Source organism: Grampus griseus (assembly GCF_964374135.1).
Source record: "Grampus griseus genome assembly, chromosome: 2".
NCBI lineage: Eukaryota > Metazoa > Chordata > Mammalia > Artiodactyla > Delphinidae > Grampus > Grampus griseus.
In genome coordinates this window covers 116,844,728-116,982,183 of record NC_139018.1, presented here as the reverse complement: position 1 = coordinate 116,982,183, position 137,456 = coordinate 116,844,728, and the positions used below count along the sequence as shown (strand labels likewise).

Sequence of the window (137,456 nt, the reverse complement as noted above, 5' to 3'; positions counted from 1 at the left end):
TGAGTCCTTGTGGGATTTTTTTTTTATTAACCCCATAGAACTTTAAAAATGTGGGTTATTTACCAATATTTACTGTATTATAACTTAAAACATTAAAAAAATTTATGTATTTGTCCATTCAAAATAATAATAATAAATTACATGTTAACATAATTTTATTTAAAATAATTATATTTTCCAAACAAACACATAAAAAAGTAGTGAGAAGAGTGGCATTGTGTTTTTGTTTGTTTGTTTTGTTTTGTTTTGGCTTAAACGAGAGATTTATTTCTCACAGTTTTGGAGACTGGGAAGTCTGAGGTCAGGGTGCCAGCACGGTCAAGTTCTGGTGAGGTCCCACTAGCAGAGCGCATTGTTTTGCAATTCTGAAGACATCTTTAGTGTCTGGCTTAATGGAAGACAGCTGGAGTCCCATATCTGCTTCTGCATTTAATTTGTTGCAATATCACATGTCATGCAACCTTTGGAAAATTCCACTGTACATTCATGAGAGAATAAGAATGAAAAAGGCAAATAATATCTTAGTGTTCCCAAAAATGTTTGCTCCCACAGATCCTCCCTCCCTCCATTTCCCCACCAAAATCCAGGGACCTCCAAAGATCCCTGGACCACACTTTAAGAACCACTGTTTTAGACCATGTCCTGGGAGTGAGTGGCTGATTTTTCACACCCAGTGAGGTCCATCATTCATTCACTCAACAAATATTGACCACCTTCTGAGTATCAGACACTGTTTTGGGTGCTGGAGATGCAGGTTAGAACCGAACAAAGTCCCTGCCCTCATGGAGCCTACATTCTAGTGGGAGGAGACAGGTAATAAACCATTTTTAAACTATAATTATGTTAGGCAATAAATGTCACCAAGAAAAATAAAGCCAAAGAAGGGAACAGAGACTGAAGTAGGGGGATTTGTGTTTGTTTGTTTGTGTGTTTGTTATATTAGGGTGGTCAGAGAAGTCTCTCAGAGGTGACATTTGGGCAGGGACTGTAGAATATGAGGGAGAGAGCCAGGGGGATATCAGAGGGACAGCATTCCAGGCAGAAGGAGCAGCAAGTACAAAGGCCCTGACATGGAAGTGTGTTCATTGTGTTTGAGGGAAAGCAAGGGAGCTGGTGAAGCTTCAATGGAATGAGTAAAGGGGAGAGTGGTGGGAGATGACGTCAGAGGAGGGAGGAGTGCAGATTTTGGATGTAATGGTGGTTTCACTGAATTAATGCCTCTTTAAGGCCATGGCAGATTATATTCTCTAAAAATGGCCACAGCAATATCTCTAGTCCTACATGCTCTTCCAGAACTTTGCCATTCCCCATCTAGAAATGGAGTCTACTTCCTTTGCCCACAAGCCTGGGCAAAGGCTTAGTGACTTCCTTGGTAAACAGAACGTGGCAGAAGTGACATTGTGTGACACTAAAGGCTAGGTCATAAAAAGCAATATGGTTTATGCCTGGCTCTCTCTGTCATTGGATGCTCACCCTGGAATCCAGCCGCCATGCTGTGAGGATGCTCAAACTACTCTAAGCAGAAAGGCCACATGAAGAGGCATACATGGAGATCTGAGGCTTTCACCTGACAGCCAGCAAGAACCAACAGACATGCAAGTAAGAAAACTTTCAGATTATTCTGGCCCCCAGCCTTCATATGAGTCTTCTAGCTGAAACCACAGACACGGGCAAGAAAGAGACAAACCACCCTCGCTGCCCTGCCTAAATTCCTGTCCCACTGAATCTGTGAACATAATAAATTATTGCTTTACACAACTCAATTTTGGATAATTTGTCAGGCAGCAGTTGGTAACTGGAACAGAGGCATCTTAGCATCCTAAGTGAGCATTTCAAAGTACTAACCTAATCAAAACAGGCCGGATTAAAATCCTGCAATGATTTCTTAGGCAAAAGCAGATGTACCTGCCAGGGTATTTAAAGAAATCCTAACAATCATTTAGCCTTCTTCCCTCCAGGTTATAACTGGGGAGCTTTGGGATTCAGGCTCATGGATGGAAGTAGTCCCAAAGTAGGTTAATAAGAAGGAAGTAATAATAGTCAGACATGGGCAGTGCCTAGCTTCTGACTTCATCTCCTCCAATGAAAAAAGGCTTCATGAACACCAGAGAAAGCCCAGAGTATCCTTCTCCTGCTAATCCCCACCCTACCTCCTGTCATAAAAAGCCCCTGGTCATGAAGGATTTCCGGTGAATTTCTTAAAAGTTTCAAGTAGAAGTTACATCTGTGGACCACACTGACCTGCAGATATGTGTGTTTTAATGACAGGAGTTAGTTGATATGGTAGACTGTCCAGAGAGATGGCTCCCGTGCCTGTATATACATGTCAAACCTTCCACCAAGAGGTGGAATTTATTTTCCTGCACCTTGAATCTGGGCTAGATGTTCATCTTAGTTTGACCAATAGAATGCAAAGGAGGTAATAATGTGTGACTTCTGGGCATAGACCTTAAGAGTCTTTGAAGCCCCCATTTTCATCTTTTTGGGATCAAGCCACTTAAGAAATAAGCCTGGGCTAGAGATCATGTGGAGACAGGTCCAGCCAGCACCCCCAGCCGTTCCAGCCACCCCGTCTGAGGCACCAGACATGTGAATGAAACCATCTTGAGTGTTCCAGCCCTGGTCAAGCTCCCCACTGAAGGTCTATGAGTGAGTGACCCAACTGACCCATATGGAGCAGAACGGCCAGCCTGAGCCCAGCCAAACCACAGAAACATTAAAAACAAGAAATCATTGTTATTTTTAACCACCAAGTTTTAAGGTGATTTGGGGCTTCCCTGGTGGTGCAGTGGTTAAGAATCTGCCTGCCAATGCAAGGGACACAGGTTCGGGCCCTGGCCCGGAAAGATCCCACATGCCGCGGAGCAACTAAGCCCGTGTGCCACAACCACTGAGCCTGCGCTCTAGAGCCCACGAGCCACAACTACTGAGCCCATGTGCCACAACTACTGAAGCCTGCGCACCTAGATCCTGTGCTTCTCAACAAGAGAAGCCACAACAATGAGAAGCCCATGCACTGCAACCAAGAGTAGCCCCCGCTCACCGCAAACTAGAGAAAGCCCACACAAAGCAATGAAGACCCAACGCAGCCATAAATAAATAAATAAATTTATTAAAAAAAGAAAGTTTAAAGGTGATTTGTTAGCCAGCAACAGTTAACTGAAACATTTAAAAACCTAAACTGTTACACAAAAATATGAAATTTGGGCTTCTTTTTTGTTTGTGTTTTAATATTTATTTATTTGGCTGTGTTGGGTCTTTGCTGTGGCAAGCGGGATCTTCGTTGCAGCATGCAGGGTCTTTTTGTTGTGGCACACTGGCTTCTCTCTAGTTGTGGTGCTCAGGCTCTCTAGTTGCGGCACACAGGCTCTCTAGTTGTGGGGTGCGGGCTCTAGAGCACACAGGCTCAGTAGCTGTGGCACAAGGGCTTAGTTGCCCCACAGTATGTGAGATCTTCCCCGACCAGGGATCAAACCCACATCCCCTGCATTGAAAGGCAGATTCTTAACCACTGGACCATCAGGGAAGTCCCTGGGCTTCTTTTTTGAAAACACTGGACCTGTGTTGCTCACTTGAACTTCAGGGAAGAATCTGAAAGGTGTGCCAATACCCAGAGTGAAGATCTGTGGATACAACAAGACAACTGCTTTAGAAAGGGGAGTTCTGCCTGTTCCCATGGCTTCCCTGGAGGCAGAAATGATGGGAGCTGGTGACACCCAATCACAACTATTATCTTTCCCAAAGAAGGTTCACTGAGCAGGTCATTCATCAGCAAGTATGCATGATTTCTGGGCAGAGAGAGGGTTCTCCCAGGAATTCTGCAAACAAAATATGCTCTTTTCCCTTGTTGAAATATGTAAAATTTATCTTCTGGGACAGTATGCACAAGGCACCTTGTGATTCAATTCAGAACAATAGAGGGCAGGCACACTTGGTTAACTTCATCTTTTACTCAAGAGAAGGGAAGACAATGAATTACCTGGTGGTGACAGGGGACCCTCATGGCCATAAAGTTGGATTTGACCAACTAGCTCGTTGAACTGGGATGAACCCCAGTTGGGATGAACCCTGGGATGGTGGTGACAGGAGTATTATGTGAAGAGAGCTGCTTCCATTCTCACCACCATGAGGAGGTGGGGAAGGGACAATTGCCAGGAAAAGAGGCGGTGCAGGGAAGAGGACACTATTTCCTGGCTTCTTCCCAGTGCTCCAAATCCTAGGAGCCTCTACAGCAACAAAATTACAGTTTATTATAAGCCTGACTCTGACAGGATGTGATGGGAGAAGGGATCTACGCATGTAACATTCCGAAAAGCTGATACAACCACTCCCCATTGAAATGAAGCAGAAAATGTCAAATCACACAGAAGCAAAACAAAACCACTGGGTCTGCATTCCTACCTGTCAACAAACAGCTGGGGCCCAGCAGCTCTGGCTGCCCCATGAGGGCTGACATTCTGCTCTGCCTCTCTCTCTCTTTTTTAATCTTTTTAACCCCACCCACCAGGTTTGCCTACAAGCTTTGCTGCTCAGTAGCTGAGTCTTTGGACAAGGGATTTAGCCTATATCTGCGAAGTGGGAGTGATGATCCCATGGAGGTACTGGGACATAACCTGAGACAATTCCAAGAAGTAAGTCCTATTATCATCCTCATAGGTTCCATTTTACAATAGAGGAAACTGAGGTCCAGAGAAGTCCCATAGCTTGACCAAGAGCACAGCTAGCAAACTGCAGAGCTGGGATTCAAACCCAGGCAGTCAGGCTCCAGAGTCCATGCTCTTAACCACCTCACCAGCTGCTCATGTGTGTTAGATAGGCAAGCATTTTGTAAGTTGTAGAAAAACTCAGTGCATCCCTGAAGGATAATTGTAATTCTGGGAAGGCATAAACCAAGCACCCTAGCTGTGGCCCAGGTCAGAGTGGGAGGAGGAAGAGCAGCCCTGGTTCCCCCCACCCCCCCATCCCAGGCAAGCACCTGGCAGAGCAGAATTCTACCCTGGAGTTCCAGGACCTTCGTTGTGGGTAGCTGCGGAGGCCTAGAGCTGGTGGTTTTCTGCCCTGCTTCCCCTTTCTCCTGCAGATGGTCTAATGCCATGATTAAGAGCAGGCTCAAGCCATACTGACTCTGGATCTGGCTCTACCTCACTTATGAAACGGGTAGTGGCTTCACTGTTGTATGAAATGAGTTAATATGTGTGAGTGTCCGGCACAAAGTAAGTGCTAAGTAAGTGTCCGCTAGAGTTGGTAACTATTCCCACACCTTATCAGCTCTATACTTGCCTCCCACCCCAAGGTTCTCAAACATGCTGATTCTTTTGTTTTTGATCAATTCCCACCTTGGAATTAGGAGTATAACCTTATCTTCAGAGGGCAAAACTGACCTAAAGGTGGAAGAAATAACGGGGGATTTCAGGCATCCCAGCAGGCTCTTGGGAAGTCTTTTGGGGACAAGCACTCTCCTGGGAACTCTAACTTTGCCCAGGTGAGTGGCTTTTTACTATACTTGCCTCTGGAATCTGGAAGGAAGGTGGACGACTAGCGGTAGCACCCACTCCTGAAGAGATGGAGAAGGAGCTCCGGTGGCTTCTTTTGCCTCTCTTCTCCCCATCCTACAGACCCCTCTCCTCACTCACTCTAGGTCTCACATACCCCCTCTGACCCCAGGACTCAGGTGACTTGGCCTGTTGGCTAGAAAAGCAAGCGAATTTCATGCTAGGTTAATGGCTCTTGTCCGCAAAGGGAAGCACTCACTGGGTCTGCTATGCAAACCCCTGTTCTCCATCTGTGGGGCCACAGCCAGCACAGCAGGAGGAGTGGCCTGAAGGTAGAGGCTTTGGTGGTGTTGGGACTCCTGGGTCCTATCCTGGCTGGTCCAAGGGGAAAAGCATTGATGGAAGTGAAACATGGTGAGGAGGCTGGACTATGGCGGAGACAAGGATGGGGAGCTAGAATCAGAGCACTGGCCCAGGGCCCCAGACTCAGTCTAATGGAGGAGGTACCTGTCTGTTATAGCAGAACTCTCTCCCAGGTCACGCTCACCTCCAGGCATCATTGCCCAGCAGTGTTAAATTTACAAAGAGCTCTGATAGCCATAATCCTACTCAACCTCCAGGAGAGCCCTGTAGAGCGGTGACTGCTCTTACGCCCATGACCAAAAACAATCTCGGAAAAGTTGTCACTCTTACATCCATTTAACAATAAACAAATAAATCCAGCTCTCCTGATTCAAAGTCTTTCCACATATTTGCTTCGATATGTTGAGTCCTGATTCCCTCTCCTCCTGAATTTGCCTCCCAAATACTCCCCTTCTGTTGTGGTTTTGAAATGTCTACAAATTCTTTGATACTGCTCCCTTCAAGAATTGGAACCAGATTCCCCTTCAGAGGAGGTGGGGCCATAAAAGGCATTGTGGCTTCGTGCTTGTTCTCTCTCTCTCCCTCCCTCCCTTTCTCTTTCCCCCTCTCTCTCAGCTCCAGGGGAAGCCAGCTGCTTGTCATGAGATCTATGGAGAGATCCATGTGATAAGGAACAGAAGCCTCTGACCAACATGTGAGTAAGCTTGAGAGCAGATGCTCCAGACCCAGCTGACATCTTGGCTGCAACCTCATGAGAGGCCCTGAGCTAGAACCACCACTATAAGCGGCTCTTGGATTTCTAGTCCTCAAAAACTGGGTAAGAAAATGAATGTTTTTGTTTTAAGCTACTGAGTTTTGGGGTAATTTTTATGCAGCCGTAGATAACCAATACATCTTCCCCACTGTAGGAACTGCCTCTCTCCCCAAAACCAACTCACGTTTACTGGGGAGCTCAAATCATTAAGAAGTTTCTTTTTTTCTTAAACTCAGGTGAGGTAGAACACCTGCATTCAGGTATCTGTGATTGCTGCTTTCTAGCTGTGGTATATTGGGCCAGTTACTTAATCTCTCGGGGCTTCAGTTTCCACATCTGTCAAACAATGATAGAAAGGAAGATTTCAAAGGTTAAATCAGGGAATAGATGTGAGGGTACCTGGCCCAATGCTGGGCACTTGGTTGGTGCCTGATAAATCTGACCTCCCTCTGGCCCTCTCTAACTTTCTAGTTTCTGACTCCTTTGCATCCCCCCAAGCCCCTGCCTGGACAAGCTGGGACTAGGACCAGGAGTTTTAGGGGATCCCCATCCTCTTCCTGCCACTGGAGACAGAGAAGGAAGAGACCTGCCCTGCACCAGGGATCTTCTCCCAGTATTGGGGTGACAGGCGACTTGTCCACGAGAGGCGGGATGTACTGCTGGAAAGGTCCCATTGCAGATCAGGGGCTGGTGCTGCATTGGCGAGGCTTGGACTCCAGCCTAGTCACCCCTCCACCTCCTTGGAGGGTGAAAGGAGTCTACTTTGCCACTCACTAGTCCCCAACATATTAGGAAAACTGTTATTTCCAAGGCTTTGCCCATTTCTTTTCCTTTTCACCAGGTTTCTTCCTCCCCCTCCCTTTTTAAATTTTTAAAATTTATTTTAATCACAAATAATGTATGAAAAATAACATTAGCCAACATTTCCTGAGAACTTACCAGCCAAGGTTCTAATACTGTTATGTGTCTCACAACCACTTTATGAGGCAGGTTCCTGTATTAGCCCCATTTTACAGCTAAGAAAACCAAGGCATAAGGATTAAGCAAATTGCCCAAGGTCACAAAGAGGCAAAAGAAACTAATGAAGCTCAGGCTTCAAGATCAGGACCTCACTTACACAGACTGTTCTAAAACACTGGTTTTAATTTTGTATTCATATTTAGTAGTTCTTTCCTTAGAGAGGCCCACAAAATGTGGCTTCAGAGGTAACAGATGCAGTGTGCTGTTTTTTTGCAGATATTTTAAAATTATTTGAAAAATACATTTACATCTATAAACATGCACACACGGAAACAGACTCCCTAACTTTAAAAAAACAATACTTGTGGTCCCACTGTGCGGATAGCTGCCACCCGACTTTTTTAACAGAAAGTCTTGACTGTCCACGTTTCTAACTGTCGCGGAGTGTGCGCCACAGATGCTCACATTTATTTACCCACGTTCCCAGATTTGAGCCCTCTACTCCCCTCCCAACCTCTTCCGCCCTGTCCTCCCGGTTCCTCCCTGCCTCCCCCAGCGCATCCTGCCTTCGCCCCTCTCCTCATCCCGGTTTCTCTATCACAGCGCCCCTTCCCCAGCTATCCTCACTACCTCTCCTTCGCCTCCATTCCTAACTGCCTTGTGCATTTCTCCGCTCTCCCCGCCCTGCTCCCGCACGTCACCATTGAGCACACTGGCCCCTTTCCCGCCCTCGCGTCCTCTCTGCCAACCTCGCTCCCCTCATTCACAGTTCCTCCCCCACCTCAAATCTTTCCGCTCCCCTCCTCGAGTCCCCCGCCCCCGCTCCCATCCCTCACTCGTTCCCCACCGGGCCCTGCCACTCCGCGGCCCGGCAGGAGCGCACAGCCGGCTGGCTACGACGCGCGCTGACAGTCTAATGAATGGCTTCAGCGGTAATTAGCGACCCGGCGGCTAATCACGGAGTACATTTACATTTTAAGTGCTGCAGAGGGAGCTGGGAAGGGGAGGGGAGGGACGGGAGGGGATGCGGGCCTTTTCCGCGGTCTCCCTTCACTGACTGGGGAGCGAAGTGAATCGAGACTTCCACAGCTGGCGGCAGTGGAGGGGGATGGCGGTGGGGCGCTTTCCAGGGCCAACTCAGGCGGACGCATAACGGCCTCACTCTCACCCGACGTAAACTGGGAGCTCTCAGGCCCCTTTCTCCAAACTGCAGACCCCCGCGTAATCCCCTCCAAGTGAACGTTCTGCCTAGGCTTGCATACCCGCGTGAATGGAGAGCTCGCTTCTTCCCTAACCAACCCGTTCGAACATAGACTCCAGCTGTTCGCGGACTTTTTCTCAGGCCTAGAGAAACTGATGCCCTTTAAGTCCCACAATTGCCCGAGTCTTACAAAGCTTGAGGTTCCCTGCGCCCCGCCACGCGCTGCAGACTCTTGTGTCTTCTCCGGACTGCTGTGCCTCCAACCCCTACTGCTGCTCCTTGTGGGGCCCGCGGGAACTGGCGAGACGGAAATACAGGTTCCGAGGGGAACGCGACCTCGAGGGCCCCTGATCCCAGAATGCGAGCAGAAGATCCGAGAGGCGGTTGGTCATTCGTACGCTGGGGCTCAAAGGTCCACCTGCTCCAGTCACTCCCAAGGGGCGGCAATGGGGTCAGCCCCGGGTTCCAAACAGGAAGGCTGGGAGATATAAGATGGGAGCTGGGAGATATAAAATGCTGAGGAGGACGCGAGGGGAGGGAGGGGGACCCCGGCAGCCCCGTCTCAAGACTGGGGCCCAGCTCCCCCGGGCACTGTCATGTCCCCAGCACTTCAAGGGCTTCCCGCCCGCCGCAGCTCTCTGCGTTCCTCCCCGCCAAGCCCCGTCGTAGTCACTCCCGCCGGATCAGGTCTGGCCCACTCTCGGTTCTGTGCGTGCGCGAGGGGTTGGAAGGATGAAGAGCGAGACGCTAGGGCAGTTCTAGGGAGGGTCCAGCTCCTTCTCAAACCCCCTCCCTCTCATCAGCAGTCCATCAGCAGCCCCAACTTCACCTCTCCCTTCACTGTTCATCTCTCCTGGCAGGAGATCCGGGGCCACTCCCTCAGTCCTGCGGAGTTCACGGGGAGGGGCACCCAGTAGCTTTGTAATGCCCCCGGGGCTTCAACTTCCCACCTACCTCCCTTCTCTCTCAAAACCTGCCCTCACCCAGTCTCCTTTCTGAAAAAGGACCATGCTGGGTCTCATCGAGCCAGGCTAACAACAAATTCCACTTGAGAAAAAGGGGGACCCACTTTAGCAGGGAACAATGCCTGGCTTACCCTAAAGCATGCAGCCCTAATACTCGACTTTCAGGCATGGATGGAGGGAGCTTAATTCCCTTTGAGAAGAGGTCTCCTTGCTCTCTTCCCATTCATCTCAGGGAACAGCCTGGCCCAGCGCCTCAGTCCCCACACCCTAGGGGTGTGCGGGCGTCCAGGAGCCTCCAGCCCCAGTCAGGCACGGCGAGGCTGAGACCTCAGTCTCCGGCTGCCCTGCGAGGACCCCGCCGCGACGTAGTCCTCGAAGGCAGGCGTGGAGCGGAGCCGGAGACAGCGCCTCCCGCACTCTGCTGACGGTGCACAGGGCTGTCCTTGAGTGGAGAACAGCGGCTCGGGAGCCGAAGGGACGAAGGTGGGGGTGGGGGGTTCCACTGAGGAGTGGGAGAAAGAGGTGCAGCCCCCAGTAGGCCGCTTTGAAATCTCTCCTTGGGAGGGGACAAGGGGTGGCCTTCAGCTGAAACGCGGAAGGGCTCGGGGACCCGGGTCGAAGCGCCGCTTGCCCTGCAGACGCAGTTTTTATTTAGGTTGCCCGTTTATCAGGGCTGGCTCTGGGAGGGCTGATGGCGATTACAGGGAAACTTCACCTGACAGGTCACCCCCTAGCGCTGCCACGGCGCACCACGGTGCGCGCAGCTCTCACGCCCGGGTAGCTGACGACCTGACTGGATCCGAGAGGCTGGTGAGGCTGGGGCCCCAGCTGGGCTGGCTGAGTTAGGGGCGGGGCCTGGCGGTAGGGGCGGGGCTCCTAGGCTCTCAGGCGGGGCCTCAGCCAAAGGCGCGGAGAGCGCGGAGTAGAGCAGCGCCCAGTGGAGAGAAGTGGAAGACGAGGATCGCACCGTCCTAGCCCTAGCCCGCCAGCGTCCACGCAGCTCCCTCACCCTTACCCCGGCCGGCCCTTGCCAGACGCGACCGGCCGCCATGCAGCCCCGGGGCTGAGGCAGCCCAATGGCGAAGCCTGCGTCCCCGCGGTCCCGGCAACGACGGCGCATGGAGAACTTCCGTAAGGTGCACTCAGAGGAGGCGCCGGTGGGGAGCGGGGACGAGGGAGGCGGCCCGGGCTCGGGCCCCTTCGCAGACCTGGCGCCGGGCGCCGTGCACATGCGGGTCAAGGAGGGCAGTAAGATCCGGAACCTGCTGGCCTTCGCCACCGCCAGCATGGCGCAGCCAGCCACGCGCACCATCGTCTTCAGCGGCTGCGGTCGGGCCACCACCAAGACCGTCACGTGCGCCGAGATCCTCAAGCGCCGCCTGGCAGGTCTGCATCAGGTCACGCGGCTGCGCTACCGGAGCGTGCGCGAAGTGTGGCAGAGCCTCCCTCCGGAGCCCACGCCTGGTCAGAAGCCTGGCGAGCCAGCCGCCAGTCTCAGTGTACTTAAGAACGTGCCCAGCCTCGCCATCCTACTTTCCAAGGATTCACTGGATCCGCGCCAACCCGGCTACCAGCCCCCGAACCCCCATCCTGGCCCCTCGTCCCAGCCAGCTGCATCGACGTCCAAGAGGAGTCTAGGGGAACCCGCAGCTGGAGAAGGCTCCGCGAAGCGGTCACAACCTGAGCCAGGTGCTGCTGAAGAGGACCAGACCGCCTGAGAGCTCCGGCCTGTGGGCCACCTAGGTGGGCTGGATCTTACCCCCAGAGCTTCGACCTTGAGATGTACCTCCAGCCTTTCATGCTTTGGTGCTCTGGAACCCACGACCTGGCAGCATGGACCCCAAGGCGACAAGAAGGGGACCCCAGGGAAGCTTCGTGGTGGGGTTGCTCCTTCACCTATGTGGACTGACGACACAGAACTGCACCTTCAGCTTTTCTGAACCATATGGGGACCTTCCTCAGGGGGGGAATGGTGGGCAGTGGGACTCTTGAGCCTTGCTCAGGACCCCCAAGGGTTAAAGGCACCTAGGATTCTTGAAGTGGGCCTGGAGGGTGGAAGCTGAGGAAGGCTCTTGGTATCACCCCACCACTGTCAGCAGAGGGCAAGGGGTTGGAAACCACGCCTGAGGGCAGCGGATTATGAGTTGTGGGGGTGCCCTGTTGTGCCCCTCACCTAGGACACAGTTTCCTTTCTAGTTTCCCTTCCCCTGCTTTTAAGGAGCATCCTGAGATCATGCTGGCAGGGGCATCTCCATAGGTTCTAGCTCTTTTAACATCCCCCTTTCCCAATGCTGGCCCAGAGGGAGAGACCCAGGACAGAACTTCCCATGCTTCCTCCCCTGAGCCCCACAGCTGGAGTCTTGCTTCCAATAAAACAAACACAAAAATGGCTCTGTCCCTGGGTTTTTTCCTAACCAGTTGTCTGTGCAGAGACTGCTCTGGTCTGCCCCCTTGTGTCTCAGTCCCCTCCAGCCTGGATCCTTAGCCTTTGGAGTCTTAGGGGTCAGGCACAGAAACTGGACAGCTTCAAAATGGTTCAGGGGGCACATTACCCAGTCCCCGGCTTCTCCCTCTTTCTCAGCCCTCCCTGGCTGGCTCTAGCTTAAGGGCTTGTGGCCAGAAGGGGACCATTTTCACCTTACACATTGCTACTAAGGGAAAGGGAGCAGCACATTGCTTTTCTGGATGGGGAAGGAAGGTGAGCATCGATGAACTCTCCTGTCACTGCCAAGGGTGGCAGATCCAACTGGGGTCCCTAAACCTGCAGCCTCCTGCCAATAGACAGCCTTATCCAGAAAGCTGGCACAGAGCCCCCCTATCCCCATGGATAGGGTCTACCCTTCACTGCTTTCTCTCTCTGAGAAAGGACAGCACACCCTTGGGAGAGGGGGAGGAGAGACGGAGCGCAAATCCACTGCTGGAAATTACTATTCAGCAGAGAAACTGGGACTTGGGTTGTGAATCACTGCAGGCTCCCTGATAAGCTGCTGCCTCCAGCCCTGCACAGCTGTCTGTTGAGAGATAATGGCCTTATAAGCCTTTCTGCCCAACTCCAAGTAAGGTGGGAGGGTGGAGAGAGTGCTGTGTGTACTGGAAGCACTCTAGCAGGTAGGGCGGCAGCGGCGGGGGGCACATAGCCCTGGGATCTCAGGGGACCTGCCCCCTTGCAACTTAACAGCATCCTTGCAAAGGAGGACATGGGGAAGTATGTAAGTCACTTGGTAGGCAGAAACCTGAAATAAATCCTGCTGGTAACAAGAGGTAGGTTTCTGCAGTTGACAGAAGGGGCTCTTTGGGGAGTCAACCCCACCCCCCTATCTCGGCTTCAGCTTTGGATCAGAGAGCCCTGCCATACAGATTCTGACACTGGTTGCCCTCCCCAATTTCTTGTTCTTGATAAGTCCCTAGGAGGGCCAAGGGGTTTGTGTGTGCTTGTCTGACTCTCAGTGGTGGCCCAAGAAGTGTGGAGAGAACGTAAACTATCCTGACAACTAAGGTGCCCTGGGCTGGCACTGGGCGTCTGCATCTAAAGTACATGATAAAACTTGGAAGAGGTCCTGCATGGTAGGATCTTAAGAGAGACTGGTCTTGGTTCTGGAAAATGGCCAACTTTCCAAGACCACCAGTGTCTGAAGTCCTGATTGCCGGGTCACCAGGACTATGCAAGAAGAGACTTTCTCTTTTGATGCCTTGGGTCAGGTAAGTCCCCTTCATGTTGTTTCCCAACCTTCAGAGCGTTAACCTGTTCACATGTGGGCTGTTTCTGCCCCCATGCTAGAAAGCAGATTATGAAACTGGCTTTCTTTTGTGTACCTCTACTCTACCCCAGCAGCTTCAGTTCCCAGGATTTTGATAGGTGCTCATGGGTGCCAATGGAACCCAGCACCTGTGAGCTCCCCACCCCTGCTTTACTGGACCCTCTGGCCCTGCTGACCCGGGAGCAGGCTCCAAAGGAAGGTGACAGATATCCCTATACATCCCCACGCCCAAGGCTAAGGTGGGAACCTGAGAAGTGCTGGAGTAAGGCAAGGAGTGGCAAGGGGAGCATCTCAAGAGACGCTCACTTTGAGAACTGACTAGTGGCAGAATGGGAGGGAGTGGGAAACCCCACTACCACCACCACAACCGTGAGACCTCATCTTTCCAATAGTGGCCTCTAACCAAGAGCTTCCTGGGCCCTGCCTTGGGGCACTTCCAGGCTAGGGGTGTCAGTGAAAACTCACACCCACAAAACTGTCCCGTCACACAATCAAAATCCATTTGGGAACATAAATGTGTATCATCCAAGGCCAGAGCACGTGGTCAGATGGGCCGTGGACCACCAGCTGGACCTCGGGGGACTTCATTATTATGCCAAGTCTCAGTCTAGGCCCAGGGTGGGACTGGGGTGGAAGGATCCGAATAATCCGACATTGTTTCTGCCGCAACGATGTCCCAGTCTAGGAGAGAGAAAAAAGAAAGTTACAGCACAATGCAGTGATAGTGGGAGAAGGGAGCTCTGAGAAGAGGCATTTAATTCGCTCAGAGGTGTTGATGGAGCCGGTTCCCCAATGATCAGAAGGAATTAGCCAGCTGGACAGGACTGGACAGGGAATTCCAGGCAGAAGACAGAGAGGTGATGCTTGTCTGGTGTTGAGGCAGCCACAAGTGTCTGAAGGAAGCATGGCAAGAGGCAGGTGGGACTGGAATACCAGGTGGGAGCTAGGTCACAAGGAGCCTCCCTGAATGAAGGGGAGGGGGCAGGGAGTGGAAGCCAGGGAGTGCCCTGGTCTGACTGATGTTTGAGAAGGATCCCTCTGGCACCTGTGTAGGTGGGAGGTGGATTGGAAGGGGCCTGACTGCATTCCATATACTGCAGGGAGGTAGGAGATGGGACAGTGGGAGTGGGGACAGAGATGGGGACAGATATGAGAGCTACCCAGGCTAGGTAGGATTTCACTGCCATTACAGCCAGGATAGAGAAGGGTTTCTCCTTGTGGCTTTAACCCTAGCTTGGCCAGGACTTAGCCTGCCTTCCTGGCATCAAACAATAGATGGATTTTGGTGGGGAAGGGGAGTGAGGTAGGGGGGTCCACAGCTTTAAATTGGTAAAAGCTTTAGAAGCTCTTGTCCACTGCCCATGAATGTGCCAGGGCATGTTCACTGTACAGTTGGGGGAAGACCTGGGTCAGACACTCCCACCCTGCCACACCCATCTCCCCTACCAGCTCCCTTCATGTCCCTGCCCCTACTCCATAGTTCTGCAGTTTGGATCATTGCTATACCCATACTAGCCACTAGGGACTCTCTAGTCCCCTCTATTTCACTGAGATGTTGAAATACCTACAGGTCTCCCAGAGAGAAGGGCAATTGAAGAAAAAGAAGGAGGAAATATAGTCACAGGAAGGTCTCCTTGGTGACACCAGGTTTCTTCCTGTCAGAGCACAGACCTTAGTTTATAATTGTGCCCTCATTATTGTGAACCTCTGGTTGTCAGTCACCCCAGTAAACCATAAGCCATGATTGAATGGATCCTGCCTGCCTTGCTCCCTACCCAGATCTTGGAACACAGGAAGCCCACAGAGAGCTGTTGACTGAGTGAGTAAAGACTGGCTGAACCAGATTTCTGAACTGTTCGGATGCCACATCAAAGTCCTTAACTGTCCAGCCCCATAAACAGTGACCAAATGTTCCCCTTTTCCCCACCACTGCTTATCCCCTGTCCCCACCGTCTGGGCCCTTGGGTTTTACCTTCTCTTTGAAGAAGCTAAGGGTCACCATGGTGATATCAAACTTGAGGATTCTGACATCTGCTGACTATTATAGATACTGTGAGTTGAACTGTGTCCTTCCGAAAGGTATTTTGAAGGCTTAACCCCTGATACCTGTTGATGTGACCTTATTTGGAAATAGGGTCTTTGCAGATGTAATTAATATGTAAGGTGAGGTCATTCTGAAGTAGGACGAGTCCTTAATCCAATATATCCTTATAAGAAGAGGAGAAGAGGGGGCTTCCCTGGTGGCTCAGTGGTTGGGAGTCCGCCTGCCGATGCAGGGGATGCGGGTTCGTGTCCCGGTCCAGCAGGATCCCACATGCCACGGAGTGGCTGGGCCCACGAGCCATGGCCGCTGAGCCTGCGCGTCCAGAGCCTGTGCTCCGCAACGGGAGAGGCCACAGCAGTGAGAGGCCCGCATACCGCAAAAAAAAAAAAAAAAGAGGAGAAGAAACAGAGACAGACACGTAGAGGGAAGAATGGCATGTGAAGTTGGAGGCAGAGATTGGAGTTTATGCAGCTGCAAAACAAGGAATGCCATAGGTCGCCAGCGAACAACAGAAGGTAAGAAAAAGGTACAGAATGGAGTCTTCCCTAGAGCCTTCAGAGAGAGCATGGTCCTGCAGACATCTTGATTTTGGACTTCTAGCTTCCAGAACTATGAGAGAATACATTTCTGTTGTTTTAAGTCGTCCAGCCTGTGTTACTTTGCTAAAGCAGCCCTAAGAAACTAATACGATAGGTATTCCCACCACCTTCAGTGGGAATAGGGAAAAGGAATATGGAGTGTTTGCCAAGGTCCAGTCTTGCATGGACAGAGGGTCTCTGCAGGTTTCTGCTAGCAAATATGAAGCCTGGCGTCATATTGAACAGGCTTTGCAGGAAATGAGGCTGACTCTGATCTGGAGCAAGTTAATTCTTCTCTGAGCCTCAGCTTTCTCATCTACAAAATGGGACAGATCGCTGTGGGGACAATACCAGGCTTCCCAATCATTCATCATCAGAATCACCGAGGGCACTTGTTTAAAATATAGATTGCATGTTATATGTTAATTATACCTCAATTTTTAAAAAATACAGATTGCCGGGGTTGAACTCCAAAGCAACGGGATCAGAATATCCCAGGAAGGATCTGGAAATGGGCAGGTCAATTAGATCCTCAGGTGATTTTGATGATTAATCAAGGTTGCCTAGTCCCTGAGATAATATATAGAAGGAGCGGCACTCCCACTGGTAAGAGACCCAAAGGTAAATCCCCTTCTCTTTCCCTTCCCATTCAGCCATGGAGAGAAACTCAACTGTTGAAGAAATGTTGAGAGCTGCCCCCTACAGCTGGTGCTGGAAAAGAGAGTCTCTTGGCTCAAGGAGCTGGGGGACACAGGAAGAAACCTTTAGGAGAGCAGCTAATGAACTCAGAACACAAAGTACCCCTGCCCTGGGCTCTGTTTCCTGATTGGAAACTGGGGGTGTGGGGCTCAGTTCAGACAGCTACAAAAACTCAGCTTTCTTTGTTTAAAAAAAAAATTATAAGGATGTGGAAAACATGGAACCTCCTACATTGCTGGCAGGAACGTAAAATGATGTAGGCTGCTTTGAAGCAGCTTGGCAGTTCCTCAAAAAGTTAAACATAGACTTACCTTATAACCCATATCATACTCCTAGATATATATCCAAAATAATGGAACACGTGTCCACACAAAAACATGTCCGCAAATGTTCACAGCAGCCTTATTCATAATAGCCAAAAAGTGGAAATAGCTCAAATGTCCATAAACTGATGAATGGGCAAACAAAATGTGGAATATCCATATGATGGAGTATAATTCTGCCATAAAAAGGAATGAAGTACTGATTACAACATGGAGGAACCCTGAAAACATTATGCTGAGTGAAAGAAGCCAGACGAAATAACATTCATATTTATATGAAATGTACAGCATAGGCAAATCCATAGAGACAGAAAGTAGATTAGTGGTTGCCTAGGGCTGGTGGGGTAGGGGGAATGGGGAGTGACTGCCATCGGGTATGGAGTTTCTCTTTGGAGTGATGCAAATGTCCTGGAATTAGATAATGATAATGCTTATACCACATAGTGAGTATACAAAAAAACACTGAATTATACACTTTAAAAGGATGAATTTTATGGTATGTGAGTTATATCTCAATCAAAAATGATATCCTTTAATGATGTTCTGATCATAAAAGAAATAATTGAGGAAATTACATAAGTATTAATTGATTAATTATGAAAAAGTACCATTAGAGCTCTCCTACCCATACTGTATGGTGGCCCCCCACAGGATCACCTTTGAAGGCTCCTGCCACCCTTTCTCCCTGATTCCCAGGTAATCTATATGGCGTGTTTGTCCCCCCCCACCTCCATGCCTTGTCCCTCATCTCACAACCTGCCATGCCTTGGGAAAAGAACTCTCTATAATTTACAACAGAAGAATACAACACTCACCATTTATTGAGCTCCATTTATTGAGCTATGTCCAGCCAGGACATAGTATTTTATATGCATTATCTTATATAATCTTCCCAATAACCTATTAAGTAGGTTCTATCGTTATTCTTTTTTTTAATATAAATTTATAAATTTATTGGGACTTCCCTGGTGACACAGCGGTTAAGAATCCGCCTGTCAAAGCAGGGGACACGGGTTTGAGCCCTGGTCCGGGAAGATCCCACATGCCTCAGAGCAACTAAGCCCGTGTGCCACAACTACTGAGCCTGAGCTCTAGAGCCCGTGAGCCACAACTACTGAGTCTGCATGCCACAACTACTGAAGCCCGCGCACCTAGAGCCCGTGCTCCACAACGAGAGAAGCCACCGCAATGAGAAGCCCGCTCACAGCAACGAAGAGTAGCCCCCGCTTGCCGCAACTAGAGAAAGCACAGGCTCTAGGAACACAGGCTTCAGTAGTTGTAGCTCACGGGCTCTAGGTGCACAGGCTTCAGTAGTTGCGGCACACGGACCCAGTAATCCATTTACTTTGAATTAATCAAAAGAGAGATAACGCTGGATGTGCCTGACCTGATTAGATGAGGTCTTTAAAGGAGGGTGAAGTGTCAGAGATACTCTCCTGCTGGTTTGAAGAAATAAGTGGTGGTATTGTGAGAGGGTCTATGGAGGGTCCATGTGGTAAGGCCCTGAGGGTGGACTCTAGGAGCTGAGAGTGATCCTTGGCTGACAGCAAGAAAAAAATGGGGACTCAGTCCTACCACTGTAAGGAACTGAATTCTGCCAACAACCTAAACAAGCTTGGAAGAGGACTCTGAGCTCCAGATGAGAATACAGTCCTGGCTGACATCTTGATTTCAGTCTTGTCAGAAGACCCTGAGTAGAAAACCAGTTATGCTATGAAGGCATAACTGACCTACAGAAACTGGGCAATAATAAATGGATATTGTTTTAAGCTGCTTAGTTTGTGGTAAATTGGTATGCAGCAACAAAAAAAACCCTAAAACAGGTGATGAGGGCTTAGAACTGCCCTCAAAGTAGCAGGGGATTCAGAATTTGCTGGGAAGTCAGCAAAGCCTACCTTTATGGGTGGTGGGGAAAGAAAATTTCTGGAGTCAGACAAAACTGGCCTCAAATCTAACTAAGCACTACTGTTTATCAGCTGTGTGATTCTTGGGCAGTGTCCTCTGAGTCTATTTCTTCATCCATAAAATAGGGATAAATACTTATCTCACAACAATGTTATAAGGCTTAGATGGGATAATAAATAGTTTGTAGCATGCAGTGGCACATAATAAATTATGGTCATAATTGTTTCTGAAAACAAGAACAACAAAAACACGCAACACTCCTGTAGCCAATCTAAGGTCCTGTAGGCCAAGTGGAGAGACTGACAGCAGAGACCAGTTGGGATTCAGTTGCCATATACCCCAGTGGGTTTTTTGTTTTTTTTTTTGGCTGCGCAAGGCTTCAGGGATCTTAGTTCCCCCACCAGGGACTGAACCCAGGCCATGGCAGTGAAAGCGCCGGGTCCTAACCACTGGACTGCTATGGAACTCCCAGCCCAGTGCTTTCTTTTTTTCGTTTTCAAGTTTTTATAGTTTTTTGTTTTGTTTTTTTAATTCTTATTGGAGTACAGTTGATTTACAGTGTTGTGTTAGCTTTTGCTGCACAGCAAAGTGAATCAGTTACACATATACATATATCCACTTCTTTCCAGATTCTTTTCCCAGTGCTTTCTTAATTATGGGAGTCCTGACCTCATCCTGAGCTTCCAGCTCTTGGAGATTTGATGAATATTAATTAAAATCAAAGAGGCGAAACCTTCCCCAGGTGTCCTTTCGTTAGGTTGGTGGGAGAAGTTGAGGACAGGTGCTTTGAAAAAAAGCTTTTTTATCATTTTCCCAGCCAGGTTCATACCCCCTAAAGCACTGCTAGGTAGGAAGCAGAGAAGGGCCAATACTGACACCCTGGAGACAGGGCCTAGACTCAGGAAGTGGAGAGTGAATGTCCATCTTTTCTTTCCTCAGATCCAGGGATAGAGAATGAGGGATAACAAGAGATAATGAGACTTTTCTCATTAACTGCTTGTGGCACCGAGATAATTCAGGCCTGGAGAATGTGGTCTCACTGCCCAGGAGCTCAAGGTCAGAATGCAGTTAGTGAAGCCAGATTAGACGTTAAGAGTCTTGGAATTTAATCAACCACCTCCTGTAGGGACTGGGGGAGGGCCTTTCACCAGAACTATCCAGGTGAGTCCTGGGACTGGGGATTAGGTGAAAAGAGCTTCGACTGCCAGCAAGGAATCTAATTTCTGAGCCCGTTTCTTTCTCTGTAACGTCAAGTGGTTGGACTCATTTTTTGAATGCTTGCGGGTGTGGTATAAGAATAGTTACTAATAGGATCCCTTATAGGTAAGCAGTCGTTCTGTCCCACTCGTTCTCTTATTTTAGGCTCAAACAGGGGGGTAAAGCAAAGAAGGTATTTTTATAATAATTTGTCGTTGTTATTGTTATTGTTCCCATGTTGAGGTGCTAGAGTCGCCTCCCGAGCCAGACTTGAACCACGCTACGGTCCACTGACGGTTCTTCGCCTTCTTCCTTCCATCCTAGCTCCACGATCGCCGCTGCAGTCCACGGGACCAGCGAGTCGGAGGAGAGCGGGGCCGAAATAAATTGTCCTGAGCGCGCCGCCGTAGCCCGCCCGAGGCCGCGTGGTGCCCCCTTCCGCCAAGGCGCGAACGCCGCAGTGGGCGGGCCCTCACGCTCCGCCCGCCGTGCGTCGGTGCGTGAGTCCGGACCCCACGAGCTCGCGAGCGGTCTTGAGCTCACACCCGGCTTCTCCTCAGCCTTATCCTGCGCGCCGCCATCACCGTCATGCTAGGCGCCGCTGTCCGCCGCTGCTCGGTAGCAGCAGCCGCAGTCGCCCGGACCAGCCCTCGAGGCCTCCTGCACCCCACTCCGGCCCCCGGCCCCGCCGCCGGTAAGGCCCCCGCCTGCCACTGTCCGCGCCCGCGTGTCCTTGCGGTGACCTGGGCCCCCGCTGCCACGCGAGGGCAGGCTCGCCCAGAGGCCTAGCTCCTGCCCTGCGGGCCGGCGGCCGAACCTGGTGACCGCTGGCCGTTCTCTCCGCCGCCTCGAGTTTTGGAGGACTCGAGGGCGCGCCCCCGGGGCCTCCCTCGGCGTGACTTCCTGGTGCGGGCACCGCGGACGGGTCAAGTGTGGACCTGCTGTGGGCGCCAAGGAGGGGGCACAGCGCACCTCCAGCGCCCACCGAACCCCTTCGGTCCCCGGGCCGTGACCTTGCCCCGGCGCTGACCCCGCGGCCACCTGACTGGGAGTGGCCACCGCCGGCCTGCAGCGCTTCGGCGAAGGTGACATTGAGCTCAGGGTAGGGGCGGGGGGGGGTGGTCCCTCCGGGGACCCCGGCACCGCCGCCCCCAGCGTCTTCCGAGAATGCGTTATACTTCCGTGTGGAACGCAGTATAGCCGTTTTTTCCGACATTTCTCGGTTAGCGTTTTGTGTGTCACTTTCTCAGACCATTCTGTTCTTTTTAGAGACTGCTGTGCCACGTTCTGATTCTTCCATTTTTACGATAGATCGACGTGTGTGGTTGTTTCCTGAGGTCTGGAAGAAAGCCTGACTGTTGATAGGTCTTATGATAAGAATATTACTCTTTCGAAAATTGGGTACCACAGATCCAGGAATACTGGCTTCTACAAACATGGGGAAGCGTTATTTTTGGCTTCCGGTTAGAAGCCTGATTGTTGGAGTATGAAATGGTCTGCTGATTGCTGTCTCTTATTTTGCCTTCCCCTTATATGTGTTCCGGGAAACTTTGTGTCCAGCACGGAACTTCTAATTATTGTAACTGCACTTTGATTTTGGTCCATGATGGTAGTATATGCGACATTATGAAATTTGGCTCCTAAGCATGCATATTTAAACATGTGAACTCAAACTCTTAGTAAGTTTGGACATAGTGATTTATCTTCTAGGCACTCTAGTCACCCTCTTTAGTATAATTCATAAAAAGCTTTATTTTAGGTGTTGTCCTGTAAACCTAAATATTTGCCACAAGGAGGCAGTCTTGGTTACATTTGTGTCAGCTACTTTCTAGCTGTGTGACCAAGGACTTATTAATTAAACCTTAAGACTCAGTTGTCTCATCTGTAAAATTGGGATAATATTTAGTAGTTGTGAGGTTTAACTGAGATAATGTAACTCTTAGCACCTTTCCTGGCACAAATGCTTAATACATATTTGCTTTTTTATAGTGCATTTCATTTTTGCATATTATAGGTGAGGTTTGTTATCAATATGAGATGAAGAGGTTTTATGCAATTAAAAGTCAGAAAGGACTAAGATTCTTGGATGAGGCTATCCAAGGTCAAGTGAAAGAGCTCTGGAGGGGTTACCTGAGGGGCCTCAAGTTTGCTGTAGGTAAGTAGCAACCCAAATTCCATATTTGGTCCCAGGAGAAGTCTCCAACTTGTAACAGAATTGTTTTCCAATAACTGCTGAGTTACATAATTAAATGTTTTGAATAATGGTTAGATTCTCTAGTCAACCGTTAAAAGTTACACAATCCTGGCACCTGTCCTTACCCTGATAGTTCTGAAAAGGTGGGAGGAGTTTCCGCTTTTCCTTTCTTGGTGCAGAGCTAAATTTAAGTAGCACTTTTTATTACCTTCCAACCTTTTCTGCACCACTCCCACATTTATAGATTTCCAGCCTTTGGACCCCAAGGTTCATGACTGCTCTTAAGCCTTACACCTCTGCAACCCTGCCTTTGAGCTTGTTCATGTACCCTCTACATTATTCACTTCTTTCCATTATTCCTAGAATCACCACCACCAAAATGTCCATTCTCTGAGCCTTGTCTGAGCTGATTAGTTATTGAAGGGGATTAATGAGCCCCTTAATTTTTCTAAATATATTGTTAACCCTTTTTTAAAAAAAGATTGCTTAACTGAATGCCAGAAAGCAGTGTTAGAAATAGATTTTTAGATTGTAGCCCTAGAAATGTCCCAATTTTTTACAGTTGCTTCCTTTTCCCTACTCTGGAATCTTTAGTTTATATGAAAGCACTGAGTAATTGTTTTCCAAAATAATTTACCATACAAGCCTCAAAACTAGGTGGAAATGCTGTACTTAAGTAGGGGTGGTGTGGGGGAGGGAAAAGATGCCTATATAGTTTACCTAAAAATCAAAATGTTAAGCATGTTCATAATAACTACAAGAATAGATCCTGCTCTGCCCATTACTAGAATTAAGAATATAATTTAAACCATGTGGGAGAGTATGTTTTTCCCAACCTGGAAGCTATGTGTGTTCCCAGTGCTTGCTTGGTATTCTAAATACTTGTCTCATACAGGGTTTTTGTTTTTTGTTTTTGAATACAACCAGTTTGTAATTTGGGACTCTCAGAAGGAAAGTGAACAAATTGTCGAAGGTGATCCATTGATCTCCCTGTCTAGGATTTGTAGTTGCTAGCCATCTTTTTCATAGTTAGAAAACAAAACAAAGCCGCGGTCATCCAGTGAAATCCATGCCCATGCCCAGCAGTGAGCAAAAGAAATTTGTTATCATGAAATGCTTTTCTGGGTGGTTGGAGAGAATTATATGCTTCATTTTTCTTGGGTAAATACTTAGAAGTGGAATTACTGGGTATGGTAGGTGTGTATTTAACTTGATAAGGAACTGGTAAACAGTTTATACTTCGATTATATACTTACACTTTATTCTGCTAGGAATAAGTTTAGTTTTTAAAAAAAGGAGTTTACAAATTTTGGTAACAGTGGGCTAAAGCGTTATTTTTGGTATGTTAAGCCTTTAAAAATAACTAGAAATTATACCAAGCTTGTCTAATTCGTATAACAAGAAATGCAATTTGAAGAATGTTTTATTTCTATAAATTAGAATTTCCATAAATAGAAGATCAATTAAGACATTTCTAGATAAGGATTAATTTAAAGCTACCATTCACTGAGTACCTACATACAAAGTACTAAACCCTGGGCAAAGTGTTAGCTTGCTTTCATTTTTAATCATCATACTCTGCTAAGGTAGTAGTATCCTCATTTTATACATAAGGAATATAAAACTTGAGTTAATTTTACCAGGGCCAAACAGTGGGAGAGTGAAGAGCCTAGAAGCATCTGACCACTAGGCTCGGCTGCCTCCTAAAACCCAAAGGTAAAAATGCCTTTTCCCACCTCCTGCTCCATTCAGAGGCTGTTTAGATAGAATTCAGATTTCTTAACTCCCAATTCACTGTCCATTTGATAGGCAGAAACTAAAAATGGGAAGGCTTTTCATATGGTACTAGAAAGGGTATATTGATTGAGAGCAGAATACTAAGTGTTTCCTATTTTCTTGATAGTGTTATATTAATAAATCTCACTTCTTAGAAATCTAGTAAAACTTTTTTCCATTGGGTGTAAGTCACTTTTTTAATTAGAATTTTCAAGGAAGGGGCTGTAGTTTGATAAAACAATTTTTAAATTACCATTGCTTTGTCAGGATGTATAATTTATTTTGGGATATAATTTAATGGAGAGCATAAGTTTTTTTTTTAATTTATCAAGAAAGTGTATCTTATAAATTTGCTTAAGAACTAGAATGGACATTGTTTTATTTTATTTTTGGCCACACCGAGTGGCTTGTGGGATCTTCGTTCCCCGACCAGGGATTGAACCCGGGCCCTCGACAGTGAAAGCGCAGAGTCCTAAGCACTGGACCGCCAGGGAATTCCCAAGAATGGACATTATTTTAAATTAAGAATTAATAATTGCTTATCATAAAACTAAGTGTATAAAGAAAGAAAGTTTTTCCTTTCAAAGATAACCGCTGTTAACAATTACATGCCAGCATTACACATTAGTGGGATAAAAGCATGAACGTACACACATAGTACTTTTTGTTCTACTTGCTTTAATGTGCTTAATTTTTAAGATTTTTTTCAAATCAGTACATAAGATTTGTTTCCTTTGACCTGCTGAATGATTTTCCTACCATGACATACATAGCTGAGTCAAAACTTCATGCATTGAGTGTATTTAATACCACTGAACTGTACATTTAGAAATGGTTAAGATGGTAAATTTTATGTTATGTGTATTTTAAGACACACCAAAAAAAGAAAAAAACAAAAAAACTTTATGTATTGGCAAGGTATGTCAAGTACTACTTCTATATATTGAAGTTTTTGCTCTCTCTCCCCTATAGCTATCCAGTCCATTCGCTGCTACTCCCATGGGTCACATGAGACAGATGAGGAGTTTGATGCTCGCTGGGTGACATACTTCAATAGGCCAGATATTGATGCTTGGGAATTGCGTAAAGGTAATTGGAACATAGACATATGTGTCTATTTTCGTATAGAGTTATGAACTGCTATGTAGTCTTCCACTACCTTGTTGAAAGTAACTACAGTTAACCCTTGAAAAACTTGGGGGGTTAGGGACACCAACACACACCCCCACATAGAAAATCCACATATAACTTTGCACTTGGTCCTCTTTATCCACAGTTCTGTGTCCAAGGTTCTCCATCTATGGATTCAGCCAACTTCGGATCATGTAGCACTGTAGTATTTATTGAAAAAAATCCACGTGTAAGTGGGCCTGTACAGTTCAAACCCATGTTGTTCAAGGGTCAACTGTATCATGCAAACTGGGGATTGTCATGCATCTTGCAATTAGGAAAGTTTATAGTTTCCAGAGTAAGTATTTCCTGTAAAGCAGGGTTTTAAAGGAGGCACAGTTGACATTTTGGGCCAGACAGTTCTTTGTTGCAAGGGCTGTCCTTTGCATTGTAGGATATTTAGCAGCATCCTTGGTTTCTACACACTAGATGCCAACACCCTCACACACCCCCAGTTGTGACAACTAAAAATGTCCCCTGGGGGACAAAATCATCACTGCTATAATGATAGGCCGGGGTGAGCAAGATTTAACAGTTGTGTAATTTTTAGATAATTTACGCAAGTAGTCATTTGGTTCTCTTCCTCTCTTGGTAATAGTTTGGGATTTTTGTTATTTTTATTCTCAGTTATGATTTGTCTTGCCCTGAATAAGAGTCCGATCTGAATAAGCTAGAACTTGTTTATCCTAAATTTGTAAGTACACATTTAACATAAGTAAGTAGCATTAATAATAACCAGCTAGTGACTGGTAGGTAACTAATTCTAAATGTAAGAAGTTTATCTCAGACCAAGAGTTCATTCTCTATGACTATATTCTAGCATTGCAGTCACTGGTGTCCTTTGTTTAAATATTTTTAAATAAATAAAAGCAAGAAACCTAAGTGCTTCATACTTTTCTGCAGGAATGTAATGACACCATTTTGCTGCAGCTGGGGAAATTCTTATTGGATAATCTTGAGTAGAAGTAATAAAAAGAACAGCAGTTCTGCATTCCCATTAAGAGAATCTTAAATTTTATGATGTATCATTTTGTGCTGAGCCAAAAGGAATCATGCCCAGTCATTTTCTGGTTGAATGTTTTTGATTGTGTGCTAATGGCTCTCTGTATCTCCTTAATGTCCTCATTTGGGCTTCATTACCTCTCCTTAAGCATTTCTGTGGTGGTTTTTAGATTATTTTCCAATCAGATCTATTTTAAAGCAATCAAAGTACATACATCATACTAAGAGTTAAAGATATAAGTTGAAAATGGCCCTCTTGTTTGAAAAGAAACCAGCTACTTTTGAAAACAGGGTTTGCATTTAAGAAAACTCTTGAGGTTTTTTTCCTTCCGTCTGCATGCATGCTGCTGCATAGTTCTTTTCACTAACTCACTGTGGAAGATCCACTGTGATCTCATTATCTAGAATATATTTTATTTTTGGCTGCACCATGCAGCTTACAGGATCTTAGTTCCCTGACCAGGGATCGAACCCAGGACCCTGGCAGTGGACCCGCTGAGTCCTAACCAGTCCTCCCTAGCCTGGGAATTCCCAGTTATCTCATTTTAGAGATAAGAGAATAGAGGCTCAAACAGACAAGATCACATGTCTATGGTTCAATAAAAATACAGATAACTAACTCATAGTTTAAGTGAGGATATACCAGGTTGATATGACCCCTCTTTTTAATTTGACAGGGATGAACACCCTTGTTGGCTATGATCTGGTTCCAGAACCCAAAATCATTGATGCTGCTTTGCGGGCATGCAGACGCTTAAATGATTTTGCTAGTGCAGTCCGCATCCTAGAGGTTGTTAAGGTCAGTAAAATAACAATGTTTTGGAAGTAGGTGGACTGTTGATTAGGTATTAGCATATTCTGTGTTTCTGAGTTTGTTAAAATACCTAAAATTAGTTCTTATATAGCTAGAGGGAATGTACATTGCGGTTACAGTCTTTTTGGAGGGTGGTTTGGTAGAATTTATTCAGAGACTTAAAAATTATGCTTGATACCCATTTGTTCAGCAATCCCATATGAGAATTTACCTTAAGGAAATAATTAAGAGTGTACAGTTTATCTTTGTGCTGTTTGTGATATGAAATTCAATGTTGCTAGTGGTTTCTTAAGGTGGGACTTCCCAGAAGAGGTTATTATTCATGTTGTAGAAATGTGTTTAACATTAAAGATACTCATAGTATATTAACTGAGGGAAATTATGAAATAATTTTTGCAGTGTATGACCCCATTTTATTAAAAAGTATAGAGAGAATGATCAAAATGTAAGAGGATATATACTTATTCTCCTCCCTCTTACTTGATTATAGTTTCTAATTTTTCTGTAATGAACAAGTTAATGCATGGAATTTTAAATAAGAATTTTATAATTTAGCAAACAGCTAAGGGACCTAGAGTTTGTTAAAGACAGAAGAGTAATAGCTTGGCATTGTCTTAGTTCATTTGACTTTTTTAATATTTGTCCCTGAGGAACAAATATTATGACAATATAGGTGTGATTATATGTTATGGCGAGTATTCATCAAAACTCTCTTGCCTTGGAAATAAGTATCCTCTAAGTGTGGCTCTCCGTGAAAAGACATTGTGTTCTATAAGAAAGAAATTCAAGGTCTGTAAGAGGGAAAGTATGATACTACTTTATCTAAAATGGGTAAGATAATTAAGGGTTCTGTAGGCTATCAATCCATTCAGCACCAGTAGTTAATTCAGTTAGGGTCTCAAATTGAGGCAAATCAAAAAACTTTTTTCTGTGATAATTTAATTATTACTGTTGCCTGCTAGGCATGTTTAATTGCCTTCACGAAATTCTGTCATCACCACCTTCTTTTCCAGTAACTCAAGGCTTTAAAATGTTTTTTTCCCTTGGGTTTAGACCAGTTGTCTTAGTTAGTCTCCAGGTGTCTTAAAAACCTACCTTTGTTTTGTTTTTTATTTTTGGCTGCGTCGGGTCTTCGTTGCTGCGCGCGGGCTTTCTCTAGTTGCAGCGAGTGGGGGCTACTCTTCGTCGAGGTGCGCGGGCTTCTCGTTGCAGTGGCTTCTATTGTTGCAGAGCACAGGCTCTAGGCGCGCGGGCTTCAGTAGTTGTGGCGCGTGGGCTCAGTAGTTGTGACTCGCGGGCTCTAGAGTGCAGGCTCAGTAGTTGTGGCACACGGGCTTAGTTGCTCCACAGCATGTGGGATCTTCCTGGACCAGGGCTCAAACCCATGTGTCCCCTGCATTAGCAGGCGGATTCTTAACCACTGCACCACCAGAGAAGTCCCAAGTTGCTGTCTTTTTTGAACAGATATGTTAACTTAAAAGTAGGTGACTTGTATTCTCTGCTACTAGCCTCTGCATATGTGATTAAAAGCATTTTCAAGTTCATTTTGTTAATAGAGACAGCTTTTCAGAGCTAAATGTGACTATTTTCTTTGCCATCAGGACAAAGCAGGACCTCATAAGGAAATCTACCCCTATGTCATCCAGGAACTTAGACCAACTTTAAATGAACTGGGAATCTCCACTCCAGAGGAACTGGGCCTTGACAAAGTATAAACCCCATGGGTAAGCTACATACCTGAAAAAGGCAGGAAAGAATCCAGGGAGGGGTGAGTGAGTGGCATTTCAGTATTCTCAGAGTAAGACCTTTTCGTGGCCTTTTTAGAGGCTGTGAGCTTAGAGATTGAGAGAGTACCTATGATGATTAATTTAAGGAGCTAGAATTGTTGTTTCTAGTTGTCATAATTATTCTTTTACTGGCGTAAAGGCAAGTAAAAGCCTTATTTTAAAATCTATATAAAATATTTCAAGCATAATGAATAGCATAGGGAATAAGTGTAACCACACCCAGATTTTGAGGTATTATTATTTTTGCCATGTGTGCTTTAGTTTTCCCCCTCCCCCAAGAAATGACATGTTTCACATAGAGTTGAAGCCCTCTCTGTACCTCTTCCCTAATTCCAGCCCTTTAACCTCCCCCAGCTAAAGGTAATCTACATAGGTGTTCATCATGCATGCTTTTATACATCTGTTTATTTTTAATAGGGTTTTATTGATTTGATGATTCTGTTTTTTGTGTGCCCATGTTGGAATATGATAGTTAAGTAATATTCATTGATAATAAAAGCTTATTTGATACCTTGTCCTCTATGGAAAGACAGATTAGGTAATAAAACGAGCCACAGGATTGCCTGGGTGGTGAGCAGTACGCAGAAAATCCTTTGTAAAACAGAAAATATATAAGTAAAAAGTCATATATTTATTTTATTTAACAAACACACATAGTGTATATAACTCTTACTATGTGTCAGGTACTGTTTTTTGAGCTTTATAAGTATTAACTCATTTAATCCTCAAACAGTCCTGTGAGGTACTTACTATTATTATAATTATTCCCATTTTACTATTTTACTGATGAGGAAACTGAGGCACATTGTCCAAGGTCATACAGCTAGTAGAGGAACCCACATTTAAACCCAGGCAGTCTGGCTCCAGAGTCCATTGCTTTTACTATGCCACACATCCTTTGCATTGCAGTGCTGAGGCATTTACTAAGGCCATACTCTTACTTCTCAGAGGTAAATGATGAGGCTTAAGTAGAGGATTTGCTTCCTAAGAGTAAGAAGAAGCTTATTTTTAAAAGATGGAACTAAACTATCTTATAAAAGTTTTAATAAAAGTGGACCCCAAATTATTTAAAGAGCTAGTATCAGACTCCTCACAAGATAAAGAGCCAGGTTAGGATACCATTAGTCAACATCTAATTTCACACCTAATAAACATTTAAAAATCAGGGCTTCCCTGGTGGCGCACTGATTAAGAATCCACCTGCCAATGCAGGGGACATGGGTTTGAGCCCTGGTTCGGGAAGATCCCACATGCCGTGGAGCAACTAAGCCCGTGCACCACAACTAATGAACCTGCGCTCTAGAGCCCGCGAGCCACAACTACTGAAGCCCGCTCACCTAGAGCCCATGCTCTGCAACAAGGGAAGCCACCGCAGAGAGAAGTCTGCACCATAATGAAGAGTGGCCCCTGCTCGCTGCAGCTAGAGAAAGCCCATGCACAGCAACAAAGACCCAACGCAAATGGATGAAGATGTGGCACCTGTATACAATGAAGTATTACTCAGCCATAAAAAGAAACGAAATTGAGTTATTTGTAGTGAGGTGGATGGACCGAGAGTCTGTCATACAGAGTGAAGTAAGTCAGAAAGAGAAAAACAAATACCGTGTGCTAACACATATATATGGAATCTAACAAAAAAAAACAAAGGCCCAACGCAGCCAATAAATAAATAAATTAAATTAAATTAAATTTTTAAAAAATCTTAGAACTCAAAAAGAATCCCTATATTCAATCTTCCTGCTGACAAAGTGAGCAAAAAATGCCTGAGGTTTTGTTTTTGTTTTTTTAAAGGAGCTTTTTTTTTTTAAAAATTAATTAATTAATTTTTGGCTGTGTTGGGTCTTCGTTTCTGTGCGAGGGCTTTCTCTAGCTGTAGCAAGCGGGGTCCACTCTTCATCGCGGTGCGCGGGCCTCTCACTATCGCGGCCTCTCTTGTTGCGGAGCACAGGCTCCAGACGCGCAGGCTCAGTAGTTGTGGCTCACGGGCTTAGTTGCTCCGCGGCATGTGGGATCTTCCCAGACCAGGGCTCTAACCCATGTCCCCTGCAGCGGTAGGCAGACTCAACCACAGCGCCACCAGGGAAGCCCTGCCTGAGGTTTTGTAATCCAATTTTGAGGTCTCTTTTCACAGCTTGCTTTGGAGCAAGAGTCTTAATTTTATCTTTGTCCACCCCTATGCCACTACCACCTCCTCCTCCTCCCTGAAACCAGATAGCACATCTTTGTAAAACGTGGAAAGGCTTTCATTTATCAAGTATTATTCCAAGAAGTCCAGAAGATCTTTGTTATGTAGGATATTTTGTAGCAGCAGTAACACTGTACTCTTTTACTCAAAATTTTTTTAAGAGGGCAACTCCCCAACACTCTTCTGATTGGAAAAGACTACCCCAATAATTACCAGGTGTATGACAACAGAAAACTAAGCAGTACCTGGTGTGTTGATTGCAGGCAGGATTAAGTAAGAGCAGAAGAGACTACACAGAGACAGTGATTTTCTTGGGCTGTTGCTCTAAAGGTTATTTTTAGTAAGATTTCTACCTTTTCTTTATTTCCTAGCTAATTTTTCATGTTTTCTCTTACAGATGGGCTTCCTAAGGATTTATTGATAATGCTACTTGATTGTAAACAATCACCTGGAAATACTGATGAAAACATATTACCTTATTTGAACAAGTTTTCCTTTGTTGAGTACCAAACCATGTAATGTAACTTGGACTTTAATAAAAGGGAAATGAGTTTGAACTGAAATTAGGTATTGTTTCATGTGTTTGCATTGAAAAGCAAAAAAAAAGAACTATTATAGGGTCGTTGGTTTCATTGGTTTCCGTGTTATATGCTGAGAGAACTGCTTCAATTCTCTGGAAACCACCCAACATGAAAGTCAGCTACATAAACATATTTGGGTGCACTGGCTGGTAAATTAGCTAAAAATTAAAAGTCATTTATATAGAATTTTCTTGCTGACAGGCCAGCAAGTACCCTGGACTTAGGGGATTGGATGTCCTTGGGGATAGATCAAATTGTGTACCTTCCCAAAAATGGGTGAAATAAAGTTTTAAAGTGGTCATTAAGATAGTCTTGAGGATGTGCTGATAATAGCCAGCCCCTTAGTGCCTCTTTTTTTTCCCTACATGTTCTTCCCTCGCAGTACAGTATTAGCCTTGGACATCGAAGACTTTGCTGGGGTAGATTTGGAGGCTTTCTGCTTAAAGAACTGAGTAAATGAGGTTTGTTTTTTTTTTTACGTAATTTTATTTATTTATTTATTTTTTTGGCTGCATTGGGTCTTTGTTGCTGCGTGCAGGCTTTCTGTCTAGTTGCGGCCAGCCGGGACTACTCTTCATTGCGGTGCACAGGCTTCTTATTGCTGTGGAGCGCAGGCTCTAGGCGCATGGGCTTCAGTAGTTGCAGCACGCAGGCTCAGTAGTTGTGGCTCGAGGGCTCTGGCGCACGGGCTTAGTTGCTCTGCAGCATGTGGGATCTTCCTGGACCAGGGCTCGAACCCGTGACCCCTGCGTTGGCAGGCGGATTCTTAACCACTGCGCCACCAGGGAAGTCCAAGTTTACTTGAGAGAATAAAATACACAAATCCTGTCTTACTTTAGAAGCCCCGTAATAGTAGAAACCAGCTGCTGTATAACGAGGTTTTAGGTTTGAGTGACTTATAATACAGCCAGTTCAGACTGCAGCCTCAGGCGAATTGGATTAATAGTAGGTTGAAATTTAGATGTCTTCTCTCCTAAAGCCGTGTAAGGAAATGTTAGTAAAATCAGTTATCGGGGACTTCCCTGGCGGTCCAGTGGTTTAGACTTCGTGCTTCCACTGCAGGGGGCATGGGTTCGATTCCTGGTCGGGGAAATAAGATCGTGCATGCCACGTGATGTGGCCAAAAAAAGGAAAAAAAAATCAGTTTTGGTAAGATTTAACACAAATGACCTTTTATAAAAGGCTGATTCCCTACCAAAACGTCCCCCTTTCCCCCTTTTTAAGAAGTAGAGATGTGAAACTAACAATATGGTCTACTTTTAGGTAGAGCTAGAACACAGTCATAGCTTGATGATGGGTAGGGCTTCTACCCTAACAGAATGGGGTCTCTAGCTTTTTCTTTCCCTACTCTGTTTTGAAAAATTTCAAACCGATTAATGATTTGCTACATTTGTTTCGTTCTAGTATATACACACACTTTTTCCTCAATCAGTTGAAAATGAGTTCCAGACGTGACACTTTACCCGTTAAATGCTTTTTTTTTTTTTTTTTTGCGGTACGCAGGCCTCTAACTGTTGTGGCCTCTCCCGTTGCGGAGCACAGGCTCTGGACGCGCAGGCTCAGCGGCCATGGCTCACGGGCCCAGCCGCTCCGCGGCATGTGGGATCCTCCCAGACGGGGGCACGAACCCGTGTCCCCTGCATCGGCAGGCGGACTCTCAGCCACTGCGCCACCAGGGAAGCCCCTTAAATACTTTTTTTTAAATAAATTTATTTTATTGATTTATTTTTGTCTGTGTCAGGTCTTCGTTGCTGCACTTGGGCTTTTCTGTAGTTGTGGCGAGCGGGGGCTACTCTTCGTTGGGGTGCGCAGGCTTCTCATTGTGGTGGCTTCTCTTGTTGCAGAGCACGGGCTCTAGGCATGTGGGCTTCAGTAGTTGTGGCACGTGGGCTCAGTAGTTGTGGCTCATGGGCCCTAGAGCACAGGCTCAGTAGTTGTGGCACACGAACTTAGTTGCTCCACAGCACGTGGGATCTTCCCGGACCAGGGCTCAAACGCGTGTCCCCTGCATTGGCAGGCGGATTCTTAACCATTGTGCCACCAGGGAAGCCCCTACCCCTAAATACTTAAGCAACGTTTAAGAGAGAGGCCTTTTCCTCCTAAATAACCACAGTACCATTAACATGCTTCAAGAAGTTTGGCATAAAATATATACAATTGATTTTTCTGAAGAGGCCAGGCCAGTGGTGTAGAATGTCCTACATCTGCATCTTCCTGATTGTTTCCTCATATTAAAATCCAGTTAAATGTTTCTGGCAAGGATATAGTAGTCCCTTCCCTTATCTGCAGTTTTGCTTTCTGCAATTTGTTACCCATAGTAAACTGAGGTACAAAAATATTAAATGGAAAATTCCAGAAATAAACATGTTTTAAATTGAGCACCGTTCTGAGTAGCATAATGAAATCTTTCGCTTTCCCTCTCCATCCCATACATCCCATTAGTCACTTAGTAGCTGTCTTAGTTATCAGGTTGACTATCATGATATCACAGTGCTTGTGTTCAAATAACTTTACTTAATAATATCCCCAAAGTGCAAGAGTAGTAATGCTGGCAATTTGCATATGCTAAAGAGAACCTGGAAAGTGCTTCCTTTAAGTGAAAAGGTGAAAGTTCTTGACTTAATAAGGAAAGAAAAAAAAGTCCTATGCTGAGGGTGCTAAGGTCTAAGAACAACTCCAGTCTGTTTTATCGTGAAGAAGGAAAAATATTTGTGCTAGTTTTGCTGTTGAACCTTGAACTGCAAAAGTTATAGCCACAGTGAGATAAGCGCTTAGTTAAGATGGAAAGACATTAAATTCGTACAATAAGATATTCTGAGGGAGAGAGAGAGACCACATTCACATAACTTTTATTACACTACATTTTTATTAGTTATTGTTAATCTCTTACTGTGCCTAATTTATAAATTAAACTTTATCATAGGTATGTATAGGAAAAAGCATAGTCTTTACAGGGTTCGTTCTGTACTATCCCCAGTTTCAGGCGTCCACTGGGGGTCCTGGAATGTATCCTGCATGGGTAAGGGGGTACTACAGTACTACACAGATGATGTGAAATTCCAATTATATCGCCTCAAGAGGGACATGATGTGAGTATGTCCAGCATTTTTTTTTTTTTTTTTACATCTACCCATCAACCAACAGAAGGCAACACAATGTAGAAATAGGGTGAGAAAATGGTTTGTATTTAGACCTATGTTCAAATCCCATTCTATATAGCAGTTATATGACTATGGATAAGTTAGCCAACCTTCCTGTGCTTCTGTTTTATGATCTGAAAATGGGAGCTACTTTGCAGGCTTATAATAAGAATGAAAGATTAATAAGATTAGGTCTTATTCATTATAATCATTTTTATAATCATGGTGCTTAGGAAAATGGTTTAAGCCTAGCCATTCTTTCCTAAGCTTTGCTAGCTGCCAATGCAGTTTCTCCTGTTTGTACAGATGCCAGGGCGCTTGTCCTTAGCAGCACGTGGAGTCCATCTTCCATGTTTTGCAAAGGCAAGTTCATTTGGCCCAATTTTGCATAATTTTCCTACGTTGGGGAGGTTTGTTCAAAACAAAGAAAAGTGGGAGGGAGGAGGGTAAGCTGGGACGAAATGAGAGAGTGGCATGGACTTATCTATACCAACAAATGTAAAATAGAGAGCTAGTGGGAAGCAGCCACATAGCACAGGGAGATCAGCTTGGTGCTTTGTGACCACCTAGAGGGGTGGGGTGGGTAGGGAGGGTGGGAGGGAGACGCAAGAGGGAGGAGATAATGAGGATGTATGTATGTGTATAGCTGATTCACTTTGTTACACAGCAGAAACTAACACACCATTGTAAAGCAATTATACTCCAATAAAGATGTTAAAAAAAGTGACGTGATTCTGTGGTAGCCTTGGCTCACCACAGCTGTGGTCATGCTTTTATTTATGATTAGCTGTCTGCCCAGCATTTTAATTCTAAAAGTATCATGTTAGAGCAAGTATTAAGCTCTGGAAGTAAATTCTGAAAATTTGGAGAATGTCATTTGTATTAGTGTACTAGGGCTGCCATAACAATACCACAGGCTTAAAGAACAGAAATGTAGGAGTTCCCTGATGGTCTAGTGGTTAGGATTTGGCACTTTCACTGCCGTGGCCCAGGTTCCATCCCTGGTTGGGAAACTGAGATCCCGCAAGCTGTGCGGCCAAAAAAAAAAAAAAACACACAAAAAACAAATTTATTTCTCACAATTCTGGAGGCTGGAAGTCCAAGATCAAGGTGCCAGCAGGGTTGGTTTCTGATAAGACTGTCTGCCTTGCTTGCAGAGAGCTGCCTTCTCTGTGTCCTCACAAGGCCTTTTTCTCTGTGTGCACACATCTTTGGTGTCTCTTTTTTTTTTTTTTTTTTTTTTGGCCACACTGCATGGCATGCAGGATCGTAGTTCCCCGACCAGGGATTGAACCGTGTCCCCTTCAGTGGAAGTGCAGAGTCCTAACCACTGGACTGCCAGGGAATTCCCTGGTGTCTCTTTTCTTAAAAGGACACCAATCCTATTGGATTACAGCTCCACCCTTACGACCTCATTTAACCTTAATCACCCCCTTAAAGGCTTTAGCTCTGAATAAAGGCACATTGGGGATTAGGGCTTCAACATATGAATTTGGGTGGGTGGGGGCACAATTCAGTCCATAACATTAAAGACATACACCTGACTGGTATAAAAAGAGGTCAGGGGCTTCCCTGGTGGCGCAGTGGTTGAGAGTCCGCCTGCCAATGCAGGGGACGCGGGTTCGTGTCCCGGTTTGGGAGGATCCCACATGCCGCGGAGCGGCTGGGCCCGTGAGCCATGGCCTCTGAGCCTGCGCGTCCGGAGCCTGTGCTCCGCAGCGGGAGAGGCCACAACAGTGAGAGGCCTGCGTACCGCAAAAAAAAAAAAACAAAAAAACAAAAAGAGGTCAGGCCTTTGAGGCAGATAAGGATTCAACTCTTACCTATACAACTTTGTGGCCTTCGGCAAATCAATCCCTGTGACTGTCACTTTCCTTATATATATGTGAAGTAGGTATGACAGTACCATATGAGGATCGGGAAATATCTCTTCCCTAGAGGGAGATGACATGAATTAATGTGGGGATTAAGGTGGGGCTGGTGACCTGGAAACCCAGAAAGACCCGCAGATTCATAGGCTCCATTTGTCAGTTATCTGTGCTCTACCAGTAATAGGAAAAGTCAAAAGGTAAAATCTGAAACCTGGTGAGATGGGAAAAGAGAACCTCAGAAAGAAGTAGCAGGATAAAAAATTCACCCCTGATGAACACAGATGCAAAGACCCTCAACAAAATAGTAGGAAGCAGAATTCAACAATATATTTAAAGTATCATACAACATTATCAAGTGGAATTTATTCCAGAAATGCAAGGATGGTTCAATAGCCACAAATTAAATCAACATGATACAGTAAGTCCCCTACATATGAACCTTCAAGTTGTGAACTTTCAAAGGTGCGAACGTGTGTTCGTATGTCCAATCACTTGAGTTAGTTCACGTGTCCGGCATACTTTTCAAGGTACTTACTTGTAAGATTTAAAATGTTTTCTTTATATTTGTGTTTGTTTTTTATGTATTATTTGCGTGAAAAATACTATAAACCTATTACAGTACAGTACTATATAGCCAATTGTGTTAGTTGGCTACCTAGGCTAACTTTGTTGGACTTATGAACAAATTGGACTTACAAACGCGTTCTCAGAACAGAACTTGGTTGTATGTAGGGGACTTAATGAACATCACATTAACAAAATAAAAGGATGAAAACTGTATGATCATCTCAATAGATGCAGTTGTGATGAATTGGGAGATTGGGATTGACATATACACTAATATGTATAAAATGGATAACTAATAAGAACCTGCTGTATAAAAAAATTAATAAAATATATAAAAACATAATAAATAACAAATTCCAGGTTTACCACTTAACTGGTGAATTTGACCAAATCTAAGCCTCATTTGCTTAGTGGGAGTAACAGTGCTTCGTTGGGAGGGCAGGAGGATTAAATATTAAGTTGAGCCACATGAAATTGCTGTCTGGAGGTCAAAAAGAGCGGTGGAATCTACCCAAATAGTTAGCATTCCTTTGCGCTTCTGATTTTTCAAAAAATTTAGTCCTTTCCTCTTATCCTGTCTGCGGCATACTCCTGCTCAACTCTCTGGGTGGCCCTGGGGGTTCATAAGTTGCACACTGTTGACCTACCCTGTGGAAGCTAATAAATTCACCTTGGGACAGCCTTGTGAGATTTGGCAATTACTACAAGGATCTGGAGCTACTTTCCAGCCAGCCACAAGCATATCCCTTGGGGTCCAGAAACGTCAAGAGCCATGACAGCTCCATGCCCCGACGCACACAAACACAGCACACTTTCTTAATATTTAGTTATTATTTATTTGGCTGCGCCGGATCGTCGTTGCTGCCCGTGGGATCTTTAGTTGCCTGGCATGCATGGGGGATCTAGTTCCCTGACCAGGGATGGAACCCGGGTCCCTTGCCTTGGGAGCGTGGAGTCTTAACCACTGCACCACTAGGGAAGTCCCAAACACAGCGCACTTTTACTCTTCTTTCCAAGTACTATTTTGTCCTTGTTTATCACTGTAAGACAGGTAGTGACGTTGGTTTCATTTTAAAATGTGGAAACTGAGGCCTAGAGAAGGTCAGGTCTCATCCAAGGTCTCGGGCACAGCGCGGTGTTGGAAATAACGAAGGTTTGGCGTTCCCAAGGCACTGCCTCTAGTTTGTGTGACCTCCACAAGGTCCTTGAACCTTTCTCTCGAGCCTGTTTCCTTTTGTAGAGACGGGAGTTAATACCTCCCTTTGTCATACCGCTCTTTTCGGTTCAATCCAGCCTCTCCCCGGTCCGCCCTTGGGGAGCTCCAAATGTGGCGAGAGGACCTGTGCGGAAACACTGCGGGGAGCGCGTGCGCGCCAGGGCCTAACGGGCTCTGAGTCTGAGGGCGCGCACCCGCAGCCCCCCGGAAATATCGATATTTAATTTCGACTAGAGACATAACTTGGCTTGACATCCCCAGGGTCAGGCCGACTACGAGCACCGCAGGGTGCTAGAAAGGAGGGACTGAAACAATCCAGCCCCCGGAAGGGCGGAACAGTTGAGCCAACCCTGCAGCAGGCGCGATCAGAAAGCTCGGGCGCTTACGGCCCACACCTGCGCGCCGCCATCTTGCTTGAGGAGGGACCGCCTCTCTCCCGGCTGACAGCTGGTTAGTCAGGAGGCGGGGCTCCGCGACTCGGCGGGGCGTGGCCAGGCGATGGCGACCGCGGAGTCCAGCGAGCCTGCGGCGAGGGCGTCTGTCCCGGCACCCCGGCCCAGCGGGACCGGCGCTGCAGGGCCGCCCACCGAGCGAAGCGGCATTGGAGTCCCCTGGCTGGGGAAGCGGACCCCGGCGGCTGTGGAGAAGCGGGGGCCGTACATGGTGGCGCGCGCGCCTTCCAGTCAGGCCAAGCTGCGTGAGTGCGGCCCGATGAGGGGTCTCTGCTTGGGCGGGCTGCCGCGTCCCGGGCGGGCTCCGGAGCGCCGCTGGGTCGACCCCGGAGGGGCTCCTATAGCCCGCTCCCGCACCCGGAAGTCTGTTCGGAGAGCGGGCTCCTGGCGTTTGGGAGGCACGGCGGAGTGGGGAACACCCCGCTGACCCGGTCCCTTTGACTTCCAGAGAAGCACCGGGACCTGGCTAAGGCAGTTCTGCGGAGAAAAGGCATGCTGGGGGCCGCGCCGAACCGCCCCGACTCTTCAGGGAAAAGGTCTCAGCAGGCGCCACCTCCTCTGTGCAAGCGTTTCCAGAGAAGGCCTTAGTGTAGTCTGGGAGACAGAGTACCCACGCTTAAGGCCCAGCTAGTGATGCCCCTAAGGCCAACCTGTCCGGTTCACTGTTTTAAAACGGGAAGAGGAACGACCTTGTCTTTCCCTTCCAGGATGTGATGACGTCAGGGAAGGAGCTTTGGAATAAGAGTTTTCGTCAGTGCCTAGGATCATTCACTGTCTAAATTAGGGGGGAGCATAGTGGCTGGGATCCCCAGAAGTGAGGATGGAGAGCAGTGTGGAAACAGCCAGGGCTGTATTTTCTTCTTAACAGACGGTAAACTCTGAGGGCTGGATGGGACCTTATCCAGGGCCTCTTTTACAAAGAAGAGCTAAAGCAGGTGAAGGAATTTGTCTAAGGACTTTGGATTTTCTGTTCTCTGGTTAAATAAGGTGGGGAGATGGGGCTTTTCCTGATTCATGAAAGAGGTGTGCTTTTGCTCAGGAGCAGCAGGGCGAGTGGTGTGGGGAAGTGCACATTCTGAGGAGCTGTGCCCAGATACATGGCAGGCAGTGATGGCTGTCCAGACAGAAGGCAAGTCAGGAGTAGTGCAGTTTTTTTTTTTTCCATAAGGGCGAGGACTCTGGCTTTCCCTGTGAAATGCTGGCGTTTCATCTATGCTTGGTCTGTCCCCCCCATCTCCCCTTAGGTCAGTGAAGTTTAACAAGGGCTATACTGCTCTTAGTCAGAGTCCAGATGAAAACCTGGTGTCCCTCGACTCTGACAGGTGAGTGCCCTCCTTGAAAATACCCCTTGGGGAGTGACTTGGATAAAATTTCAGATCACTTGCTTCGCTTATTCCCTGTCTCTTCCAAGACCTTTTGTGCATGTTCCAGGGCTGCTGCTTCAGAGCACTATCTCTTCCCAGGATGGCTTGCTTAGAGGACTCATAGGTGATCTTGCTGCTCTTGGATTTGAAGCACCAACCTTGTCTGGGGGAATCATCCTGCCCTATTATGTCTGCACTGTTAGTGACAGTGACCCTGTCCCTGCTGGAGCCAATGGAAGGAGCCATTTATACTCATGGCAGATTATGGGTTTGAGTTCTATGGTGTGTGGTCTTTGCTTCACAAGTCCTCCAGACTCTTTTGCATGCTGTGCACCTTGCCATTTGTAGCTGTGCTCCACGGGCATCTCCCCGAACTGACTGTCTTCCTTTTCTCCTAGTGATGGGGAGCTGGAATCCAGATACTCCTCCGGGTATTCCTCTGCAGAGGCAAGTCCAGAGCACCTTTCTGTGGTGGGGCCAGGCTGCAGGCAGTGTCACTGCCGCTGCCAAATGCTTGTCTGGTTCCTGCTGTATGCATGGCACTGTGCTAGACTTCCAGTCTGTTCTCCAATCTTCTACTCTGCCCTCTTCCTCCAGCAGAAGTTTAGGTGTCTGAGGAGTGCTGTTGAAAGTCCAGGAGACCATAGACCCTTAGGGATGGAAATGACCTCACTAGTCTTCTAATCCAGGCCACCACTTAGAAAAGGAATCCTCTTGATAAATCCCAGCTAAGTGTTTACCATCCTCTGCTTGTTTGAATGCTTCTTGTAATTGGGTAGTGAGTAGTGAGTACTACCTTCAAGAAACCTTGCTGCCTGTCTTCCCCCACCGGCACACACAATTCAGGTAGCTCATAGAGAAGTCTTCCTTGTTAATTGGAAGTGTCTCCTGCAGCCTGGACTTAGTGGTCCTAGTCCTGCCTCCAGCATCACACAGTAATTCTAGTCTCCCTTCTTTTGATTGTCTTTTATCTGAGATTAGCATTTCTGTCCCTCCCCTGGCCATCCTCCACCAAGCTTGCTTTCTTCCAGGCCGACTTCTGTTCCTTCAGTTGTTCCATCTATGGGAACTGAGACACAGATAGATACTCCTGGGCTGGCCTTTTGGACAGTTTCCAGAGTGACTGGCCCAGACAGAAACACGGGGACGTAAAGTTCTGGCACGTGCGGCTTACTGCCTTTGACAGAGATGAAGTGCTGGGGACCTGACTGTACACCACTGGTATTTCTTCCTTATTCTCCTGGAAACCCTTGGCCGCCCCCTGAGTTTCTGCCAGAGAATACAGGCAGTTTGAAAACTGTATCCTCCTTGAACCTCTGGCTGCCTAAGATTGTTAAAAAAAAAAAGAAAAAAAAAATTAGCCAAGAACCAGAGAAAGTCCTACACTCTGCAGTCTCATTTTCCTTCTGCTCAGTGGAATTGGTGAAGCCGGGCTGACAGATGCCACTTTGCAAGGAATGAGCTCTGTTGGCATCAAAGGATGACACGGCTAACTGGCAGTGCAGCATAAGCTATTCCCCACCCCGTTCAACTCTAACCCATATTCCTCTACCCTTCTACCCGATTATTCTGTTATCATTGTTCCATATTCTTCAGCCTTCATAGGGACCAGTCTGGGTTCCCAGTGGGAATGGTCAGGTCTTGACTTTCAAACATAATCTGTAATCTGATATTTATATCAGCTTTCTCAGGATTCTTTAGTGAGGGCAGCTGCCCTGGCAGCTAGTGACAATGCAGCCTGGATAGTACTGGCTCAGGCCCCTGGATGTCCCTCCCTGCTGGGTGAGGCACTTCTTCCTGTAATCCCGGGTTGTGTGGGCTTGGCCTGAGGGTGGAGCATGCATAGTAAGGAAATGCGGGTCTGCCTCTTGGGCAGCAGTTATTTCTGCCTTGTAGCCTGGCTTATAGTTCTCTCCTCTCCTGCTCTTAGCAGGTGAACCAGGATGTGAGCCGGCAGCTGCTCCAGGATGGGTACCACCTGGATGAGATTCCAGATGATGAGGACTTGGACCTCATTCCCCCCAAGCCTATGACTTCCTCCACATGCTCCTGCTGCTGGTGCTGTCTTAGGGATGCTTCCTCCTGTACCCTCCAGTAGACATAACCCCCTAAGATGGGCCCTGCTCACCATGACTGCAGAGTCCTGTTGGCCCTTCATTGGTCACAGAGTGCAGTGGGAACTGCTGTCAAGCCCCGAATCACTGGAGACACTGACCCTCTGGGAAAGTCAGTGACCGCAGTTACCCCATACCTGGTGCTTCTCAGGCCAGAGGCCCCCATCTGGGCCACAGGGGATAGGTGGGATTCTGCAGTTTTCCTCTGCTGTTGGAATGGTTGGAGAAACCACTTTAATAAGGGAAGGAACAGAGGAATTCTGGTTCTTATGGTGAGTGACAAAGTTGGCTAAGAGAAAAACTTGCAGACATCTTTGTCACCATGCCGTATGGAGGGGAAAGGAGAGCTCCTGCGCCCAGGTTGTGCTGGATATGTTGTGTGGAGGCAGAGAACAGCACTTTATGGCTTGCAGCTGGGAGTCTCTGAAAAAGAATTTAACTATTTGGGACCAATCCAGTTCAAGAAATTCCATATGCTCTCCTCCTCTTCCTAGCTCCAAGATGGGTTACCTATTTGACCTTCAAGAGAACATAAAGCAGGGCCCTTTGAAGGCCCTCTTCCAGTTGTTCCTGTTTGACTGTCCAGCAGGTTGCTTAATGGCACAACCTGATCAAGGCTTCCAGAATCCCTGGAAGCACAGCATTCCCATCTGGTCCAACTGTCTGGGTGAGCTTAGTAACTTGGTCCGTCCATCCTTAGAGAAAAACTGCTCTACTGTGTAGACAAAATTTGTCTTTCCTTGGTTGCCATTCTTCACCTTGGTCTTAGCTAGTATCTTCACCCAGTCCTTGAGCTAAGGTTGGGTGAAGGTTCTGGAGCTCGCCCCGGAAGCCTGCACTTTTTGCTTACCAGCAGAGGGAGCTGCAGGAGTAGTTAGGTGCCTTCCCATTTGTTTAACTTTATATTTTCCCCCACCCCCGCCGCACTGCGGCTTGTGGCAGTGTTGGTTCCCCGTCCAGGGAGGGATGAAACCCAGGCCCTTGCAGTGGAAGCGCGGAGTCCTAACCACTGGACCGCCAGGGAATTCCCCTATTTAACTTTTTACACTTGAGTAGCAGCAATGGGTGAAAAGTATACTGGTGCAGATATGTGGGCTTTGACAGAGACAGAGACTCACAGACAGGATGAGGAGGAGGGACCTGGGAAAGCTCCCACGCCCCCCCCCCCCGAGGAAATAATCTTGCCATTGCAGAGGGCCTCCCTTCACCCTAGGGAAAGCCATTCTGTTGCATCCAGATTCCTCTGACCACAGCATGGGCCCCACAGTGGATACTCAGGATTGGGCTTTACAGTAAACCTCTGGGTTCAATACAGCCTTTCAGTCCCCAGTATGAAAACACCAAAAGGCCGGCATCATCTCCTGTGACCCCCAGTAGATAGCATCTCTTGCTATACCAGACCTCTCTCTGGAATTTTTTAGTGGTTCTCTTTTTTTTTTTGGCCTTACCTACAACCAAATGGGACTGAATGGAAGTGGACAGGGTTCCCAGCCTAAGGGGTAGGGTAGTCAGGATTGAGGTGTGACCCCAACTTGGGAACTTGCCCAGTCTGTTGCTTCATTTGGTTAGGACAGAGTAGCCTGAGTGTTTGACAGCTGCTGGGGGTGAGGATGGCAGCAGGACCCCAAGAACCAGGCCCTCCGGTGGTTGCTGTCGTAAAGCCACACTGGTGTATTTGGCCACACCTCTCCCCCGGAATGTTTCAGAGCTGGTTGACCCTGTGTGGAAGGCATTACCTTCGTAGAAAAAGTTGCAGGAACATTGTACAGCAAGGAAGGGTAGAAATGGTCGATTGCTTGGGGCTAGAAGCCACGAATGTCACGAACAAAGGCACCAAGGTGTCTAGAACCAGACTGCCTTAATTAAAAGTGCTGGGTGTGTTGCAGGTGACAGCGCTCTGAGGAGACAGGGAGGTATTCAGGCTTACCTCACAGATGGGAGTGGTACTGTATGGTGTTTACTCTACAGAACTCTTGGCTTAGGCTTCTATAGCTCTGTAAGTTTGTAAGAATAAATACAATCATGCTAGTTGAGCCTGAGTCTCTGTGTTGCAATAGGATTTTTAACAAAGGCCTAGACCACGGTCATTGCCCCTTCTGAATTCTGAAATGAAGAAATAGCCTAATAGCCCCAACCGTTCTTCTGAGGACTGCCTCTCCTTTCTCCTGTTCCCAATAGGCGTAGTTTTCAGGCCTGCTCATTGGAGACCACAGATGGAATAGGCCTTTGCATATCACTTCTCATTAGAATGAATTCCCTTTGGCAGACCCTTTCTTCCCAGGTTTTGTTTTGTTTTTCAGGGTTTTTTTTTTCAGCTGAAGAAAATTTACTGGAAGCCAAAAAAAGCCGAACAGATTGGCTAGAACTTTTTTGAAGGTAGTTTCCTGGAATTCCATTGTACAGGTCTAGTGTGGGCAGCAGCCCAGAAAGATTCTTTTGTGTGAGATTAATCCCTTACCTACAGGAAGGAGCTACTAGCCTGGGTCTCTGCTTAGTCTGGGGTGATAGCATCTAAGACTGCTAGTCAGAAACTTCAGTGGCAAAACACACAGCTGTGCAACCTCCTGGGTGTGTCCCACCTCTAGAGGGTAGGCACAGGGAGAGTAGATGCCCTCATAGGTACTTCCTGCCATTGTAGGAAAAAAGTAGCTTGATTTCTCTTCACAACACTAATTAGATTGTCCTGTCCTTTAGTCCCTGTATCTACAGTGACTTAATGTGCTCTAGAGAAGTGATTGACAACCTTTGTGAAGGGCCAGTCAGTACATTTGGCTTTGCAGGCCATACAGTTCGGTGCACCCACTCAACTTTGCCATTGTAGCCTGAATGGAGCTGGACAGTATGTAAATGAAAGGGCGTGGCCAGATCCAGCCTGCTGGCCTTAGCCTGATGATCCCTGCCCTAAAGCCAACTAAAGCACTGGAGAGAAGAACCTCTGCACTGACAATGCCTTTAGACCCATATTCCACTGTGTGCAGGGCTGGAGGGCCCAAGGTTTGCCTGCAAGCTCTGCAGCTGAAGCTACAGCAGGCTATCTCTCCCACACCTTCCTTTAAAAGGCCACTGGAGTCTAGCCTGCCTACCTCAGGAAGCTGTCTGAAACAGGAATAAAGCAAAAACTGGATAACATCCAGGGAGGGCTCTTTCAGCCCGCTTCAGGGACTGGAATGGCAAAGGCTGAGTACTCTTTAGCCCACAGGCCTCAACACAGGTGATCTTTAATTGCTTTGACACAGCAACATTAGTCCACAGGACTACCCTTTTCCCTCCTTCTCTGCACTGAGGAAATGGGCAGTCCCGGGGCCAGAACCCTGTTCTTCCAAATTAATTACCTATCTTGCCGTGACTGATATTGAGCTAATCATAGATTTCACCACCCTGCCTAATGCTATAGGCTGGAACAGCTGCAGCTTCGTGCATCGAGGAGAGCCTGGCTCAAGGGTGGCAAGAATACAAGGGGAGTATCAGCCCTCAGTTCTCACGTGGGCCCCTCCTACCAGGAAGAAGACGGTTCAGCCTAGGCCTGCTCAGGAGTCACTGACTTCAAGCTCTTCTACCCCAGCTCTTTCAGGGTATACCCAAAGAGCCCGGAACAGGGAAGGGATTTGGGCTGGGCCTGAGGAGGTGAGGCTGGCCAGGATGTAGGGTGACTGGCAGAGAAGAGCCAGGAAGGCTGTGGCCTCTACAGCAGGCAGCAGGCACGGAACATCAGCAGGTCCGTAGGCAGCGTGAGCTTCAGTGAGACACTCTCATTGGCCCCAATGAAGAGCACCCCGCCACGCTTCAGGGAGATTGTGGCCTGGGCTGTGCGGGTGCTGGCTGTCACTGTCCCCTGCACCATCAGGAGGATACTTGCAGAGTCCAGCGCCAAGACCCTATATTCAGTGACGGAGCCAGGCACCTGGGCAGAAAGAAACAGCAAGATGGAGCAGGTTTTGAGCTGCTGTTAGCTCACAGGGGTCCCAGGACAACCCCAAGGACAGTTAGAGGGAGAGCTCTGCCACCTTCTCCCCCATGGCTCGGGCTTTTGTCAGCACGGAGGCCCTTGTCTGGTCCCTGGTGCAGAGAGCCACAGACAGGCCCTGTGGCCATTCTCCTATCACGCGAGCTTGGTAGAAAGGAAACCCAGCCCCAGGTATACTCCACATTGTGGCCCTTGCCAGTGTTCTTCATGCCACACAAAAAACACCCACCACACACACACACACAAAAAAACACACACCACAGCCCTCACTCACCTCCATCTTCATAACGGTGAAGTCTGGCACAGGGGGATCATAGATAGAGAGGTAGGGGTCTTCCTGACTCCATGCTGGAGGGAAAAGCCTGTCCTGGCTGGGGCTGGGGATATAGCTGAGCATTTCACACAAAGTTGGCACATCGATGAACTTGGGTGTCAGGCCAGCACGCACCGTGTTGTCCGAACATGCCATGCACTCCACGCAGTCTGGGGACAGACAGTTGTCATGTGGTAAGCTAATGAAGGATGCCTTGGAATTTGGCTCTCCAGGGCAGGGCCTTCTAACTTGAGTGCCATGAGCTCTCTGTAGAATTAGATAAAAATATGTGAATTGCGTCTTCTGTGAGAATGGGCTGAGATAACAGATACCAAAACAGGTGACACGTCACCCACCATTGTCAAGGGGAGTCACGTTTATCCCCTGGAGGAGCCCCAACCCTCTAGAGATTTTATAATTTCCCCTTCTACCACAGAATCCTGTCCACGAGTAGATAAATGGCCAATACTCAAAATGTGACACCGTTCTGTGGCAATGTGTTTTTTTGGGTTTTTTGGTTTTTTGGTTTTTTTGCGGTATGCGGGCCTCTCCCTGTTGTGGCCTCTCCCGTTGTGGAGCACAGGCTCCGGACGCGCAGGCTCAGCGGCCATGGCTCACGGGTTCAGCCGCTCCGCGGCATGTGGGATCTTCCCGGACCGGGGCACAAACCCGTGTTCCCTGCATCAGCAGGCGGACTCTCAACCACTGCGCCACCAGGGAAGCCCGGAAATGTGTTTTTTAACATAAAATCTCTGCAAAGACAGGACAGACATGTGAAGGCAGGGAAGAGAACAACGGCCTTGATCCAATATAGCCTGGATTCAAACTGTGGTTCCCACACATATTGACAGGTCTTAACATGAGAGCATCATGACCTCACAGGGGTGGTGTGAGGATCCAAGCAGTTGTCCAACTCAAGCTGGCATTCATCATCCCTATTGGTCACTTCCCTGCTGACCCCAGGAACCTTGGGAGGTCAGAGCTGGATGGGACTTTAAAAGTGGTCTCCTCGACCACCCCCTCCTGTTTTGTCCAGATGGTGAAACAAGGCCTGAGGCGGATGGCAGTGGGGCTCACTGCTGAAATGCGGCTCACCTCCTTTCAGGTAGGCATGGGGCACGTTGGCCTCCAGAAACATGGCCTCCCCCGGCTTCAGGGTAAGCAGGTTCAGGAAGTAGATGGCAAAGCATCCGATATCACCTGGGTACTGCTGGTGCAGCTGCAGCAAGAGTTCCCCATAGATGTCCTCCATGTTGTTTCCAGCAGCCACTGAGGGTCACAGAGCACCCCAAGGTCACTTATGAACCCTCAGTGGTGTTCATAGCCCCACCCTGGCCAAGGAGAGTCCTAGAGAAGATCCTACCCAAGGAATCCAGAAACTGGTGGGCATATTCTCCTCGTCACATCCCGCACCCTTTGGGGGCCAGCCTTCCTTGATATTCCAGCCTACACAGATGGCCATTTTCCCCATTTTGACTATCTATATAGTCATATGCCCACCACTCTACTAGGCACTAAAAGGGCTAGAGTGTAGTCCTTTTAGACAGTGTTTCTCAACCTCAGCATTATTGACATTTGGGGACAGGTAATTCTTTGTTGTGGGGACTGTCCTGTGCATTGCAGAATGTTCAGTAGCATCCCTGGCCTCCACCCACGAGATACCACTGGCACCCCAAACCTGGGTTTGACAACCAAAAATGTCTCCAGACTGTCAGTGTCCCCTGGTTGATAACCTCTGCTCTAGGAGTTTAAAATCTAGTTAGGAGATAACCCAAGGGTTCCATGTGGGGTGACCAACTGTCCCAGTTAGCCCAGGCCTTTCCCTTAACACTGAAAATCACTCAGTCCCAGGCAAACTGACATGGTTGGTCACCCCAGACAGCATGAGGCAGGATGCAACCAAGGGCTAAAATGTGTCCTGGAGGCTGAGCAGGGGAGATGAGCTCAGCCTGATCAAGAGTGGTGGCAGTGGGAACTGGGGGGAGGAGGGGAGGGTGGTGAGCTGGGCTTCCTTGACTGTGGAGAGAAGGGGGAGGGTGTCTCTAAGTAAAAGCAGAGTGTGTCAGTGCCACAATGAAGAGACCAGTTGGTCTGGATTAGAGGGTTGTTTCGAGTCTTCATACAGACACGTGCTGAATGCCTACTCTGTGCTAAGCACTGTGGGGACACACGAAGGTCAAGGAGACAGGTCCCTGGCCTAGAGAAAACTCCAGTTTTAACAGGTGTGCATGTGATGATATCTACACACAGGTGTTAAGGGCTATACCTGACGTATGAACAGGGTGCTATGGGAGCTCTGAGCAGAAGTAATCAGCTCTACTGTGAGTGCAAGAAGCCCTAAAGGGAGAGGCATGCAAGCAGAGAAGACAGCAAAAAACAAAACAAAACAAAACGTAGGATATGCTTGGGTAAAATAAATAGTTCCCTGTGGGTCAAAGGTAGTAGGGGAAATGGGGAGAATCAGAACCAGAAGAGCTCTGGGCTTGCCTGGAAAAGGAGCTGGGGCCTCAGCACATGTGCCATATATGCTCCCAGCAGAAGAGTCCACTCTGCCTTGTTTTTCACTGCTTGTATTGACTCTCCAACCCAAAGGTGACACAACCATACCCATCACAGTCATTTCCTGAACTCTCCTTAGTTAGCACAAGGTTGGGCACAGAGCAGGTATTTAAGGAAAGATCTACTGGTTGAGAGCTCTGGACTTCAGGCCTTTGGAGGAGAGAGAGGATCCCTTCATCTCCTTCCTGCTCTCTAGCCCCAAAGTATAAAACACTCCATGGATAGCAGCTAGAAGCAGCACTCAACCTAGGGCCTTGTTCCACAAAGACTGGGAAAGAAATGCTAAGTCACTAACAGGCCATCTAAGTCGGCCCGTGTTGGTGCTGTACTTGAACAAAGGGGTTGAGAACCCTATCCCCACAGCCTAGTGTCTGTGCCAGAGGCCCAGGACGGAGCATTGCACCCAGGCCTGAGACACCTACCTTGCTGGGAGATCCGCTTCACCAACAGGTTGAGCTGCTCCGCCACTACCTTCTTCTCGCTCTTCATCAGGTGGGAGAAACAGCTCTGCAGAGCAGAGGCCACAGCCTGGGAGTCATGGCTCAGGCTCTGCTTCAGCTGTGTTGCTGCATTATCTCCAATTAGAAACTGGAACTCGGGCACCTCTGCAGGAAGGTCAGGCCGGGGCCCATATCAGGAATGGTAAAGATGGAACGGGCAAACGTGGGAAGCTGGAGGAGGCCTCCCCATCTCATCCCTAACCAAGGAGCCAGGCAATGCTATGCAAGCTTTGCAGTGAAAAGCGACTGCTCACCACCAACCCTCAGCAATCACACCTGAGCCTGGTCTCACGGGCCTGCCCTCGGAGTGTCAAGAATTCATGAGGCCAACCAGCCCCTCAGTTCCTGTGACATTCAGCCTCTGTTCTCTGCCACTGTTCCAGCTCTGCCCTGGGCTGCCCATGCATCCTAGGCCAATATGCATGCTCTCAGCATTTTGCCCAACCTTACTTGTCAGAAAGGTCACAATCTCCTCAACTGGCCGGAAGCCACATAAGCCCTGGAAGGGGGTGAGGGCAATGGCCATCTCTGGCTTATGGTTGGCATCGGGGTAGTGCTGTGGAGCCTGGAGGTGCAGCTTCTCTGCCAGCTCCTGTGGGATGGCCAGGGAAGAGGAGAATGGTTAAGGTGCAGCCATCATCTAGGAAGACACCAGTCTCACCCAGACCTTGCTCTCAACACTCCCCAGTCAGCTTCCTACCTCTGGCACTGAGCCCAGTCAAGGCATAATTCAGAAACTCAGGGCTCAGCCAACCCAAGGCAGGCATGTGGACCAACTGTGGGGGAGAGGTGGGGCAGGCTTTAAGAGGTCAGGAAACCCAAACACCAAGCCAAGCTCTGACACTAACAAGCTGTGTGACTTTGGGTAAATCCCTCTCTTCTCTGGGTCTTACTTTGCTCATCTAGAAATGAGGAGTTTGGACACACAAATGCTTAGGCTGTGACTCACAGGCTTGTGCAGAAAGACATGGGAGTGGAGCTGAGGCAATGGCTAGGGTACTTGCCCTGCCTTGGAAGGTAAACTCTTTGAGAGAGCCAGGTGGAAAAATGGCAGATATGAATAGTCCTGGGTTAGCTGAGGGGAGCCCAGGAACAAGTGTGGAGAAGCTCCCCTGGCACAGGCTGGTCAGCTGTCCACTTAAACTTAGCTGCCACATGTGTCACCAGCAATTGGCTTGGCAGAGCTAAATTGGGAGTTGAAGGCTTGGATTTAATTTGGGGCTGGAGCCTGGCATGGGCAGGGTAAAAGCAGCAGTAAATGTTGTGGGAGGGCCTTGACATAAGTTCTTCTCTACCCTGACCTCTGTGCCCTACCCTGATCCTGTACCTTGTTAGGGTGTGCCTGGATAGACAGGGCCGTTTCGACTGAGAGCACTTTGAAGAGAAAGGGCAGCTTGCCATTAAAGGTGTCCTTGACCTTCGAACCCAAGCAGTCCTGGTTCTCAGCAATCCACTGGCCTAGGGTCTTCTGCAAGATGCTGTTGTCAAGGATCTTGGCATCTCCCCGGGGGTGGGCCCCCATCCACAGCTGTAAAAACAGGAAACTTGGGAGGGAAAAAGGAAGAAGCTGGCACCACCCACTGGCCTGCCCCAATCCGTTACCCTGTGCTATCCACAGGGCAGCCAAGTTCTGAAATGGGACTCCCAAGACCGGGTATAAATGCTCATACCATCACAGACATACATGAGGGCAGCAGACCCAGAACACCAGGAGTCAGGAGACCCAAGCTCTAGTCCAGGCTCTGCCTCCAACCAGCTGTGGAGGCTTGGGCTAGTTATTTCCTGTCTCTGGGTATCAGTTTCTCCATCTGTCCAGTGAGGAGAATGAAACCTGCATTGTCAAGGTCACTGAAAAGCTCTGACTCTCAGGTGGCTCTGTGAGGGGTTAACATTCATTTATTCTAGTCTCAGAAGTAGAGGCTAAGCCTTCCTGTGCTTTGGCTTTTTCTCTACTAAATGGGCAGGAAAAAAATATATTTTAGGTTATTAAAAATGTCAAACTTGGGCTTCCCTGGTGGCGCAGTGGTTGAGAGTCCGCCCGCCGATGCAGGGGACACGGGTTCGTGCCCAGGTCCGGGAAGATCCCACATGCCGGGGAGCGGCTGGGCCCATGAGCCATGGCTGCTGAGCCTGCGCGTCCAGAGCCTGTGCTCCGCAACGGGAGAGGCCACAACAGTGAGAGGCCCGCGTACCACAAAAAAAAAAAAAAAAAAAAAAAGTCAAACTTAGTCAAAGTAAATTGTCAAGGAGGGCTGAATTAAAATTCAGTAAGCGCTGGGACTTCCCTGGTGGTGCAGTGGTTAAGAATCCGTCTCCATCCAGGGGATGTGGGTTCGATCCCTGGTCCGGGAAGATCCCACATGCCACGGAGCAACTAAGCCTGTGCGCCACAACTACTGAGCCTGTGCTCTAGAGCCCGCGAGCTACAACTACTGAAGCCCTTGTGCCACAACTACTGAAGCCCGCGTGCCTAGAGCCCGTGCTCCGCAACAAGAGAAGCCACCGAAATGAGAAGCCCGTGCACCACAACGAAGAGTAGCCCCCACTCACTGCAACTAGAGAAAGCCCGCGCAGCAATGAAGACCCAATGTAGCCATAAATAAATAAATAAAATAAAATAAAAGTCAGTAAGTGCTGACAGTTCTTGGGAAATTCCAGTCTATTATGACAAAACCTCACTTCTTCTAGTGCTACCATGTGGGTTCATCAACCTGCACAGATCTCAAAAGCCAAGGAGGCCTCCTCTCTCTTTCCTGTCTTCCCTTCCCAGCTGATTCACATGACTTGCCTGGGGCCCCTTGAGTGGAGGAGTACCTTGGTCCCACCTGCTGGTAAAGTAGGCTAAAATACAGCCCGGGTCTCACCTCTGCATATGGTTTGTCCTCTGAGATCTGGGCCAGTGGGTCACTGCTAGCCAGCAGCCGAGCCACTTCACTGTTGGAACCCATCTTCCCCCAGGCATACTGCTGCACCACACAGGAAAGTGGGAATACTGGGGGTACAGACAGAGTGTCAGTTTCCACTCCACTCCTGAGGCCTGACCCTCCTGTCCCGGGGAAACTACACCCTAGCTGAGGGATCTGTCTGGGGGATAGAGTCAAATGAGGGGTTTGTAGGTTGTTAGTTGAGACCCTTCTGCAGGCCTCGATGTTCCCATCTCTAAGACCGGCAGTAAAGATATTCTGCCGACGTGAGGCAGATAGTTGCGTTAAGGTGACGGGGAGAGGGTGGCAGGAATCTATTTCCACCGCACCGGGTCTCGAAGTAACCCACGCGCAGCCCTCTCCCCTCAAGACCCTCCTTCGAGGGCTGCAATTACGGCTCAATTCCCATCGCAGGTGCCCCCTCCTCTGCCCGGCGCCCATCCATCTTTCCGCAGAGCCCCGCGGGTGGGTTCTACCTGGTATATCAAGTCGGGAAGGGTCCGAGGACGCGACCCACCCCCACGCTCGCTGGCGCCCCAGCCAACAGCCCACCTCTCTGAGCGGCCATCTTCGCGGCGCCAGCCCTGGCTTCTAGCACGTATACTTTTCCCGGCAGCACCCTCGGCCCCTCTGCCCCCAGACCTTCATGGGAAATGTAGTTTCTCGAGAGCCTTTTCGGAGACCCGTGCGCCCGTTGTGGCCACTCCCTGCACTCTGAATCCCTCTCCCACCCTCCAGCTCTCAGAACGAATACCCTCCAGTCCAGAGGCTTCCAGCCCGCAATCTTAGGTCTCAGTATTCATTTATTCATTCATTCACCAGGCACACATTTATTGAGAACCTGGTAAATGCCACGGACTGTTCTGAGGGCTGGAGATACATCCGAGAACGAGATGATGATTACCTTGCCTTTGTAGAGCTTACATTCTTGTGAAGGAAAAACAAAGGCCCTAAGGTGGGAACGTGGAAATGTGCCTGTCATTTTACGGAGTAAATAGCAAAGAGGCCAGAGTGGCTGGAGCAGAGTGAGCAGGAAGGGTGGAAGTGAGGTGGTTAGAGAGGAAAGGCAATGGGCAGAACTTCGTAGGCTATTGTCACGACTTCAGGTTTTCATTAGCCGGTTTGAGCAAAGAATTGTTATGATCTAATCAGGAACTCACTAATGCTTGATGATGATGGCAAATGTCACATGCAAGGCCCTTAATCTGAGTTTCAGTTTCTTTCTCTGTAAAATGGGGATAATAATGCTGGACTGACAGGCTTGTTGGAGGGTGAGATGGGATGATGTGGGACTCCGGAAGGCAGTCAGTGCTTGGTGCTCCTCTGATTCTTCCTGCCCTAAGTACTGCAGGACTCAGAACCCTAGCTTCTCCTCCAAGCTGAGCTGTTCACAAGTCACACAGAAGTCAAGGGAAGTCACCAGGAGTCCTGAATTGTGAAGGCTGGGCTTGGCCTTGGCTGTGGAGTAATCTTGCTATATTCTGGACAGAAAGGCTCTGACATACGGATCTCCTCAGTCAACAGCCCAGGAAGAGGGCAGCCAGCTGGAGAGGCCCAGGAGCATAGCAGCCAAAGCTCCAGGGAACCTGGAGTAAGGGCCTATAATCCTGACTCTGCCTCCTCTTTCCTCCCACACTGATTCCCATGGCCTCTACCACACATGTCCAGGGGAAAGAGGGGTACTGTTTTCTCTGCAATGTTCTGCCCAGCTATGGACATCGACCTCCCTAATGGTCCCCTGGCTCAGATAAATCAGCCTGCATTTCAAAGGAAGCTTCACCATACACTAAGGAATAAGAAAATGAACCATACAAACAGCACATCTCACATACCTCCTAACTTTGAATACCTCTCCTTCCTCTCATCCCCACTCCTCCAGCAATATGAACCTTCTGGGAGAAGAATGAGGGATCAGTCTAGGCATAGGGAGTTCTTAGAGCACCTCCCACTATCACCATCACTGAAGTCAAGTTAGAGTCCCTTCCTCACAGTACCTCTGCACAGGGAAGGAAGAACTTAGATTGTTGGGACAGAGCCCCCACCCCTTACCACCCTCCCTACACACAGAAAAATATATCTAGAAGGGAAACTAGGGTGTTTGGAGAACCTAGAACCTTTCACCCTTAACTCTTGCTTGTCTACCTCTAATAGAATTGATCACACTTTGTTATCTAGCGATGATCTGCTTTCCTCTCTCTCCTTCTAGACCATACGTCTAATTCAGCTTCTCATTTCTGCCAGTGCCCAGCTGATGCTCAAGCAATAATAGCAGCTAACATTTATTTGTTATGTACTAACGATTATGCTAGCCCTTTTCAAGAATTCTCAGGACAACCCTATGAGATAGGTACTGTCATTAGCCCCATTTTCAAGATGAGAAAAATGGGTCTTGGAGAGTTAACAGGTCCAAGAGCATAGAGTTCCAATCTGCTATACCTCCTCCCTTGTTGAACAAGTTAATGACTGAATAAATGTATGATGTCTCTCTCAGAGGGAAGTAGACAGATCCCAGGGGTCTTCAGAGATAGATGGGTGGACAAGCTTCATGTTGGTGATATCAAATTCCATTCTTTCTTCAACAGTCCAGCAATGTACGAGGCTGGGCAGACAAGGAGGAGGCAGGACAGCCTCATGTTGTGTGGACTGCTCTCCTCTCAGGCTGCAGACAGCAAAGATCTCTGTGTGTTGCCTGTGATACTGTGATAGAATAACTGGCTCCTGGCGAGAGTTCCTAAAACCTTTATAATTTCCTAAGCAGTAAGAGTACTAGGGGCATCTTTTGTTCTAATACTTGGTCTTTGACCCTGGTTCCTGACACGGAGCTCCTAAATCCCTTGGAATTTCCTGGGTGATCAGAGCATCTTTTATCCTAATGAGACAACTGTTGGTGGCCTCCTGGATAGCATCAGGATGGGGGCTGGTCACTAGAAAGACTAAGCCACAATTAGAAGCTTGGAACTTTCAGCCACACCTCCCATCTTACAGAGAAGGGAGAGATCGAATTAACAGTTGATCACGCCTACAGCCTACATGATGATGCCTCCATAAAAATACCTGAGGGCTTCCCTGGTGGCGCAGTGGTTGAGAGTCTGCCTGCCGATGCAGGGGATATGGGTTCGTGCCCCGGTCTGGGAAGATTCCACATGCCACGGAGCGGTTAAGCCCGTAAGCCATGGCCGCTGAGCCTGCGCGTCCGGAGCCTGTGCTCCACAAGGAGAGAGGCCACAACAGTGAGAGGCCCGCGTACCGCAAAAAAACCCCAAAAAAACAAAAAAACCTGAACTACTGGTTTAGAGAGCTTCCCCGTTGAACACATCTCCTTACCAGAAGGGTGGCAAACCCCAGCTCTACAAGGACAGAAGCTCCTGCGCTCAGAGCCCAGACCTCACCCTATGTATCTCTTCAACTGGCCATTCATCTGAATTCTTTATCATCTCCTTTATTATATAATAAGCCAGTAAATGTGTTTCTCTGAGTTCTGGAAGCCATTCTAGCAAATTATTGAACCTAAGGAGGGGGTAGTGGGAACCCAGGTTTATAGAGGTACAGGTGATGACATGACACCCGGACTTGTAATTGGCCTCTGAAGTGGAGGCAATCTTGTGAGACTGAGTGCTTACTTAACTTGTGGGATCTGACCTTAACTCCAGGTAGATAGTGTCAGACTAAATTGAATGACACCCAGCTGGTATCAGAAAATTGATTAGTGTGGGGAAAAAGACTCCACATGTCTGGTCACAGAAATGTCCTGTGTGACCAGTAAAGGAGAAACATGAGAGGTTTTCCTTATACTGCCCTAAAAGGGGTAGCCATGGGGGGGGGGGTTATGGGTAAGTAGTTTCTAAGGGGACACAAACATAGATCCCTACCATTCCCCCACTTCAGGACATTTCCTGAAAAAATCTTGAGCTGGACCCTAAGAAAAGTGGATGAGGGAAATAGTAAAATATTTACTAAATGCTTATCATCTGCTTGGTACTATGTTAGTGCCAGAAATACAACAGTGAGCAAAACAGATGCTGCTTCTGCGCTTGTGGAGATTACAATCTGGTGGGAGGGACAGACATAAATAACCACCTTTACAAGCATGTAATTACAACCTGCAATAGGTATTATGAGGGAAAAGCACGGGGTAATAGAAGAGCTTATGTTGTGGGGGAAGAGTGCTCTAATCTATGGTGGAGAGAGACCACTCCTGAGCAAGGGGCCTGTATGCCTAGATTTGAAAGATAAGCAGGTGTTAACTAGGGGTTGAGGAGGGCATGGGCTAGGAGCATACCAGGAAGAGGGAAAGGCCAGTACAAAGGCCCTGAGGCAGGGAGGAACAAGGGAAGTTTGAGGAACTGAAAAGCCACTAGCAGAGCTAGAATGCACAGCAGTGTGGGATGTGGTGGTGGGGTAGGCACAAGAAGGAATGGGAAGGATTGATAGGTGGGGCACAGATCTTGCAAGTCCTAGAGGCCAAACGAGGAATTTGGGCCTTCATGGAAAATAACTGAAGGATTTTAAACAGAAAGTTCCGTAGTAATTTTGCCCCCTTTGCATGGATCTCTAGTTACAACATGAACAACAATAGACCAATTAGCAGCCCTGTACTTGTCCAGGGTAAGGGATGACAGTGGCTGGATTCAGAGGCCGCAGAAATATACAAAGATATGAATAAATAACATGGGTTTGCAGAGAGTGAATCAGCCATCTCCCCCATGCTTGATGGCTCTACTGCTGAACTCCCTCATTCACTTAATAAATGCTTGATGCCCAGGTTAATCCCAGCTCAGGCCCTAAACCTGTCTGGGCTCAGGGATCCTCATCCCTAAAACGATAAAACTTGACATCCGGGGGCAAGGCCTAAGAGAGGCAGGGCTCAGCTAGTGTGGGGGACAGCTGCACGGTCGGTTCTTCCGAAAAGAACCTCTCTGCTCGGCCCCTACCACCAGAACCGTTTCCTAGCTTGGCGAAGTCCTCTCGAGTCAGGAACTCCATTCCCCGCTCCCGTCGTTGGCTCGAACTTCTGTCCCCTGCCTGAACCAGTGCGTGCTTCCCAAACTTGCCCTCCAAGAAAGCAAAGGGGTTAAGTTTCCAACTCCACTTAGGGAGTTCCCAATACCATGTTGGAACCTATCTGACCGAGAGGCAGTTGGGAACGGCTCCAGCCCCTCCTCAGTCTCCCAAATCCCTCGGGGGCTCCCCAACCCCTGAAGCACAGGAACAGCGAAAAAGCCGATGGAAGCGGAACGCCCTCCCGCAGCTCCACAGTGGGCTGAGCAGGAGGGCGGAGCGGACTTCTGTGATGTCACATGACCACGCCTCTCTGAGAGGACGCTGCGCCTGCGCTAGAACGGCTGCCTCGCTCCCGGAAGTGGAGGGTCTACACGCAGAGCGCCGCTGGGTCTGGGTGCCCGGAGGCAGAAGCACTCTCGGAGCTTCCCCGTCGGTCCCCGACCGCCATGTCGTCTTTCGACACCAACCCCTTCGCGGACCCAGTGGACGTAAACCCCTTCCAGGTAGAGCCCTCATCTTACAGCGCTGTCTAGTGCCGAAGGCCGCCGCCCGGGCCTCTTCGCCACAGCCGGGAGACGTGGCGTAGGAGGGACGGGCCGTCTGCCCAATGGGAGAGGGGGCTTTGAGGGATGGCCTATCGTAGCGTCTGGGGGGCGGGACTAGCAGCAGGTGGACTAGCGGAGGGGGCGGGGTGCTGTACTCTGGGAAGAGGTGGGACTGTCTAGCTCCCGGGACGTAGCCCCTCTAACTGGACACTGCTGGGGAAGGGGACTGGCGCAGACACGATCAGGGAGACCCCCAGCTTCAGGGAGAGAAGGGACTTCACCTGAGGGGGATGTGTGGCTACCATGTCCCGCAGTCTTGGAGAGACACCAGCCTTGAGTCACTTTAGGAGAGGGGGTGACAGCAACATAATGAGGAGGTGGAACCCTCTAGTGGGATGGAGAAATGTGAGAAAATCCCAAGAACACGACCCCCCCCCAACATACACACAGCCAACTAGTCTATAAGGTATAGGAGAGCCCCTGAGATTTGTCAGGAAAGGAAGGCTGGTAACCCAAGCTGAAATACGGCCTTGATAACAATTTTACACCTTGGCCATGGATCTAGTTTGGACTGGGTTTTGGCTAGATGTGAGAGCCCAGGTTAGGGAGGGAGGAGAGGGTCTTGAAGTGCAATGAATGTTGGTCTGATGGCCCTCTGTATGGTGGCAGGGTAGTTGAGATGCACTGACCTATGAGCTGGCCTCACCTTTTGAACAATAGACCGAGGAAGAAAGAGACTTCCTATTTAAAGCCAAAACTCTTCCGCCTTTGAGCTAAGAGCACAAGGCTATTCTTTTCCATGATGAAGGATTGGGACTCCTGTTAGCTCCACAGTTCCTATGCCTCTTGTTTCATGTCTGCTCAAAACCAGTTCTAGGGAAGCTTGCTTGTGCTGACTGGTGATTTATGAGCCCTGAGCTTTCTGCTTTGTCAGGATGTCACCAGGCACATGAACTCATCCTGCTTGTACTTTATTTTGGTCATTGGCAACTGTAAGTTTCCTGCAGGTGTAGGGGAAGTTCTTGGAGGGGTCCTTCCTGCAACTCACAGCATGAGCTTTCCCACCTTGAATCCCTTCAGGAGTTAGAACAAACAAAGGAGACTAGAATGAATGTCTGAGAGTAAAAACTTTTTGTCTCTTTCTTGGTCTCAAGGTGACTTAGCCACTGGGAGCCCTCAAGGCAAATTTTGATAGCTTTGTAACCTCAGGGAATTCCTAACATTCCTCATGTAGCTTAATGCTTCTTTACAGAACTATTTGGAGGACTTTATCTCTTATGTAATGCAGTCATCTCTATTTCAGTAAAGAAAGAACATTTGCATTTTTTTTTCTTCTGCCAGTGTCTTCAGGTAACTGTTTTGCTTTAGTTATAAAAACTGCTGTATGTTACTGGAGTTTGAGTTTTAGTAAGGATCTAGTAGCCTTTTGGTATGTGTGCTGTGTAATGATGTGCCTTTTTCTTTCTTCCTTTTTTTTTTTTTTTGTCCTCTCAGAATCAGAAATAAAATGTCTGCTGCCATCTGACAGAGGCAGTCAGCTGTCCAAAGATGCAGAGAGCTTGTCTTCAGTGCTAGCAGTGGGACAAATAGTTGGCCTAAATTCTGCCCTGTATAAATAGCAGCTTGAAAGTCTTAAACCGTATCTCCAACCCCAGAAATGATTGTGCAAACTGTGGTAGAAGTAACTTCTGCATTCAAGCAAGACAGTCTGTCCATCAGGCAGCCCCAGGATATGGCAGGACAGGAAGCAACTGTGGTCCTGTAAAGAGCAACATCTGGAGGGGAAGCCTGTGTGGGAAGAAGAGAGCTGGCTGGCTGCGATTCTGCTCCTCCTGCCCTGGGCTGGGTTTTCCCTCTTGGCGCACAGCTGTGTGGGGAGAAGGAGATTAGGGTGTGAGGCCCCAGATCTCCTTCTCCTGGAAAGCTGCCCTCCCTCTCCTTGTGATGGTAGTGTCTGCTTCCCTGACGGCCAGAGCTGGGACATTGGGAGGGTGTAGCCCTTGGGTGACTGGGTGTGAACCCAGCTTCATTTACCTAGGGTGTTGGCACAGAGCTCAGGAGAGAGCAGGTGGAGAGGAGATAGGCTCAGAAACTGTCACACCTAGCCGGCCCTCAGAGCAGAGCCTTTTTGTTTTCCTCCATGGTGGGTTACAAAAATGTACTTAGTGTTTGGAGTCCATGGTTGACTTTTAGAGCTGGGACATCCTCAGAAATCTCTTCTAACCCTTTAGTTTAGAGATGAGGAAACCAAGAACCCAGGGAGGATGGGACATACCAGAGTCACCAGCTAATTTGAAGCAGGAAGGGACTCAGATCCAGGTCTCATTCTCAGGACAGTGCTGTTTTAAAAGTTTTAAACTGCCTTGGTGTTACTTAGTCCAACAAATTAATATTAGGTAAGCTTTTTTGTTGTTGTTCAGTGGGTGGGGCTGGAATAATATGGATTGTATTGTGCTTTTTTAAGATGGTACTTTAATGCATCATGTGTTCTGAGTAATACCAGTCCTGAAAGGTGCTCAGGGTTCTGTGGTCCAGTACGTTTAGGAATCATTTTTCTTGAAACTTGACCAGGCTTTTTAGTTTGTTAAAGGCTCCAAGAAATCCTACAATAAAGATATTTGCTCAACTTTGTTTGACCCAGCCTTTCTCAGAGTTATTCAGCCACGGAATCCTTTTTCTGCTAACTCTTGTAATATCCCCTGAAGCTCCTGGTGCGCCTTTAAGCTGACTTCCTTATAAATGTTCTTTAGGTATACCCTACTCTCATCCACACCCCAAACTGTGGGCATAGGTTTTTATGATCCCCTCCTTGTGTATAGTTACAGTGGGATTATTAGAAAACTTCCTGCACAGTAACACTGTGAGTGGAAAATTGTCACAAGAGTGCAGAAGAGGTTTTACCAAACTCCTAGGAGGAAGCAGGAAACTGCAAGCCAAGTGTGGCTGATTTCCCAACCTCCACTGGCACTGCCTAATCCCTCTGTGAATTATGGCACATCTGCTTTGTACCATCTGGGTATGCAGGTCCTTCTTTCCAGCATGTCTGTTGCCAAAATTTTCTCAGAAAGTCTTGGGTGATGAAGAGGTTGAGGGCTACAGGTAGGCATTGTACTCCCCGTTTTCTTTTTCAGCAGTCCACTAACAAGCAGCTCACCCAGGCAAATGCCTGGGCTGCTTTCCTACTTGGCGTATCTGCCAGGTTACCCCAGGCAGTCGGCATTGATCTCAAGGAGGGGGAGTGGACTAGCTGGTGGTGCTGAACAGAGAAAGCCTTTCAGCGTTCATGAGTTGCCAAATCACACCATATCACTTTCACACGTTGCCTCCTTGCAGTTAAAAGATAATCTCAGTGGTGTGGCTGCTTCCAAGGATTTAAAACGTTTCTCTCCTGTGGGAGGAGAAAGTGGTGGCAGAAACGTGATTTGGGTGTGAACAGAGTTACATGAAGTTCCCTGCACAGACACTGAGGGCTTTGTCACTTCCCAGAGAGGGTGGGCTCCAGCTTGACTGTACCTTTGGGAATTCTCAAAACCACCAGTTAGACCTGGTAGAACTTTCCTGTGGAACAGGAGCATTGTCTCGAGAAATTTGAAAATGGCAAGGTTCATGTAGTTTAACTGTCCCCAGACAGCTGCCCAGATGGGGGTGGGGGGGTGAGGGCGGTGTCCCTGACTTTATGGTTGGTGCCTGGAGCCAGGCTGGGTGTTCGAAAGCACTTGGCCAGAGACACAGCTGAACTTTGACCCTACGCTATTAAGTTTTCTTTGGAGCCACTTGGTGTAGGATGATCCTGGGTTCAGAGAAATGGTAATATTTAACCAGGACAAACAAGGGGTACCTGCTGCTTCTTCAAGAAAAGAGTGCCATGCACATTTAATTAGCAAGGTGTGACCCGTCCAGCAGTGCTCCTTTGAGATGCTGACATGTTTTTGCACATCACTGAGCCACTGCTGCTCCAAGATCCTGTGCAGGTGACCAAGATAAATGGGCACATGGCCTGTCAGAGCTTGTAATCTGGCAGGAGAGCTAAGAAATGCTCGCTGTTCATGACAGCATGCCGTGGTGCGTAAAGGGCAGTCAAAACTTGCCAAAAGGATCTGTGAGGGATCTGAGGAGGAACGAGGCAGAGTCCCGTGGTAGGAAGGGCTTGAGCTGAGAGCAGAAAGCCTGGCATATGGCAAGAGAGGGTATCTCAGGTGAAGGAGCGCCAAGAACTTCAAGTCGCTTCCACGCACTGTCACCCCCGCAGTCCCAGGCGCCTCCTCACTCTTGGATCCTGTGGTCTCTCTGGGAGCCATGGGCCCACGATATGCCTGCTGCTTGTGATGCGCAAGCTCATTTGGCCAGTCTCTCTTGAAATTCTCTCTGTCCTTGGCCTCTTTACACTGGTAACTCTCACCTCCTTCCGCCTGTTTTCTCTTCCTGTCTCATACCTTTAAAGGTGTCCTGGAGTTCTGTCCTTGACTTTGTTCTCGCTGTATACCTTTCCAAGTAAGTCTTTCCACTTTTATGGCTTCAGAATAGCATCTGCATACCAGCGGTCCCAGATCTAGAACTCTAGCCCTCACCATTCTCCTGAGCTTCAAACCAGTACTTCCAACTCTCACCTGGACATTTTTACCCATTCTACCCAGATGCATTTTTAAAAATTAATTAATTAATTAATTAATTTTATTTATTTTTTGTCTGTGTTGGGTCTTTGTTTTTGCGTGCTGGCTTTCTCTAGTTGCGGTGAGCAGGGACTACTCTTCATTGCAGTGCGTGGGCTTCTTGTTGCGGTGGCTTCTAGGTGCGCGGGCTTCAGTATTTGTGGCACGTGGGCTCAGTAGTTGTGGCGCATGGGCTTAGTTGCTCCGCAGCATGTGGGATCTTCCCGGACCAGGGCTCAAACCCGTGTCCCCTGCATTGGCAGGTGGATTCTTAACCACTGCGCCACCAGGGAAGTCCCGAGATACATTTTACACGTCTCTCCAGTGTGACTCAGTACCTTCTCAGATCCTCTCCCCACTCCCACACACCTGCTCCTGAAAATCCTGTTCCTTTTCTCCCGTGACCGCCTTGTTCAGTGGCCGCCTCCCCTCCCCTCCCCTCCCCTCCCCTCCCCCTCCCCTCCCCCTCCCCTCCCCTCCCCCTCCCCTCCCCCTCCCCTCCCCTCCCCCTCCCCTCCCCTCCCCCTCCCGCTCCCCTCCCCTCCCCTCCTCTCCCCGTCTTGTCTTGTCCTGCAGTAACTCCATACCTCGACCATCCCAGGGAGTGGCCGAGCCTGTGCCACCTACCTGAGAAGGGTCTCTGGAGCCTGTACCCTCTTCTCCATCTCCAGAGTCATCCCTTAGTTCAGGCCTTATTATCACCCACGTGGATTCTTGTGTCCCAGCCAGTCTTCCCACCATCCTCCTTCCCTACACATCACACTCTCCTCACTGCTGGCAGAGGTGATCACTGCTCACAATCTCTAGTTGTCCACGTTGCCCACAGGGTGAAGTCTGAACTCCTGCAGTATGGCCTGACCTCTTCTGCAGGCTGGGTCCCTGGTGCTCCTCTCTGTATATACGCACTTCGCCCCACTGCCTCCAGAATCTTCTCCCTGAACACACGCAAGCTCTTTTTAAAGATGCTGTGTCTTTGCAAATGCTGTTCTTCTCTTCCTCTTTAGTGCTTGCTAAATTTCTTTCCTCTTTCAAGATCCAGTTCAGATGCCACCTCAGTGAAGCCTTCCCTGAGTCTCCAGACAGCTTCCTCACTCCCTCCTCTGCGAGCCTATTGCACTTGCCCGCACCTTGTTCAGCACTGATAACGTGCTGTCACTTCTTGCCCTGGCTTCTGTTGTGTTCTCTGTGCTATTTGCTTCTTGGGGGCAGGAACCAAGGCTTTTTCTTTGTGCCCTTGCCCTGTGCTGGTGTGGAATGGTTTGTGTAGGGAGTAAACAGACCGAGGTGGAAGGAGATGGCGGGGGCTCCGTTTGATTGAGGACAGGCTGTGCCGAGAGGAGAGCTGGTGCCAGGTCAGGGAGGGCCTCAACGCCAGGCCGGGGACTTAGACTCACTTTTTTGGGTGCTTCTGTACATCACTGCTGTGGCAGGGAGGGAGGCCCCAAGGTGCATGTTGCTTATTTGGTGGGTTCTCAGGCTCTCTTTTTAAAAATAAGTGTGTACGTGGTGTACGTGTGTGTTTAACATAAACATAACATAATCACGTTATAGAAAATTGGTAAAACAAAGTAAATCATCCATATTTCTACCAGTCTTTTATAACCGTTGTTATTTTGATGTATTTTCTATATGAGTACTTCTGACAGAATTGTCATTTGATATTCATATAACCAAGCCTTTTCTCTATTGCTGCCCTGTGTTCATAGCTGTGATTTTTAGTGTCTGTTTAGGCCATTGAGGGGATGTGCACCAAAATGTACTTGTGCTCGCTGTCACTGGATATTTAAGTCGTTCCCTGCTTTTTTTCCCCTGTTGTAAATACTGGTGCAATGAATACATTTGCAGCTACAGATTTTTACGTATTTTCCTCATGTTTCCTTTGGATGGCTTCTCAGGCTCTGGCTCAGAGAGTACCAAGGTTAACTGTGGCTCTTTGTACACCTGGGACCCAGCCAGCCGATCTGGCGATGACTGCCCCTTCTTGTTCTATGACACACAGCCTTGTCGCTAACGCAAATAGGACTTCACAGAGGTTCCAAAGTATTGGTGACTCTCTGCCTCCCAGAGAAAGTGGCCGAGTTTCTTTTAGTCCATGAGGTATTTATTTAATGTATTTATTTGGAGCCTGAAATAAATCTCACATTGGGAGCCTGGGTGGAGTGTAGGGTGGGAAAGCAAGGAAGAGTCACAGTAAACTCGAGCACAGCCAGGACCTGGGAGACGCATGGAAAGGGGTTGCCAAACTAGTGAAAGCAAGTGTGTTTTTCAAGGCCCTTGCCCGGCAGAGTTGCAGCCTAGCTGTGCTGCGTCTTTTTCTGAGTCCCTCACACCCCAGCTCCACGGAGTGTTCCTTTGCCCTGCAGCTGTGGTGGCCTGAGCTTTCTGACTGGGCCTTTGCTCCCCTTCCTCCCCTCCTCTTGGAACTGTGCCTTTCTCCAAGCCCGCCTGGGCCTCCTCTCCCCTCCCCTCCCCTCCCCTCCCCTCCCCTCCCCTCCCCTCCCCTCCCCTCCTGTTTTTACTCCCGTGCTGTGTGCACGTGTCTCAGCTACCAGATTTTGGTCTCCAGAAGGGCAATAGCCGCGTCCTTTTCCTCTTGATGTGTCCCTCACACTGTTTGTGACTGCTTGCTGAGTGAAAAGAACTGAGATCAGGAGCATTCTGTTTGTTATAAATTCAGTAAAGGGCATTAACCAGTTTGAGTCCTTTGGGCACTGAGGGAGTGTCAGGTTACTTCTTTGTAGTTGAAACTTAGCTCTCACCATGCTTTTAAATAACTACTTGACCCACTTGTGAGCCAGCTGATGCTGGGTGAGTGGGAAGGAAGGTTGCTGCTGTTGACTTCTTACTTGTGACTTGGAGTAAAATCTGAGGGTCCTCATTCAGGCCAGTCAGTGTGGTCCTTACTTGCAAGATTCTCTGCCTGTGTCCTAGCAGGGGTGTTCGCCAGGAAAGACTGCTCTGAAGTCTGGGAATAAAGAGCCGAGCAGAAGCAGTCGTCCCAGTCACTCACGGTGCCCTTGTCAGCATCCCTCGACCCCACGTTGACTGAACACCTTCCGTTGGTCAGCCCCCAAGCCAGGCTTTGGGGACGCACTGCCCACTCAGGTTTACCACTTGTGTCTTTGGAGACAGACAGACTTGGATTCAAAATTGGGCTCAGAGACTTCCCTGGTGGCGCAGTAGTTAAGAATCCGCCTGCCAATGCAGGGGACACGGGTTCGAGCCCTGGTCTGGGAAGATCCCACATGCCGCGGAGCAACTAAGCCTGTGTGCCACAACTACTGAGCCTGTGCTCTAGAGCCCTTGAGTCACAACTACTGAATCGCGCCCCTAGAGCCCGTGCTCCACAACAAGAGAAGCCACTGCAATGAGAAGCCTGTGCACCACAACAAAGAGTAGCCCCCGCTCGCCACAACTAGAGAAAGCCCCAACGCGACCATAACTAACTAACTAACTAACAAAAACAAAATCTGGCTCAGCCACTACAGTCCCTGAGGTCTTGGATGAGCTACTTCCTCTCTCTGAGCTGGGAACTTCCCCTCACAACAGGATGGTTGTGAGGTTGAATGAGGAGGTGCGTTGTAGCTTTTCTCAGCCAGTGCTGCTCAGCTGGGCTGTGGAACACAGAAGCTGAGTGGAGCTAGTGTTTTCTCCATTCTCCCAAGGATAGAACATAACCAGGACTGTTCTAGATGTGCAGGAGAGAAGTCAAGTCACTGCAGACAGTGGATGCCATGGGGCAGTGGGGCTTAATTCTGTCGAGGAACCAGGTTGAAAAAGAACCTGGTAGAACCTTCTTTTCTGGTGGCTTGACACAGTGGCCAGTTCTGGGATGACTAGAATTCCACAGTAGCATCACTGTGTGATGAGCCTGGCACATGGTAGACACTCAGTAAATGTCTGCTCCCTTGGCTGTCCCTCTTCTTCCCTCCCTCTCTCACCAGGCCTCAGCCTCTCTTGAAGCCATATACATCTTTCAGAAAGAGCCTAGGTCTCCTCAGGTGGAAAGTACCCATGTCTGCCAGAGTGTTCCAGGCTCCTTTTCCCAGGCAAGGTGCCTCTGGGCCCCAGGGCTGCTGCTGTGATGCAAGTGGCCCTCCCCTTCTGTGTGCCCTAGCATTTGGGCAGTAGCTCCTGGAGAAAGCAGAGGAGGGCCTGCAGCATCTAGCACTTATTCTCAGACATTACCTGAGCTTCTGCTTGCATCAGGCTCTCTTCACCAAGCACTGGGGAGCCAGAAATAGGAACTAGATCCAGAAACACCTGGTTACAGAGTTTATAGCCTGCTAGAGGAGACAGGATTTGTTTGTGGTGAGCCTGGTGAGGGTCCAGGGCCGATTTTTTTAAGATTTTAGAGAAAGGAGGAGGGGTCACTATGGATAGGGTAGTCAGTCCCCCTGCCTCCCAGAATCCTCTTCTGGCTGACCTTGGTAAAGGAAATGACATCTCTTCATGGCTCTGGAGGCTGCCTATTAAACATGCGTACCACAGCCAGGCGTGTACGCTGGCTCCTGAAACTGCTGCCAGAGCTGCCCTGCTGTCCTTGTCCTGTAGTGACAGACTCAAGTTCCTTGGACAGTGGATCTGATTTCAGTGACTTCAGCTCACTTTCTCTGCTGTGGCTTGATGTCTGTAGAGTCTGAAAGGGGAACAGATACTGAGCCCCAGATCTTTCATGCAGGAAGGCAGCTCAGTAATTCTGGGATAAATCTGCTAGATGTTCAGCCAACAACCTCAAGGCCAGTTCGCCAACTTCAGGTGGCCTCTCAGGCCTCACCTTGTCACTTTGTCCAAGTTGCAGGAGCCACCAGGCAGGGATGGTGTCCAGCAGAAAGGACACAGCCACACTGCCTCTTTGCAGAGGAGACTGGGTGAGGTGCAGAGGACAAGGACCATCCAGAGATGGGAAGTGAGTTGGGGCTGGGCTAGGCCCTGGGGCCCTGCAGACACAGTCTCACCTTCTAGGAGCTGACGGCCTTGGTAGGAAGTTAGTGTGTGTGAAAAAGGTATGTTCAGTGCTGACCCGTGGCTCTATAAATGTTCAGAATAGCGAGCCAGCTCCCATTTTGAGACCTAGGACAAGTACTGCACTGTGGCGAATATCCGTTTCCACATCTAAAAATTGAGGGGTGGTTTTCTGAGGGTCTGTCTGTTGTTAATGTTGTGTTTAAGAATCCAATATATGGAGGCTTCCTGCTGGAGGGGAAGCTGGGCATGAAGGACAGGAGCATCCGGACCAGTAGTGAGGGACTAGGGGTGAGGTGTACAGACAGGGGAGCCTAGGTGAGGCCTTATAACGGGGACCTTGGCAGAGTCTGGTGGCAGCTGTTTCCCTCAGAGGCATCTCTGTCCAGCTGGACCTGAGCCCCATGCTATTTTGTATGGGGAAGGGGAGGGAGTGTACAGGAGCTCTGTTGGGTGAGGGGCAGGATGAAGACAGCCCAGCCTCAGGCCAGCACAGAAGCTGCTCTGGTGGAGAGGGTGGCGGAGATCCCTGCGTGAGGCCCTCAGCATGAAGGGTTGGCCTCGGCAGAGATCAGATGGGAAAGGGAAGATTGAAAACTCGGGAAAAGGCTGTGTTCTGAGGACATTTTTGCATTTTCTGAAAAGAATCTGGAAAAAAAAAAAACCCAAAACAATTTCTTGGCTTTTCATCTGCGTCCTTCATATCTGTATTCCTAGCAAGTGTGCATGATTTAATAAAATTAGCACTGGCAGCCAGCAGCATGTTTTTGTTCCAGAATCTTAAACTGTCCTTTAAAAAATAAGAGGAATAAATGTTTTCTGTAAAATAATAAATAAAACAGTACAGAGAGGTTAGAAAGTGAAAAGTACATATCCATCCACACCACCTCACTTACCCGCCTCCCCCACCTGCTTCCCCTCCAAAAAAAAAAAAACAAACCCTCCCTGGAGGTAAATACTATAAACCATTTTAAATTTCTTTGTTTTCTTTGTTTTTTTTTTTTTTTTTTTTTGGCTGTGCTGTGTGGCTTGTGGGATCTTAGTTCCCCGATCTTAGTTCACTGGCTTGAACCCGGGCCCCGGCAGTGAAAGCGCCAAGTCCCAACCACTGGAGTGCCAGGGAATTCCCTAACCGTTTTGAATTTCTAAAGGGCACTAATAGGAACTTGTGTGGTGTCTATTCCCATGCCTCAGAGTGTAGACCTTGCTCTGGGTCTCTTCCGGGAAGTCATCTGGGCTGAACCGCTCCTTTTCCAGAAAGGGAAAAGCGATTGCAGCTGTGGTGTGGCAGAGGCTGGGCACAGGAGCCTTCGGGAGAGGCTTTCCAGGGCACTAGGAAGGGCCATCAGCAGCCTTACTTCAGCCAGGTGTCCCTGGGAGGGACCAAGAGATGGTGATCTCCCTCTGCCTCACCAAGGTTCTCCCTTTTCCCTAGCGTCTAATGGCTCTTTTTCACCTTCTCAGGATCCCTCTGTGACCCAGCTGACCAGTACGCCACAAGGAGGCCTGGCTGAATTCAACCCCTTCTCCGAGGTTGGTGAGCATGCCCTCTTTCTGAGTCCCTGGGTCCTCTGGGTGGTGCTGGCGTCTCTGGGGTAAGGAGACTTGGCAGAGACAGAGACAGAATAGCTGCAATCCTCAAAGGGACAGTCCTAATGTGAACTCAGGGGGGTGGGGTAAGGATGAGGAACTCATCCATTCTCCCCCTGGGGTCCGTGATCTGGGCCCCTCCCAGAACAGGGCCAGGCGATGCTGGGGAGCTCTGGATCCAGCAAGGGTCTGGGTTAGGCATCACATCGTCCAGAGCCTGAGGCTCGTTGTCCAAGAAGCTGCAGAAGGAGGCCCAGGGAAGGCCCAGAGGGAGTGCCCCTCACAGGCAGGGGCATATCACTCACCCTGCTGTGGGTTTGTCCCCACATGGCCAACTAGTGGAGGCCCACTCACCTCCGTCCTCTGATCTGCCCCGTGCAGACAAATGCGGCGACAACGGTTCCTGTCACACAGCACCCCGGGCCCTCGCAGCCGGCAGTTCTCCAGCCCTCAGTGGAGCCAACACAGCCAACCCCCCAGGTACTGTTGACAGGATCCCTGTGACCGCTCCTTTCCAGAAAGGGACACACCCAGACCAGTAGCTGAGCCCTGAGATTGAGGGGTGGGCAGAGGGCTTTCATCCCTGGCTTCCCTTTCAGGGCCCTTTGGATCATCTCTTGGAAGTTGGTCACTTGCAGATGGAGAGTCTGCTCTGCCAACCTATATCGTCTCCCAATATCCTCTCCCCCACCCTACTTCCACCACCCAAAATAAGCTCTACTCACCAGGCCAGGGTCCTTGGTGTCAGAGAGAGCATTTGATCCTGTTGTGCCATTCCACATCCTCCTTGGGCCTTTGGTTTGTTCTCTCTTACACAGGGCCCAGAATCTCTCTTCTCTCCCTCCCTTCCTCTCTCTCTCTCCTCCTCCTTTTTTTTTTTTAACCTCATTTATTCCCGCCCACCTTCCTGTTTTCCTTTGTCCCTTCACCAAATACTGTGAATCTTTCTGCTTTGTGCCCGACACTCCCCTCCATGCCTCACTGCCCTACCCCACGCTCCTCACTGCCCCCGGTGAGTATGGCCCACAGTGGAGTTGTATGTTGCAGCTCCTGCTTAGACAGGCCAGCAAGTTCCTGCCTACCAGATTCCTGGCAGTGAGCGAGCTCTCAGAGAGGCAGATGCTACTAGGAGGAGATAGTATTCTCAGAGACAGCTACATGCGAAACCTTCCGAAGGTAGGCAAAGTATAGATGAGCAAGAGTGAGGGCAAGGCCCCTGGAGCCCGCCCAAGCTGGGCTGTGGACTCTAGCGGGCCCCAGGCTGCCCCTACCGTCTGACTGGACTTGCTCTGAACGTTCTGCCCTGCCTGGGCCCTTGAGCCCCACCCATGGCCCTAGAACCCTGTGGAGGTGAGGCAAGGCTTAGGGGCAGGGGTGACTTTGCTGTTCGGCGGGGTGGTGGGCCGTAGGGACCTGGTCCTACTCAGCTGAAGTTGCAGACTTGGGAGAGGAGGCTAAGCCCCTCCACGTGGTCTCGGGTGGTCAATTCTTCCGCCCCCACTGCTTGAAGTTTACCTCCTGAAGGTAGCCTTAGCTCTTTGGAGAACGCCTTTTGGAGAGAGAGCGCACGCGTGTAGCTACGTATGTACAGGTATGCCTGCCTTGTCATCCTGTGAGATGACCTGTTTGATACCTGCTCCCTAAAGAGGACTGTAGACTTCAGGAGGAACCAGGTCCCAACAGGGGGAGCAGGGCCCTGGGCTGGAACACCAGACCCAAGCCCAGCCGTATTCAGCCTCACGTGTAGTATCCTAGCTGCCTCACTCAGAGGCCCAGCTCTGCCTGGAGAGGGAGAAAGCTTGGACTCTTCATGCCATGAAAGCCAGGCGAGGCAGGGCCACACCTAAAGGGCTGTCCTGGGTTATACTGGGTAACAGTTCGGGTGGACCTCTGGGCAGCTCCTGGGGGTGGGGCGGGGGGTGGTGCTTAAACATAGATCCCCAAGGCTCTGGGTACCCAAGGCTGCGCTCGAGTATCTCCCTTCCCCTCGCACTGCTGGCAGGATTGCACTGTTTCCCCTTCACACACACACACACACACACACACACACACACACAAACACACACACACACACTTCAAGTGAGGTTGGGTCTCTGGGTTTCTGGCTGTAGGTTAGTTTCTTGTGAGGTCTTTTTCCCTTTGCCGTTACTCCAGAAATCACTTTAACTGAACTTTGCCTGGACTCCAATATGGGAAATAACCCTAACCCTAACTCAAGCTCAGGGATGAAGGGGAGAGAAGAGCCCTGGTAATGGCTAAGGGGCCAGAGGTGGTATAGAGGTGGTAGGGGGCAGGTCACCTTGGCCTCTCTACTGTGGTCTCAGGTACCCAAGACACCCTGGGGCTAGGACTCTGGGCTCTCCCTGCATGGGGGCAAGGCCCCTCTGACTTCTGCTCATGCTGACACTGTCTCACTGTCTCTTGTGTCTGGCCACCTGCCACCTCCTCTGTTCCCTCCAGGCTGTGGCCTCTGCAGCCCAGGCAAGCCTGCTCCGGCAGCAGGAAGAACTGGACAGGAAAGCAGCTGAGCTGGAACGCAAGGAGCGGGAGCTGCAGAGCACTGTAACCAACTTACACAGTAAGGGAGGCCACCGTGCTTGGCTTAGGGAGTTCCCCAAGCCCTCTTGTTCTGGGGCAGCCTCGGAGCTTTGCTGAACTCCTGTTCATCTTAGAATGGCATTGGCCTTGGGGAATACCAAGTAAGGTGGAGGTTAGGAGACTTGCCATGTACTCCTAATGGATATAGATTATTTCTACACTCCTTCCCAGCTCTAGAATTCTTAGATAGAGTGGGGGCACTGGTCCCAGGATTCCTTACTCATGATGAGGACCCTTTGCGCTTATGGTCTGGTTGTTAATGCAAATAATCACTTAGGCTGTTGAGCTCTGTGTTTCCCAGTACATTTGGGGTCCATTATCTTGGAGTGAGCTCATGGGTATTTGTGTCCCATCACCCTTTTCCCATCCCACTCCGTATCCATAGACCCCGAGCCCCGCCTGCTGGCTCTGCTCTGGGAGCCCTGGTTTGACCCATGAATGAGGCCAGTGTGTGCATTCCGCCAAGCTGCTGCTGAGGCTGGGCTCACGTCCTCACCTCTTTCCACACAGTGAGAGAGAACAACTGGCCGCCCCTGCCTGTGTGGTGCCCTGTCAAGCCCTGCTTCTATCAGGATTTCTCCACCGAGATCCCTGCCGACTACCAGCGGATATGCAAGATGCTCTACTATCTCTGGATGTGTGAGTCCCGTTCCTGCCCCTTTGAGCTCCAGGGTGAAATGGGCTGTGACTCAAGAGCCCTATCTCTGCTCTGGCGGCTCCTCCCTGGCGGGCTCCAGCCTTTCTCAGTGCTGGGCTGGGGGGTGCCTTCTGCCCACATAATTGGCCTTCTACAGTCTGCTGCCTGTCCTAGGAACCTCCCCTCAAGGGCCAGTCCAGACCATGGATCGGGTAGAGTGGGACTAGCTGGAGGCTTCTGAGTTCCTGCAGAGCTCACTACACTAAAGGACCCTCCTTAGGTGAAGGCCTCCCCTCCCCACAGTCCCCTCAGCTCCTAGGAGTGAGGATAAAAGACTTCCTGTAGCTCCATTGTGGGCTGTGCAGGACCAGGGGAAAGAGTTGCTGAGAGAAAGACTTCATTCCCCAAGGGTCAGCCCTTGGGTCTGCATCTGCCCCTCCACTGCCATTCCTCATATACCTATGCTGTCCCATCGTCTCTTAGGAACTTGGTTTGGTCCCTGGTTTTAAGGTTGCAGAAAACCAGGATTTGGGAACTAACCCCGCCGGTGTACAGACTGAGGTCCTCTAGTATTTCTGCAGCTGCCCTCATAGCCTGGACTTCTTTTCCTCTGCAGGGGGTGGTTTGCCTTGTTGGGGAAGCCTTCAGTCACCTTGGTACAAGCCTCTCTATCTCTCCCCTCTCCTTTCCCAGTGCATTCAGTGACCCTGTTTTTGAACCTGCTTGCCTGCCTGGCCTGGTTCTTAGTCGACACCTCCAAGGGAGTAGACTTTGGCCTCTCGATCTTGTGGTTTGTGATCTTCACCCCCTGTGCCTTCCTTTGTTGGTACCGACCCGTCTACAAGGCTTTTAGGTGAGTGGGGCTGGGGCAAGGGGTGAAGCTGGCATCCCCGGTCGCAGGCCAAGGGCCATAAGCCCTGGGGCCCCATCCTAGTCTTAGAGCAGAATGGATTGGTGGGCAAATTCACTTTCCCATTTCCACCCATAGTGAGAGCAGACAGGAAAGCTGTTTTCCTCAGTTGTACCTGAGGTCTGCTCTGGGCCCTGTCCTTGGACTAGACACAGGAGACCTAGAGAGGAAATCAGGAGCCTTACTTGCCTTCCCCCTGCTCCCAGTTTGTCTGGTTCGGTGGGATTTTAGTCACTGGGAAGAGGGTGTGCTTCTCTGATAGAAGTGGGACTTCTCCGATAGTCAGACAGAGTCTGACAGATTCGGATAAGCTCTCAATGGCTTACCCCTCCATGCTCATTTCTGCTCCTCCCCCACCTCCCCAATAACTCATGAGCATCGCTGAGTGCCAGTATTTGACCGGTTGACCTAGAGTCGATTCTGTGGACATGAATGAATCCACCTCACAACCCCCTAGGGCTTTAGAACTGTGCCTCAGAGTTGATGCTTTCAGGACAGAGAGCCCAGCAGGCCCCTGGAAGAGGGGGCGGGGCAAGTGGCTGAACCCTCCCATGCACTCAGCAGGGTTGCACTCACTGAATATGCACTCTGTATTCTTGCCCTCCAGGACACCGAGATGGAAGTACTCAAAACACCAGTTTTGTCTGATATTCCCTACTCCCCAAATACCTTTTCTTCTGCCCAGGACTACAGTTCTATTATAAAAGATTTATCATCTTTATAACAGGCTTAGATTTTCTTCCCTGTTATAATGCAAATAAGTACTCCAGGAAATGGACTGTTAGGCTGTTTACATTGTCCTTGGGGTGAGCAACTTTGTTAGTTCTTTGAGGAAGCAGTCAAGCACTGACCCCTTAAATTGGAAGGCAGTGGAAGGCAAGCCCTTTTTGATCATGGTGGTGAGTGCCTGTGTCCTTATGGACAGTGTGGCTGGCCCGCTGGAGCTCTTTCTACTAGCATCCTACCTCCTGGCTCCTAGTGAGGAAGGTGTCATAGCAAGTGAGGAAGGCTGAGGAATGAGCCCCAAACCCTCTTGTGACTTCTCGTTTCCCCCTCTCTCCACAGGTCTGACAACTCTTTCAGCTTCTTCGTGTTCTTCTTTGTATTCTTTTGTCAAATAGGGATCTACATCATCCAGTTGATCGGCATCCCTAGCTTGGGGGACAGGTGAGAGCTGGGGTAGCACAGAGGGAGTTGTGCCCTGTTTCTCTGCTCCTAGAAAGCCCCCACAGATGACCCATCTTCCACCCTGGCAGGGAGAGGGGACGGTGGGTCAGCTGGGGTCTGCCTTTGTGCCCCCGTCCACTTCTTCACTGGTAACCTACACTCACTGTCTTGCCTTGCTCACCACTTTCTGGGGCATTGTGAGTGGACTTGGCCTGAATCCTTAGGCTACCAGGGCTGTGTCCTGCCCGGGATGGCCTCCTCCTCCTTTTCTCCTGCCATGCCCTCCTAGAGGCTGGTGCTACTCTCATAGGCCCCAGACAAGCCCTGAGGTTTGGGCAGCTGCTGATGGGTGTCCTGGCCTTTGCAAACTGTGAGCTGTGACTTTTTGCAGAGGCCCTGTCATCTCAGGAGATGGAGCCCTTGCCCCTTGTGAATCGGCTCCTTCTGGCTGCTCTCCTTGAGCACAGCTGGCTTGAGTGTCCTGGCTACTGCAGTCTTCAGCTCAGAATTAGTCTCAAAAAGAAAAGCCAATGGCTGATGTTTTCCTTTCTGCTCCAGTGCGCAGGGAACATTACAGAAAGGTCAGGCTGGCACTTGGCTGAAAGCCTGAGCCTGGAAGGACTGTACTATTTTGGTCCCCTCCCTCCAGTGGAGCTGGCAAGTCCAGAGTGGTGGGGAGGGGTGACTCAGCTCGCACGCTGTAAGTGCACGCTGCTCGCACTCAGCAAGTGCACGCTGCCCTCCCCCCACCCCTCTTCCTTCTCACCTTGCTGTTTCTAATCTGGCCCCTTTTCTCTTTGACTGGTGACCCAGTTTCATTACTCATTACCCTAAGTGAGGTCCTGGTAAAAGGCTGTGATTAATAACTGCTGTTTATACCCCGGACTGGGAGCCAGAAGGCTTGAGTTCTGGTCCTGGCTCAGCCACTCACTGCCCTGCCTGGATGAGCTCTGCAGCCTCCAGCCTCCCAGTGCCTTTCTCATCTCACCTCAGAACCCCCCCCCCCATTGGGTGGATATAATCCCCCCTCCCTTTTTTGTTATTGATTGTAAAATACACATGACATAAAATTTATCATTTTATTTACCACTTAAACCATTTTAAAATGTACAATTCAGTGGCATTTAGTACATTCACAGTGTTGTGCAAACATCACCACTGTCTAGTTCCAAAACATTTGCTTCACCCCATAAGGAAACTCCATGCCCATTAAGCAATCACTCCTCATTCCCTCGTTCCCTTGTTCCCTGAGCCCCTGGCAACCACTGAGCTGCTTTCTGTCTCTCTGGATTTGCCTATTCTGAACATCTCATATAAATGGAATCATACAACATGTGGCTTTTTGTGCCTGGCTTCTTTCACTTAGCATAACGTTTTCAAGGTTCATGTTATTACTTCATTCCATTTTATGGCTAAATAATATTACATTGTTTTTGGAGATACTGCATTTTGTTTATCCATTCATCGCTTGATAAACATTTGGGTTTCCACCTTTTTGCTGTTGTGAATAGTGCTGCTGTGAACATTTGTGTACAGGTTTTTGAGTACCTGTTTTCAGTTCTTTTGGGTATGTATCCTGGGGTGAAATTGCTGGGTCATATGGTAATTCTGTGTGTAATTTATTGAGGAACTGCCAAACTGCTTCCCACAGAGGCTGAACCATTTCACGTTCCCAATAGCAATGTATGAGAGTTCTGGTCCCTCCATATCCTCACCAGCATTTGTTATTTTCCTCTTTTTTTTCCTTTTTTCTATTATAGCCAGTCGAGAAGTGTGGTAATTCATTGTGGTTTTGATTGCTGTTTCCTGAATGATTGTGATGTTGGCCATCTTTTATATGCTTGTTTGGCCATTTGTATATTTTCTTTGGACAAATGTCTATTCATATCGTTTGCTAATTTAGTAATTGGGTTGTCTATTGTTGAGTTCTTTATATATTCAGCATTGTAGCTGCTTATCAGATATAAATTTTTTTCCTTTCTGTGTGTTGTTTTTCACTCTTGATAGTATCCTTTGATGTACAAAGGTTTTAAATTTGGATGAAATCCAATAGTTTTAGTTATTATTAGGTTTGAGTTAATTTTTGTATGTGGTCAAAGTAGGGTCCCCCGTCATTGTTTTGCATGTGGATATCCAGTTGTCCCTGCACCATTTGTTGAAGAGGCCATTCTTTCCCCATTCAGTGGTCTTGGCATACTTGTCAAAAATCAGTTGACGATTGGGATTTCCCTGGCGGTCCAGTGGTTGGGACTCCACACTTCCGGGGAACTAAGATCCCACATGCCACGTGGCCAAAAAAAAAAAAAAAATCAGTTGACAATAATATATAGGTTTGTTTCTGGGCTCTCAATTCTATTCCGTTGATCTATACATCTGTCCTGATGCCAGTACCGTACTGTTTTGATAGCTATAGCTTTGTAGTAAGTTTTAAAATCAGAAAATGTGAGGACATCCCCTTTATAGATGAGGACACTGGGGCTCAGGAAGGAGACATGACTGGCTGGAGGCAGAGGGGCTGTCCCTGGGCCGCAGTGGCAGGAGCTGAGGTGAGAGGATGAATGTAGTGGGTTGGCCAGTGGTCCTCATTCTCAGAGAGGGGGCCCTCAGGAGTGAGTAGCCAGGCTTTCCATGTCCCCCCTAACCCCCAGAGCAGCAGGAAAAGGCTCTACCCAGGGCTATTCCTGACTGTGAAGACAGCAGCCACATCCTCCCTTCCAGACCTCACATGGCCCAAAGATTCCCAGTGGGCAGTGTGGGGCCTGATGGCCTTCACAGAGGCATGGCCTCTGCAGGGAGATGCCTGGGCGGTGTTCAGCACACAGTGGCCATTTGGAGAAGAGCCCCTCACGGGGAGCTCTGGGGCCCAATCCCACTACACTCCCTACGGCCTCTTCCTCCCTTGCAGTGGTTGGATCGCAGCCCTGTCTATACTGAAGCAGGACTTGGCTGTGTCGATCATCATGATGGTGGTGGCTGGCTTCTTCACCCTCTGTGCCGTGCTCTCACTCTTCCTCCTAAAGCGGGTGAGTGGTGGGTGCTGGGCCAGCTGCAAGCCCAAGGAAGCAGGCACCTCTCTCCTGCCTTCTCCATGGGGGTGTTCACCACTACAGCAGTTGGGCCTCCTGGGTCCTCAAAGGTCCAGCAGCTACCTCCAAGGTTCTGGGTGGGAGGTCAGGCAGGCTGGGGTTTGTGGTGGCTCCCTTGGGAATATAACCTGGATGACTTGGTTCCTGGTGGCCCACAGGGCGGGGCTTCTCTCACCACAGCCTCTTTCCGCAGGTGCACTCCCTGTACCGCCGGACAGGGGCCAGCTTCCAGCAGGCCCAAGAGGAGTTTTCCCAGGGCATCTTCAGTAACAGGACCTTCCGCAGCGCCGCCTCATCTGCTGCCCGAGGAGCCTTCCAGGGGAATTAGTCCTCCTGACTCTCTTCCTCTGCCCTGGCCTTTTCTCTCACCTGCCTTCTGAGCTGCACTTTCCGTGGGTGCCTTAAGCAGTGGCTATGCCCAGCACAGACCTGGGGAGGGTCTTGCCCGTGGCTCTTCCTCCTTCCTCAGCAACCAGCTCTCCCTTCCACCCGAGGAAAGTGGCGGGAGGGACAGGGACTTTTTTACACAAGAGGAAAAAAAACAGCTGTCTTTCCTTCTCTGGTGGTGGTTTGGTAGGATTTTTTTGTCTCTCTGGAAGCAGCGGGACTGAAGTTCTCTTCTCCCTACACACATACACACACATGTACTCACACACATACAGACACACATGTAAACACTTGGGGTCACTGGCAGCCCTGGGCCCACCCCAGCTGGAGTTTTATTTCTGCTGGAGTCCTGAGATTCCACTCTTTCCCCAACAGGCCTGGCCTGAATCTGGTGTCACAGACCCAGCCTGTGGCTCCCACAGTCCTGTCCTTCTTTCCTGCCCAGGCTGGGGTAGCCTCCTAAGGGCTCCCCTTTAGATGAGCTGCAGTCTGAACTCTGTTCCTCAGATCACTGGAGTGGTCTCCGGGCTTCCAGAGCCTCTAACCTGGTTGCCCCAGCCTCTTTTCCTGCCTCATGTTTCTCACAAACAGTTTCATAGCCCTTTAGGCCCCCTGCACCCTCCCAGTGTGCCCTCTGGGGCCCTTCCCTCTTTAGACTTACTGAACGTGCAATGGGGTTGGTAGGGATTTGCGGATGGAGAGGGATAGAGGACGCCGACCCAAAGTTGTCTTGGCCAGCCTTTGGCTGTCTTCTAGGAAGGTGGGTTTGACTGTTTGCTTGTGGTTTATTTGGTCCTGTCTGTTTTGATTTCTTCTCTTCCGGAGAGATAGCTGCCCTTTCCCTTGGCCTCATATTCTGCCCCCCCCACCCCTGCCCCCCACCATCAGCAATATCTAGCTTGTATGACAGAGGGAGGGCAGGGGGAATCAGTTCAGAACTGCATCCTACAGGCCACCTTTCTGAGGGTTCCAGACTAATCCTCTAGGGTTCTCCCATACTCCCAAGTAGAGTCTAGGTCACCTTCCACTAGTCCTGGGGATTCCCAAGGAGGTGTGTCACTGTGATGGGTGCTTAGGAGTTCATGGTTAAAACCTGTACCCTGTCCTCCAGAGGCGGTAGGAGTCGGTGGGTGGACTGAGGGGACTTCTCAAAAAGCTGGCCAACCTGCTACCCAGAGACAGCCCTCAAGCTGCCAGCTTACACAGCCCCAGAGCCACTGAATGATAATGGCAGTGACCAAGGTTTTGTAAACTCCTTTCTGGTATTTTTTTCTCCGTGTATAAATGTATATGTTATGTCTCAATTTTGTCCTTAAATAAAAACAAGACATTTTCAGACAATACTGGTCCTCATGTCTGCTGGACTTGGGAGGATGGGAGTGGCCCACAGGGTAGGGGCTGAGGCACGCCAGCCATAGGCGAGAGGAGACAGTGAAGACTCTGCGTCTGGCTGCTCTACTCCCTGGCTGGCCCCGTACTGAGATTGCTTGTTGTCTTACATGGTACTTTCTCGTCCCAGTACTTCCACTTTCAGAGCTGCTGGTCTTGGGTCAGACCTGGTCAGACCTCTTTGAACCCCCCCTCCCCGTCTTACACACCTGCTCAGCCGGGCTTCTCTCTTATCGCCCCTTCACGTGGGCGATCTCTAGGATGCTGTCTGAGCCTGGATGGGATTCCCTAGGTGACCTCGTCTGCCGGCCTCCACTAACTCCCGTTAGGCCCGCGAGCTCCTCAGTATCCCCAAACGGATCTTGCGGGTACTGGCGGGTCATGTGATTTCCAGTGCGGGTGGGGGCGGTGGAGGCGCCCAGGAGCAGCCACTGGAGCCCCTGGAGGGGGCGGGGCTCGGGGGCGGTGGGGAGCCGGCGCCCCGCCCCGCCCCGCCCGCCGCGCTGCACTTTCGGCGGGCTCCGCTGGGGGCAGCGTGGAGTTCTGTCCTACAGCCGCGCGCTGTCCGTTCTGGGCTCCTGGCCGGAACCTGGCGCCGGAAATCAGGAAGCGCCCGGCAGCGGGCGTGCGGCGGTCGGGATGGCGGGCCCTGGCTGGGGCCCCCCGCGGCTAGACGGTTTCATTCTCACCGAGCGCCTGGGCAGTGGCACGTACGCCACGGTGTACAAGGCCTACGCCAAGGTGGGTGCGGGGCGCCCCGGGGCTTCTGTGCGAGGCAGGAATTGGGGGCACGAGAACTTTTGAGGGCCTGGCCCCGGTGCCCGCCAGACCCTGAGCAAGCCCAGGCGGGTGCCGGGCCGGGAAACTAGAAAGGGTTAGAGAGGGTGTGAGAGCCGTTAGCGGCCCACGGCCTGCCCCGTCCCAGGCCGACCTTCCGTGGAGGAGGTGGGTGGTGACCGCCACCAATAGGTTTTCAAAACAAACACACATACACACACCCCTGTTGTGTGAAGAGACAGGTGGAGACCTCGATGGAGCCTCGGTGTCAGTGGCTGAAGAACAGGCTCAAAACAGGGAGGATACCTATGGTCTGGGAGGAGTATGGGGCAGGGTTCTAGAAGGCTGGACCCACTTAGGAAGCAGAGTGGGCAGTTTAGAACAGTGAATAACATGCTTTAACAGGGGCACTCCAGAATACAATGAAAGGGATTGTGGAGCAGAGAACACCAGGCTGGTGGGGAAGCCGGGATTCCAGAATCCGGGTGCCTCATTGGTCTGAGAAGGGGCAGCTGGGAAGCCTGGATGCTAGTGTGAGTGGGTAGGCCCTGTGAGGGGGAGAGGGGCAGAGGGAACCAGAGCCCTTCTGGCCACACATAGTCCCTGGTACCCTCAAGGCAGAGCCGTCAAATCTTCCCCACAGAAGGATACTCGTGAGGTGGTAGCCATAAAGTGCGTGGCCAAGAAGAGTCTGAACAAGGCATCTGTGGAAAACCTCCTGACAGAGATTGAGATCCTCAAGGGCATTCGACACCGCCACATCGTACAGCTGAAAGACTTCCAGGTGTGGGCCTGGGATGGGGCCACCCCTAAAGGGGGCTGGAGAAGAGACACTCTCCTCAAGCCTCCTCTCTGCCTTTGACCACAGTGGGACAGTGACAACATCTACCTCATCATGGAGTTCTGTGCAGGAGGTGACCTGTCTCGCTTCATCCATACCCGCAGGATTCTGCCTGAGAAGGTGGCTCGGGTCTTCATGCAGCAGTTGGGTAAAAGCCTCTGACCCCAGCCTGACACCCCTTCCCATGATCTCTGCCCTCTCACACTACCCCTGCCCCAGGCTTAGTGCTCTGACACTCTTAGCAGTCGTCTCCCAGCCCAGCTTGGATTTTTAGGGCCCATCCTTCCTATGTGCCCATCCCTGGCTTAAGGATGCTGTGAGAGAGACGGGGAGGAGCCTGATCTGTGGGGAGTGCAGGCTTCCACACGTGGAATGTAATGCAAAGACCTTATAGAACATACCAAAGACCCAAGTGCTTTGCTAAAGAAGAGAGCAAGGACCTAAAGGGCTGGGGCATCTAGGGAAGCTTCTAGGAGGATGGGAGACTTGTGAAGGGGTACAAGGGAGGAAGGAGGTTACTTGAGGTGGGGGTGGGGAAAATTCTTAGCAGAAGGGGGAGCTGTAAAGCATTTGGTAGACCAGCCAGGTCAGAACTGGGGTTGTGCAGGCTTGAAGAGGCAGATATAAGGCTGGGGAGGTGAGAGGGTGGGGGAGATGGGCTTCTCTGACCTGTCTCTCTGCATGGGTCCTACTCCCCAGCTAGTGCCCTGCAGTTCCTGCATGAACGGAACATCTCTCACCTGGACCTGAAGCCACAGAACATTCTGCTGAGCTCCTTGGAGAAGCCCCACCTTAAACTGGCAGGTATGAGTCTGGAACAAAAGGCATGGAGGTTTGGAGGGTGGCTCTCATGGAGCCCTCTACTGAGTCATCAAACAGTGACAGACTGGGGAGGTCCAGGGATGGGCCCCATCACCAAAAGGTAGGGCCTTTCTCAGGCTACCCAGGCTCGACTCCAGCAGTGTCATGGGCGGGCTCAGGGCTCAGTGTGTGACCAGAGTCAGGTTTCAGAGTGTGACCAGGGTTAGTACTTTATCTGTCACCAAGATTGGGGCTCAAAGTATGACTCAATCTGTGGTGGCGGTGTTGGAGAGTGTGAGGTGGGAAAGCAGTGGTTGTGGCCCCTGATAAAATTTGGAGGAGAACTGACTTGAAACTGGAGGCCAGAGAGGCACCTTAACCTGAAACTGGAGGTCAGAGAGGCCCATTAACCTGAAACTGCACTGGAGCCCAGGGTGAGGCTGTAAAGGCCAGGAGCAGAAGCAGCTGGAATCTGAGCCCTGCTGCCTGGCCTCTTGCCTGCAGACTTTGGCTTTGCACAGCACATGTCCCCCTGGGATGAGAAGCATGTGCTCCGTGGCTCTCCCCTCTACATGGCTCCCGAGATGGTGTGTCAGCGGCAGTACGATGCCCGTGTGGACCTCTGGTCCGTGGGGGTCATCCTGTATGGTGAGAGCGCTGTCCCCTGCCCCCACCTGGAGGCCTGCACTGCAAGGCCTCTCTGGGCCACTCCTGAAGCGTTTTAATGAGAACACTGACTCTCCTGGTCTGGGGCTGCTCCCCAGGAGTGGGCCAGGCCAGGCTTGACCCTATCCCCTCCCAGCCTCCCCTCTGCCTCCCTTCCACAGAAGCCCTCTTCGGGCAGCCCCCCTTTGCCTCCAGGTCGTTCTCGGAGCTGGAAGAGAAGATCCGGAGCAACCGGATTATTGAGGTAGGTCTAGCAGGGCCTCGGCACCTGCTGCGGGGCGGAGAGAGTCAGGGCCCTGAGGTAGGAGACCTCACTGCCACCTGCACAGACTGGGGTGTGGTCTCCAGGCCACCTTCGTGGAGCTGGGGCACACTCTAGCCTGGAAGTCGGCTCCATTCAGTTCCAGGGACCCAGATCAGCCACAACAGGGAGCAAAGCCCGCTGCAGGCCCCCCATGGGGAGAAGGCCAAAGCAGACCTAGGCCCAGCCTTCCCCGAAACATATTCCAGAGAGGGGAAAAGGATCTGGAAACAGGCTTCCATGACAGCTACGGGTTCCAGTGAGGGCGTGGACAGGAGCCTGGGGGAGGAGGCTTGGCTCTCACTGGCTGCGACACTTTGACCCATCACTGTTCTTCCTGGTCTCACTTTCTCTATCTGTCAAATGTGTATCTCTGGGGCGTCCCAGGACAGGGTAGTCCTGACCGGCGCCTGGGGCTGGGGGCCGAGGTGCCGGAGCCCAGTGTGATCTGTACCTCCCCCACCCCCGCAGCTCCCCCTGCGTCCCGCCCTCTCCCAAGACTGCCGGGACCTGCTGCAGCGGCTTCTGGAGCGGGACCCCAGCCGCCGCATCTCCTTCCAGGACTTTTTTGCCCACCCTTGGGTGGACCTGGAGCACATGCCGAGTGGGGAGAGCCTGGCACAAGCAGTGAGCAACCAATGGAGATGGGTGGGCTGAGGGCAGGTTGGGGTTTCATCTACCCCTTTCAGTGGTGACCAGGTGACTTGCCCAGCAGGAGGCAGAGGGTGGGCTCAGGGCATCGCCCCTTGTGGTGAGTATGGGGGGTGGGCATGACTTCTTACCTGTCTGTCCCCCAGACCGCCTTGGTGGTGCAGGCTGTGAAGAAGGACCAGGAGGGGGACGCCGCGGCCGCCTTATCTCTCTACTGCAAGGCTCTGGACTTCTTCGTGCCTGCCCTGCACTGTGAGTGCCAGGCCGGGTGCAGCAGGGGTGGGGTCAGCCATAGCTGCAGTGCCTGGATTCCAGAAGCAGCTCCCCTTCCAGAATTTTGTGGGAGACAAGGCAGAGGGTAAATCTGGAACTTAGTGCTTTGGGGGATTCCGGAGGGTTTGGTGTGGGGCAGCCGTCTCCTCGCTCTAGACTCGTATAAACCCGCACTTTCTGCAGATGAAGTGGACACCCAGCGGAAGGAGGCAATTAAGGCAAAGGTGAATGAGAGTCCCCTGAGGAAATGGGTGCGGGATCCCAGGGCCTCTGGGGATTGGCTCTTAGAGGAACCTCTCTCCCTGGGAAGGGGGTCAGGCCAGCCTCAGTTGACCGCTGACGTTACAGTTTGGGGCGGTCCCTGAGGGAGAACCTGGAGGTGGGTGCTGGCGAGGCAGGCAAGGTGAGAGAGCCCTTCCTCGGCCCCTTGCCCTCCTGCAGGTGGGACAGTACGTGTCCCGGGCTGAGGAGCTCAAGGCCATCGTCTCCTCCTCCAATCGGGCCCTGTTGAGGCAGGGGACCTCTGCCCGAGACCTGCTCAGAGGTAGGCCCCAATCCTGGCTGACCACCAGTTCCCAGCAACTTCCCTCCAGCCTGAGGGGGAGGCAGGTTGGGGTCGGCATCCTGAGATGAGAAAGCAGGCTGCTCCCCTCACCCTGAGCCTTTGCGCCTCGTCCCAGAGATGGCCCGGGACAAGCCGCGCCTCCTAGCTGCCCTGGAAGTGGCTTCAGCTGCCATGGCTAAGGTTTGTAGCCAGGGGGAGGGGTCTGGGCAGGGCAGGGAGGAATCCAAGTCATGCCCCTAAATGACCTGGTGTCCCTGTGGCTGCAGGAGGACGAGGCTGGCGGGGAGCAGGATGCTCTGGCCCTGTACCAGCACGGCCTGGGGGAGCTGCTTCTACTGCTGGCAGGTGAGGCCCCATCACCGTACTCCCCTAAGCCTCTGGCTGCCCTGCCCTCACCACGTGCCCTCCCTCTCTCTGCAGCGGAGCCCCCAGGCCGGAGGCGGGAGCTGCTTCACACTGAGGTGCCCACTGGGGTCGGGAGGCTTGGGGGGCTTCCTCTTCCCCGTTTGCCCCGCTCCCATTTGTGGGGACCTCCTTGGATTCCCTCAGGGTGCTCCAAGTCTGGGAGTTAGACCACATAGACTTGCTAAGTTGGTGGCCCCTCGCACTCTGTCAGGACTTGGGTGCTCAGGTCAGGGCAAGGGGACAGGCAGGATCTGGGAACTCAGCAGCAATCGGGAGGCTTCCTGGAGGAAGGAGCAGATAAGGACTCAGCGGCAAGTTGTTCTAATGAGGCAGAGGGTTCTGGAGAGCATCGGGAGTGAGGAGGAGCTCAATTTGGAGGCCTCTCCTCGCCCCACGTCCATGGGCATGTCTTCCCTTGGCAGGTTCAGAATCTCATGGCTCGAGCTGAATACCTGAAGGAGCAGGTCAAGGTGGGCACATGGGGGCCCACACTGGGATGAAGCTGTATGTGTTCTGTTCCTCTCTGCCTGTGGCTGTCTGTCCCCTGCTCCCCGCTGTGTATGTCTTCCTCTCGTCTCTGTCTGAAGGCCTCTCCATCACTGTCTCTGCCCTTTATGTTCCGCAGATGAGGGAGTCTCATTGGGAAGCTGAGACCCTGGACAAAGAGGGGCTGTCGGAGTCTGTTCGTAGCTGTGAGTCCTGCCCTGGGGTCTGACCCTCCCCGCAAGGAGGGGTGAGAACTGGGGCAGCCCTGGATTCTGCCTCTTTTGCCAGAGACCTGAGACTGACGCTCCCCACTTTCCCCTCCACAGCTTGTACTCTGCAGTGACGCTGCAGGATGATTGGACAGGTCACTGGGAATTGGGGACACGCTCACCCCAGCTGACCCTCAGAATTCTGTGGCCCTCTGCCACCCTGCGGAGCAGGCTTCCTGGATGGGCAACTCTGGGACACCCCACATCCCAGCATCCCCAGCACCACTTGAAAGACTCTTAACCCCCTACCCGCTGTGTGTACTGGGAGCACTGGGGTGGGGAGGACTCTGGGAGAAGAGTGTTTCTTTCACGTGACTTCTGTTATTTGGTGGTTGCTGAGCCCTGAGCCTGTTGATTTCTGTTTTTGCTCTGAGACGATCAGGGAGCCCTCTGCAGGGCACTTGTTCTCTTTCCCCTCCTTGCCAGGAGGCAGCTGTGCCCACCCCTTTCCTTCCTGGGAGCCTTTATTGCAACTTACCTCCCACCTTGCAGTGGAGCAGGGCACTCCAAGACCCCTCAGGGAGCACCCATCCCACCATATGCACTCAGCCCCACAGAACTCACCAGTCTTCCTGGGAGCTGATCCCTGCCCACCCTCTCAATATTTTAAGATAATCCTTCATGCATGAAAATAATATCTTTTGTAGAGGTGAGGCAAATGTGAGAAATCCCATGCCTTGTTCTTGCCCTGGCCTGGGGGGTACAAGGGGAGGGGTCCTCAGTCATTCCTCCCACCTTCATCCCTCTGTGGGGAATGCCCCTACTGGCCTCGGAGCTGGTCCTGGCCTGGGATGGGGAGGCATGGGGGCTGCCTGGCCTTTCAGGCTCCAGGGGACCCAGTGATCCAGGAGACTTGATTCTAGGTCTGACACTGCTGCTACTCCAGTGTGTGACCCCGGGCAAGCTCCTTCCCCTTTCTGGGCCTGGGTCTCCCCATCTCTCCAATGGGACTGCTACTATCTCCTCAACCGCCTACATGGGCTTTCAGGAGAACAAAGTGACTTTAATCTGGAAAGAATATATACACCTAGAGTTATTTAGGGGTTTCTTTTCTAAAAAGTCAGAGAGGGTGTTAGTGATTTCTAACCCTTCTGCCCTGAAATGCCTCCTTGGGGCAGGAGTTGTCTGCCTTCCCTATAGGAAGCTGGGTGTAAAGAATGTAATTCATTGTTTTTCTATTAAATTATTTTCTAAACTTGTTCTTCTCTTCTTGACCTGGGAAAAGCTGGAGGTAGCCCCTATTCACAGGCTGGGACGAGAGGAGCCCCAGGAAAAGCTGGGTGACATGAGGGAGGGCTGGGGAGGCCCCAGGGTGGGCGAGTGAGAGCCACATCTGCCTCTTGCCCTTAGCCCCTGGGAGATCTGGGAGAGTCAGGTGGACCAGCCACCAGTCCTCCCACCACCCAGGAGACCAGCACGGCCTGGGAGCCCAGGCAAGGCCCTTCCTCTCTGCATGTGGAGGAGGGCTCAATGGCAAGAGTGCAGTCCTGTTACCCTCTGTGCTCTGCACTGCACACTCCCTCACCCCAGTCGCTACCCGCTCTTACCCTGGGCCAGTGAGTGGGCAGTGAGCTAGATCGGGGAAAGGGCATCCTCTAGGGTGTCCTGTGTTCATGCTCAGCTCCCCAGACCCCCCAAGTTGGGGTGGTTTCCAGCAGCCCTCACCCCAGCCACTGATGGGGTCTTGGCCTGAATGGCACTCAGGAGCATCTTTGGGGACTTAGGGGAAGGGGAGCTCACCCCCTGGACAGCCACCAAGGCTGCTCAGCCTTCTGTGCAGACCTTAAAGGGCTGCTGTACAGGGAAGGAAAGGTTAGGAGGGACCTAATTTCCCTGAAGCCTGGCTGTTGGGAGGCAGTGTAGAGCAGTGACCCAGAGGGCAGGAGGCATAGCTAAAATTCTGGCCTTGCCATTTGGCCCTGAAGCTTGGGACCCACTGATTAGCCTGTTTCTCAGTAAAATGAGGATGAAGATAAATGCCCCGTGGGAATGTTAAGGATTAAATGAGTCACCGTATGTGAGCCCGGCACACAGAATTCAATAAATGTTATTTTCAGATGGGGAACGGGCTGGACGAAAAAGCCTCAGTGAGTAAAATGAGGGGAAGGAAGGAGGAGAATGAATGGACCCAGCTGGGTGGGTGAGTGGAGAAGAATGGGTGGGAGGGAGAGTGGGAGGGAGGAGGACAGGGTTTGTGAAAGACTAATTGAATAGAAGGATGATGGGATGAAAGGTTGGCCCCTCAGACCCCAGTTGTTTGTTTGTGATGTCTGCATTGGCTGGCTGAGAACAGGGGCCTGGTATTATGATACATGTGGATGTGGAGAGGAGTGGGCCCCCATGGGGGCACTGGGTACAGGAAAGGCCTGGGAGGCTGAGGCAGGTGGAGGAGGCCCTGGGGAAGGGCCCTTCCTGGGCAAGACATTTAGATGTGTCTAAGCCACCTGCCAAGGAGGGAGGCAGCCCAGCCAGAGGAGGTGGGGCTCCCTAGGGCTTTCTCTGAATGACAGAGGCCTATGGGAAATATGCTAATCTGCTTTTTTAATAATATGGTTTTTCTCCTAGGAGTGAGAGTTGTTTCTGTCTCTCACCTTTAAAACCTTGAAAGTGCCCAAGTAATGTTTGTGATGTATCTATGGTTCTTGACTACCAGTTAGAACTAGGTCTGTAAAAAAAAAAAAAAAAAGTGCCCAAGGCAGGGCAGGCCTCCTCCACCCCCTGCTGCCCACTGCCCCCTCCAGCATCTGGGCGCTTACTCTGCCCTGTCCTCCTACCTCCACTAAGTCCCCCAAGCCCAGCCAGCGTTGGGCCCTTCTCCCAAAGGACCAACCCTGGGAGAAGAGCAGGGGAAGGAAGCGGGAGACGGGGGAGGCCAGCAGAGCCTGGGGACCCCTCAGCCTGCCCTCCATGCCCATCTCTGCCTGAGCCCCAGAGCCAGCTCCTGCCCCAGAGCCTCCACTACTCACCCCCCACCCCGATTCCAGGGACGTGCAGACAGGTCAGAGCTGCTCAGGGTTCTCAGGCTGTGAGGAAGGAACCTGCCGCTCCCTAACCCCAGGCCCCAGCCAGCCCACTGTGTGAGGGTTCAGTGAGTGCTCACCCCCCAGCCTCCCCATGGCCCACATTCCTGCCTCTTTTGCTCTTGGTCCTGAAAACCACTGAGGGGAAAGGGGTCTGTCCAATCCCATTAGGCAGAAGGCCCCGGAGGGTGGAGTGCTGACGTGAGCCTTGCTGCTGACGCTGCCAAGGAGGCCCATGCCCGCCCCCCACACACAGCCTGGGGCCGGGACTTGGTCTCCTCCAGCTCCAGGAAGATCAGGAGGGGTTTTTGTCCAGTGACTACCCCGGGGGGCAGCCTAGGAGCAGCTCAGAGGCCCAGACCCCTTCCCCTGGGATGCTCAAGAGAGAAGGCCCAGCGTGACAGCCTGAGCAGCAGTGCCCAGCTCCTGGGCCTGCGTCCTTCCCTGCCTCCACCCTCCTAACTCCTCGTCCTCTCTCCTCCACCTGTCCCTCCCCACATTACCTATTGCACAGGTTTTATGTTCCTTGTTCTTATTTTACAAAGGAGGCCTAACAGAAGCTTTGCCCTTGAAACCAAACCCTCAGCTCTTCCACCTGTAAATCTTGGCTGGCTTCTCCACAGGCTGGTGTCAAGTGGGGGCACCAGGGTCAGCCTGTAGCACCTTGTTCCTCTCAGGCCCCTGGGATGGCCTGCTTGTGGACCCTCCTGGTTGGTCTCCTGGATACCCCCCACACACACACACACCAGTGAGCAGGATGAGAGGATGAGATTTGGACTCTTCACTTTTTTTTAAAGAATGGGTCACCATTTATTGATATGGTCCGTCATGTGCCAAGGGCTTTACGAATGGTCACCTTTTGAAACAGGTATTATTATTGGGTGGGGTGGGGCTCTTAATTTCACAGGGGGGAAAACAGGTTCAGAGAAGGAAAGGGACCTGCTCAAAGTCACACAGCAGTGCCTGGGCTGGAACACAGTTGCCCTGCCTTCTTTTTGTTACACCTTCCATTTCCAAGGTGTGGAGGGGGATATAGGCACAGGTGCCAGAGACAGCTGTGGTTGAGCCTCAGCCCCTCCTACAGTCTCAGGTAGTGACCCAGCCTTCCTGAGGTGCCGCCCATCCAGATGGCTGCCACAGCCTCCTCAAAGCCCAGAGTTATTTCATCGGGCCACAGGCTGAACCTGGTGCTCAGTCAGTGCGGGGACCCCGCCCCAGCCCAGGGCCCTGAGAGGGCAGAGCTTGAATATCCCATAGGAGCTGGCACTCCTGTGAAGCTGTGGGTGGGAGGGAGAGGACACCCCTCCAAGGGCAGGATTAGGGGCCTGTGAAACCCAAGACTCCTGGAGGTCAGTAAGAAGTGGGAGAATAGGCAGGTCATCTGGAATTTTTATTTTTCACTGAGCTGAGAGAGGAAATCCAGCTATGGAATCCAGAGAGAGTTCTACAGGAACAGAACAGAAATTGGCTGGGCCCTGGGCCCAGAGAAGGCCCGGAGCCACCTGGGCTGCTGTTCAGTGCCAGCTTCATCCTTGGCACTAGGCCCCTCACAGCATCACTCAGCTTCTGAGAGCCAGAGCCCACGGTGGCAGCCGCTTAAGGCTGTGGCTGCAGCTGCTGCCCTACCCAACGAGGGCTGTGGGGTTGACTCTCAGGGGCCGGGGAGGCCAAGCTAGAAAGTCTTAGAAATCACCCAGTCCATTCCCATGTTACAGATGATGAAATAAGGCCCAGAAAGGGCACTGGGTTTTAAGGAGAATAAATGTGGAGACTTGAACTCAGGCCTCCTGACTGCTGAGGGTGTCTGCCTCAAGCCCCTCTCTAAGCGCATCTGAATGTCGGTGTCTAGAGGAGCTAGGCACCCAGGGGAGCTGGCCTGTGTTTGTGTTTGCGTGGGCCAGGATGCATCTGCGGCATATCCCTCTGCACATGCCAGGGTCTCTGTGTCCCTCTGTGTGTCCCTCTATGTGTGCTTCCATGTTCAGGAACTTGGGGCCATGGCCAGAGAGGGTCGGGCCTATTCTTACAATCTTGGGAGGCCTTCCCAGGCTGAGTAGGGAGGGTGGGTCCTGAGGGGTAGGGTGAGGAATGGAGACTTGGGTCCCATGGGAGAGGGAGAAAGCAGAAGGCAGATTGGAGCCATGGATGAGAAGGGTCCTGGGGCTGGCCTGGGGCAGGGAAACAAAGCCAAGATGGGCTATGGGTCCCTGGAATTTGAGGCATGCTGTTAGCACTTATGTGGGGCCAGCCCTCTGGTCACCCCCGTGGGCAACCCCAGAGGAAGTAGTCACATGATGCGGCACTTCTCAGCTGATTGCTTGAGGCCCCCCAGTGTGGTCTGGGCCTTGTCCTTAAGTGAGCCAAGGTCCAAGCCAGGGAGACTGGGCAGCTGCCCAAGGACCGAGGCCCTTTCCTCCTCCTCCTCTGTGTCCTCCTCAATCATCTTGGCCAGCTCCCGGGGCAGCTCCACGTCTCCACCTGCCATCTGGATCTGGCTCTCATCTGTCTCATTCTGAAGGGAAGAGGAAAAGGGGTGGGGTGGGGTTGGAAGGCTGTGAGAACCCAGAGTTGAGTGGCAGGGAGGAGGCCTGGGCTGGGTTCCAGGCCCCAAGATTCTGGAGCTCCATGTTCCAGTGAGCTCAGTCCCCCTCCCCCATCCCAGGATCAAGCTTTTGACGCTTGGATATGGAGACCTTGCACTTTTACACCACCTCACTTCACTCTGAGATGCTGAAGGTAAGACACTAGCATAGTGAGTAATGACAACATGAAAATCCTTCAGAGGCAGACTGAGTCAGCTAAGTCGTGTGTTGACTATCATTAACTACACTGAAGGATGTTACCAATCACAGTGAGGGGTTCCATTCACCAAACACCTATCCTGTAGCTGACACCGAGCTGAGTGCTTTTAATTCTCACAACAACCCTGTGAGGTAGGTATTGTTTTTCCCATTTTACAAAAAAGGAAATTGAGGCTCAGATAACTTAAGTAACTTGCCCAAGGTCACACCACTAGGAAGTGAGGGAGCTAGATTTAAACCTATGTCCCTGATTCCAACATCTGTGCTCTCCTTACACAGCACCTGCCTACTGATTGTCATTGCACTTCCCTGTCCCTTTGGGGGCCCTGGGGCTTTCCACTTTATGTCCTACTGAGTTACAGCCAAGTCTGCTCTCTCCTATTGGACTCAGTGTTCCCCGATGGCAGAGTTGTGTCTCTTATACGCTTAGTGCGAGCACTGGAGGAATGACTCCATTCCTAGCTGAGTTTAACTCTCCCTTTGAGAGATTTTCAAAAGACTAGTGTGCTCTGGGGAGTCAGAGGCAGCCACGGGCTCAGTGAACATTTGTTGAGTGAGTGAATGTGACATTCACATATCTGATCTTCCAATTCAAGTGGAAGATCAAGGTCAGGTGTACCGCAGCCTGTGCTTCTGTTTCTCTTCAGAGTCTAGCACAATTCTGGGCACGGGGAGTGGCTTGTGCCTCAGTTCCCTCCTTAGGCAACAGGAGTAGAACACTTACATGGTCATCTGATGCTGCAGTACCTAGGGGAGACATCCTCCTGGCTGCTTGGCCAACCAAAGGGGTTCCTTTGCTCTCTGCAGACAGACTTCATACTCTGGAAGGCAGCAAGGGGTCCGGGAGCAAGTGCAGGCTCAGCATGCAGAGGCTTGATCTCTGATCCCGGTTCCATCACTCGCTGGCTGTATGGCCTTAGCCAAGTCCCTTAATTTCTCTGAGCCTCAGTTTCCTTATTTGTAGGTGTGCATAGTAGCTACCTGGCAGAGTCACTGAGGGGTTAGGTAAGGGTGTGAAGGTCAAGTGCCTGGCCCACAGAAGGTGCTGCCTTCTTTCCACCCACCTCCCTCCCTGGGTGTTCAGAAGCCCCAAGAGATTTCACCTGTGGTAAAATCTACTGCCTTCCAACCCTCCATCTGCCTAGGCCTGACTCTGGGTTGGGTGAGTGGGGGGTTGGAGGAGAGAAGGGGCCTGGAATGGCTCCAGAAACACAAACCTATCAGTCCCCCGAGGACTGGACTACCCCTCAGCGCCAAGCCCTGGCTTGGCGGGCTCCAGTTAACAGTGAATGAATGAACGAGTGAGAGAACCCATGATTTAATCAAACACTCCCTGAGAGCTGCGGCGCCGGGAGCGGGGCAAAGGAGTTCGGGGCCCAGAGCTCAGGGGTCCCGGTGGTGCCTTACAGCCCGGGCTCCTAAGCTTACCTTGGGCAGCCGGTATTTGTCTCGGAAGTGGCTCCGCAGCGTGGCCCGCTCTGCCTTCCTCTGAGTGAACTGCGCGTCCCGCTCCATCCTGTGGGGGCACCGGGGGCGGAATCACTGCCCGGGCTGTGAAAATGGGCGGGGTCTGCGAGGAAGGGGCGGGAAGGGTCTCTGGGTCCTGGCGGCAGTTTGCATCCCTCCTGCCCGAGGGCCTGTATTTTGGGTGCTCGGTGCTCTGACCAGCCGGGATTAGTCTTTACTGCCTCTCCCAGCTATCACAGAGCCCTTTATCGCTTCCGTACCCGTCGCTGGACGGGAGCTATCGGTGCGGGGGTGTCTGTCTGTCTGTCTCTGCGGACCCTAACATATGTCCCTCGCGGTCTCCGACTCGGTCTTTTCCTTTCCTGACAGGTTGTGTCGTGTGGGGCGAAGTATTCAGGACAGACATGGGTTCGCGTCCTGAATCCACTACCACTTTATGTCTTTGAGTAAGTCACTTACCTTCCTCTTTTGTAAAATGGGGATAAGACTTTGCAACTCACAAAACTGTTATCACGATTAAGTGAAATAATAGCTAACACTTAATGATTTGCCATGTTCCAGGCGCTCCGCTAAGCAGTTTATGTGCATTAAGTAATTTAACCCTCATAAATACATAAGGCACGTTTTATTACCATTGCCATTTTACAGAAGAAGAAACCGAGGCACAGAAAGGTTAAGTAACTTGCCTAGGGTCACCCAGATAAAAAGAAACGAAGCCAGGATCTGACCCAAACAGCTTAGCTGTGGAGTTCAGCCCCTAACGCCACCCCAGCTCCCTCTCTGTCCCAGCGTCGTCCTCACACAAGTAGCCTCAATTATCTATGAGTGCCCCCATCTCAGGATCTGTCTCCATGACTGATTGCGCCTCAGCTGCACCGCTTTTCTCAGAGCCTCAGGCTCAGAGGAGCTCCAGCTGGAAGACACAGACGGCTGGGACCAGATCGGATTAAGGGATTACTTGTTTCGTCAGAAACAAGTAATGCACGTGCCCTCACCTTGTCCCAGGCCCCTATCTCCCCGTCCCCCACTCCTTCTGGGCCCGAGTGTGGAGCGGGGTTCTGGGTTTGAGATGGGATGGCTCTGGGGGCAGCCTAGAGGGCGCATCCCAGCCTCTCACCTCGTCTAGAAAAGTAGGGGAGGGGCTCGGGGTCTGAGATTGCCCTAAGGGTGGGCCGCGCGGCCCTTGGGGGGTGGGGAGGGCTGCTGGAGCCAGGAAGGGATCCCACTCACTTCTCTTCCACCAGTTGCTTCTGGTACTCCTCATACTCCTCTCGGCTCATGCCCTGCGCTTCGGCGGCCGACTTGTCCCCGTCCCCCTTGTCCTCGCCGCCCCCCAGGCTCCCAGTAAGGTTCTTCAGCTGGCCGCCCACCATGGTCTTCACCATGAACGCCATGGTCTTCGCTGGCCCGGGCACCGGGCGCCGGGTACCACGCGGCGGGCACCCAAGCACGTCCGCGCCTACTTCAGCACTAGGGCTTACGGACAGCTCCTGCCTGCGGCAGGAGCCCCACGCTCTGCACCGCCCACCGCCCGCCCCTGTCCGGGCCCGCCTCCACCTCCCCAAACCCCTCCTCACAGGGGGCGGGGGGCATGCACGGGGCTGAGGAGGCGGGACCACGTGCTCGCTCCTCACACCCGCCTCCCCCACGTGCCTCCTTCAATGCCAAGCTCCTCTGGGCACTGCTGCCAACGGATTGGGGCCGGCCGCGAGGGGTTCGGGGAGGGGGTCGCTCCCCAGGGGAACGAGCTGTGCTGTTATACGCCCAGCACACAGCTCCCTATTCTCCCGCCCACTTCCTCCTCCCCGGGTAGCCAGGATTTCAGCTGGGAATGCGAGTAGCCGTGGTCCCTCCCCAACCTTCTTTCCAACCCACTGCCCCAGCAGCTGCCCAGAGAGCTTGACACTGGGAAAGGCAGGGAGATCAGAGAGCAGGGAATACCAATTATGGCTCCATGGGTTGCCTCTCAGAGTTCTGGGTCACACGCCTGCCCTGCTGACCCCTGGAGCTACAGGGAGCATCGAGAGAGAGTTGTTCGTGGTGATGCTGCCTGGGCTGGACCAGGAGGCACCACTCCTTGTTCTGGCTGAATTTGGGGACAGAATTATACACAGCTGTGACTCCATCTCCCACCATAGCCCAGGGTTCAAGGCCTGTGGGGTAACTGGTCTTTTGTCAGTCAAGCCAGTCCTTGGCCTCCTTGCCTGCTTGGAGCCCACGCTCAGCTACCATCTAGAAGAGGTTGCCTTCAGAGAGATTAAGGTGAAGCTGGAAGGTAAATGACCATATCAAAGCTTGAGGAGAGGGAAATCACCTTTAATAAGGTTGGAGCTCCCCAAAAGCTAAGGTGTGGGTAAGAGCTGGGTACCCAGAGGCAGAGGACACTGGCCAAGCTCTCCACCTCCCAGACATAGAGTGACTTCCTAATAATGAGAAGTGGACATTTCTTCAGGGCATTGAGGTAGGTCACCCATGTATGCTGGGGGAGAGGGGCTGCCTCCTCAGAGCCCCCAGGGTCCTAGGGACTTGTGGTGCAGGACTCAAAGGAAGACTGCCTGTGGACAAATAGTCCTGAAGGTTCTTGTCCAGCCCCTGCTTGCTGCCAGGGAGAGAAGAAGTTTACTTGGGCTTCTCCCTTCTGGGCTCTTGAGACCAGTCTCCTTATATTTACGACACCCACCTCCCTGCACTCACTGCACCATAGCACCCCCTGCTCTGGGGCCTTCTATGGCTCCCTTGGCCTGCTCCATCAGTACCACACTTTCCTCCTGGCATTCAAGGTCTGTCCAGGTCGTTCCAGCCTTATGGCCACCATTGCACTCATATATAACACATAAGCCTGTCATCATTTCCACCTCATACCTTTGCTGTTCTCCACATCTGCCGGCCATCCCCTCTCCCACTGTGCTTTTAAAACAGCACACTTCCTCCTCCTCCAGGACCAGCCCAGCGCGCACTGATTCTTCTTGTCTTGAAATACCACCAACAAGGACTGTCCCGTTTCTAAGCTCCTTAGCACACCTTACATCTCTAAGTGTTTCGTTCATTTACGAACACTCATTAAGCAGAAACGGTGACCTCCCCCAACCTTTTAAATTCTCTTTGCCCAGTTTCACAAACTGGTCCCACCCTTTGCTCTACAGTATTGAACTTGCCACTTTTTCTCCAAAAGATATATTTTTTCATGCTTCCATGCCTTTTCTCATGCTTTTTCCTCTATATCAATGCCTTTACTTATCTTGTCAGGCTGGAAATCTCCTAGTGGCCTTGAGGACCCATATCAAATGTCCCTTCCAGGTGATTCCCTGATCTCCCCAAGCTGGCTCAAGTACTTTTTCCTGCACTCTTATAGCCCCTGAGCTTCCTGCCATCATGGCATTGACCACAAAGGACATGACTGTCAGTTACTTGTCAGTTTCTCACATTAGAGAGTGAGTTCTGTGAGGGTAGGACCTAGATGGGACCAGGAGATGAGCAGTCAGTCAGTAGTCTCTATTGAAAAAAATGGGTCCTAACTTGGGCGCTGCTTCTTGCCAGCTGGGGGACCATGCAGGTCCCCCGCTGGGCCTCAGTACCCCCTCTCTCAAATTGAAGTGGCTATGGCCCAGACCCAAGAGATGCTAGGTAGGTGTGGGAAGTCCTGCCATGGGAAGGCCCACCTGAAGTGTACATAGCAGAAGAAGCCTGCAGTCTGGATGAGGAGGAAGAACAGGAAGATTCCAGGCTACAGACACGAGGAAACCCCTGGGGGCCGACCAGGTGGGCAGGAGTCCTTGGCTGCCGCTTTCTGAAAGGAGGAGGGAGGAGGGAGGGGACCCAGAATCTGGGCCACTGTTGGCTTTGTTTCCCTCTCCCAGTGTTGGGGTACCTTGACTCTCATCCAGGGAACTTGGAGAGAGGGCAGAGCACAAAGCTGCCTCCCCACCCCAGATCCCATGGCTCCATCTGTGGGAACAGCTGGGAAGGCCTGGGGCCTGGGATCTCCAGGGGGCCGAAGTCTCTAGAGATAAACAAGAGAGAGAAGTAGAGAGCAAAAGACAGAGTGATGGAGAGGGCAAGGAAAAGAGCAAGACGGGGCGGGGCACAAGGAAGAGTGGACTTCACTGCGAAGCTTTGAATGATCTTGGGCACAGCCCATTCCCGTTTATCTTCTGGTCATTGTGGAAGCTGGGCCAAGTGGTCTCCAGGGCCCTGCTGGTACTGAGAGTCTGTGGGACTCTCCAGAGAGCAGAGAAGGCAGAGAGAAGATGATATCTGTGGGCCTGCATGCCTGTGTGCATGCACACACAGACAGACACAGGTGTGCCTGACAGGAGTCCCAGGAGGGGAGGGCAAAGGCAGGAGGGGCCTGGGGCTGCAGAAGTGCTGGAAGAAGGGGGCTGAGCCCCACGGCCCCCGCTTCCTTGCCCCTCACCACTGGACCCCGCAGGTCCTTCTGCAGAAGGCTCAGGATCTGGGCCAGCTCTAAGAAATGATGCTTGGTGCCCACAGGCAGATAGAAGACCTGGGCTCTTGAGGCCATGTGAGCAGCTGCATCCCTGGTGCAGGGTGAAAACCAAGGGAAAGAGCTCATTATCCCCTCTGATTGCGCCCAAACTGCCTAACCATTTCTCATAATCCCCAAAGGCAGCACCTGGGTGAGAAACAGACGCCATCCATATGGCTCCTTTTGGGGACTGGTCTTTTTAACCCCAGAGCTTCTCCTCAAGACAACTTTAGCTCAGAGAAGCATCTCCCTAAAGCTGTCTGTCTCCACCCCAGGCTCCCTGGGCTCTGCCTTCAGTCTCTGGCCCCCAGGGATTTAGATCCTCTTCCTCATCCCATCTTCCCTCCCCCAGGCATCTAGATGTAGGGAGGAGGGCTGGGGTTGGGGTGCAGCCACAGCATACAATCTGAAGCCATCCTCCTCCCATGGCATCAAGGTGACCCCCTGCCCCCAGGGCTCTATGGGTAACTCCAGAGGCCTGGCCTAGAGAGGGCTGCTGGGAGGCCGGAGGAGGGTAAAATGAAGTCATGGACTGCCCACCCCCCAGCTGGGCCTGATTTTGGTTGTGCTCCCTCCAAGAACCCCATCAAAATGTTCCCTGCTGGGACTTCCCTGGCAGTCCAGCGGTTAAGACTCCGTGCTGCCAATGCAAGGGGCGCGGGTTCGATCCCGCATGCCGCGTGGAGCGGCCAAAAAAAAAAGTTCCCTCCTTCCAGAAGCTATCACTGAAGGAAGGCTCAAATTTACTAACCCTCCTGGGGTGAGAATGTCTCAGGGAGTTGTGCTTAAACTAGGAGTTTCAAAATTTTCACTTGATTCAGTTAATTTCAGGTCAGTTCAACAAACCTAACTCGGCCCGTAGCCCCTCGCTATGCTGCAAACTTTGTGCTGGGTGCTCAGGAAATGATGAAAGGAATAAAGGATTAATGGGGGGGGGCGGTCTTCAGGCAGAGAAGCCAAGTTGGTGGATGGAGACTTCTTCCTCTCCCCCAGGATCCTCATCTCCCTGTGCCCTTACCTCATCTCTTGCAGGTCTTGGAGCAGAGTCCGCTGTCCACGGAGTAGGGCACTGACCTTAGCTGAGTCCTGCAGGAGTGCCAGCCTCTTCTCTAGGGCCCAGGACACAGCCCCTCTCTTCTCAGAGTTCACCTTCCCCAGGGATTTGCAGCCCTCTTCCTTCTAGAGGCCTTACCCCATTACCTGGGCCCTCCTCATTTGGGATACCTTAGGTTTATCTAACCCTCTCCACCTGAGCTTCTGACTCCCGCCTCCTCTCAAAGCCTCTCCTTGAGGATGGTGGTTTCCCCCTTGACAGTGGCCAATTGGGAGCTTTCTCAAAGTCCCTCCCCTTTCCAGTAGTGGTTCTGCCCCGAAAGGAGGCCAGTCCTCTCCTCCCCACTTCCCCCAGGGCACAGTCAACTCCGGTGCTTGGGTCGTTGGCCATCTCTCTCAGGGGTGGGTAGAACCTGGCAGGGGGAGTCCTGGGCCTGGCCTTGGAGTGTGGCCTCCCTCCCCTCTGCCCCACTCCAGCAGCCCAGCCTCAGCTGCTCTGTCCTGAGGACATGATTCAAACCTAGAGCTGCCAGAGCCCAGCAAAGCTCACAGGAGCCGCTGGCCTCTTCTGCCCAGCATCTAACATCTTGACTGAGCTCAGCTCTCAGGCCCCAGGCTGGGTCTGCCATGGGACATGACTCCCCAGGGGAGAAGCCAGGATGGCAGTGGAGGGGAAATGAGGATTCTGAGCATTAAGCAAGCGTATGTGAATCAAATCACACGTGGAGCTACATGCAAATAAACACCCGGTCTATTTCTGTCACTTGTCTGGAGACCCACATCTAAATACGTGGCAACTCGTTTCCCCAGCCCCAGCCGTGGGGCTCTGTGAGCCTTCGCTTGTGCAGAGCCGCCCTCCTGCCCATTCCCCTGCCTGGCAGGTCCACCCCATCGTGCGACCTGCAGCATTTCACCCCTGCCCTCCGTTCCCTCCAGACCCTGGGGGAGACTAGTTCCCCAGTACGGTGCTTACTCCTCTTTCTGGACAGAGGGAGCGCACTGGTGCCATCAGACCCAGTGCCCGTGGGGCTCGGCTTCTCCAGGCCTGCAGGCAGCCCCTTGGATGCCTGAGGGGCCACTCACCCAGGCTTCCTCCGGCCTGGCCTGGCCTGGGGACACCAGCTGCTTCTTCCGTTGCCTCTCAGCCTGTGCCAAGTGCTTGGAGAGACCCTGGAGAGCCTGCAGAATCTGGCTGTGTCTGTGCAGTGTCTCCTCCAGGGCAAAGCTTCTTCCCCCTGGGGATAAGGGCAGAGCTGGGACAGGCAGCCGGCAGCTGGGGTGGGGCAACAGATCCTATCTTTCGAAGGCTTCTTGGAGGGCCAGAAAGGTGTGGCTTCTGCCTCCAAGACTCTCCCCTGGAAAGAGGTGTTTGGGTGGTGGGGCAGGGACAGGACGCATCACCTGGGCCCCAGAGCCTGCTTACATATGGCCTCCTCAGGCCTCCGTGTCCCCACTGGTTAAAGGACTCCTGGTTTGAAGGGAAGAGGATCCTGTGACCCTCAATCGAGCCCTTGCCCCACCTGCCCGTTCCCTGGGTCCCTACCCTCTTCCTGGACTTCACAGTTCGGCTTTGGAATCATGTCCTCCTTGGTGCCCAGGACCAGCCTTGCCTGCAGCCCTTCCAGCTGCCTTGCCAGGCGGAGCTGCTCTGTCTCCAGGAAGGGCTGCGGGGGAGGCTGGAGGAAGAAGATGAAAACTTAGGCCCCAAACCCGTGGGAGATCTGGGGGCCGGGGAGTCTCCTCACAGGGCCTCCCACAAGCCCAGTCCCCCTCCCTGACCAAACATTCATCCCAGGATGGGAAGACACCCCCACCCCGCTTGTTCTCTTTCCCATACAGCTGGTTCTCCTTCTGCCACCAGGCCCAGAACATTCCAGTCCTCCCAGGCCCACTGCACTGCCGACCCTCACACCCTTCTCTCCTGCTGCAGCCCAGACCCCAGCAGCTCTCTCAGGCCTCAGGCCTTGGTCCATGCCACTCCCTGTGTTCTTCCAAGCTCATCTTTGCCATGCGGTCTTCCCTGCTCTCCTGGCTGGTTAGGACGCCTCTGTGCTCCCATAGCTCCTAGTCAGGCTGGGAGGTCCTTGAGGACAGACAGGGCCTGGCTCTGGGTCACCTCTGGCCCCCAGCACTGCCTAGCACAAGACTTGGCCTGAGCAGAGCTCCATGAGCCGGTAGAGATAAGGGTTGGAATGACAGGTCTGGTAGCTGGACATGAGAAGAGCATCCGGGGAGGGGAGGGATCCCTGGGCTGCCTCTCCCCCAGCCCTACCCCCAGGGAAGGCCCAGGGCCAGCGCTACCTCTGCACCCGGCTCACACAGACTGAAGGTCAGGAAGGACATCATGGTCATCTGGAAAGGGGGGTAGAGAGGGAAGGTAGCTCCCACCCGGCAACTCACTCACTCAGCCCTCTCTCCCCAGCCTCCATTATGTTCCTGACAGGCAAGAGATCTGGGTGACTTTGGGCAGCTCTGACCCTTGTCTTGTTCACTTCATGGGAAAGGTGTGAGGATCAGACCAGCAGATGGGTGGGCTGTGAGGGTTGACCCCCACACAGAGCCAGAGGGGGGCCGCCAGTGAGTGAGAAAACTGGACCGTCCTGACCTAGAGCCATGACCACAGGCCGAGCAGCACCCTCAGGCCACCACACAGAGGCCACCTCCTCCGCGTGGCTCTGACCATGTCACTGTCCTCCTCAGCAACCTTCCAGGGCTCCCCAGCTCCCAGAGTGTAAAGACCAAAGCCCTGTCATTCCAGGACTCCCACCTCTGGTTGCTCCCTGCTCCCCAGCTGAGTTCCTCCACGGGTTCTCTGTTATATCACATCCTTTTGCTCCATTTCTCTAAATGTCCCTTGCGGCTGTCCCTCTTCCTCTTGCCACACAGCTCCCAGCTAGGGGCCCTCACCTGCCAGGGTGCTGGTGGCTGCCGAGACCCCAAAGAAACCTCCAGGGGCCAAAAGCAGGGGCCCCACATCGACACAGACCTCATCCGGGTCGCTGGGAGTGAGGTCACTGTTCAAGGACACCTGAGGGGCACAGAGGATGCGGGCCCCTTGCAGAGGGAGCCCACTCCTCTCCCCTGACCCCGGCAAGGGGATTGTCCCCACCTGACTCACTGGCTCCCCTGGCCCGGAAGGCGGGCAGCAGCTTGGTGTCAGAGTGGTGCAGAGGGGCTCGCACACCCGGTCTCACGCCAGCCCTCCCAAGCATGTGCTCAGGGCCAGTTGGGAGTCTGTGTAGGGAGGAGGATCCCTGGGGTGCTGCCTGCATGGACCAGGGACAGTGTGTGGTGTCACAGGTATGTCTGTGGGGTCATGGGCATTCAGAAAGCTCGAGCCCTGTCATCTGCACTCCCTGCCTGGTGAACCCACAAAAGCAGGAGGGGAGACTCACACGCAGCCTCTGCCCGCAGTAGGTGATCTGTGCTCTGAAGGGGTAAGGCCGGTTCCGGAAGTCCTGGTGGCAGGAGCCCAGCACCCGGCTGGCTCCATCCCTGTCGGCACTTGGAATCCAGCCAGGCCACAAAGGACCCAAGGCCTAACCAGCAGGTGTGGTCCCAGAGGCCGTTCTTCCCAGGCCTGCAGTGCCAGCCACCCCCACTGGTGCAGGACCTGTCCTTGCTGTCTAGCTCGAGCCTCCCTTGCTGTCTTCTGCTCCTGTAGCAGAAGAGAGGGGAGTGGGGAAGCAGGCCTTGCCTGGCAGAATGCTGGGACTCGGCCCTCCCTGGGACTCCTCCCTAGGGGGCAGAGCCTGGACCAACAGTGGGGTTTCCACCCCCAGTCCCCCGGGCCTCGTCCCACGGGCTTCCCTCTGGGTATGGCTTCTCTTTCCTTTCCCTTCTGCCAAGCTTGGCCTGCAGCAGGACAGACAACACGAGACTCATCCTAGCAGCCAGGGACAGTGTGACCAGCCTGCCTCCCCCGCAGGGGCGGTGCCGCTAGCTCTGGGTGTTTGTTAGGAGTGTTGAGCCTGAGACGCCCTGAGTCTCTCTGGGCTCATGGACACGCAGAAGCTCTCACACCAGAGAGCCTGTCACCACTGCCTTCAGCCACGAGGGAGGCGGCGCGGGGCAGGGGAAGGGCCGTGTGACTCGGGGCAAGTTACCTCAGCTTTCCAAACACTAGTTTCCCCACCTTTAAAATGAAGATAATAATTGAGATTCCCTCATAACATTGTTATGAGGGTCAACCAAGTAATGAAAGTGAAGTACTTGGCGCTGTGCCTGGCGTACAGTAAGCTCAGGTCATAAACGTTAGCAATTACTCTAATTGTTACGAGCTAGGGGATGCCTGCCGAGAGACACTGACGAACTGGCCCAGCTGCTGAGGAGGCAGCCTGGCTCAGGAGGGATGGGCAGCCACGTCATCTGAGAGAAAGAGACGGTGCAGGCAGGCAGCTGGTGCGGGAAAGGCGTGGACACTCCATGGGCAAATCTGCCCTCGTATCTCAGCTCTGTGCACAACGGTGTGACCTGGGGCAAATCACTTCCCCTCTCTGGGCCTCGGTGTCCTCACCTGTAACTGGGCACTAATGATCCCCACTTCTCAAGAGTGTCAATATGAGATGATGTGAGTGAAAACACTGAGCATGGGCCCCACCTCGCATCATTTCTCTGCTCCCGCTGCCTGGGGCTGTTGGGTTGAATGAGTTGAGGACTCAGTGGGGGGTTCCCAGGAACAGCAAGCAAACTCTGGTCCCAGGCCCCGGAGGAGGAGGCACCTCTGGGACCGAGTGGGAGGGAGTCCCAGGGCAGTGCCATCAGCTTAGATGAGAGACCAGAAAGGAGGGCACCGCCCTAGGAGTGGGGCTCCTCGCCAGAGGCCAGGGCAGGGGCATGGTGGGTAGAGTGGGTAACCGCCAAGCCCCTGGCAGCGCAGGAATGGGGTGCGGGGCAGGCCAGGCGGGGCCTTACCCAAGCGCTTCGTAGGGGTTGTGCCCATCACTGGCCAGCACACGGATGGCAGGGCTGTTCTGTGTGGGAGGCGACAAGCAGCCTGGGCCACGGGCACAGCGAGGAGGGGGAGGGTGTGGGCGGGACGGCGGGCAGGAGACCATGACTCACCTGGGTGTCCTCAGCTGAGGAGTCGAAGAGGGTCCCAAAGCCGTCCCCCGAGTCCAGCGCCCCCAGGACAGAGCCTACTTGGCCCCTGCCCTGGGTGTACCACACGGCCTGCGGGTCCCCAGCTGCTCAGCTCAAGGGTCCCTGCAGGACACTGGAACCCTGGGCTCACCACCAGCCCCGCTGACTCACCCCCTCTACTGGACCTCGGTGGGGCCACTCACCATGCCCTGGGCTCCCCGGCGCCCTGGCCCAGTCACCCTCATCTGCATTTCCACCTCCCAGGCAGAGAAGAGGACAGGGGTCCTGCTCCACACGGCACCATTCCAGTTCCGCATGGCTGGGGCCAGCCGTACCTCCTCCGGGCCTGAGATGGCATCTGCGGACCAGGGCAGCTCAGGGCCTGGGCCCCACCAGCCCCTGCTCCCCCATCATTCTCTCTCATTGGTCAAGGCTGGGCTCCAGGAGGAGGAAGGAGGTAACATCACAGCCATTAGATAACAGGCTGGCTAGTCCGACACAGGAATCCACCGAAGAAGTGAGACCCCAGCACGGCTGGATGGGCCTTTGCCAGGGGAGGGCAACGGAGGCCAAACCCACACAGAGCACTTGCCCCGCATTCTCATGTAAGCCTCACCATAGGCCTGTGTGGCCTGCTTTTATAAGACCCCCTTTTATAGATGAGGAAGCTGAGGCTCAGAAAAGTTAAGGAGCTAAGTGAATTGGAACTCAGCTCCGTCTGACTCCAAAGTACAAGCTTTTTCCGCCATGAGACAGATTTGTGTCCAACCCTTTGTGTTTCTCAGATGAGGAAACAGAGGCCCTATGAGGGAAAGGACATGCCTGAGACCACAGAACACAGGGGATCACCTGGAGAGAATAACCACGTGGACGGTCAGAACTCTAGACCCTGAACAGACACTTGGGTGTGTCCAGATGCGGCTGGGCCTTCCTAATGGGGGCACCTAGGGGACATCTCAAGGTGGGGAAAGTATGAAAGCGAAGGTGGGAACTGGTCTGCGGGACTGAGGAAAAGGTGAGGGATGGAGTGAGTGTGAGAATTACCACTGGTGTGGGCGGGGTGGGGGAGGAGGGAAGAAAGGGGTGAGAAACTGAGGCAGGCTTGGCAGGAAAAGGAGAAGGGTGATCAGAGGCCCCGCCCCTGCTGGCTCCCCTCCTCTGCGGCCTGCCAGCCTGGAACGTGGCCCAGGGCCCAGTCCCTGCCAGCCGTTCTAGAGACTGATAATCCAGCCTGTTTGCTTGGCAAAGGCCAGAGCTGGGGGCAGGGAGGCTCAGAGGCTGCAAGGCCAGGAGTGCCTCTGGAGTGGCAGGCGGGAGGCAGAGATTGCCCACACCTGCCACCCTTCTGTGCTCTGCCTCATGTGGATTGTTCATGGGACCTCCCCCTAGACTGTGGGCTCCTTGAACCAGACTCAGCTCTATGGCTCTGGGCTGGGCACACAGGGCACCGGGTGAGTCTGATACAAGGAGGAATGAATGAATGGACAGTGAGCATATCACTGGGTGGCCTTGAAGAACATACCTCTGCTCCCCTATATGGCCTGGGACACCCCAGACTTGGCATGGCCCAGAGCGTGAGTGTGGTATGGGCCTTGCCATCTTGGCCCTCAGGCATCCTGGCCCCGAGGCAGGGCCTGGCTCCGGGCTATGAGGAACAGCCCCCTCCTTGGCTTACCTCCTGTGTCTCTGCGAGGGAGGACTGGGCCTAAACCCTGCCGAGAGGGCCGGTCTTCTTAAAGGGATGTTTGTTCTGGTCTCAGTTAGGAATCATGCTGTTTTTCAGAAATTTCATCTCACAGACACGGAAATACACAATGGATCTGCTCTCTCTCTTTGGTTTGTCTGCTAGGAGGCTCTGAACCAGATCCACGGCCCAACTCTGAAGGGTGGGCAGACTTCACAGCTTATGTTTTGGCAACAAGCCACATTCTTGGACTCATTTCAGGACTCAACCCTAAGTCTTATTCTTCTTGCTCACTCCTAATTTAAACTCCTCTGTATTGCATAGGTCCTTATAAGTCCTCCAGAATCTTTTTAGAACAAGACCAAGCAGAAGAGAGATTCTTCGTAGGTCTGGATTTAGAAGGCCCTGGATACAAAGTATGGGCTAAGATGCTCTCATGCTTGCTTCCACCCAACAAACATACAGGGCAGGGCTGGGGCCCTCTCTGGCAAAACAGCTGGCCATGGGGATGCCTCCCTCCAGGCAGCCCCCTAGTTCTCTTGGACAGCCACAGACCCAACAGCGTGGAGCCAAAGTGTAGGTTGCTGCTGGTCCAAGTTGCCTGGTGTCTGTGTGTCTGGGACTCATCCTATGAACGTGTGTGTATGTGTGTGTGTGTGTGTGTGTGTGTGTGTGTGTGTTCACAGGTCCAAGAGGCAGGGTGAGGGGTCCTCCAAGGAGGGGTAAAAAGAGAAGAGAGGGCTTCCCTGGTGGCGCAGTGGCTGAGAGTCCGCCTGCCGATGCAGGGGACACGGTTCGTGCCCTGGTCTGGGAAGATCCCACATACTGCTGAGAGGCTGGGCCCGTGAGCCATGGCCGCTGAGCCTGCGCGTCTGGAGCCTGTTGCTCCGCAACGGGAGAGGCCACAGCAGTGAGAGGCCCGCGTACCGAAAATAAATAAATAAATAAATAAAGAGAGAAGAGAGAAGCCCCAGGGCAAAGAAGAGGAGAAGCAGAGAGGAGAAACTGAGGCTGCTGGGTGGGGGTGGGGCTGTCGTGGAGCAGCAGACAGGTCTGGGAGGGGTCCTGGGCCCCTGGCACTGGCTGCCCAGGCCTGGCCCCATCTTGGGCAGTGGCTGGTACTGGCAGGCCTGCTCCCCACCAAGTCACAGCCACACAGAGCTGGTCGGCCCCTCCAGTGTTCCACCCTGGGCATGGCTGGCCCCCTTACCTCCGTGATGGCTCCAGAAGGGTATTCCAGCCCCAGGCAATGCCAGCCTTGGTCCTTTGAAGCTAAGCTTGTACTCAAATCTTCGCTGAGGAGGGTGGCCCCACTCAGGGCGGTGAGGGTCCAGGAGTAAGAGGAGGAGGAGAGGCAGAGCAAGGGATCCAGGCCACGGACCACCAGCATTGTGAAAGGATCTGGTATCTGGGCCCAAGGGTGGATTTGCAGCTGGGAGGCCAGGGAGGGCCTCCTGGGATGGGGCCAGGTGGGGAGGAGCTGGGATGGGCCAGGAGCTGGGTTTTGGCACTGTCCTCTCCCCACCTGCCCAGCACAGACATCCTGTTCCTTCTAGGCTTGACCTCAGGCCCCGCCCGTCACTTCACCTCCAGCCTGACGGGCAGCCCGACCTCTTGCCAACCTGAGCTCTGCCCCTGCTCCTCGTCTCAGGCCATCCTTCTACCTCCCTTCTGCCCCAGTGGCTGTGGGGTCTCAGGGGTCACTGGGATGGGCCACCCTCCGCAGCTCTGACTTTCTTCCCTGCCTGGGATGGGCCCTTACATCCTGCCTCCTTCCCACAGATGGATGTCCCCACTGTCTGGCCATTACCTACCCACCCCATCCTTCCCTATCCTGCTCTCCCTGCTGCAATACTCCGCTCTCTGCCATATTCCCAAACGCTCATGCCTCCAAGCAACCTGGTTTCCTCAACAAATAAAGTATATGAAAATAGAAAGGGAGTCTTAAGAGACAGAGTAAATAAATGCAATGCATAGACCTTGTTTGGAGCCTAATTTTAACCAACTAAATGTGGGAAAAATGAGACAATTGGGGAAATTTGAACAATGGATATTTGATTAAATTAAGGAATTCTTGTTAGAATTTTTAGGCGTAATAATGGTATTGTGGTAGTTTTTTTTTTTTTTTTCTTCTTCTGGAGAAACATACTAAAGCTTTACGGATGAATTGACGTAACATCTAGGATTTGCTTCCAAATATCCCAGAGCTTGAGGGGAACAGGGTGCGCATGGCACAGGACTGACCTTGAGCTGATGACCGATGAAGTTGGGTCGTGGGGACGTGAGGCTTGCTTATGTTCTTCTCTCTACTTTTATCTGTTTGATAATTTCCATAATAAAAAAAGTTTTTAAAAAGTAAGAAATCCTATATTTCAAATATTTTCATCCAAGTACATTTTGGTTTTCCAGAGTAGCTCGTTTGCCAAGATTTCTGGGTAGCTGAAGTTTTACTGTACTTTGTAAACCCCCAGTAGGATTACGATTCTGGAGCTCCACAAAGTAATTAAAACCAAGGCTGTAAATGGAAAATTTTAGGACACGCTAAAAGAAGAACTTCATTTCTCTACACTAAGCCCTCAGCTACCTCCACCTGCTCTCCCGCTTCACCTTCACAGCCAAGCTGTGGAAAGGTGGGCTCCCCTCCAGCCCTGCTTCCTTACCTCCCCCTAAGCCCTTCCAGCTCCTGCCCTCCCCACCTCCGCCTCCCAGGAAAACTGCTCCAGCAAGTCCTGACGATGCCCGTTCTCTGTGCTTAGCAGACAATTCTCAACACGGTCTCTGCAACGTGAAATGCTGTGGACACCCCGTCTCTTCCCCCTGCTCTAAGAACCCCTGCCCCAGGGCTCACCTGCCTCTCTGCTGCCCTGGGCCATCCCAGGAGCTGCTTCTTGGTCACTGTTCTCCCTCCGTGGCCCCTTACGGGTCACGTCTCTCCTCAGGCTCCACGTGCTACCTGGCCAAGCTCGTCCACGTCCATGGCTTCAAGCACCATTGCTGTGCCCATGATCCCCAAATCTCTACTTCCAGCCTGGCTTCTCCTGCAGCCACAGCCCCGAATGAATGTCTAACCCTGGAGTAGACCTCTCTGCTTGGATGTCTCAAAGGCCCCCAGACAGCACGTCCAAACCAAACTCCTCTTCTCCAACCCCCGGCACATCCTCCTCCAGGGCTGAGGGGAAATGGGTGGCACCACCCACCTTATCAAGCTGGAGACTGGAATCCCCCCAGATCCCTTCCTCTGCCTCATCCTCGCATCAGCCATCAGCAAGCTCTTCAATTTGCTCCTGCCACTCATACTGTTACCTGATGCTTCAATCTCCCCAAGCCTCACTTTCCTTATCTGCAAAATGGAGATAATAATAGCGTATATCTCCAAGAGTTGTTTGGAGGGTTACGTGAGGTACTACATCCATTAGAACAAGGCATGACAGAACTCAGCTCCGTAAAACACCGTGTTCATCTTCCTCTCCACTTCCTACCAGCTTCCCTAGTCCAGGCCACCATCAGTCACCTCCTGTCTGGCCTCTCAGCCTCCCCACCATCTCCCTGTCTCCACTCCGGACACCACCACCCTGTTGCCAAAATCTTGGCTCTCTGTGCACCGATGCCGAACAGAAATACGGAGACAGAGTTATGGAGGAGAAAGAGCGAGCGGCTCATAGTTCTTGAGGCGCTAGACTACTGTGTTGCCTCTTTGCCTGGCAAAGAAATAAAGCCACTCTTTCTTTCTCCTCTATAACTCTGTCTCCGTATTTCCGTTCCGCAGCTGTGCACAGAGAGCCAAGATCTTGGCAACAACCTCCTCTAGCCAGACTGCAGCCAGAATGATCTTTCTGAAGTGCAGATCTATGTCACTCTGCCCTAAATCCTTCAATTGCTCTTGGTCATCTTTGCATAAAGTTAAACTCCTTGAGGGGCCTGCAAAGCCAGGTGGGGTCTGGGCCCCGATTTCTCTTCAGCCTCACCTGCTCCCAAACTACACCCCATGGCACCTTATCCCGGCCACACTTAAGCACCTCACCGCCTTTGCCCAGTCAGTGCCCTTCCCTTGCCAGGATCGCCCCACCCCGTACCTGACTGCTCTCCACACGTCTGAGAAGCCGCCCCACGCCTCCGTCCCCTGCCTCACAGGCTCGGTGCTGGTGGTGGGCAACATCCACCAGATTTCTGGGCACCGAGCTGAGCCCTGAGCGGATTCCCCCAGGTCTGTAAGCTCCTTGGGTGAGAACTCTGTCTCGCTCATCTATGACATGCCAGTTGCCAGTAGTTGCCAGTAGAGCACAAGGGGAGGATGAGAGAGAAGAAAGAGGGGGAAAATAAAAAACCGTAAACCAAGGGAGAGAGGGGAGAAGTAATGAAGGAATGGGAGCAGGAGGGGGGCTCACATGCCACCAGGTAGAAGAAACATCCCGTTACCTGCGCCTGCATTCCCGCAGCACCCCATCAGCCGGAACTTGCCCCTTTATTCTTTTTTTTTTTTTTTCGGTACGCGGGCTTCTCACTGTTGTGGCCTCTCCCGTCGCAGAGCACAGGCTCCGGACGCGCAGGCTCAGCGGCCATGGCTCACGGGCCCAGCCGCTCCGCGGCATGTGGGATCTTCCCGGACCGGGGCACGAACCCACGTCCCCTGCATCGGCAGGCGGACTCTCAAAACCACTGCGCCACCAGGGAAGCCCGCCCCTTTATTCTTGCTCGTCACACTTGGTGCAATTCTCCATTATGACGCCTGCCTGGCCCCTCTTGTGGCCTCATGGCCACAGGCATCTTTGCATGTTTCTGAACCTGAACTGGCTTCCAGTCCAGCTAGTGAGAGCCTATTGTCAAAGTCCACCCTGATCCCTGCTTTCAGTGAAGTCAGGTTGGTAGCATGAAGTCTACCCTGGCAGAGGGTACACCATGGACACCGGCACATACATCAGCGCTCCCTTCCCCCACACCTGCCCTAGACCTGAGTGTCAGACATTTACCACTGCGTCATTCCCTCTCCTTGGCAGTCTCACCAGGACAGTCCCTCTCCCATCGCAGACCCACTGCCCCTTACGGTCTGGATTCCAGCTGCCCGACCTTGCTCTAGGGAAGGTTCCACCTTCAATCACTACCATGACCTCCCCTCTCTATTTTCCGCCTCCCTCTCAGTATGTGGACGCTATCCCAAGGTAAACGTCCTTCCCTTTGGCAGTCAGATTTGCTCAAGCCTCTGCTGCCTTAAATATCCTCTCACCCCCTCTCCTCTTCATTACCGCTAGGCTCCTCCAAAGATTGTCTACCTTCCCGCATTCCTCGCACCTCCTCTAGCCATTGTGATCTGGAATCCACCCCCAGCAAACTCAGGTCTTGCTAAAGTCACCAGCAACCTCCTTGTGGCTAACACCTATGGCAGGATCAGTTCCCCTCTCCAGTGATTTCTGGGAAGGAGGGACCAGCTGGCTCCTCCCTCTTGGTATGCTGCTACCCACTCCCTTACCCTCCCGTTCATCCTTCTGACGCTGCCTCTTCTGGGAAGCCCTCCCTGATCTACAGTCAAGGCCCGATTCCCATGATGTATGTTTCTTTCACAGCACTTATCAGTTTGTAATTGTCTATGTGATTGTCTTCCCCACTGTGAACTCCACGGGGTCTGTTTTGCTCACTGCTGACCCCCAGTCCTACACACAGCAGGTATCCAAATATTTGTTGTTGAATGAAGTCTCGTTTTAGAAAAATGAGTCTGGCTGTGTGCAGAGAGAACGGACTCGGGGAGGTGAGGAGTGGCAACACTGGGCTGTGGGAGGTGATGGTGCTGGACCACGGTGGGCCGAGGAGCTGCAGACGCGAGGCGTACTGCCAAGTCAGAACTGCCTGGATTTCAGGGCTTGCTGGCTAGGAAAGGCGGGCACGGAGTGCCAACGACAAGGGGAACCCCACCCCTGCTGCCTGTCTCAGTGAATGAGGTGAGCCTCCCCACAGCCCTCAGAGGTTCCACACTGACCACTGGCCCTGGGGAACCCGAGGGGAGAAAATCCCATGGCTGGTCCGCATTCTCCATCTGTGCCCCACAAGGTGCGGTGGGGAAGACCCCCCCACCTTGGCGTCCTCAGGCACGGGGCTGGGCACACACAGGGCTGGGGACGGGGCGGCAGTGCTACATCTTAGGCGGACTGTGAGAACCACCAGCGTATCAGAGTCTCCCCTTCCCCCTCCCACTCCAGGTCACCATCTCCTCTGAAGCACCAGACGTTTATCCTGCCTCCTACCAAGGGGAGCCCATCTCCAGCTGGTCAGGCCTGGCTTTCTCCCCGGTCCGTGGCTCCAGCCCTCCTCGTGCTGAGGGCCTGAACAACACGGCAGGAGAGGCGGCCGGGATGCCCAGGCATCACCCTGTGGACGGGACCCAAGCCCGGGGCGGCCTCAGGGCCAAACCTGCCTGGCAGCGGGACACTGGGAGAGGCGGGTAGTGAGAGCTCTCCCATGGCAGACACAGGACACTCGCTCGTGCAGCTGACATAAGGCGGCGGCTACATCTGCCCGCGGTGCTCCCCACCCCGCCCCACTCACAGGGCAAGCACAGCCTCACTCACAGAGACAGGGGGATGGACAAGATGGCACGGGGATGGGAGGCCGGGTGGGACAGGCAGGCTCGGCGGAGGAAGCGCCGAGACTGGGTGGCGGGGTCCTCATGGAGTGGTTTATTACGATTCCATCTCACAAGGCAGGTGGGTGGGCGGGCGGCAGCGGCACACGGACTCCAAGCCCCTGACAGACGTCTGCCTCGGGCGCATGCAAACAGTGCAACATGGTCAAGCGCAGACACGGGGCGACCGAGGCAACACGGACAAGGAACACGGGGTGGGGAACGAGGCTGGGGCGATGGGTCCCTAGAGAGGGGCCTGGTCTCCCCAACCCTTGTGGGCAGGACAGGAAAAATAAGATTCGTACTTCTTGTAAAATGCCCATTTGCTGGGTACTTTCTTTCTCCTTATCTTGAAAAATAATAAAAAATAAACACACGGAAAAAAATCTCAAAAAAGGAAAGGGATAAAACTCTAAGAAGGCGAGATATGGGAGGCCAGGGGGAGCCTGACCCCAGTAGGGCTCCTCAGCCTCCTCCCTTCTTGGCCCTTGGGCGGGGTTCCCAAAGCCCCACAGGTGGGTCCATGAGAGAAGGTGCCAGGCCTAGGCGGGGTCTCCGGGGGCCAGAAGGGGCGCAGGCGGCGACAGAGAAAAGAGGCCCACGGTCCTGCTGGGCTCAGTTCGGGTTTGGGCCCAGCGAGTGGGGCACCAGGTCCGCAATCTCTCTGGGTTCAGTCCCCACAGGCCCCCGACCTGGGCAGAGGCCGGCAGTCACAGGTGCAGCTCGTGGGTTTTGATGTGCTCCAGCTGCTCACGGAGCTGCAGGAAGGAGGGCCGCATGGCGGCGTCCAGGTGCCAGCAGTTCTTCATGACCTCGTAGACTGCAGGTGGGCAGCCATCGGGGGCGTCCATCTTGTAGCCCTTCTCCACCCGCGGGACAACGTCCTTCAGGGGCTGCGGGCAGGTGGGTGGTACGCATCGGTGTAAGGCCTGACCCCGAGGGGACCCCCACTCCCCCCTAGTTCCGCCTCAGCCCCGGCCAGGGGAGCGCCTGGAAGGTCCCGAGGGCAGGTCTGCAGCTTCTAGGCCTCAGGCCGGGGAGGTGGGGCTCAGCCGGTCCCCCTCCCTGTCACCCCCTCCCTTGCTCCAAGCCCCACCCAGCCCCAGCGCCCACACTCACAATTCTCGGATAAGGCACTCGCCCGAAAGAGTAGATTTCCCAGAGGAGGATCCCAAAACTCCACACGTCAGACTTGGTGGAGAATTTCTGCCAGTTGGATGGGAGAGGCAGTGTCAGGTCCTGGGAACTGGGGGGTGCGGGTGACCCGGGAACCCCACCCACCACAGCTCAGGCCCTGAGGAGAGGCGCGCCCACCTTCTCTCTCAGGGCCTCGGGGGCTGTCCACTTGACTGGCAGCTTGCCCGTGTCCTGGGTGCTGGAAGCTTCCTTGGTGAGGCCGAAGTCGCTGACCTTGGCCACGTTGTCCTCGGACACCAGCACGTTGCGGGCTGCCAGGTCCCGGTGCACGAAGTTGTTGCCCTCCAGGTATTCCATGGCCTCGCAGACATCTCTGGGGGCGAGCCAGCCACATGTCCCCTCAGACAGGGATCCCATAGCAGCCACCCCCCCCCCGCAATCAGGCATTGCTTCACTCACAGTGAGAACTTGAGGAGACAGTCTCCGCCCAGCACCGACCGACCCCGAGACCGCAGGTAGTCCACCAGACTCCCCTGGGGGCAGGACAGACAGACCAACAGGCCCTATAAGTCAGACTTGCCCTCTAGACCCTGGGAACAGTGGGCCTGGGGCTGGGTAAATGGCGACACTCAAGGGAGGTGTCAGGAGAGGGGAGGGGCAGGGGAGAGGTCAGGACGTCACTACTGAAGGAATATCAGAGTCTGGACACTGGACGCTGTGCTCAGCAATTATCATGCATTATCTCTTAATCTTCATAAATCTCTGAGGGAAACTTTGTTACTACCTCCATTCACAGATGAGGACCTGAGGTTTGGAGGGGTAACAACTTTTCCAAGGTCGTAGTGAATAAATGATGAGCCAAGACAAAAGCCAAGCCCTGGTGACTTCAAAGACCAGTTGGAGAGAAGGGACTGAGGGAGCAGGGGCCCAAGGGTATGGTGGGGGGCTTGGGGCAGCTGGAAGGCTCGACCCCAGTGTTTAGCTCCAGGCTGGCAACTGGATCGCGGGGCAGGCACACACCTTGGCCATGTACTCGGTGACGATGTAGAGCCCACCTTTCTCCTCTACGATCACGCCCAGAAGCTGTACCAGGTTGCTATGCCGAAGTTGCCTGGGGCAGGACGGGGTGGTCAGAGCCTGCCAAGCCTCCCCATCACCTCTTGGCCCCGGGTGACCTCCCCACCCCCTGCCCCAACTCACGTCATGACCGAGGCTTCAGCCAGGAAGGCCTGGGCAGTGGCGTCGTTCTTAATGCACTTGACGGCGACTTTGTTCCCTCGGTAGTCACCTAGCATCACGTCTGGGGCAAGAGAGTTGGGGGTCGTTTCCTGGACTCCCCCCAGTCATCAGCCTCTCCTAGGGCTCCCACCCTCTCTGGCTCACCTCCAAACTCCCCCTTCCCAATGGTCTGCAGCAGCTTCAGGTCCTTCATGTTCAGCGCCCAGCCGCCTGTGGGGGGAGTGGGTGGTGAGTGAGGGGTGCTGAAGCCAGAGCGGGGGTCACAGCAGAAGCAGACTGGACTGTGACTTATGTGGGGTCCCCTGGACGTCTCCAGAGCCTCCAGGAGGGGGTAGTGCCAGGAAGCCCGGGTGGGAGGAGGCGGGTGGGCAAGTGAGGAGTGGGCGTGGGGGGATGGCACTCACTGCGGAAAAACTCATCCTGGGCCGCCACGGTGCCCTCCATGACCTTTGGCTTGATGAGGCGAGTACAGAGTCCATCTGCGTCTGAGGTGTAGTGCTGTAGAGGGCAGGGCAGGCGATCAGGGCCAGCCCCCTGTGTACCACCCGCGGCTCCCATGCACTGCCCTGGTCTGACCACCAGATGGCAGCAGAGGCCGGTCCCACCCAGCCCAGAGATGCTTTGGGTCAGGAGGGCTCTCCATTTCTAGCAGGGGTTAGGGAGGCCCCAGACACATGGTCCATCTCCCATGCTACCCCACACCCAGGTGCTGGACGGATACCGGGTTGTTGTGATCACTCTGGGCCTCACCAGCATCCCAAAGCAGAGGACAAGCCCTGGCTCAGTCTAATACCAGCCTCTAGCCAGGTGTGCACAGGACCCTCCCCTGTCATAGGCCAACCCAGGCCAACAGGGGGAAGGTGCTGAGAGTGAGGACAGGAGGCATCTGGAGGCTGCCTGGGGTAGAGATGGCCTTGGGAGCTGCAGGGACATGTGGGCCGTCAAGGTGAAGCTCATGAGGACATGTTTACGTTCACACAGCTGGGCATACAGCTCTATGAGTGGCTGGAAGGAAGCTAGTTCTGGGATCAGAATACTCAGATTCTAGTCCTGGCGCCTCCAAGTCACAGCTGTGTGACCAGAGGCAGGTCTCTTAACCGCTCTGAACCTCTGTTTCCTGGCCTATGAACTGGGGTACCACCTCCCTGTGCAGGCATTGTGGGGTCAGAGCTCAACGCTGGCACACAGCACGGGCTCTATCGAGGCATGAGGAAACGTGGGCTTGCAGAGGCTGCAGGACGTGCCCAAGGTCATCCACCTAGAGTGGTGGGACTGTAGCTGGAATCAGGGCCGGCGCGCTCTGCTCACCTCCACCAGCTGCATGAGGTTCTCGAAGTACACCTCCTCGTCGATGCTAAGCTTGCTGGCGTGGTATATGATGCGGTAGTGCTCCACCTTGCCGTCGCAGCTCACGCACAGAGTGTAGTCCCCGGGGTAGTTGGTGCTCTCCCGCACCAGGAACAGACCTGTCTCTGGTGGGCACAGGAGCCGCTCTGCCTGCTCCCGCGTGATCTTGCCATGGAACCAGCTGCGGGGAGGCCAGGCCTGGGGTCATGGTGGCCCAAGGGCACTGCCAGGCTCCACTTCCCGAAGGCCCTCCCTCTGGCTGGCACCTCTCCACAGTTCAGGGCTCAGACAGGCTCTGGAGGCCCTCATCCTCTGCCTCCTGCCCTTCTTTCTTCAGCCCTCCTAGCTCCGTCCTCCCCTTTGAGGTCCGGCACCCATGCCCTTGCCCTCGTCTCGAGAGGCCCTCACGGACATCCCAGCCCCTCACTCTCGCCTCCCTGCTCTCCGGACTCTCTTCTAGGGGTAACAGGGCTCCCCGTCCTCCTTCCTCCCAGACTGGGAATTCCCAACCGTACCCAGAGGTACTCACGGCATGAGGCTGAGCTTGGTGCCTGCCTTCACGCCCTCCCGCTTCTGGACGTAGTTGGCTGGGATGATGCCCTCACGGCCCACCTTGTTCTTGGCTTTGTACCAGTTGGGGTCCTGGGGAGAGGGGAGCCCAGACACGCTCTCAGGCTCACCCTCCCATGCAGGGGAGACAAAACCCAGTGGGTAGGGGTGTGAAGTCCCTGGTTACCTTGGTGACAGCTACAATGGTGAGCACGTCTCCTTTGCAGAAGGGAAGGTCCTGCTCAGCAGTGCCGTGAAAGTTGTACTTGGCAATACATTCTGTACCGGATGGCCAGGCAGCCTGCAGGGCAGGCGACACGTGGGCGGAGAAGCCTGGGGCCCCACCCACCTGCAAGCCCTCAAGGTCACAGCCTCTTGGCTGGCCTCCCTGAGTCTGGGTGAGGTGCCCTTCCCCTGGAGAGCTCTGGGTGTCTTCTAGCTGAGACTTCCCCACGGCCCCCAGACCTGTGCTCCCATCTTGAGGGCCGTGCATCTGACAGTCGGCCCTGGAATTCCATTTTGCTGAAAGCCAGGACTGGGGAAAAGGGGAATGAATCGACCTGAATCCTCATTCTCACTCTTCTCAGCACCCCCGTGGCGGTGGTGGGGATACTCCACTGCCCTAGACCCCTGCCCCTGCAGTACCTGAATTGCCGACATCTTCTCAGAAGATCTGGTATCCCCGTGTCACAGGAAGGCCAACCTGTCACTTGGTACCATGAGAGCTGTGGGGAGAGGGGAAGATTGAGGGAAGGCTGTGAGAGGAGATGGTTCCCTCCATCACTGAGACCCTACTCCTTCCCCATAGCAATACGAACAGATGCCAGAGGCTTCTGGAGCTGGGACCTGGGGCAAGGGCTGTCCTTTCCAGTCTCAGCAGGCTGAGGGCACGGGGCAGGGGAGGAGGCAGGGGATGAGGGCTGAGGACCCCCAAGGACAGAGGGCTGTCAACCCTGAGCCCATTGTGGCCTTACAGCCCTTGGAATGACCAACAGAGGCTACAAAGCGTAGTGGGTAAGTAGTGTCTGCCCCACCAGCCCTCCATGGCTGGATATCAGCTAAGTGGTCTGTGGGGGACCACAGGGCAGCTGTGAACCTGGGGAAGGTGCTTGGGACCTTGGGAAAGTCCCTTGTCCTCTGTGGGCCTCTTAGTTCTGTCACCTATAAAAACTCACCCAGGCAGTATCTCTGAAGCCAAATGTATGCCAACCCCATGGCCTGGCAACCCTACTTCCCAGCACACACCCAAGAGAAAACAGGGCAGGCACTGCTGACACAGGCACAGGAGCACACGCAGTAGCACGGTCTGTAACGAACCTCACACTGGGAACTGCCCAGACGCCCGTGAGGAGTGAGATGGATAAACTGTGTACATTCACAGAGTACCGGCCAGCAGTAAACATGAATAAACTACAGCTATGAAACAACACTGATGCATCCAAACATGCTAACCAAGATGCCAGACAGAAAGCACACATGCCTTGTGATTCCATTCGTATAAACTCCACAGTCAGGGGATTTTCCAGTGCAGGATGGCGACTCCCCTTGGAGGAGGCAGCGACTGGAAGGGGGCAAGTTCAACTCTGCAGTGCTTCACTGAGCTGTACCCTTGTGGCTGGTATACATTCTGGTGTATGTGTTTACTTCAGTAAAATTGACTACCCCGAGAAAGTTACCTCAGCCAACCCCACGCCCCAAGAGCAGCTAGTCAACCCCGTCTTGCACACATACTCTTTGTGGCCCCAGCTCAGCACTCCCTCTATGACCAGCATCTTCCCAAACACAGCCCAGAGCCCCCGAGTACCTGTCCCAGGAAGCAGAGGGATGGGGCTACTGTTCTCTTCTGACAGATGAGGAAACTGAGGCTTAGAAAGGGCCAGTGACTACTCCGTGCTCACAGTATGTTAGAAGAAAAACTCCTCCATGTGCCTTGTTCCCAGGCTCATTTGCAGGACACACAAGGCCTGGGGCCTGGTGGACACTCACAAACTTTACCACCTACCCCAGGCCAGGTGGTGGAAGAAGACATTTGAGTGCAAGTGCCTAGGGGTGTGAGGTGAGTGAGGACTGCAGAGCTTAGGTGGGCTTCCTGGAGGAGGGAGCGCTGGAGCTGAGCCCTGAAGGTTAGAGGGCTAAAAAAGGCAGGGGCACCCCAGGCTGGAAGCCCATGGTGAGGAGGGCGGGAAACAGACCCTGATGGTCTGAGCACCCCGTCAGTCTGCGGCAGGGGACCGTGTGTACTGGGTCCGCCTGGCACAAAACTTGTAGGGATGCGGGGGCTTCAAATGCTGACGTGAGGACACAGGGTTTGCTTCTGAGGGCCATGGGGTCTGTGGGCCTCAGCAGGGGAGTGTGTGGTCTTGGGGACCAGAAGGAGCCGGGGAGAACACAGGTGGGGAGAAGCACCACTGCGTCCAGGCCCCACTTCCAGGCTTCCCTTCCTGCCGGTATACATAGTGCTTCCTGTCCCAAGGCCAGCCCGTCAACCTCTGCCATCTGGGCAGGGAGCCTGGGGCACAAGAAGGATGAGCCTGGACTCCCCTACACACACACATACATTGACACGACTGAGCCACCATGAGTATAGGAAGCACCTCCAGGCTCCCAAGAACCACATGTGGGAGCCGTGAGCTCCTCTTGCCCCCATTTTATAGAAATGGAAACTGAGGCTCATGAGGTTTGAACAACTTGCCCTACGTCGCACAGCTAGTTAGGGGCGATGGTCCGGAACTTGAACTGGGGTCCCTCTGTGGCTGGCTGGGTCCCCAATCTTCAAGACCTTCTGAATAGGGGCTCTGCCAGCTCTCCACATCCCCTTGCCTCCCCCTCCCTCGCAAGATTCACCACCACCAAGGGAGAGAGGGCGAGGAGGCTGAGGCACCATTAGTCACCCTCCCAGCTGTCAGTTTGCAAACACTCCCTCCCCTGCAGGCCTGCAGCTGCTGCTGCCGCCTCCCCACTGACTAGATGATAATAACAAAAATAATAATAGGTCCTGTTTGCTGAGCACTTATTCTGTGCTGCGCCCTGTCCTTGGCACATTATGGCTCATCAAATCCTCTAACAACTGAGAGGGAGAGGCTATTATTATCCCCATTTTACAGATGAGCCAGGCTGAGAGGCAAGTGGCCTTACCTGAGGCTACACCTCCAGTGAGCGTCCTGCCCCACGCAGATGTCATATGCCTGAGCCAGCAGGCCAGTTCGACCCCCACCCCTGGTGCCTCCTGCCTTATGTGCACGCACCATGCGGGGGCTGCCAGGAGGCTGGGACCACACTGGCCTCAAAAAGAGAGTGCAAGGGAAGAGGGAGAATCAAGCGGTGCTCAGAGGAAGGGGCAAGGCCAGGAGGGTCAGGGTGGCCTGCCTTGAGGGTCTGGGTTTTGACAGATATGGAAACGAGAGGGAGGAGCTAGCCTCTCCCCTTTGCTCTACTGGCTATGACTTCAGGACTCAGTTTCCCCATCTGTACAATGGGCTGATGACAACCCTACAGCTCCCAGGGCTGTTCTGAAGCCTGCTTTCTTCCCACAGAAATCCTGCCAGCAGGAGCTGCAGACCCTCTCTGATGGCTCCTCCCTGGCGAAGTCATGAGGCCAGGAAGGTCCCGTCCTTAGGGCTCTGAGGGTCCAGCCGGGCTATCCCCTTCCAGGTCAGAGGCCAAGAGTCAGAGTGGCTGGGAGGGGCTACTGCGAACCTAGGCCTCTAGTCAGGCCTTGATCAGGCACAGAGGGGCCCTTCCAGGGTTATGTGAACCTTGTTTCAGGCCACTTTGTGGAAGAAGTGCAGGAACTTTGTCCAGGGAGTCAAGGGCTCTGAGTCCTGTTCCTGGCTCTGCCACCAACTTGTTGTGTGACCTTGGGAAAGTCCCTTGACCCTTCTGGGACTCACTGGCTCTCCAGCACCTGAACCAGATCCCTTTCTCACCCGCTGCTCCTAGAACCCTGGTACCCCACCCACCTTCCCACCTTGGCATTCCCTCTCCACTCCTTCCCCCTTCTCTATCCAAGGAACTTCCATTCAACCTTCAGGGGTTGCACGTGTGCCTAAGAAAATGTAGTAGGACAGTCCCTGCAGTACTGTTTGTTGTAGCAAGAGATTGGGAGAAACCTTTATGTCCGTTAATAAAGAACCAAGTAAATATATGACCAGATAGCCTGAAAAGGCAACAACACAACTCCAGCTGTTATGGGGCCAGGATGGATCTCTGGGTGCTGATACAGAAACCTCCCCACGATAGAGTAAGTAGAAATGGCAAAAAGCCAGCTCAAGTCACGAAGGAAACGTTGCTGGGGGAATAGGACAGTGACATGGCATCTCAGTACCACCCTCCAGATTAATCAGAGAGGAAAAAGCACCTCCACCACAGGGAGATGTGGCAGATACCTCGTTAACCGAGTGATCAGATTAAGCATCACCAATAATGAGAGGCGCACACTGAGTGCCTCCTGCACTAAGGAGGGCACAGCATCCTCTGTGCGATGGGCCCGCAGAGCTGCTTAACCTGACTCCAATCAGGAAGACGTAGGCAGACAGAGACCAAATAACCGGCCTGGACTCTTAGAGTCAATGTCATAAAAGACAAAACAAACAAAGAAAGGCTGGGGAATGTTCTGGATTAAACAAGACACAAAAGAAACATGAAACAACAACAAAATGGTAATTATGTGAGGTGAATGATGTGTTAAGTAACCTCATTGTGGTAATCATTTCACAATATGCACATATATCAAATCATCACACTGTATACTTTAAACTTACACAACATTAAATCGCAATTATATCTCAACAAAGCTGCAAAAGAAAAAAAGAAAAGAAAAGACACATGATAGCAAGATTCAGTGAGTGATTCTGAATAAGATTCTGGATCAGAGGGAAAAAATAGCTATAAAGATCATTTGGGGACAACTGGGAAAATGAAAATGTTAGATAATGTTATGGAATTAATGTTAATTTTCTTAGGTGTGATCATGGTACTGTGATTATGTAAGAGATACACGATAAAGTACTCAGGAGAGAAAGGTACGATGCCTGCAACTAACACTCAAATAAATCAGCAAAAAAAAATATGTATACACATATGTCCATGTATATAAAAGAAGAGGTAAAGCGAATGTGGCAAAATGTTAAGAACTGGTGAAACTGGGTAAAGTATACATGGGTATTCATTATACCATTATTTCAGCTTTTTGGTGGGTCTGAAATACTCAAAGACCAAAAAAAAAGCAGGGTGCAGGACATCACCCATGGTATATTACAAATTATTGTTTTTTTAAAGGACATACCATTCACCCCTAACCTTAGATATGAAAGATAGATATCTCTGAAAGATAGAAGAAACTGATAACAGAGGTTGTCTCTGGGAATGGGAAGGAGTAGTGAGTATCAAGTTCAAGGGAAACTTACTGTTCGTTGTATATTTGCTATTTTGTTCTTTTAACTTTTGTTTTTTTAACCACATGGCATCTATTGCCTTCCCCCTAAAAATAAGATTAGTAAGAAAATCAATAACTTTTTGAAAACCACTTGTGCCAGGAGCCTTCCGGGGCTCCCCAGCTGTGGTGGCTGCTGGGGCCTCCAGAGCCTCTCACGCCCCATGCTCCAGCAAGAAGCTCACTGACCCTGTGGGAGCCCCTGCAGGAGGGGAGCCGGGCCCAGGGCGGCCGCTCAGCACGTGAGTGCTGAATGAATGAATGAACCAACAAACAACAGGGGGAAGCTAGGCTGGCTGCACCACACTGCGGTCCCATAACCGACAGGACTATACTTAACCCCTAAGGGACAGCAGCTGCCACCCCACCCCCACAGGGCTGGGGGACAGGGGGCTTTCACTCCGACTTCCTGCCCCAAACCCTGCTCCCAGGAGTTCTTGTGCTGGGGTCCTGGGAACAGGCTGGGCATTGTGCCCAAGCGCTGAGGTCAGTGACCACAGCCTCAGGCAGGCCTTTCTTGGGAGCCCAGGCTGGCAGGCAGGGGGGAAGCCCAGCAACTGCCCTTTGCCTGCCTTGGGGAAGCTGTAGACCCTCACAGGCTAGCACGTGCTGAGGGCCAGTGTAGGTTAAGGGGCTCCTGCCCTGCCCCCCTCACCAAAACTCCACTGCCTAATGGGGCGTGGGAGCCTTCAGTAACTGTTTACACCCAGCTAAAAATAGCCACTGAAAAGGGAAGTGCACAAGAGACCTGGGGGAACTCTGGGGGCCATGGCCCCCAGAGACTCTGGTCCTGCCACAGGACCCAGCTGGAGCCTCTGCGGGGCAGGGCAGCCCCCAGAGGCAACAAGCAGGTCCACCTTGCCCTCTTATTCTTTGAGCCACTGTTTCAAGAGGCTCCCTGTGAGCCCAGCTCCATGTGTGGCAGCCAGGATGGACAGGAGGGGGGAAGGGCCCCGGAGGTCCTGCCCTTGGGACCCCAAGAATGCTACTCAGCATCTCTGCTCTGTGCGCAGCCCTGCTCCACCCCTCCTGGCTACCAGCTGATCAGTCCCGGCCAGGTGTGCTTGGGGCCTCAGCAGAGACGGACAAAGGCCACTGGGGAAGGCTTCCAGGAAGAGGGGGCGGGGAGGGGAGGATCTCAGGTAGAAGCGACTGTGCTAGCTCCGGCCAGGATTAGGATTTCAAACCGTGGTACAGAGAGAGTTAATGAAGGCGGGAGGAGGCTCAGGGTGAGGCGGGTGAGGGTCAACAGAGGCTCTGAACCCAGGCAGCCTGGCACACAGCTCTGCGTTTCTGATTGGGCACGCCCCTCCGAAAGACACCTGAGGAGGGCGGGGCACCAACAGCAGCTGGGCTGGTTTGGCAGCAGTAAAATCAGCCCCACCTCTGGTTCTAGAAGCACAGGGCACCCAGGCTGACGGCACTGTGATGCCCCTGGTGACACACCAGGCCACGGGCTGGAGGCTGGTTCCCACTGAGCCAGATGGGTGGTCCCAGAGCCCTCAGCTGGGCAGCTGCAGAATTGGGCACAAGACCCTTGGAGAGGCCTGACCCTCCCCGGGGGTCAGAAGAGGGCTGGAAGGATGGACGGTCCCACTTTGTCTCCAGTGTGAGCTGCCCCACCCTCACCCCCAGGGTTCCCTCAGCAACCAGCACCCCTGCCCTAAGGGGAGGGGTGAGTTTAATGGCTGCAAAGTGTTAAAGACCAAATTACAGCAACTCACTGGCTTTTTTCCTGCCCCCCAATGGCTCAGTGGGGGCTGGAGCTAGAGGAGGCTAGTAAGGGGAGCCGCCTTCCCCAGGCGCTGCTGCAGCCTGAGGCTGACACTCCTGGCCCAGAAAGGTTTCTAATTACCGCTCAGGAGCCTAATTACCTACATGTACTGGGCAGTGGGGACTCCAGGCCTCTGTTCCGCCACCCACCTCAGCACAGGCTGTGGTCTTTGCATCTTCATTTGCCTACGTTTACATACAGCCTCTCAGCACTGACCTCCAATGAACCCTTAAAAACCACCTCCAACGAACCCTTAAAAACCAGAGTGTCCTTGTCCCTCACCCCAAAGTCCCCTAGGCACGTTACAGGTGGGGAGATTGCGGCCCAGAGGCCGGTGAGCTGGCCACCAGATTCCTGGTCTCCCCATCTCAGAACTGGGACCCCGAGAACACATGGCTCAGAAGGTAAAGCTGAGGGGGCCCAACTCAAAGGACGTACAGTCTTGCTACCCAGTGTAGGGAGAAGGGTTACCAACACCCTCGCCCCACGGGATGGACTGTAAAAATGAAAGCACGAACAGTGAGAGCCTACTGACCCAATCCTGCCTTAGTTATTTAATCCTCCAAAAAACCCCATGAAGTTTTACTGCTGATCTGTTTGACAGAGGAGGAGCCAGGCTGAGGAGGATCACCCAGCTTCCAAGGGGTAGAGCAAGGATTTCAGCTCAGAGTTGTCTGAACCTGGTCGGGAGAAAACCCCTCCACCCTTCCCTTGGGCAGGACAGATGACACCCTGGACAGAGAGGTGCGAGTGGGCAGCTGAGGGGAGGTCCACCCAGAGATCAGCCCTCCTGCTCTGGGAAGGATGGGTTACATCTGTGCCATACCGTGCCTCGCACAGCAACTGGAGAAGCCAGCAGCCCTAGAGAGTGGAGGAGCTCTAAGCAAGGACCTCTGCCCCTACCCTGTCTCTTTCTCAAACGCTTCTTGATTTTCATGGCCCTTCCTCTCCAGGAAGCCCTCCTGGCTGCTCCAGCCTACGCAGATCCCCAGCTTCTGAGCTCCCCAGAGCCCTGCCAGGAAGTTGGAACCACAGGCCTCTCCCTACTGACTGACTCCTCTCTGACTCTGGCCTCTTCTATTGGTCGGCAGGGGGGCCTCAGGGTTCCTTCTCTCCTCTCCTCTCCAGTCTCCCTGACAGCATGGGCCACAGACGTCCGGCCGGTTGGGGAGCAGCGGCTGGGCTGGGCAGGGCTGAGAAGCAGCAGCCTGGGTGTGCAGGCGTCAGATGACACCCAGGTTTTCACCCACCCACAAGGCTTCCAACTGTGCAGAGAGGAGGACCCGCGGGGAGGAGGAGGACCCGCGGGGAGGAGGAGGGCACCAGGCAGCCTCTCCTGCTTCTAGGGGCCTAGACCACGGAAGGGGAGGGGAGGCGGAGGGAAGCTGCGGTTGGAGGCCCAGTCCCACTGAGGCGTACAGAGCTGGTGTGTGATGAGAAGCTACCCTCATCACAGTACCTCAAAACCAGGAAGAGAAACTGAGCTGGCAGAAGGGCGAGCTGGGCTGCGTGGGGCCCTCAGGTCCCTGGGGGCCTGCCAAGGGGAGCTCTTTGGACAATCCCTGGACAAACCACTTGTCCCTCCCAGGCCTCAGTTTCCCCACGGGAAAAATGGGATTCTCTCCCTGGTCCTGCCAGTCTGACCCTGATTGGTATGGGCTGCATCATGCCTGACACAAGAGACGCCCCCCAGTTAGTGGAGTACTCCTGGTCCCCCAACAGGCTCTGGCCTCTCCCGGGTAGCAGGGCTTGGCCCCCCGAAGTGAGTCTCGCCCTGCCTGCTTCTCCCCTCAGCCACGCAGGGAGCACACTAGCTCTTCCTCACCAGCTCTTTATTTTTAGGTCTGAATTTGACTTTAATCATTACTTAGCGGATTCTATTTCCAGCCCTTGGATGAAGGGACCCAGAGGAGAGGAGGAGGGGAGGCAGTGCTCCCTGCCTGGTGTGGAGGGTGGCCTGCCTCCTCCACCCATCCTGTCCCCAACCAAGGAGGGGGGGCACTGAGAAACTCCCAAAGTGCTCACCCCAGCCAGGCCAGCATCTTGGAGAGGACCGCACCCTGTGACCTCATCCCAGCCCGAGCTGTGGGACAGGAGGGCAGTTGTAATGCCCGCCTCCCCTGCGCCAAGACCAGGGACGAGGGGGACACTCCAAAGGCAAAAGTCTGGTGGCCGGAGTCCGAGGTCATGTGCCTGGGAGCCCTCTGCAATGAATGGGCCACCTTGGGGAGGACCCTCTACCTAGGTTAGTCCTGAGCCATACCAGGGTCAGCTGGGGCTATGGTCTCCTAGGTCCTGGGAGTGCCAAGCTGAGACTGTTTTCCTCCTACTGTCCATGGGCTGACCCTAGCAGGGCACTCCCAGTTCTCTGATCTCCACAGACGTGGAACAAGAGGAAGTAAGCGATGTCACAGCAGTACACGCTCAGATTACACCTGGGGAGCACCTGCTGAAGAGAAGGACACTAACACACAAGACTTCCCTAGTGATTTGTGGACCATCTATGTTCCCCTTCAACTCCCAGCTGGGGAGGCTCTCGAATCTCTGCCTCTGACCCCAACTTTCTTCCCTTCCCCAGCCACTGGGCAGGAGGATGAGGCTGGCATGGCTGTCCCTGGCTTGGGGCTCCGGATGTCGGGGTTCCTTGCTAAGACTCAGTTTTCCCAGGGAAAGTAGGCCTCTATCTCCACTGGGGAAATGTGGGGCTGGCCTAGGAAGTAGCTGAAGCTGGGGGACAGGAGGCAGCCAGGCTCTCAGAGAAAAAGCCTTGTCCATTCAGCTCTGATGCTGAAAGAACAGAGGGAGAATGGGTAGGGCCAGGCCCCAGAAACCAACCAGTAGCCCACCTTCCACATGGTGATGGGGACGGGGGAAGGCAGAGAGGGGGGACAGGATACTGGCCAGAGCAGTCTCTGAACACAGGGTTTCTGAAGGGCTCCCTGGGCAGAGACCACCCTTGGCTGGGTGAGCCATCAGCCAGCCCTGGCCCGGGTGTCTTCTGCACACACTGAAGCAGCCTGCAGTGGGCATTCCTTCAGCAAAGCCTACCCCTTCTCACAGAGCGCCTAGTGGATGCCAGGGGGTGTGCCAGGCACCTTGGTTAGTTAGTTCCGTGTCCGCACACTCCCCTCTGACGTAGGTATCACCGTCCCTGTTGTGTATAAAAGGAACTCTGGCTCAAAGGATGACCTGTCCAAGGTCCCTCTTCCCTGGCCTAAATGGCACAGCTGGGCCTGGAATCACGTTGGTTGGGTGCCAAGCTGCCCACTCTCTCCAATACTCTCAGCTGCTTTGGGGGCCTGCAGTAACAACAATTACAACAGCAACAGACGGGAAACAACGATGCACAAGCTTGGTAAGAGGGTTGGGGTAAGGCTGCTGCGGCAGAGCTTTTGGGAATATTTTGTAGCTTTTTAGGAGCAAAGTTGCACAGATTGTGTAGCAACATGAGAAAATGCCCAGATATGGTATTAAATGAAAAAAGGTGTGATGGCACGCATACCCAAATGAAAACAGCGACAAAGGCAAAAAAGATCAGGAAAAGACTGGCTGGGAGCTCGAAGATACTAACAGTCACTATGCCGGTGAAGAAGCAGTGGGTGAATTTTCTGTGTTCTAAATTTTCTGTAGTGCTGTTTTGTTACTTTCTAAATTCAGAACCCTAATACTATTTACCTACATACGTAGTTTTCTGAGCTCAGATTTGCTTCCTGGGGACCCACCTGCCACCCAGCTCTGGTCCTGGTGTCTGGGACATCAAGGGATGGCCTTTCTGATTTGGGACAGCCCCTCAGACACATGAGGGTGCTTCCCTACCTTCTCGTTCCCAGACCAAACACCTTTGGGGACAATGAGGTTCAAAACCTCCCAAAGAACAAGCTCAGAACTGGACCCAAGCCGTCCTGCCAGATCAGGCTTGTTGGGGCGGCCACGTCACACTGTGAGCCCTGGGCCTCTGTCTCTGCCTGTACTCTGGTCTGCTCTGTGATGGCTCAACCCCTTGGGGCCTGGTGCCCTCTGCAGCAGTGCTGGGGACCGTCTTCTGGTCCTTCCCTGTCCCAGACCCAAGGCAGAGAGAAGAGCAGGGAGGAAGACACCAAGCTCGTCACATAAAAAGTGAAGCCCTGCACACGTGCTTGCCTGAAGCCAGACCCCTTTCTACAAGGGTCTTGGGACCCTGGTCTGCACCCAACAGCTCACAGGCGTCCAACCATGTCAGGCTTCAGCCCCAGGCCCTCAGGCTGGCAAGGAAGTTAGGGCTGGGTGAGGGGAGCCTCCAGGCCCAACACATCTGTGTCCCCTCCACTGTGCATGTCAGGGCAACCGGAAACAACTCTAAATCAAGGGCAGAGGCCTGAGCGGGACGAAACTGCCAGCATCCCCAAGGGGCCCCAGACACGGCTAAGTATCCTCCAGGGAGCCTCCCACACTTCCAGCAGCAAAAGGATCCTGCCACAGTCCCAGTCTCCTTCCTGCTGCCTTCACCCTGTTCCTGCTGGGGCCCCACCAAGAAAGACACTGGGAACACCAGGGTGTAGGGAGCTTGGAAGAGACACCCTGGGTGTCCTCACTCTGACAATGTTCCCATGCCAAGGCTGAAGGGTGCTCCTTGTGGAAACAGGGCTCTCGCCTTCCCCATCCAGATCCCATTCACCAGCTGGGCCAAAGGTGTATAGGAGGGAGAGGTCAGGAATGACCACCAGGCTGCTTCAGTTCAGCCCCAGGGCTGCACCCCGTGGGTGCCCCACACACTCACCGCATCCCTCAGTGGGACCCAGTCTTAGGCACCAGGGGGAAATCCCACGGGCAGTGCCAATGCTGCCCGAGCCCAGACCCAGGCAGAGCCGGGGCCGGAAGCCCTCTCCCTTCTCTCTAGCCCTCTGTAGGGGAGCACGTGCTCACCCCACAAGGACCCATGGGCCAAGCTGGGGGCTTATGTCCCTGGTGGGTAAAGGCACCTGGCTGGTTTCTCTCTGCCCACAGCAGTCCAGCTCTGCAGAGCCGGGGGGATGAAAGGACAGACAGCCTAACTCTGCCAGAGGCCTGGGATAGCAACTCCCCCTTTAAGCCTCAGTCCCCTGGTCTACAAAACAGGAGGGAAGATAAACCCCTAGTTAAGCTCCAAGAATCTAGTGGCTGGACACGCCCCTTCCTGACACCTGGCTGGGCCCTGAGGAGCCTGGGAAAAGGGGCTGACAAGGCTGCCAGGAGGTGGGGCATGGTCCTAATGCCCAGTGTCACCTCCACCAGGACAGAGGCCCAGCCCAGTTTCCCCACCCTAGGGTCAGAGGTCCCTTGGCTTAGGCCTGGTCTTCTGGGAGGCCGAGGGTGACAGGCTCAACCTCTGGCAGGCTCAAGGGAGGTGGCTGGGCCCTGGGCTTCCTGGAGACGGCAGGGCCTCCGCAGGGGAATGCGGGAGGGGTCAGAACCAGGCAGGCCAAGGAACCCGCAGGGAGGCCCTGGGCCGGGAATGGCAAACCGCCCATCCTCCTGGGCCCTGGCCCATGCCGACCCCCTCCCTCCAGGCTCCAGCCAGCCCCCACAAGAGGGGGAGGACAAACTCGGGGTGGTCAGAGACAAGTCTGTGGGGCTCGAAAGGTAGTACCTCCCTCGTGCGCTCCCCTCCCAGTCGGGCTGGGCTGACAGTGACTCCCGGGAGATTTCGAACCCGGGAAGGAGGGTGTAAGGGAGGTGGGGGATGGGTGTGGACGCCACGGCAGCTGCAACAGAAGCAACAGAAGCGGGACGAGCGACCTCCACCCACCTCCCGCCGGGAAGCACTCGGACGCCCACCTCCTCCAGGTCTGTCAGGCACTCACCTCTCTCGGGGCACTGCGGTCCGGGCCACCTCGCTGCGGGCAGCATCAGCGGCCTGCGGGGCAGTCCATGCGGCCAGGGGGGAGGGGAGGGGCGCAGGGGTCCCCGGGTGGTGCGGTACAAAGAGGTCTGGGTGCGAAAGGAGGGGGAGGAGGGACGGCCAGACAGAGGCAGGGGGACGGCCTCGCGGCCCGGGTCGGGGAGGGAAGAAAGGCGGGGGAAGGGGGGCGGGAGGGAGTCGGGGGGAGGAAACAATGTAGCCGGCGCGGCCCCGGTAGAGTTCCGCTTCCGAAAGCCGCCACAGAGGTTCGATTTTGGGACGTCGCGCCGGCTGCCCCGGGCTGCCCCGGACCCTGGATCGGGGCCGCAGGGGGTCCCCGCGTTCCACGTCCCGGAGGCTCCGGCGGCCACAGGCTGGCTGGGGCGGGAGGGACCGCTGTCCGGGGGATGGCCCCGACGGCGGCGCGGCCGGGCGATCGCCCCGCTCGGACCCCACCCCGGCAAGACCTCCGGGCAGGGTGCGGGGTGGGGCGAGAGCTAGAGGGCGACGGTGGTCTCAGTGGCGGCGGCCAAGCTCGGCTCGCCCTGGGCTCCGCTGGGAGGAAGCTCGCAGGCCTGGCGAGAGGAAGCGCGGCCCGGATCCTCCGCCCGCGGCAGCGCGCCTGCGCGAGGGAGCCGGCCCGGCGCGCCGCGGGGCGTGGGCCGGCGGGGCGGCGCCCCCTGCCGGGCTCCGGGGGCACTGCGGGGGGTGTGTGTCCGCGCCCACGCCCTGCCCCCACCTGCCCACTGGCGCTGAAGGATCCTGAAGGCCCCTCACCGAGGGCCAACCAGCCCGCCTTGGAGCAACCTCCAAGCCTTCCTCGGGCGCAGCTCCCCCGATGTAGAAGCGATTGAGGCCAGGCCTGGTCCCCTCTCCTCGGATCTGTTTGTGGAGAGTGGACCTCACTCACAGCAGCATTTATAGATTCACAAGCATTTCCTGGCGCTGAGAATGTGACAATTCAGGAGTCTACTAGTAGGACCACTTCGTTACCGTCAAGGAGTTCCCAGTACTGACAGGCCAACAGACAAGTGCCAAGAGATAACTGATAAAAGTGAAGAAGTGGTGTACAAGGTCCACAGGAAGCAGAAAAGAGGGAAGGCCTAATGAGACTTCACAGAGCTGGGACCTTAGGCAGAAGGAACAGCATGGACAAAGGTAGGGAGAGGTGAGAGCACTTGATGGCTCTGGGAACTGTAAATAGCTCAGTACGGCTGCAGTTTGCAGTGTGGGTCCAGGAAAGTAGTGGGAGATGGGCTCCCTGCAAGCCCCAGAGACAAGAGAGATCCAGAGGGCCTTATGGAACTTTCCTGGACTTTGTTTTCAGCTTGGCAGCAGTGAGGAAGTTGTCAGTAGCTATGTGATTTTGGGAAAGTTACTTAACCTCTCTGTGCTCTAGTTTACCAAATGGGGGAAGTTATAACACCAACTTCTTAAGGTTTTGTGGGGAGGAAATGAGTTAATACGCTTAAAGTGCTTAGCGTGCAGTGGGCGGCACGTGGTCAGCCCTTAGCTAAGTATCGCCTGTTATTATATATTACTGTTAACGAGGAGCAGGGCGTGATCTGCTCTGAGCTCAGGAGCAGACTGTGTGTGTGTGTGTGTGTGTGTGTGTGTGTGTGTGTGTGAGTGTGAGGGGGGAGCAGAGAGTTGGGGGCGGGGGCAATGATGGAGGAGAGACCGGAGACTCCAGTGTGGGTACAAGGAGGCAGGCTACTCCCTAGGGACTGGGCCCTGAAGGAAGGGTCAGGATTGGTGGGGCAGAGGGGAGGGGCATTCTGTGGTGGGGAAAATGAGGTGTACAGGCAAAGTCTTGAAATTCAAAATAAGTGAGGGACTAGGGTCCTGGAGGAGAGTGAGTTGAGAAGGCAGTGTGGCTGTACATTGCAAAGAGCAGAAGTTGGGTGTGCCTCCCCAGACAAACTGCAGGATGGCCCTCTGACCCAATGCACCCCTTGGCCAGTTTCCAGAAAGGAGCCAGCCCTTCAAGGAGGGAAGTGGTAGTCACACCACAGCCCTTTGAGGAGACATCCAGTCTCAGAGATAGCTATGGTGTGACAGGAAAAAGCATGGATTTGGGGTTCAAAGTGTAAAGTTAAATTTCAGCTGGGCCACTTCCTAGTTGTGTGATCTTGGGCTAGTTACTTAACGTCCCTGAGCTCAGTTTCCTCTTCTGTAAGATCAAGCTTAAAATGCAACTGTCTCACAAGAGATGGTGCAGATGCAGCAAGATAATGGCCTAGGGGTGGGGGAGGTGGGGAGGGTGTTCAGCTTGGCTGGTTTCCCTTTCTTTCCTCTGAGGTCAAGATGGAATGATAAAGTGGGACCGGATGGGGCCACCTCTCAGCCTGAAGGAAAGCAATTCAGCAGCTCTGCGAAGGCTTCTCGAAGGGCCAAGTTGATATCTCCCCTCCCCTGACTGATCAGCTGGCAAAATGGGAAAGGGCTGTGGGGATATGTGGAAAATGCTCTAATCCCTGTCCCAGTTTTTCACCAATGCATTTTCCTTTACCCCCCAAACATGTTTGACATTATCCCCTGGGTTTGCTGTGGCCTAAGTGTGAACTTTGGAGTCCAATAGACTTGTATTTGCATCCTGGTTCCACCTCTTCACGGTAGAATGCAATAAATTTGTTAACTTCCTGAACCCCAGGCACAGGGGACAAATCAATAAAGGGTCCTGCCCCACAGAGCTATCCTCCAGTGGAAGAGCCAATGAACTTCCAACCTCACCACCATTCATTCATTCATTCATTCCCTCACTCAAATACTTACTGAGCACCTACTAAGTGCCTGGCACTATCCTGGATGCAGGAGTTGAAAGGGCGAGAAAGACCATTGTGGATAACCATGTGGTTATCCCCTCATGGGATAAATAAATAAGCAGGGCAATCAGACACTGTGGCATGAGGGCAATGAATGCTTGATGGAGGAGAGCACGGGGCGGGGAAACAGACACAGAGGGCCCAGCAGCTTAAGGGACAGCCAGAAGGCCAAGGTGACAAGACCAGCAAGTGAGGGGGAGTAGTATGAGAGGAAGGGGCTGGATCTGGGGGGGTGTTATGGGGCGGGGGGTTTATTACGTGAGTTTGGATTTTATTACATGAGCGCTGGGGAGCCGCTGAAGGATTTTTAAGCAGGGGAGTGACACGATTGAGCAGAAGTCAAGAGACCAGTGAGGAGACTTTGCATATTATGGCCAGTGATGATGGGCATGGACCCCAGTGGACAAAAGGGAGCCACGTGGCAGCTCTGGGTGATGGGCTGTTCGGAGAGTGAGGCCCCAGGAGAAAGGGGGCCTGATCCTTAGGTACAGCTGGAACATGGGGAAATGCTGGTGCTTTTTGCTGAGGTAGGGAGGACCTGGGAGAGGTGCAGGCTGGGGGTAGCGCTCAGGAGCTGTACTTTGGACAAGCTAAGGTTAAGACACCTGTGAGACAGGGAGATGTCAAGATGGCGTTTGGAGCCACGTTTTACGGACAAGGCCACTGAGGCTTGAAGCACTCAGAACTTTCCCAGAGTCCCACTCCCAGAATTGGGGTTCCAATCTGAGGACCTCCAAAGCCTGGGGCACCAAACAGCCTCCCCTCTCAGCAGACCCTAGGAAAGAAACTCATCAGAGAAGGGTCTTCTGGTTCTAGGATAGGGGAGGAAATTTAAGAGGAGCCCCTCCCTGCCAGGTAGGCTCAAGTGCTAGCTTTCCCAGGCTGAGCTGTTGTCCCCACCTTGGGGGAATGGAGAAAAGAGGGGAGGCTTGAGACCCCTGGATGTGGGAACAGGGCTTAGGACTTCTGGCTGCATTTGATGACACAATGCCACCGCAGTAGCTCGATGCAAAGTTGGGTTGGTAGCCAGAAATCCAGAGCTTAAGCACCTTTATGGGTGGACTGAGCTCTGATCCCAGGGTCCCCTGGGAAGGAAAGGACTTCCCGCCACGCTGCCTCCTCCTCTCCCCCAGCCTCTTTGCTCTGAAATGACAGTTTAGAGAAACTGGTGTGAAATAGTTTGAAACTCAGACGTCTGGGCAGTCCCTCGGGGCAGAAAACAGGAAGCCAAGATTAAAGGCAGATTTCCAGCAAAGTCCCCTTCTACTTCCTGCAGAGCAGGTGCTCAGGCTGAGCTGACTGTGGGCAGCTTCCCTCGCTGACAGCACCTCTGGGTGACTCTGCACAGGCCGGCTCTCCTGCTTTAGGAGCTGTTCTTCAACCTCGTCATCACCATCCGCACAGGAAGCTCCTGCCAGGCCCTTGGGGGAATGAGCCTCCTGCAGAAAGAGGCTGTGGAAGGTGGAAGGAGGCACCAACAGGAAACAGCACCTGGGGACACCTAGGAGGCAGTGAGGCCAGGCGGAGAGGGCATGGGCTTTGGGATCGTTCAGCCCTGGTGTGAATGCCACTTCTTGCTGTAGGGTCTCACTGACCTGTGGGAGTGGGTCGAGGGGTAGGAGCAATGCAAAGGGGGGCTTCAGGGAAGGTAGCCGGGGAGACTGGACCAGTGCTGGGGCCTGGGAGGCCTAGGGGAGGGCAGAAGCAGGAGAAAGCAAGTGGCCACAGTGGCCATCTCAACATCAGGGACCACTCGGCGTGGTGGCCAAGCTGATATCCACAGCTGCTAAAGTCTCAGGGAACCAGGGGCCAGCATGGGCCTCCCCCGTGACCTCTTTCCCTTCCTGACCCGCAGGAGAGCTGGCTTCCGTGGGCTCCGTCAAGGCAAGAAGCTACGCCTGCCTCATGCAGAGGCAAAGCCGTGACCTTCCAGATAAGCCCTGTGTTCTCCTCAAGGGGCCTGAGACCCCACCCACCCAAAGCTGTCCTTGGGAGGACACCTGCATCAGAGGCATCACGCGTTGGAAACCTCCCTTCTTGGATGGCTGAGTTTATCACGAGGACAAGGCATTGCCCTGGGAGACCCAGGTTCTAGGGACAGACTGGCCTCTGATTTGGGGCAAGTCCTCCCCATCCAGGCCTCAGTTTCCCCTCCTGTGTACCGAAGGGTTGCATCTGGTGATCTCCTGCAGCTCTGACTTCGTGTGCACAGGTGGAGGCCCTGGGCATGGGGAGGGTGGGCAGCTGCCAACGGACTCCAACTTCTGTCCCCCTGGGACCAGGGAGCTTCCATTTACTGAGCACCTACTATGTGCCCGATACTTTATTATTGTTATTGATGATGATACTGATATTTACTGGACACTTACTATGCACAAACATTTTTAATGTCAGATTAAAGTCTCTTCTCTTTACTGCAACAGTTTGCTCTAAGGGGATTTCTAAGGAAGCTTGTTTGTTTGTTTCCACCATGATGGTGGCAGAAGTCTTGGTGCTGATGGTTTGGTGGCTTTTTGGCTTTTGTGGTTTTAGCGGTGGTGGTGACCCAACCGAGAGGCCATTGAGAGCTGGAGGACCTCACTCTTGTGGCTTGAGGCAGCCGGTACATAGGGCTTCCTCGACCACACCACAGGGGTTAATTGGCTGGTCTCCTGACCTTGAAGGTCATGGGTCTGGGCTTCGCAATTCAGAATCTCTCTGGAGCAGGCAGATGCAAAACCAAGTTCATGACATGAATTGGTCAAGGAACCTGGGATCCCTGCAAACTATCTGGTGCCTTCCTCCAGGAAGGCATATTTCCTCCAGAAATGTGGCACATATTTCTTTCCTCCTTGGTCCTTGGTCTTGCAATGTTCTGTCTGGTGGGGCACAGACGTTAAACAGCGTGATGAGAGTTACTAGGAGGGATGTGCAGGTGTGATGCAGGTGCACAGCAGAGGAGCCCTCCTCACCTGAGTGCTCAGACCCTGCAGGAGGAGAGATGCCTGGGATAGTAGGAGCAGAGGCCCTGGAGCTGGAAGGGGTTGAGCTTTGGGAGAAGCAGAAAGAGGCTAGGATGGGCTGAGGGGCAGGGCATGCGGGGCAGTCTTGGGAGCAGAGGTCAGTGACCAGAGCCTGCAGGGCCTCCTGTGTCCACCTCAGGGCAGAGGGACCCTGCTCTTTGAGGGTTTCACCAACGCCTCAGCTGTGTGTTTGCATTTTTAAAAAAATATTTATTTTTTGGCTGCGTTGGGTCTTCGCTGCTGCACGCAGGGCTTCTCTAGTTGCGGCGAGCAGGGGCTACTCTTCATTGCGGTGTGCGGGCTTTGCGTTGCAGTGGCTTCTCTTGTTGTGGAGCACAGGATCAAGGTGCACAGGCATCAGTAGTTGTGGCGCACAGGCTCAGTAGTTGCAGCTTGCGGGCTCTAGAGCACAGGCTCAGTAGTTGTGGCGCACGGGTTTAGTTGCTCTGTGCATGTGGGATCTTCCCGGACCAGGGATCAAACCTGTGTCCCCTGCGTTGGCAGGCAGATTCTTAACCACTGTAACACCAGGGAAGTCCCTGTGTTTGCTTTTCTTTTTTTTTGTGGTACGCGGGCCTCTCACTGTTGTGGCCTCTCCTGTTGCGCTCCGGACGCGCAGGCCCAGCGGCCATGTCTCATGGGCCTAGCCGTCCCGCCGCGGCATGTGGGATCTTCCTGGACCAGGGCACGAACCCATGTCCCCTGCATCGGCAGGCGGACTCTCAACCACTGTGCCACCAGGGAAGCCCTGTGTTTGCATTTTTAAAAGATCACTTCTTCCTGTTGATGGAGAATTGACTGGCTTTTTGTCCTCCAGGAAGCTGCAATGGCCTTTCCCAAATCCCCAGGCTAGATCACTGCCCTCTGCAGTGCCCCTCAGTGGGCCCTCTTCTCAGCTTTGTAGCATTGACTACCTGCTTTGTGCAAGTTTCCTGGTCTGCCACTGGAGGCTGAACCATGGTGTTCAGATGTTGGTTGAATGACTGAGTGATGTGAATTTTAATAAATAATAATAATAATAATAGTTAACACCGATATAGGCTTTACCATATGCCAGACACTGTCCTAAGCACTTTACATGTCTTAAGTGTCATTTAATCCTTGTAATATATTTCCAAGGTATGTATCATTATTCTCTCCATTTTGCAGAAAAGGAACTGAAGGGGATTCCATGAGGGAACTCAGCCACCAGACCCTGCGTAGGAGAGGAAGGATTCAGGATGCCATTGTATCATTCTCACCCAATTTATTTTAACAGCTTCTGGGTTAGAGTCCTGGCCTCACTCCTGCCCAGCTGTGTGACCTTAAGTAAAGGTCACATAACTTTCTGAGCCTCAGTTTCCTGATCTCTAAAATGAGAGGCTCACCTCACTTGTGATGCTAAACAGAGAAGAAGAAAAGCTAATCACTTAGCACAGTGCTTTGGCCCCAGGCACACTTGCACTCACTGGCAGTGAGATGAATATTTTTTTCTCTGACTCCTGAAACAGGCTGTGTAGTACTGGCTCTCCCCTGCTGTCCTCTAAGTCCAGCTTCCTGAGGCTTTTGTCTGTTCCTGAGCCTACAGTTTCACAATGGCTTGTGAACAGTAACCCTCCTCCATCCATTCCCCAAATATTGAGGGCATGTGTACTACTTCCCAGGCACCAGAGCCCCTGGGGTTAGGCAGAGCCAGAGCTTCCTTGGTTCTTGGTACCCGGAGTCCTGGGCTCGGAAAGCTTCTGAAAGTTTGATGCTTCCCCCTCAAGGCTGCCTGGAGACCGTCTCCTACCGCGTGTCATCTTTGAGCTGGACCAGCCTCCACCCAGAAGTCCCCGGACTCAACTGCACAGATTGGAAACCCAGTTGGTGTTGTTCTGCCTTTCTCATGGGAACTGTTTGGGGGAAAGCCGAAAAGGGGTTCTGGGTTCTTCACGGTACAAAAGTTGGAAACTTGGCCTAGGATGGGGGTGGGCAAGGAGAAGCAGCAGGAGGTTTGCCTGGCTTGGGCTGCAAAGGGAGAACAGCTGGGTGCTGCTACTGCCTCAGGCCAAGCTTTTGCAAATCACATGCAAATCCTCTTGCCCAGGTGTTGTACCTGTGAATAAACTTGTGTGTCTGTGTCTGAGATCAGGGGAGCTTTTGGAAGAGTGGGGTGAAACTGCGCAGGGAGGAGATCCTCCGTGAGCTGAGGAGCTTTTAGAAGCTGCCTGAGACAGGGATGGGCACCTGGAGGGACATGTCCCTTCCCTTTGATTTTTAAGGCCCTCAGAGTTTAGTTCTGAAAAGCGGGTGCCTGCGTGGAGAGGAGAGGGATTGTCTCTGCATGGGGCAAACAGTAAATGTGTATTGAGTGAATAAGTGAGCAACCGAATTCTCCTTGGGGTCTCTGGCTGCCATTCTTGCCATAGGTCTCAGGGCT

General features: G+C 52.3%; 9 protein-coding genes across 19 annotated transcripts; 5 read left to right on the top strand and 4 right to left on the bottom strand.

Moving 5' to 3' along the window:
- Positions 1-10,838: 10,838 nt before the first annotated feature.
- Positions 10,839-11,712, top strand: RPP25 (ribonuclease P/MRP subunit p25). Its single transcript, XM_082648050.1, has one exon. It carries the CDS (start codon positions 10,854-10,856, stop codon positions 11,451-11,453), a length of 600 nt encoding a protein of 199 aa, XP_082504176.1. The 5' UTR covers positions 10,839-10,853; the 3' UTR covers positions 11,454-11,712.
- A 9,006-nt stretch (positions 11,713-20,718) lies between these two features.
- Positions 20,719-31,733, top strand: COX5A (cytochrome c oxidase subunit 5A). Of its 2 annotated transcripts, XM_082647350.1 has the most exons (6): positions 20,719-20,933; positions 22,254-22,394; positions 25,182-25,298; positions 27,059-27,180; positions 28,797-28,919; positions 31,565-31,733. In XM_082647350.1, the coding sequence occupies exons 1-5, from the start codon at positions 20,828-20,830 to the stop codon at positions 28,908-28,910; spliced, it is 600 nt and encodes a 199-aa protein (XP_082503476.1). In that variant the 5' UTR covers positions 20,719-20,827; the 3' UTR covers positions 28,911-28,919; positions 31,565-31,733. The 2 variants fall into 2 exon arrangements, with proteins under 2 accessions (XP_082503476.1, XP_082503477.1); XM_082647351.1 differs by lacking the exon at positions 22,254-22,394 and having other exon boundaries at positions 20,723-20,933.
- A 7,307-nt stretch (positions 31,734-39,040) lies between these two features.
- FAM219B (family with sequence similarity 219 member B) lies at positions 39,041-44,499 on the top strand (the record flags this gene model as incomplete). The annotated part of the gene is made up of 5 exons (XM_082647135.1): positions 39,041-39,239; positions 39,443-39,530; positions 40,239-40,316; positions 40,757-40,805; positions 42,289-44,499. 5 exons carry the CDS (start codon positions 39,041-39,043, stop codon positions 42,454-42,456), a joined length of 582 nt encoding a protein of 193 aa, XP_082503261.1. The 3' UTR covers positions 42,457-44,499.
- A 1,037-nt stretch (positions 44,500-45,536) lies between these two features.
- Positions 45,537-58,295, bottom strand: MPI (mannose phosphate isomerase). Of its 8 annotated transcripts, none has more exons than XM_082647127.1 (8): positions 53,209-53,325; positions 52,673-52,800; positions 51,136-51,352; positions 50,259-50,400; positions 49,731-49,913; positions 47,845-48,018; positions 46,711-46,919; positions 45,537-46,373 (listed from the first exon to the last, which is right to left on the bottom strand). In XM_082647127.1, the coding sequence occupies exons 2-8, from the start codon at positions 52,768-52,770 to the stop codon at positions 46,155-46,157; spliced, it is 1,242 nt and encodes a 413-aa protein (XP_082503253.1). In that variant the 5' UTR covers positions 52,771-52,800; positions 53,209-53,325; the 3' UTR covers positions 45,537-46,154. The 8 variants fall into 8 exon arrangements, with proteins under 8 accessions (XP_082503253.1, XP_082503252.1, XP_082503258.1 ...); XM_082647126.1 differs by having other exon boundaries at positions 53,285-53,321; XM_082647128.1 differs by having other exon boundaries at positions 45,538-46,373; positions 51,136-51,336; positions 53,209-53,331.
- On the top strand, positions 58,088-79,597 carry SCAMP2 (secretory carrier membrane protein 2). 2 transcript variants are annotated; one of them, XM_082647134.1, is made up of 10 exons: positions 58,088-58,236; positions 69,357-69,425; positions 69,864-69,962; positions 70,530-70,658; positions 71,943-72,060; positions 72,591-72,719; positions 73,411-73,570; positions 74,693-74,794; positions 77,700-77,817; positions 78,074-79,597. In XM_082647134.1, exons 1-10 carry the CDS (start codon positions 58,180-58,182, stop codon positions 78,206-78,208), a joined length of 1,116 nt encoding a protein of 371 aa, XP_082503260.1. In that variant the 5' UTR covers positions 58,088-58,179; the 3' UTR covers positions 78,209-79,597. The 2 variants fall into 2 exon arrangements, with proteins under 2 accessions (XP_082503260.1, XP_082503259.1); XM_082647133.1 differs by lacking the exon at positions 70,530-70,658.
- Positions 79,598-80,265: 668 nt separating this feature from the next.
- ULK3 (unc-51 like kinase 3) lies at positions 80,266-86,838 on the top strand. Of its 2 annotated transcripts, XM_082647991.1 has the most exons (16): positions 80,266-80,397; positions 81,077-81,217; positions 81,302-81,422; positions 81,974-82,078; positions 82,580-82,723; positions 82,903-82,985; positions 83,514-83,669; positions 83,840-83,945; positions 84,150-84,190; positions 84,408-84,510; positions 84,647-84,711; positions 84,798-84,876; positions 84,952-84,992; positions 85,359-85,406; positions 85,562-85,628; positions 85,749-86,838. In XM_082647991.1, exons 1-16 carry the CDS (start codon positions 80,296-80,298, stop codon positions 85,763-85,765), a joined length of 1,419 nt encoding a protein of 472 aa, XP_082504117.1. In that variant the 5' UTR covers positions 80,266-80,295; the 3' UTR covers positions 85,766-86,838. The 2 variants fall into 2 exon arrangements, with proteins under 2 accessions (XP_082504117.1, XP_082504116.1); XM_082647990.1 differs by having other exon boundaries at positions 84,798-84,992.
- Positions 86,839-90,998: 4,160 nt separating this feature from the next.
- CPLX3 (complexin 3) lies at positions 90,999-94,373 on the bottom strand (the record flags this gene model as incomplete). The annotated part of the gene is made up of 3 exons (XM_082648758.1): positions 90,999-91,223; positions 92,941-93,028; positions 94,210-94,373. The coding sequence occupies 3 exons, from the start codon at positions 94,371-94,373 to the stop codon at positions 90,999-91,001; spliced, it is 477 nt and encodes a 158-aa protein (XP_082504884.1).
- Positions 94,374-95,445: 1,072 nt separating this feature from the next.
- Positions 95,446-106,674, bottom strand: LMAN1L (lectin, mannose binding 1 like; the record flags this gene model as incomplete). Its single annotated transcript, XM_082649416.1, is given in 16 exon segments — positions 95,446-95,578; positions 96,639-96,703; positions 96,707-96,766; positions 97,394-97,517; positions 98,484-98,551; positions 99,602-99,753; positions 100,062-100,194; positions 100,820-100,859; positions 100,861-100,870; positions 101,426-101,546; positions 101,914-102,034; positions 103,433-103,491; positions 103,583-103,690; positions 103,804-103,958; positions 106,495-106,645; positions 106,648-106,674. Coding segments are annotated over 16 exon segments (1,527 nt in total).
- A 5,259-nt stretch (positions 106,675-111,933) lies between these two features.
- CSK (C-terminal Src kinase) lies at positions 111,934-129,788 on the bottom strand. The gene is made up of 13 exons (XM_082649308.1): positions 129,191-129,788; positions 116,812-116,891; positions 116,354-116,467; positions 116,147-116,259; positions 115,579-115,798; positions 114,675-114,768; positions 114,415-114,480; positions 114,232-114,331; positions 114,052-114,142; positions 113,491-113,564; positions 113,209-113,404; positions 113,014-113,100; positions 111,934-112,787 (listed from the first exon to the last, which is right to left on the bottom strand). The coding sequence occupies exons 2-13, from the start codon at positions 116,824-116,826 to the stop codon at positions 112,605-112,607; spliced, it is 1,353 nt and encodes a 450-aa protein (XP_082505434.1). The 5' UTR covers positions 116,827-116,891; positions 129,191-129,788; the 3' UTR covers positions 111,934-112,604.
- Positions 129,789-137,456: the final 7,668 nt, after the last annotated feature.

Bases quoted from the DNA above. Each gene is read 5' to 3' on its own strand.
- COX5A (XM_082647350.1), top strand. From the start codon at position 20,828: ATGCTAGGCGCCGCTGTCCGCCGCTGCTCGGTAGCAGCAGCCGCAGTC. The intron at 20,934-22,253 runs GTAAGGCCCCCG...TGCATATTATAG, and splicing joins GGCCCCCGGCCCCGCCGCCG to GTGAGGTTTGTTATCAATAT. The intron at 27,181-28,796 runs GTCAGTAAAATA...CTTTGCCATCAG, and splicing joins GCATCCTAGAGGTTGTTAAG to GACAAAGCAGGACCTCATAA.
- RPP25 (XM_082648050.1), top strand. From the start codon at position 10,854: ATGGAGAACTTCCGTAAGGTGCACTCAGAGGAGGCGCCGGTGGGGAGC.
- MPI (XM_082647125.1), bottom strand. The intron at 51,337-52,672 runs GTGAGACCCGGG...CTGTTTTTACAG, and splicing joins AGGACAAACCATATGCAGAG to CTGTGGATGGGGGCCCACCC. The intron at 46,920-47,844 runs GTGAGCCGCATT...GTCTGTCCCCAG, and splicing joins CCATGCCTACCTGAAAGGAG to ACTGCGTGGAGTGCATGGCA.
- ULK3 (XM_082647990.1), top strand. From the start codon at position 80,296: ATGGCGGGCCCTGGCTGGGGCCCCCCGCGGCTAGACGGTTTCATTCTC. The intron at 80,398-81,076 runs GTGGGTGCGGGG...TCTTCCCCACAG, and splicing joins TGTACAAGGCCTACGCCAAG to AAGGATACTCGTGAGGTGGT. The intron at 83,946-84,149 runs GTGAGTGCCAGG...CACTTTCTGCAG, and splicing joins CTTCGTGCCTGCCCTGCACT to ATGAAGTGGACACCCAGCGG.
- CSK (XM_082649308.1), bottom strand. The intron at 114,769-115,578 runs GTGAGCAGAGCG...TGCCCTCTACAG, and splicing joins ACCTCATGCAGCTGGTGGAG to CACTACACCTCAGACGCAGA. The intron at 114,143-114,231 runs GTGAGTTGGGGC...GTCCTGCCCCAG, and splicing joins GCTGAAGCCTCGGTCATGAC to GCAACTTCGGCATAGCAACC.
- SCAMP2 (XM_082647134.1), top strand. From the start codon at position 58,180: ATGTCGTCTTTCGACACCAACCCCTTCGCGGACCCAGTGGACGTAAAC. The intron at 69,426-69,863 runs GTTGGTGAGCAT...TGCCCCGTGCAG, and splicing joins AATTCAACCCCTTCTCCGAG to ACAAATGCGGCGACAACGGT. The intron at 74,795-77,699 runs GTGAGAGCTGGG...CCTCCCTTGCAG, and splicing joins ATCCCTAGCTTGGGGGACAG to TGGTTGGATCGCAGCCCTGT.